The sequence below is a fragment of the Calidris pugnax genome, unplaced genomic scaffold, assembly GCF_001431845.1.
Source record: "Calidris pugnax isolate Ruff unplaced genomic scaffold, ASM143184v1 scaffold250, whole genome shotgun sequence".
Taxonomy (NCBI): Eukaryota; Metazoa; Chordata; class Aves; order Charadriiformes; family Scolopacidae; genus Calidris; species Calidris pugnax.
The window spans coordinates 1,956,775-2,100,953 of NW_015090984.1; the positions used below are offsets into that span (position 1 = coordinate 1,956,775).

Genomic DNA, 144,179 nt, shown 5'->3' on the forward strand with positions numbered 1-144,179 from the left:
CCGATTCAGCAACATGTGGGGACATTCTGCCACTTTCAAGGACATTGTGAAAACCCACTGAAAACAGCCTGTGGAGATAGAGACCTTGCTAACCCAGGGCTGAGTCCTACCCTCCACTCCAGCAGGCGCTGCAGCTGCTCACCCTTGTATAGTTACGGTGCCTCGGTGATCTCAGCCATCCACGTCTGCAGGGGCTGGCCTTCTCCCAGCAGTCTCAGAAGCTCCCATGACCTCCCATGGCCTGCCATGTCCAAGCTGAATTGTGCAGTGCTGTGTTAGATCCCAGGACTGGACACAACACACAGTGACCTCCTGGCAGTTCTCGTGCCCGGCATCACAGATACGGAGTTTCTGTCTTCCCTCACAACCCACCTGTGACAAAACTTCCCCCAAACCAGAATATACACACCTGGGAAAACAGTGGTGGCTTTATGCACAGCAGAAGCCAGTTGCAGAAATTTAGAGCTTCCCAACTGCCACTGCATTTGGGAAATCTTGTCCTGTGGCACATCCCAGGGAGCTGCACACTCGCCTGTCAGCACCTCATCAACCAACTTGTTACTGTTTTTTTGGCTGTACTCCAGAGAGCAGCCTGCCCAGCAGCACCCTCCCTGCTAGATTGGACACTGGAGCACACACCTTCAGATAACTCTCTTCTTCACAGAACACAAGAGCATTGTAACTCTGTGTTGCTTTTCTTCCAAGCTTTCCCTCTGGACCAGGCATAACTGCTCACTCCACACAGTCAGATATATTTTTGCCTTTTCTTCACAAATTCTGATTGAGGTCATGAGAACACTCAGACTTATGGTCAAGAAACTCTTCAGCAGTTGGAAGTAACTACTGAAATGTGACCTCACATACCAGAGGAGCAGACACACCAGAGAAAACACTCCTGTCTAGATACTTAGATAACCATGGACATTCACAATGCTGGATGGGACTGCTGAGCCTTCTCTCAAAAGACCCCAGTCTCAAAGGACACCAGCCAAGGGCTCACCACAGAGCTGCAGGGATCACAGAGCCCTTCCCTCCTGCACATCAAATGGGAGGGAGATGTTTCCAGGGCTTTGTCAAGCCCATCTGCAGTGAAGCAATGGGTTCTACCACAAGCCTTTGCATAAGGGCATCAGGAGACATAATTAGACAGGGTTTCTGGAAGGTTGCCCATGTTATCCTTTGGCTTCCCCCATTATCTTTTACCACTGATATTTCCCTCCACTGCATGTCCTTTTTGTACACATGCATACAAGAACTTCCCTGATTTTTACCTTAGCTAATAAAATTTGTCCTCTTCCCCCGCAAGCCTTGCCTCATTTCTCTCAGTCATATTACAAGTCATGCCCTTTCCAGATCCAACCTGTTAAGATGTCCCAGTGCACCTGAACATCTCACCTGGATCCCTGCAGGTCGTGCCGCAAGCTGTGAGCTGTGCTGAGGGCAACTCTCCTTGATTTCCCACAAAGCTCTTCTGCTTGCATAAGACATGTAAATATTCATAACATGCAGAAGAAGACAGCTCACTGGTGAGGAGGGACCTCAGCTCCAACAGTCAGTCAGCTACCTCATACAAAGGAGAACAGAGTCAACAGAGGTGGGTAAAAATACATACCAGTGATATGGGGGTAAGTGCTCCTGACTGCCTGGGAGTTGGAGGGTCTCAGACAGCTGTCCCTTTGTGTTCCCCATGTTGAATGCTCTCATCAGAGGGCTCCTGAGCAAGAGCTGCCACTACCACTTTTCAGCCCCGTTTTGTGACCGATCTCCAAGCTCACCACCCCCTCTACAACCATAAAATCAATGTGAGGAATTCAGCCTGAATTGGGGAAGATGAGCATGGCTAGAAGATCATTTTCCTGTGAATACATTACTCAGACATAAAGGATAGGCTAACTCTTCCCATTTCGCTTTCCTCATGCTTCTTCCTGCAGGACCAGAGCCTGGACAAGCTGCAGTTGCCAGGCAGTAGAATGCCACTGGCCTCCTCAGTTACTAGACTCAGATTTTTCCTGAGTATTGCCTCACTTGGCAGACAGCAGTTATGAAGAAGAGTGCAGAAGAGGATGAGTTTGATCTCTGTCATTTAATTTACTGGAACAGGATCCCAGACACATCCCATGTGTGTACACACCAACAAGGCAGTACTTTCCCTGTGGAAGTAAATGTCCTACTAGATAACAACCTAAACCAGCTTTTCTCCATCTTGAAACCAAGCTGGGTTCCTTTCAATTTCATATGTGAGATGCAGGAGATGGATGAACACAAACACAAAAGGGCATGGACAAAGTTGTGAGGTGCATCCTGAAATAAGCATGTGATAGCGTTGCACCCACAAGCTGGCTTGAGTGCAGCTGAGTAGTGCAGGGGCTCAGCAGCTGCAGTAAGTATAGCAATAGAGAGTAGAAGTAGCCCAGGAGGCAGAAGGGATGTCAAAGAAATAGGCAAAATAAGCAAATACACATGCTGTCTTTCACTTGCAGTGATCTTGCACGTTCCTGTAAGAGGGCATGTCCAGAAAACAAGGGATTTCTCAGATATAATATCTCTTCACAGGTTGCTGTGGTTTTTCTTTCGCCAGCAAAAGCCTCTCTCTTTGTAGTAAGGAAACAAGAGCCACTTTAAAGACTTTTGGCTTGGTCCTTAAAATAAGCTTCCCTCCTTCATTCACAAACTGTGGGAAGGCCTTTCCTCAGACAATACCTTCAGGGAGCAAGCAACTCAGTGAAGTTAGAGCCATCAAATGAGTGTTTTGTAAAACATTAATGCATGGAAAAGGAAATTATTCTGTACTATCGAGCTCTAGCAATTATCAGGTGTAATGTCTTTGGATATTTGTACATATACAGCTTTCCCAACCCTTCCCTGTTTTCAGTAGAACAGTTTGGATTGGAAGGGAACCTTTAAAGATCATCTAGTCCAACCCCTCTGCAATTAGCAGGGACATCTTTGCTCAAATCTCTGTCCAACCGGCCCTTGAATGTTTCCAGGGATGGGGCATCTACCACCTCTCTGGGAAACCTCTTCTAGTGTTTCACCAGCCTCAGGGTAAAAATTTCTTTCTCATATCCAGACTGAATCTACCCTTTTTTAGTTTAAAATCATTACCCCTTGAGTGGTGCAACCAGAATAGTTTATTATAACAAACACGCAGCTTATATAGTACGAATGTATCTTCTTTCCCAACCGACACACCCCTGCAACCCCCAACTGCCAAGTGGGCGGAATTCCCCTCAATTGATAGGGTCCTTAGCCTTCCCCTGACAGTGTTCCCGCTTCTGTTTCTTCTTCTGGTCTCTGCTTCTTCCACAATCCTATTCACCCACATCTCCCCCTTTTTTGTTTATTACATCCTAATGATTACATCGAACCTATATTATTAAAACTACTATAAACTATAAAACTAGTATTAACTATACTGTTGAACTATAAAACTACTATTAACTATACTGTTAAACTTACTGATTTCTATAATTCTCTTATGCTATGGCTGGTTTCTACATTCACTTCTTTTTCTAACATCATACTTTGCAAGGCAAGTACATTGTGCATTTGAGCATACATGATTTGATTTATACTTCTGTAACACAGGGAAACGAACTTGACAAACATAACATAATCATTAACAGAACTATCAGGCCTGATAACATTAAAACCAAGGATACTTTTGTGAACAGAAAAGATTCATTGATCTGTTGTTGCTGATGGTTGTTTATGATGCTCAGCTTCTAGATACGGTCCAGATGAATCAATCTGGTATCCACTTGGGACTATTTCCTGTGGAAACACAAGCATATCCTTGCCCCCAAGTGATCAACAGCATGGGGCCTTCCCATTGTCCAGTGGCCATACCACTAATATGGACCCTTTGCCGTGTTTTGAACATTGGGGAATCTCTGAAGTGTCATTCACTCATGTCATTTCAGTGTTGTCTGTTTAGAAAATTCAAAACAAAAGTGGCTTTCCACAGTCGTTCCTGTGGTGGATCTTCCAGACTCCCTCTTCTTTGTTTAATTAGCAATTGCTTTAGCGTTTGATGGGCACGCTCAATGATTAACGATCGCCTGCCCTGTAGGGGAGTGTGGAATTCCAGTGATGTGGCGAATGCCTCATTCCTGTAAAAATAGTTATGTGGTTTTAGATACCTACGCAGGGCCATTATCTGTCTTGATAGTTTCTGGTATACCCATGGCAGCGATAGCTGCTAGCCAGTGTCATTGGACATCTCGACACTTTTCTCCTGTATGTGCAGTGGCAAAGATATAATTAGAAGAAGTATCAACAGTGACATGTACATACTTCAGGCGACCAAATTCTCCAAAACGTGTAACATCTGTTTGCCAAATTTGCAGTGGTGAGGTGCCACGTGGGTTAACTCCCAATTGTGGCAACGGGGCTATAGATTGGCATTCACAGAATCACAGAATCTCGGTGGTTGGAAGGGACCTCTGAGATCATTGAGTCCAACCACACAGCAAAAAAAAACCCACACCCACAACAAACACCACACCACACAACACCCACCAACCAAGCCCCATACCAACAGCACCACATAGAACACCCCACCACACCCCAATAATCTCGGGCACTAGAGCATGCCCTGAAGAGCCACATATACATGTTTCTTAAATACCTCCAGGGATGGTGACTCCACCACCTCCCTGGGCAGGCCCTTCCAGTGCCTGACCACTCTCTCAGTAAAGTAATTCTTCCTAATAGCTAATCTAAACCTCCCCTGCCACAACTTCAGACCATTTCCTCTGGTCCTGTCATTACTCCCCTGGGAGAAGAGGCCAACACCCACCTCTCTGCAACCTCCTTTCAAGTAGTTGTAGAGGGGCATGTCAGGATAATATTACGTGCTTGGTCAGTGGTTAGCTGAGATTGCTTTTGTAGTGCCTTCCTGTTTTGGTGAAAGAAGTTGTGAGAGCTGTGCTTGTTGAAATAATTGCGGTGTGGCGAGGACGACTGTGGCTTTGTCTGCAGCACGGTTGCCCTCGGCTAGGGGTCCTGGCAGAGAGGTGTGTGACCATATGTGCGTGATATAATAGGGTAATTTACAATAAAAAACATAATGCCATAATTTTTTAAGTTGTCCGAATAACTCTGGGTTGTTGACTTCCTTTAGGAAAGCACCTTCTATACGCTGAACAATTCCTGTAACATACAAAGAATCAGTTATGATATTGAGATTTACATCAGAAAAAAGCTGAAAAGCACGCGCAACAGCTGCAAGCTCAACAACTTGGGGCGATCCATCGACACATTTTATATCTTGTTTCCAGAGATTGTCAGTGGATCGCCAAAGGACCACTGCTCTGTGCGTTTTCCCGGAACTGTCTGTGAATGCTGTAACTGCATTGGAAAGTCGGGTATGAAAAAGTAAGGTTAGACATTGCAGTCCAGTAGGTGTCAGCTGTCTTTTATAATTAAAGTCAGGGTCACCGTTTAACAATTGAAACAGAGGGTGCAGTTCTTGTATGGTGATGTCCAGAAAAGGTCTGAGCCAGTTGATAGTTCCCAACAATTTTTGCAGATCATTCAGAGTCTTTATTTATAATGCCATAATATATTTAGTGCTTGTGGCTGGATGGTGTGAGTTGCAATCTTCCATCCTAGATATTTCCAGGGTGGTGCACGTTAGACCTTTTCCTCGGCTATCTGCAAGCCTGCTCCTTAGACAGCAAGGCAAACATGGCAGATGATTGTCTGCAGGTCTTTGTACAATGCGGCCAGTGGCCAGTCATTCTTGTACTAAGTCATGCAAATGCAGCAGTTTGTCCTTTGAGCAGCCCCTACAGCTGACAATGCATCGGCCAAGATATTCACTCCATGGCGGCTGCTGGAGCTGTTCCTGTGGCCACGTTCCAAAGTCCAGTCAGTTCCTGTCCTGTCACACACACCCCCATCAAAGGTGCCGGTCTTAGGAAAGTCCGGGACTTTTTTTCGTACCCAGTCTAAGAAAACTAGTAAAGACAAGGTAGGTACAGGTCAATTCTGAATTTTTAAAATATACTGTAGTACTTCTAGATTCATTCACTGCTTTCTCGGCAGAGTGTTTCCCATGGTTCCCGATCGCTCAGCTGTGTCCTGCAGAAGGTGATGAGCCGGCGGTGGTCAGTCCTGGAGGCAATCCCTGGTTGCATCGGGCTACGCTATCAGTCTGGATGTCTTTCAGTCTCCTGATTAATGCCCCACGTTGGGCGCCATTTGTAGTGTATGAAGGCACGGACCCCGGTCGGTGATACAACCAGAATAGTTTATTTTAACAAACACACAGCTTATATAGTACTAATGTATCCTCTTTCCCAACCAACACACCCCTGCAACCCCCAACTGCCAAGTGGGCGGAATTCCCCTCAATCAATAGGGTTGTTAGGTACTGATCATGGGCCTTCCCCTGACAGTGTTCCTGCTTCTTCTATTTCTTCTGGTCTCTGCTTCGTTCACAATCCTGTTCACCCACACCCTTGTCTTGTCGCAACAGGCCCTACTAAAAAGCCCATTCCTGTATTTCTTATAGGCCCCCTTTAAGTATTGAAAGGCCACAATAAGGTCTCCCTGAAGCTTTTTCTTCTCCAGGCTAAACAACCCCAATTCTCTCAGCCTGTATTCATGGGAGAGGTGGTCCATCCCGCTGATCGTTTTTGTGGGCCTCCTCTGGACCTGCTCCAACAGGTCTATGTCTTTCTTGTACTGTTTTTCTACCTCCACTACATCAAGACACAGTGCTCCAAACACATCTGTAGCTGCCAGGGTGCCAGCTACCAGGATCCCATGAAGTGATGGCTAGTCAGCAAACCAGGTTAAAGATTAATAGGCAACACTATGGATTATAAGACACTGGCACACTAAGCTTGTAATGTGGGGGGCTGCTCATGATAAATTATGCAATGTAGAACAGAATGAAAGTTCCTCAAAATGCAGAGGGAGGGTGCTGAGTAAAAGCAGGCAGTTTGAATTGGCAGCTCTTATAATTGCTACGAGTCTTCAAACTGGTTGAATTTTCCAGCACTGCTCATTCTGTCCTGCCTATCTTTCCAACAGCCCCTTTATTTTCTTGGCATTTCAAATCATGGATAGAGCAGAGTGAAGCTAGTCACAACAAGACCACTACAAACACCTTGGAAAAAGATTTCAACCTAACATTTTCATGTTTCCACTGCCACTAAGCTGAAGAATCAATGACTGACCCTGGATTCACACATTTCCCAGTTTTCTTTTCTTTTTTTCTCAGTGCATTTTTCTTCCTGATATTTTCTGTGCCCTGTCTGGCTACTTTCATCTGATTCCAAACACTCTATCCACACTGTTCTCCTACCTGCACCTGTCCTCAGCTTCTCCTTCTCTCCTGCCAAGTCTTTCCCTCCAACTACCAGTACTGCTCAGGGAAGAGATGCTGTGTGCTTCTGCTGGTTTTAGTCTGCTAAACATGGACCCCAGTCTGGAACACAAGAGTAGCTGGATGTCTGTATCATCCCCTGAGAGGGCTTTCTCCACATGCTTAAACATTTGCAAGATTTGGATCTTTGATTCTCAGATTCTTGAGTCAGAGAATGCATCATTCTCTTTGCACGATCAACAGCACTTAAGGCAATTACACTCAGAAAATAATACTCAATATGCATATGCCTACATAAAAGCAGCATGACACTGACATTTCAGATGCAGAATTAAGCTGATTTGGCCTTTACTTTCTAAGAGTACTTAAGACATTTTAAACAATTCAGCATCAGGCAAGAAAAAGATTTCAATGATGGGAACTGGAAATGATTTGCAAGTTAGTGCTCTCTTGGCAGGATGAGCAAAACTCCACTGATTTCAGTGGGAATGGAGCAAGGCCATTAAACAATAACATTAAAAAACCCATTCCAGGCAAACAGTATCTTTAGAGGGTTTTCGGGGGGTGTCACATTTAAGAATGTAAGAAAATCTAATTGCTCTAGGTAAAATAAACTAGCAATTTCAGTTAAGCATCCAGCAACAGGTGAAATGCTTCTGGAGAAGTTACACTTGCTCTGTATTTAGCCAAGACATTTTCAAACCATCACATACAGAAATACGAACTAATTATAATCTTTGCATCAAAGAGGAAAACTGCCCTATCTCTGTGCTTTTGTTTTAGCTAATCTACGTTCACTGCACTCTTCATGCAAATGAGCACATTTGTTGCAAATAGAGCAAAATTACTTTGCTAATCATCTAGTATTTTTTCATCAGAATTTCAGGCTTTAAATAGCTTGTTTGTGCTATACCTGAGAGCCATGGTATAGCACATGGTATGCTTCGGTATCATCATGTTGGCTCTGTAAAATTCACTCTAGGACAAGTGAGCAGGCTCTGCACAAGACTTTTCAAGGGAACGCAGAAGAAAAGACTGACTTTTCTGTCTCTGCTGATTTGCAAGCTAGGAGAGTACTGTGTGTCCCTTCTGGCAGCAGACAGCCCCTAGGCATGTCCCCACAACATTTTGTGAAGGAGAAAAGGCTTTCACCCCCAGCTCACAGCCCTGAGCTTCTGACGCCCTTTCCTTTGAGGTAAGACTCCAGTGCAGATGGTGCCACATACGTTGACAGATGCAGCAGAGCAGAGAAGGATGGAAGGGGTGTCTCATTTCCACCCTGCACTTGTACTCATTAGCCAAAACAGGCAACAGCTGTCTGCACTCCACCACCAGGATCCTAAGGCAGAGCTGCAGGTGTTTACCATAGTCTGAAGCCTATGTCACAAGCCCAGTAAAATTCTGCTACTGAGGCACATTTGCCAGGTGACTCCAGCTACTACTCTCTCTCTGGAGTGAGTAAGAAGGAACTTGAAGGAACGTCTTCAATATGCGTTTCAAAGCTGTTCCAGGACCAGGGGAACTAGCAAAGTCTGGTTCCAACATCCATCCTTTGCCCAAAGCATACCTGCATGGACTGGCCAGCCAGCTGCTTTTACATGGACTGGACACTAGCTAGGTCCTGACTGCCCAGTCTTCAGTGGGGCTGTGTCCTGAGATCCTTGTCCATGACACACTGCTGGTACTTAGCAGAGAGACACAGGAACTCAGGTTATCCTAAGACCTCTGCTTTGCTCCAGGTTTAGTTGAGACAGGTATGAGCAGTATGAATAAGGTCACATACATTTTGTTTCTGTGTATCCCCTCTCCCCCCCTGCCAGTAAAACTCTTTCTCTGAGTAGGATGTTGAGTTGAAAGCATACTGGAAATCACCTGTTGTGAGTTTATGTGTAGGTGAACTATCAGTGCCAATCAGACAACTCGCTTGATTTTGTAGTGTTATTTTTTTCCCTGGGGTTTTCATAAAATGGCTTCATTTTGTCTTGCTCAGAGATACTCCAGGTGTTAAAAGGACAGAGGGGATTTACAGCACTCAGCCCTGGCCCTGCCCACCCTGCAGAAGCTACCCCACAGCAGGAAATTCCTCCCCAATGCCTCCAGTAATTCTTATCTTGTTTTGCCTTTGTAAGTCTCTCATGACAGGCCTACCTTCCCTGAAGTGCTCTTCCCATCCCACCTGGGGATCATCTCAGCCCTCTACTGAAAGCCTCAGGAAGGAGCCACAGTGCCCTCACAAAACTTCCCTCTGTACATCCAGACCTGAAGAGTGTCCCCCACAGGGACCTGCTTCTAGGAGGCTAAATACACAAGTGAGAGGAGAATGTTTCTTCACATATTAATCTTTAACATGCTTCATACATCAGGCTGTGCTTTGTAAACCAAAGCTGTGCCCCATGCTGCAGCTTACCAGAGGATTTATTGCATGCAGGCATCTTGGTGCAAGTGCCTACACAAAGGTCTCCTTGGTGGTACACACGTTTACCTCCCATGGAGCATTTCCACAGGCTAGCTCACTAAGTTTATGGGAAGGCAGGAGGATTTGTGTGCAGCAGCATACTGCCTAGCAAGATTCAACAGTCAACGCTGGACACTTTCTGTCAACACCCTCAGCAGAATGGAGGTGTTCACACCTCCACAAACATGCCACTGGCAGAGCTGCAGACAACAAGAGTGAAGACAACAAAAGCCAAGGCATAACTGCATCTCCGGCTGTGGCAGTCCTCTCTATTGAGGCTCTGTCTCTTCTTGGCAGCTGTCTCCTGTGTCCCAGTTGTGAAAGGGGAAGACCAAGGACCTTCCTCCACTGACAAGGAACCTCCAATGCAGCTTTTGTGGAGGAACTAGGACTGTTGCCACTGCCGACAGTCCTGAGCACTGACGTGCAGGGAGAGTTCATGTGCAGCCAAAAATGCAAGAGGCTGCTCAGTCACTCCAAAGCTGCTTCTTTGGGCTGTTGACTCCAGCCAAGCAAGTGGCACCAGTTGTGTACTAACATTCTTAAGCATTTCTTCAAAATAAAAAGCCACCCACAATACATGCAAATGCTGCTCCAAAACTTCCCTTCTGTCCCCATGCCTGGCTTTTATCATTAGCCAAGCATCTCTGAGAGTCTACAGCTGTTGGAAGCACTACAAGCAGGGACTGAGGCAGAATTGGAGCCAGTGGGTGTGTTTGTCACTTTCCCTTTTAAAGGCCATGTTTAGAGAATGAGATGTTGATTTCCACGGCCCTAGGCATGATTCAGCAGCACAATTTCTTTAATTTGGTCTTGTGCCCAGCCACCCAGAGGATCTACTCAGCAACTGCTTTGCACAAATGGTGGCAAACTAATGTGTGCCAAACCAGCAAGCCTAAGCAACTGCAGACTGTTCTCCAGCACCATCTCTGGGACCATAGGCGGCTTTTTCAGATGACCATCCCATACAAACAACTTTTGCTGCTCAACAAAAGCTTGGGACAGGTGGGACTATTTTGACTCACTAGGAAGTCCTACAGCCAAAGAAAGCACTCTTTGAGCAGCTTTCATTTCCTTTACCATGAAAGGTTTTGCTCAAGTCTTCCTATCTCACCAGATATAACCAATGCTCAGGGTAACAGCTGCAGGGGCTTTTGAGTGTTTTGGACCTCATGCCTTCCTGCTGGTGACCAATTTACTACCTCTGCAGTATGGGGTGCACATTTGCTGTGCAAGCCATGCTGTGTCATGTTCTGCATCACTAGTGGTCTCTGCTGCAGACATCACTAAATATAACACACTGCAGTGGTAAAATCAGAGGCGTTAAAAAAGGCATAGGTGATAAAGTTTTACCGTGTATAGTCTGTCTTGAAACTAAGTGTTTTGTTGAAACCTTTCTCTGGTGGCTAGCACCCTCAGTCTTAAGATGACAACAACATCATGAAAAAAGGGTGCACTTTGAGCTGTTGATTGAACTTGAGTTACATCTTAAGCTAGCACCAAGCTGAAAATGTGTTCTCAATAGCCTGCTAGTGGGAAGGACAATGGTGTTACATGGAGTGGGTGAGACAGCTGCTGAAGGAACAGGGCTGCTCCTCAGGGCAACCCAAGATTTTTATTAAATGTTGGGAGACAACAGGTACTTTAGGATGAACCAATGTTCGTCATCAGGCAAAATGCAGGAATTAATCTTCACCAGCCTAGTTCTCAGTCTGAAGCCAGAAAAACAATTTCAGAAAGTGACATGTATGTATGTCATGTATGACTCTGCTGTGATTTTGCAGGCCCATGCCAGGTACATTTGGTAGGACATACATACACAAAGCCACGACTTTCACTTCAGGCCTGATAGGCAAACTGAACATTTTGGGAAGTCATCTGAATCATAACAGAAGTAACAGCAAAATAGGACCTGTTGTCACTGAATGTGGGAAGCCTCAACCTACAGAGGCACTGAAGTTGGCATGGTTAAGGGCAGATGGCATTAACCTCCCCCTCCAGTGATGCTTACTTCTTGTACCTAAAGTATAAATACACAGCTACTTAAAATAAAACAAAAATTAACAACAGTTTTCAGCTGCAATGTTTATCTCTTAAAAAAAACAAACAGTGACACATGTTTTATTTCCTGCTAGTAAAACTTTTTTATTTTCATTACAAAATCAATGGCAAAGCTCTTTGACTTCAGGAAATAGTCTGTGAAGTGGCCAGTAAAAAATTGCAGTCAACTTTAAACATAACAAAACCAGAGAGTCTTTAAAAAATGTTTGCTGGGAGAGACCTCTAGATCTTACTCAATACAACCTCCAGCCCAGAGTAGGGCTGCTCTGAGGGGGAAGATCTCCAAGGGTGGAGATCTGGGCTCCACCCCAGACCATTAACACCCAGAGGACAAAAGGCTTCTCTGACCTCCTGGGAACATCCTGGTACTGCAACTTCTGCCTGTTGCCTTTGGGTCTGTCCCTGTGAGAAGAATCTACACCCATGGTCTCCATGCCCTCCCTCGTGGGAGCTGACTGCAGCCAAAGGGGCTCCCTGATGTTTTCTCATCCCCAGGCTGAAGCAAGGCACTAACCACTATGAACTTAGGTGACCAAAGACACAAAGGTAACACAAAGGTCTGGAGACAGATGAACAAGAACAGGCTGAGGACCTCTACTAATCTAATCGCTTAATCAGTAATTTATACTAATTTATTTAGATGATAATCAAATCACTCACTAAGCATTTAGACAATTGTCTCTGGTGTGAAGCCTACCAGGATTAGCCAACCAAAGAAACTCCTCTCCTGGAAGACCTTGCAGACTGAAGAAGCTTACTGCCTAAAGGAGCACAGGACTCATTATGGGATGCAAAGGGAAAAGCACTTTAGGATTCTGAAAAACCTATGGGACTTTTTTAAGGGAATGAATGGAATGTGTATGACATTATGTAGTGCCTAGGGAAAGGCCCAGAAAAGTGGAAAAAAGGGATCCAGATGGCTTGGGACAAACAGACATGGGAAAGTAGAGGAAAAGTGGATTAAAAGGGCTGGTTGAGTATAATCAGGTTGTTAGTCAGTGCATTTCTCTAGTGGAGCTCTTCACCACCACTGTGTGCCCCATCCTCTCATTAAATCCTACGCCTTTGTGAGTGCAGTCCTTGCACTCACTCATGCGTGAACAACCGTGAGCTTCAGTCTCCACCCAACCTGCATTTGTGTTTGGAATTGCTGTGACCCAGGTGCAGGACCTTGCACTTGACCTAGTTGAACTTCATGATGTTCGCACAGGTCCACCTCTCAAGCCTGTCCAGGTCCCTCTGGATAGTATCCTTTCTCTTCAGTGTGTCGACAGCACCACACAGCTTGGTGTCATTGGCAAACTTGCTGATGGTGCAATCAATCCCACTGCCCATGTCGCCAACAAAGACATTAAACAGCACTAGTACTGACCCCTGAGAGCAGCCTTGAGGAGGACTTTGGGGTGCTCGTGGATGAGAAGCTTAACTAACATAAGCCAGCAATGCGTGCAGGCAGCCCAGAAAGCCAACTGCATCCTGGGCTGCATTAAAAGAAGCATGGCCAGCAGGTTGAAGGATAGGATTCTGCTCCTCTGCTCTTGTGAGATCCCACCTAGAGTACTGTATCCAGCTTTGGAGACCTCAGCATAAGAAGGACACCAACCTGTTGGAACGGGGCCAGCCAAGGGCCACAAAGATGATCAGAGGGCTGGAGCACCTCTCCTATGAAGACAGGCTGAGAGAGTTGGGGTTGTTCAGCCTGGAGAAGAGAAGGCTCCAGGGAAACCTTACAGCAACCTTCCAGTATCTGAAGAGGGCCATCTCTCATCAGGAGAGATGGGCAGGAATTGTTTATAAGGGATTATAGTGATAGGATGAGGGGTGATGGTTTTAAACTGAAAGAGGGGAGATTTACATTAGATCTTAGGAAGAAATTCTTTACTGTGAGGGTGGTGAGACACTGGATCACGTTGCCTAGAGAAGCTGTGGATGCCCCATCCCTGGAAATGTTCAAGGCCAGGCTGGACGGGTCTTTGAGCAACCTGGTCTAGTGGGAGGTGTCCCTGACCATGGCAGGGGGGTTGGAACTCGATGATCTTTAACGTCCCTTCCAACCCTAACCATTCTATGATTCCATGATACAAGCTGGACTCACCAGTAAGACAAGAGGTCTGGATAACAGCAACCGAAGCACGGCTGCAAACCTCTAGGGTTCCTCTGTCTGGGTGCCACCAGCAGGGGAGGCCACTGGGATTTGGGCCAGGTGTTGGATCTATGCAAACACAACACTCCTCCCAGCAAGGGGCAGGACTTGGTGTTTAATCATGCTGTATTCCAGGCTCCCAGCTGACCATTTCTCCAACCTGCCAAAGGGTAGTGGTCCCCTCCAGCATATACCCTGCTCCACCATTTTGGTACCATCTCCAGACTTGCCCATCCCCTTATCCAGCCTAAGAACGATCTTAAATTGCCTTGCCCTAGCACTGACCCTAGGGACACCACTGTTCACCCGCCAATCGTGGGACCTCAGACCACTGAAGTCAACCCTCAAAGACCTGTGATCCAGACTACCTTCAAGCCCACTGACCCATAGCCACTTGGACACCAAGTACACCATACCGAAGGCCTTGCTAAAGTCAAGTTTTCCAACATCCAGTGCTCTTCCCTTCTCCACAGACTCATCTGTCATCTCTTCAGAAAAGGCAATTAGCCACCAATTGGCTAGGTACAAGTTGTCCTGGTAAGTCCCTCTTGGTCATTTCCCTTCTGCCCAGTTCTTGGGACACAGTCTCCCTCTCCATCCTTTGCCTGGGGACTAAGGAGCAGCTGATGGCCAGTCATTCCCCAGACCCTCCTTACTTTCTGTAAGATGGTGCCACGCTAGCCTCAGGAATATCCCCCCAGTCACAGCCGTTCACAGTTAGAGTGGACAGCCTGCAATGAGATCAGACAGCTCCCTCTCCTGCCCCACTGATCAGTGGGACTGCAGTTTCCTCCCCCTCCCTGTGCTGCTGAAGGACTCGAGGAAGCCCTGGTTTTTCAGAGGAAGCCCTTTGTGGCAACTTGCATCTGTGGCCCCTCCTCTTGTGACAGAGCAGTTGTGGAGATAGATCTTGTTTAATTTACAAATACTTTACATGAGGAATTCCAAAAATTGTCCTGAGAGCACCACACAGGAGCAGTGGCTTAGCACACACTCATCCATCACCTGCTGCAAAAGCTGGGGCGCATGGTGTAGATGTTCTGCTGACAGATACATATAATCTAAAATACAAATAGATTTTTATTTTTTTCTTAAACCTGAATTCACTTACAAGACTCTCTTCTTAGCTCAAGCTTCATCACACTCTGGATCTCTAGGACCATACTGGATATATGTTAGAAGCTTTGAGTGGCAGCAAGCTGCACTGACTGATGGTGATCTAGTGAAATCTAGCAGAGGAAACTATAGACTTCTGTAATGGGCTGAACCTGCTTTTGACCAGCAGCAAAGATGTTGAGTAGAAAAATTTACCATGTATCAAAACTTTATCCAAACAGAGAAGTACACAACATCCCTGCTCAGAACGTACTTAAGGAGGAGCCTGTGCAAAGGCTAGCACAGAGCAGGGAACACAGAAGACCTGGACAGAAGAAAGGGGTATGCTACAAACAGCAGAAACCATCCCATGTGCCATTTCTGCTTCCCACATTGCTTGTCTCCTTGTCTGAGGGTTTGGGACATGCTGAATGTGACAAGAAGAGTTGTGATTAGGAGGAAAGAGGAGCAGCTAACTAGGGAGGTAAGAATTTGTACTCAGAAGTCTGCTTTCTCTGTAGATTCAGACAAATTGCCAAAACTTTGAGTTGATTTAAAATAAAATGATTTTTACATAATTCCCCAGTTCAAGTTTTGCCTGCAGCAAAAACCAACTCATTTCTTCATTGCCTCAGCTTAGCGTTGCCATAGCCCAAAAGCTGATGAAGTTAAAATAGTATTTCATTTGCCTAGACCCAAAGAGAAAGGGTGGAAAAGAATAAAAATGGCACTTCTGAAGTTTTTTGTGTTTTCTCGAGGTATCACCCAAACTCATGTGTTAACTCAAGACAGAGATGCAGTCCTTCTTCCTTCCATTTCTGGCCTTGAAGACCTAAATAACAGTTTTTCCAATCCACTTATTTTCTCCTGGGTTCAATCTGAACATCTTTCAACTTCAGAGGAGAAAGGGACACTATGATTATTTGACTTCATAATCTGAAGAAATGCAATCTTAATACACTCACAATAGTTTAGATTCCTCTATTTAATAAAATGTCCCAGAGAGACACTAAAAGCAAAAAATACCAGAAGGAAGGAATAAAAAAATCTTGTGGCTTTCACCCCACGTTGTTTCAGGATTCTGCACCCCAGAAGAAACTTTCCCTCCGGACCCTCCATCTCTTCATTGGCAGCCTTTATCTCTGAGTCAAATTTCTTACAAAGGTATTATGTATGAACGTTAGGGAGGATTGCTTAGGAATTAACCAAGTAAGCAAACAGATGATGTTGATAATCCCCATATGGTTGCTAGGCAACAGGTAACCAGAAAAATACTGAGAATGATGAAAATGTTAAATGCATACAACATTCACAAATACAAACTGTATTAAATATTCCACAATTTGCAGTAAAAAACAATTTATTAAAAGTATTTAATTTTCAAACTTCCAACAGGTCATATTAAGATCCAGTAGTCTCTTGTCCAGGTGAACAGCAATATGTGGCAAGGCCTACTTTTTGAGATTTGCTCTATCTGAAATAAAGACGAAAAGTCTATCAGTGATCCCAATAAATGTGCTGTCAGCTACATTGGGCTTAAAAGCTTTTCATTTTCAGATTTATAGCAGAAGTTAAAGTTCCCTGTATGCTCTTCTGCTACACATCTAATACATTTAAATTAAACCATATTGGCTGCTAGCATGGACAAAAATATGAGGCAAAAAAAACCCACATAAAGAATACTAATACTCAGGATACTCATCAATGTATATCTTCTAGACAGAAGCAAGGAAAACAACATTGTTAGAAATTAATTATAGCACGTTCAAATGAGTTGGCTAGACAGGTCACTAGGTGATGCAAACACAGGTTTTACTCTGCTGGTAAGTTAGCCCATTAAACTATTTTCCTGCTCATGGTTCATAACTCTCCTAGTGTGGAAAACATGATCAAATTTTCAGCACAGCTGCCCACCAACCTGATTTAACATTTCTATATTAATAAAAAGAAACACAACATCTTAGCCGTGAGTGGACTCCACAGATGATTCATTACTTTGTTAGCCCTTTAGCGTTTCTTATCCAGTGCCTGAAGGGCAGATGGCTTACAGATAATGATTGCACTCATCTTACAAAGAAAACACTGCTTTTAAATAGGAATGCTGCCTATGCAAAACAAACAAAAAGATTTCTTACCTGGGATATTTGTACAATAATTCAATAATAATGTCAACACACATGCTAGAAACAAAATAAACAAAAAACATCCCCAAGGCTAATGAATGCAAGATCTTGTGAACAGCACCAAGAGAACCTGCATACTTTTAGGATTCTGTAGTCTAGAAGGGTAAAAAAAGTGTGTGCGCAAAAGATTTTTTCAGTGCCCATGAGGCATTAGTCTATATGTTAAGATGTACATTTTTAAATTAAAATAATGTAATATTGCCATTCTGTTATTTGGAGAGTGCTATACTGACAGCTATAGAACAAAAGTTATCCATGAAAAAGGTTTATTTCAACATTTTTGAAGTAAACTCAGTTTTTAAAAGAGGACAGGCTCTTCAAATCCTGATCTTAACTAAGATAAACAAGGCTACTCTTCAAATTCTGCACAACAATTTAAAACCATTGTTTTCCTTCTTCCATTCCAGTGACACAATGGACATTGCAATGCAGAAATGCATACTCCACACTTATTTTCAATCTTGCACTCTGTGAGAGTGGTTCTGATCCATGGCTGTGAAGAATAAGCAGATAGTGGCTGTGATGAACACATGCACTCCCTCATACAGTAGTTTGGGCGAGAATACGCTCCATATGAACAGGTGGTAACGCAGACCTGTTACCAACACAATGTAGACGGCAACTGGAATTGAACGCATCAGAGCGTAGCAGAAACAGCCGTGACCCACCGATGCTGAATTCCTGGTTAAAAGAAAAAAAAAAATAGAAGAGTTAATTCTCAGCCAAACTTAGTAAAGACATCCATCTTCCTCCACTCTTTTATTTCACACCACAAAGAATACTCACAGATCTTCACTATGTGTTAGAAAAGTGATTATTGGTGCAACGATATAACTAATAAGGCTTGTCCTTTATTAGTCCTTATCATCTCTCTATATCCTACAATATGTATGTATGTTAAGTGTAAGCATAGCAACTGTCACTGCAATAAAGGCACCCAGTAGTTCACCTCACACTTAGAAGTTTCTGCACTTTAAAACAATTTGTTCTAATTGTTAAAGGCTCCATCAAGCAGTTTCAAGATCGCTTCATCTCTTGTTGGCCTTCCAGTGCCTTTCCACAGAATCTGGATGGTAAAAGGCAGAGAAGAAAGACTTCAGTATTCTTCACAAAGCTGCCTAATCTGTACAACGAATAATCAGATGGAGTCTGCTCCCCTTGTAAAGGGCATACAACCTGCCAGAGTACACTTCTGTCCATAGCCAGTAATGCTGTATAAAGCAACATAAATACTGCAATATTAGAAAACTTGGCAAAGCTAGCTAACATAACATTATCCAGAGAATACCACATTCCTAGCCTTATATCAGCAATGCATTGCATTCCTGTCATGGCAGTTTAGCTCAGCTGGGCCCACTCTATTGCAAGAAATGTGGTCCAAATCTGCCACACTGAGGCATTCTGGTGGGTGACAGGAGTAGGATGAAAATGGAAGTGAAAGGGTTTTCTGCACTTCAATTGTCCTCCCTCCCCTGAGGTGCCAACTCAAACCAATGATACCGGGTCCACTTTCCCCAAATCACATCTGCAAAGACTAATACACACCAAATTCAGATGCTTACCTTTTCATACAAAAGGAAGGAATAAAACTATTTCACTGGAATAATATGCAGTGAAATTTCTTCTCCCCATCAGAATATTTTATATCACAGTTCCCAAAAGAACACATCGGCAAAAAGTGGAAATAATTTACACTGAAATCCTGATCTGAGACTCTGTTCTGGTCCTTCTGGTTTTTAATTCTGTTCTTGTTCCAAGTAACAAAAATTTAAGAGGACTAGCACTTCTATGAGATGTAAATCAGTCACTTATGACTAAGTAAGCTAGAGGATACAGTACCTTACATAAACCATTAAACTTATTGTTCTTTAAATCAAAATAATTAGGATACAGTCCTGTTTTCCAGCGAAGTCAAGAGCAAAATTCCCAAGGCTTGAGTGGAAGGAAGAACAGGTATGAAAGCAGAATTGAAAAATCCACTAAGAACAGCAGGTGTGAATGAATGCAAAGCATACATTCAGGTCACAGAAAACGATTTCCCTTGCTGCTTAGCCAAGAAAACTGTGACTTGGGAATGAACTAGGCTGCTCCCTGCTTCTGCATGATTATTTTAGTCTTCAGTGAGCCTGTGCAAATAACCAGCTTTATGTTTAATAACTGATTTTGTTGACAAGGATTAAACAAACTGCAGTTCGCTCAGTCTTAGCTGTTTTCATCTGATATGAGTAAAATCAGTATTTGTAGTAGTTAGATGATACAACTGAATAAATAGTGGAAATAGTTTTTGAGTCAGATAGGCAAACAGGCAATTTTTAAACCATTTTCTACAGTAAAAAAACAGCATTTGATAGACCAGCTAGATGAAGACTATCAGTGGTTGTAGCTATCACACTTACTAAGCTCAATGATGAGATTTTCGAGGGAATTCTAAAAGACAAGAGTGAGAGTGTCCACGAACTTGTACATCCAGATCTTTCAAGAGCCCTGTATTTTAAATTTCAATTTCAGTTCACATCCTTTTCCCTAGTTTGTGCTCACCTAAGAACATATTTAGTAACTTCTTGTTAGAAAGCTCCTGAAACTTAAAAAATGGTTATTTTTTTAATAGTGAAGAAACTGGCTGCAAGATTATGTTGACTCAAATCTCTGTGTGTTCACTTCTTTGCCTCAAAAATTAGGTAGACATAATATTTTAGATACTCACATTTTATACTGGAATAATAGCACAGAGTAATCTTTACCAGTAACATTTAAATTCTTCATTTTCACATTATGATTACTAGCAAAGAATCAATGGTATAATTCCTTCTGTATTCTGATATAGTAAAAATAATTAACTGTTTTCTGCTTATATAATACCTTTATTTCCAAAAGGTCTCAGCACTTCTCTATAAAACATAGACACCTACCTGCAGAAGGAAATCTTTGACAGTTTCACATTATAATGCAGTGGTGCAATTTGGAGAAGGCAACAGAAGTACAATTAATTCATCCACAAAGTTAAAACTGTTAGTGGGGTTCAAGAGCAGGATAATTTGGTTTATTTTGGAGCTGGCATAAGAGTTCACATGCGTGGTGTTGTGGAAACAGCACTGGAATGAGTGAGCACAAGCAGTTAGACCTACTCAGCTATTCTGATGTTACGGCAATGACTTAGTCCTTCAAACACAGCACCATTCTTTCTTCTTGCTTCTGCCAGGAATCCAATTTGCTAAATAGCTAAGACTGGTGACTTTGCACACTCCTTCTACTTGTTCTACACACACATAGTGACCACAGGGTACAGAGCTCCACCAGGTCACAGGGAATGCAATGGGGAGGGATCAGGCTGCTGCTGATAACATGACCAAGACAATCCATGTAGTTCAGAGTTCCCAAGTTATTTGAAGTCACCAGAAGAGCACATAGAGCTGGCTGTGGCATGCCACTCAACTATCCTACTGTTCATGAGCTGAATCAGGCAGTAATGAATAACCTTGGAACCTCTCAGTGCTGTTTCAATGAAAACAACAGAAGATTACAGGAAACTTCTAAAGCGTCAACCTGTAACTACTCCATACTGAACTCCTTCTGCAGTAGTTAATGACTTTTCTTATTTAAAGGAGAAGAGCAGAAACTGTACACACTACTTTCTGGAAGAACCAGCTCAACAGTAAGGAGTCTTCAGGATTTAAAAAATAAGTACCCAGCCTCTAATAATGAGCTCATATAGCAAGTTAGCTTCTGAGGAGTTTAATGAGAAGTTCAAATGTGTTAAAGATGACAAAGCATATCTGAACTTCATGCGAGATTGATGCTAAAGATTGCCAGATCCAGAAAAACCAATGTTTTTAGAGACTTTTGAAGCAAGGAACAGTACAGATTTACATCACTGAACACACCATATTTAGACTGCAAACATTAAGTATAGTCTACAGCATATATCAGTTTTCAATAGAAATGCTCTCTTAATGGAATATTTAATATGTAGAAAAAGATGGCCAAGAAATTGTGCTATTAATAGGTTTTCTGCTTCTTTTGGTCTTCTAAATCCTAGTTGCCAATGTTTTGTCAACAAACTTTTCACCTCTCAATCCATATCTAAGGTCCAATTAAAATGTATACTACAAGGTTTGTAAAATTAAAAATAAAATTATTATGCCAAAAACATGAAAGTAAACCAACCATTTTCTTGTGAAAGAATGTCTCCCGGTTACATGGAATACTTAGCAGATGGTTGCACAAGTTTTTTAGTTTAGAAATCAAGCAGAAAACCTCCACAGACAGCCCAACAAATGCTTCCACAAAGAATTTTAAAATACACAAGTTTACATTGTTCCAATCCTTGTTCTAACCCACCAAATTAAATAAACATTTTAGAAATATGCAAGCATATGAGTGAGGAATACTCCAGGACTCTTAATTTTTCTGGGACTAGGGGACGGGGGTCATGTCTGGAGGGTTTCAGTATCCAGCATTTCTGCCCTTCCAGCTCCTCTTTTCTAGATGAGTATCACTGTCTAGATTACCTCTCATTTGGGATGCTGAATTTGCATATTTGAAGACAATTTTCACTGTATTAATGGCACTTTTCTTTCTAGGCTTTCTGCAGTTTCAGTTTGCAAGATCTCCCTGTTTAGTGAGTTCTGAAAAATAGTTGGCACTTTTCTAATCTGTCCTGTATATACTAATAAAGGGTTGTAGTCAGAAACAAACCCTGTAGCACTCCAAGTGTCTGTCTGCGACATCTTAGAGTATCTGCAATCTGTAAAAAATTCCACTGATATAAGCAAATATCAATTGGTTTAGCAGCAAGAACAAATTTGCTACATCTCTTCCTCATGCCCTACTCTCACCTAGTATAATTCTTACAGCGCTATTTTAGATCATAGCACACAATCCTGCATCGCCATGAAAAACCACTTAGGATTTTTAACAGATCCCAAGGAACCAAGAGTCCTTTGGAAATCTGCATTATCAACTCCAGTGTAGACTATCCATCAGAACAACATTAATTCTATACAGTCACAATTTATGACACCAAAGCCTATCAATGGACAGATGTCAAAAAGGGTGGTTGCCAGCAAGTTAAAAGGTTTGTCAAGCATATTCTACAACCATGGAAATTAAGGAAGTTGGGGATGACCATTGATTTTCCTGTGCAACCTCCTTCCCAGTAAGAAAGATGGAGAAGCTATAACTACCTGAGCAAGATAAGTGTCCATGGCAGTAAGCTATAGTGGACTGTAATATATAGTGTTCAGCAGGTTCTCATGAAGACTTAGCTATAAAATGCCATTAAGACATGAAACTTAGATTCTCTTTATTTCAGTATCAAAAACAAGAAAAGTAGAATCATATCACCAGTTTTGCCAGTTTTCACTGCTGGCATTATCAGTTGTGCTGGGAGCTTCCTGTCAGAAAGAGAAGTGTCCTCAGTCACCCAGCAGAGGAGCATCCACTATAAACTAACCTGCTAAGAACAGAGCTTTAAAACACAGGGCATATATCGATTACGTTTCAGGTTCCTTATCTTCAGTCAGGCTTGGCCCATGAAAATAGCTCCAAAAAAACCTACCTATTTTGAATACCTAATAGAGATTTATATTAGATTGCAAATAGGAATCCAGTTATGCTGTCACTGAGCTAGAAAGTCTGACGAGCTACTCTGAATGGCTACTATCATCTTGCTAGGGCAAGAAATCAACCACACCTTTAGTAAAGACTTAAAAATCTTGGCAACCTAACTGGAAAGGTGACCACTAGATCCAATTCATTCCCTGCATGTGCTCATTTCCTCAAATACTGATCCTGTGGCAATCAACTTAAAATGGATTGGAAACTCTCTGCTCTTCAACTACACTTGATGAATCCTCACCTTCCTGTATAGAAAAGAGAAAACATTTCACAAGCTCAAACATTCATGTCTATTTCAGGATTGCAGCTAAATTGCACTCTAGGCAATATAGCTATGTAATCTTCACATTTCTTCACCACAAAGAAGCTACTCATTTTCAGTAGGTACCTTTGATTTCGGAAACCAGCTTTGCCCCTGTAAACTACGATACCTATTGATGAGCTCCAGCCATTCCTCAAAGACAGGATTTGCATTAAATCCTAAGTGCTCTGCTTGAAATATTCTTCCTCGCTACCTCTGTGGCAGGCCATACTGGCATATGCATAGTGACTGTTCCTGCCTGTTATCACTCCCTCAAGCTTTCCCATAAGGCTCTGTTCATGTTAATCCTGAGTAGCATGTGCTACTCCTTTCAGCTCCAGTTACATCAGTCTGTTCCTGCTGACACTGGCCCCAAATTTAAAGCAACCAGATATAACCAAATCAGTAAAATTCCTAACAAGCAAAATACAAATCATAATTATTTCAAGGCCCAGCATTATTCAATTTTCTGCAAGTATTCTTTCACAATCCACTTAGCACTTCTGAAGACTTCTGGTAGAAAAAAGCCTGAAGCATTTTACATCAGCATCATACATCGGGGAATAACAAGGAAAATTACAGCTTGATTTTCTGTTAAGGTGCTTCTACAGGCTTTCATGCCCATCTTTGTAAACAAACAGCTCTTCGACATCTTAGCTAAAGGTGTAAAGAAAAATTGCTTCCAACAATTGTTCTGGAGGAGCAGGCCGCAAAGACACTTAAAATAGACTGTCAGGATGTTATTTAATTAATTAAATTCAAACTTACCAGTTCAGAATATACCAGTCTAACAGGATACATGAACAGCGTCACAAGGCATTTCTGGAGACATGAGGCAGTTATTTAAGCAATGAGTAGGAAACTATTTCAGTATGGGTAGAAAACTGGCCAACAAGGACACACTCAGCAATGAAAGGTTTCACTCAGGCCGGGAACCTGTCACAAGTAGGGTCCCCCAGGGCATTCAACATCTTCACAAATTATCTGGATGATAGGACTGAAAGCACCCTCACCAAGTTTGCTGATGACAATAAACTGGGTGGTGAGGTAAATACATCAGAAGGGAGAGCCTTCTTACAGAGAGACCTGAACAGGCTAGCAAGAACTGAATGAAGTTTAACAAAGACACGTGCAAAGTCCTGCACCTGGGACAGAATAACCATGGGACCCAGTACAAGCTAGAATCTATGTGGCTCAGGAACAGCCTTGCTGAGAGGGACCTGGGTGGGGTGGTGGGTGGTGGACAATAAGCTGAACATGAGTCCTGTGCTCCATCCGCAGGGGCATTACTACCAGAGGCAGAGATGTGATTATCCCACTCCACTTAGTGCTTGTCACACACCTGTTTAGTTTTGGTCCTGGCAACTCAAAAAAGACATGGACAGACTGGAAAGGGTCCAAAGGAGGGCTGGAGATGATCAAAGGGCTGGAAAGCCCACCCTATAAGGTAAGGCTGTAGGAATTAGGGCTCTTCTCCCTGGGAAAGAGAAGGCTCGAACAGACCTCATCACAGTATTCCAGTACTTAAAGGGTGGCTACAAAGAGGACAGAGGTGATCTCTTCACCAGGAGAAGACAAGAGGCAATGGGTACAAGTTGCACTAGGGGAGGTGTCATCTCAGTATATGAAAGACATTTTTTACAGTGACAGCAATCAATCACTGGAAAAATCTCCCCAGGGATGTAGTAGATTCCCCATCACTGAAGGTTTTCAAGATGCAACTTGACAGGATGCTAGATGATCTCATCGAGGCTCCCTTTCCCATGAAAGGTTGGACCAGATGATCTTTCGAGATCCCTTCCAACCTGAGCTGTTCTATAGTTCTGTGAAGCAATGCTTGCTCTTCTGCACCAAGGGCTGACTCAGTTCTTTCCTGTATTTTTCCATTACAGTAACTATTTTTAAACTTGTGACTTAACAGCTCTCTCCTCAAATTACCTCTGCCACGCCAATAACATACACATTTGAGAAGAACTTGTGCACTTCAAGAAAAGGCATGAGAAAAGAAGATACAAAAATCCTAGATAACTGCATAAGAACAGTATTCCGCATACAGTCCTATCCACACACACCAGAACCACAAAGTCAGTTATGTTGTCTATAGAACAGAGAAGGACAGAAAGCAATGGTGAAAAGGAAAACCACCTGCGAGTAAGAAGGGTAAGACAAGGCTATTAACAGAAAAAAGTACAAGTTACATCTAGAAACATTTCTACAATAAAGAAGCAAAAGAAAGCAAAAGTCTATCAATATGGTCCTCTCTTGCCAGAAGTGCCCCTCTGAATAGCTCTGCTCCTGCTTAAGCAGAGAACCCAGCATCATCATGCAGCCTAACTACAGACAAGAAATAAAGTTGGTACTACCCTTCAATCTGGTGATTTCTGTTTCAGAATTAGGAGGAAGGAATATCCAAAGTACTGAAGAGAAAAGAGAGAAAATTCCTTCCCTGTACTGTGTATACTTCATGCAGTGTATCAAAATATTGCCCCTAACCATCTTCACAGCTTTTTCTGGTGCAATGTGCCATGGATTAATCCTCAGAGACTCATTATTCCTTGTGGTGCCATGAGATGACTTCTGGTATTATGCAAAGATACTCTTACTAAGACCAATTATCATACACACTTTTACTTTGGCAAGTTTAGAGTAGCGTTTGACTTATAAATAATTTGCATGAAGTTGAATAATTAAAAACAATAGTCAATTCTAGCATAAAGATTGTAGAGCCCCACATGCTTTCTCTTGCAAGCAAAATAGATTGCAGCAGGATATGTAAACTCGTACCCTAGGATCTCTGCAGAGGATCCATGAAGCACAAAGGAACAGTAAACAAAAATGGTTTCACTTTGGCAAGAAATTAAGTGCAAGACCAATTTGATTTCTGAGGAAGATATCCTGCTATCTGCATACCCTCCTCCTCACTTGACTCTAGCTGAAGAGAATGCAGAAAAATCAGCTTTGGTGATATTGTAATGCTAATATTGGCTCTCACATAGAAAATGTAATTAAACAGACAGGACATAACTTTCAGAAGATTGTAAATGTTACTTCGCAGTTTGAGTATTTTCAGTGGCCAAGGAACCTAAAAAGATACCTCTGAGGAAAACACATACATCACCTGTTGGAAAGAAAGAGAAGGAGGAAAAAGGAGACAGAAAGAATAAGTGTGATAGCAAGGAAGAGAGAGAGACTGAGAGCAAAACAGGGAAAAAGAGAGAAGAGCAGAGACAGCTAAGAGTATGGGAGGGGCAGGGCAAGAGAGAGGGAGGAAGCCGGAAAAGTGAGAGGGAGAAAATAAGCAAAAGTGAGATAAGGGAGTGTAAGCAAGGAGACAGGGTGTGAGATATAGGGAACAAGCAGGATGAAAGAGGTGGAGAGAGGGGCAGAGGCAGAAAGACAGGGAACACAAGAGAAAGGGAGAGATGGAGCAAGACGGAGACAGAAAGAAACAGAGAATGCATGGGGAGAGGAAAAGAGAGAAAGGGAGAGCAAGACAGGGAGAGACAAAAGGAGAGAATCAGAGAGCAAGAGAGAAGGGGAGGTAGCAAGAGCGAAAAAAAAAGGAGAGACAGGAAAGAAACCCAGAGACAGACACGGAGTGACAGACACATAAAGGGAAGAGGAGAAAGGGGGGGCAGAAAACAAAACAGCAGAGAGACAAAAGGTGGTGGGCTTTACAAAGAGAAAGAGAGTGTGAAGGCAAAGGAGGGAAAAGAGGAGAAAGAGATACGTGTGTGAAGTGAAAAACAGAGAAAGGGGGCAAGAAAGTGACAGGGAAGGGAAAACACAGAAAGGAATGGGGGGAGAGAGAGCAACAGGGAGAGAAACTCAAAGAGACTGAGACATTGAGAGAGATAGATTGACCAAAAGGGTGAGTAAAAGAGAAAAAGAAAAGGGAAGCATGAGAAAGAGAAAAGGAGAAAGCGGGGCAAAGAAAGGGGGAAGGCAGAAAAAGGAAGACAGAAAGGCAATGGTATGCAAAGAAAGCACAATAAAGGGACAGAGATCAAGAAAGCAGGTAGAGTAGGGAAACGGAGGAGGAGTGCACAGAGAAGAAGAGAAGGGGGGAGAATGAGGAAGAGAAAATTGGCGAGTAAGAGAATGAGAGAGGGAAGGAGACAGAAAGAGGGCCAGTAATAGGGAATGAGATATGGAAAGACGGGGAATGGGGACAGGGTGAGAAGGACAAGGGGAGCAAGAAAGAAAGAGAGACAAGGAAAAAGAAAAACAAGGAAAGAGGAAAAGACAAAGGTGGAAAGAGAACATGCATGAAGGAAACTGCATGTGCAAGGGAAATAGAAGGAAAGGGGAGAAGCTGGGCAAGTGACAAAGGGAGAGCGAAGAGGGTTGGAAAGAGGGAAAGACAGCAAAACGGCATATGCTGGCATGACAGAGAAATGAGGCAGAGACAGAGACCAAGAAAGGAGCACAGAGTAAGAGGAGAGGGGAAAGAAATAGGAAGGCAGAGAGGATAAAGGGAAAAGAACAAAAAAGAGCACAGTGGGCAGAGTGACTGGGTTAGACAAGCAGTGAGCAGAAATGAGGGGACTAAGTGGAAAGGTGGAGAGAAAACAGCATTGAGACAAGAATAGAGAGGAAGATACAAAGGAGGCAAGAAAGGCAGAAAGAAAGAGCAAACAAGACAAAAAGATAGGCAAAGGGAAAGAGAGCAAGTGAGAGGGAAACAGTTGGAAAGGAGCATGTGGGATAGACAGACGGAGTGAGAGGCAAAGAGACAGAAATAGAAGCAGGGGCATAGAAAGCCAGAGTATGATTGAGAAAGAAAAAAGAGCAGATAGAAAAGAGTGAGAGGGAAATAGAGTCAGGCAGAAGGAAAGAAAAGCAGAAGTAAGACAGCAAGCAAGAAGGATCTCTGTCCCTTGGGAGAGGGAAAGAGCACGCATAGGCAGAGACTGACAGGGAGCAAACAAGAGAGCAGGACACAGAAGAAAAGAGGCAGGGGGAAAGGCAGTGAGCATGAAATAAAGAGATCAAGAGGGAAAGAGACACAGTTGGACAGATTCAGAGTAACAAGGGAAGAGAGGGACGCGAATAGGGATAGAGAGAGCAAGAACAAAGGGGAGAACAGGTGAATCAAGAGGAGAGAGCAAGGAGGCAAAAGCCAGCAGTAAGGATAGTGAAGGAGAAGGGAAAAGAGTAAAGGGGAAAGAGAACAGGAGCAAAGACAAAGGGCAAGAGTAACTTGGAAAGACTGATTAGGAGAGAAAGGGAAGGAAAGTAACAGAGAGGGAAAGACAGCAACAGACAAAGAGAGGCAGAGGAAAAGAGAGGGAAATACAGTGAACGGGGAAGAGTAAATGAGAGGGAAAGAGCATAAGCGAGCAGGAGAGAATGGCAGGAGAGAAGCATGAGGAAAGGGATGAGCAAGAGGAACAAAGAGCACCAGAGAGAGGAGAGGGAAAGACAACTAGCAGGAGAGAAAGAGAGCAAGCAGTTTGCATGACCATTTCAGGGTTCTCCTTTAGGAACTTCTGGTGATAGGGTCCAGGAACACTGGGGGACCCCTGGGTACCTTCTGAGAAATATGAGGGTGCGTACTCCTGCAAGGTAAGGACAAAGTAAGGGGAGCCCACATAGTTGTGGGCCTAAGGAAGCTCCATCAGTTTCTAAGTGTTCAGTCAGTTGCCCTTGACCCAGGGTACCTGAAGCTTTTGTTACAGCTGCTGCCTAGTTAAGAAAGGGTCAAGCACCTTTACAGCTGGTAGCCCTAGAGTGTAGCTAAGAGACATAGAATTTTGTGCATAAGGATGCAATAAATGGATCCTTATCTCAATTCAGATGAGCCTAAACATTCTCAGGCATGGTAGTGATGCACCCGACCACATTCTCCAGCAGCTCTTGGAGCAGCTCTCCCAGATTGAGTTTTGGATAGCACATGCAGGCCTGCAAGCCTGCAGGGCTTGCCCAGGGCCTCTCCTTAAGGCTTGCAAAGGTGTCTTTCCTGCAGCAGGTATGTTGCTGTTGAAAAGCTGTGCCACCAAGTGGAGGAGTTATGGGAGGAAGTGAGCAGGCTTTGCAGCATCTAAGAGGAAGAAAGAGAGACATGATCTTCTTAGAGACCCTATAGCTTCAAGGGCCCTGGACCCCAACTGTAGTGCAGACTCAGGAGAAGTCTGTCCCTAGCAGAATGGTAAGTGAAGACCCATGGAAGGCCAAGGCTGGAAGACTGTAACTTCTGGCCCAAGAGCAAGGCTCCTGCTCCACCTGAAGGCTCTCTACTATTGAACAGGTTCACTGTCTTCAAAGCTGAAGACAATCTGGGTGTGCTTTTGAGAGAACTTATAGGTAAGGATTAAAGAGCAGACCAGTACAGGTGACATTGTAATGGGTGTCTGCTATAGGCTGCCTGACCAGGAAGAACAAGTAGATGACACCTTCTACAGATAGCTATAAGTAGCCTCATGTTTGCAGGCCATGGTCCTTAGGATGCACTTCAACCACCCCAACATTTGCTGCAGGGACAACACAGCAGGGCATAACCAATCTGGGAGGTTCCTGGAGAGCATCAATGACAACTCCCTGACCCAAATGAGAGAAAAGCCTACAAGAAGCTTCTGCTGGACCTCATATTCACAAACAGGGAAGAACTTGGGGTTGTTTAATTCAAAGGCAGCCTTATCTGCAGTGACCATGAGATGGGGACTCCTGAGAGCAGTGAAGAGGGCAAAAAGCAGTATCACAACCCCTAACTTCAGGAAATCAGGTTTTGGCCTCTCTAGGATCTGCTTGAAAACCCTATGGGAAAAGATCCTGGAGAGAAGAGGGGTCCAAGAAAACTGACTGATATCTCTCAAGAGCAGTTCATTCCAGTGAGTGGAATGAAGGTGGAAGCAGGGACAGCTAACCTGGAAAAAATACGGAGACACTGTCCAAGCATTCAGAGAGGTAGTTAGGAAATACAAAGCCCACTTGGAATTGAATCTGGCAAAGATTGTCAAATGCAACAAGAAGGGCTTCCATATAAGTACACGAATGGGAAAAGAATGATTGGGGAAAATGTGTTCCTGCTGCTAAAGGCAGCAGAGGACCTGGTGATACAAAACATGGAAAATGCTGAGGTACTGAATACCTTCTTCACCCCAGTCTTTGCTAAAGGCAGCTCTTCAGAAGTCTAAGAAGTCACAGACTCAGAAAAAGTAGACAGCAAGGAAGACTCACCCCTGGTGGAAAAGGATCAGGTTAGAGAATACTTAAGCAAACTGGACATACATAAATTCATGGGCCCTGAAGGGATGCACTCATGAGTACTGAGGGAGCTGCCTGATGTCATTGCAAGGGCACACTCAATCTTTGAAAAATCATATGAATAGAGAAAGATGCCTGAGGACTGGAAGAAAGCAACTGTCAATCCTCTCACTTCAAAAAGGAAGACAGAAGGAACAACAGGCCAGTTAGCCTTACCTCGATCCCTGGGCAGGTGATGGAACAACTACACTTGGAAACCGTGAAGGACAAGAAGGTGATCAGGAGTAGTCAACATGGATTCAACAATGAGAAGTCATGTTTGACCAACCTGAAAACCTTCTACAAGGAAATGGCTTGCTTAGTAGATAACGGGAGAACAGTGGATGTAGCTTACCCAGATGTCAGTAAGGCTTTTGATGCTGTCTCACATAAGATCCTCATAGAGAAGTTAGTAAGCATGGGCAGGAAAAACAGATAATGAAGAGGATTGAAAACTGGCTTAACGGTCAAGCCCAGAGGGTGGTGAACAGTGGTACAGAGTCTAGTTGGAGACCATGTGACTAGTGCTATAAGGATCAGAAGAGGGTCCAGCATTGTTCAACGTTTTTGTTAATGACCTGGATGATAGAGCAGAGTGTGCCATCAGCAAGTTTGCTGATTGTACAAAACCAGGAAGAGAGGCTGATACACCAGAAGTCTGTTCCATTCAGAGGGATCGCAAAAGGCTGGAGAAATGGGCCAACAGGAACTTTAAAAAGTTCAACAAAGGGGAATGCAAAGTGCCAGGAAGGCACCAGTAAATATGCACTGTCAACCCAGGAATAAAATAAATGCTGGGGAACACCCAACTGGAAAGCAGCTTTGCAGAAAGGGACATGGGGATCCTGGATTGACACCAAGTTGTGATTTGCCAGTAATGTGCCCTTGTGGCAGAGGCCAATGGTGTCCTGGGAGGAGTGTTGCCAGCAGGTTGAGAGAATCATAGAACCATCTAGGTTGGAAGGAATGCTTAAGACAATTGAGTTCAACCATAACCCTAACTCTGTGGAGTCCACTACTAAACAATGTCTCTAAGCACCACAACTAAACATCTTTTAAATACCTCCAGGGGTGGTGATTCAACCACTTCCCTGGGCAGCCTGTTCTGGTGCTTGACAACCCTTTGGGTGAAGTTTTTCCTAATATCCAATCTAAACATCCCCTGGTGCAACTTCAGGCCATTTCCTCTTGTCCTATCGCTTGTTAATTTGGAACAGTGACCAACATCCACCTTACTACAATCTCCTTTCAGGTAGTTGTAGAGAGCGATAAGGTCTCCCCTCAGCCTCCTTTTCTCCAGACTAAACAACACTCATTCCCTCAGCTGATGCTCATAAGCCTTGTGCTCTAGACGGTTGCTCTTCTTTGGACACACAACAGCATACCAATGTCTTTCCTGTAGTGAGGGACCCAAAACCACAGTATTCAACGTGTGGAATCACAGTGCCAAGTACACAGGGATGATCACTTCCCTATGTCCTGCTGACCACACTATTTCTGATGCAACACAGGATGCAATTGGCCTTCTTGGCCACCTGGGCTCACTGCTGGCTCATATTGAGCCTGCTGTCAACCAATACCCCCAGGTTCTTTTCCACCAGGCAGCTTTCTAGCCACTCTTCTCCAGGTCTGTTGCACTGCATGGGATTGTTGTGACCCAAGTGCAGGACCTGGCACTTGGCTTTCTTGACCCTCATACAATTGACCTCGGCCCATCGAGCCAGCCCCTCTGGATCCCTCTGTAGAGCCTTTCTACCCTCAAGCAGATCAACACTGCAGCCCAACTTGGTGTCATCTGAAAAATTCACAGAATCACAGAATCTTCATGGTTGGAAGGGACGTTTGAGATCATTGAATCCAACCATACACACACACAAAGAAGCCCAACTCAACAATTTCACGCACTAGAGCATGCCCTGAAGTGCCACATCTACATGTTTCTTAAATACCTCCAGGGATGGTGACTCCACCACTTCCCTTGCCAGACTGTTCCAGTGCTTGACCACCCTCTCAGTAAAGTAATTCTTCCTAATATCTAATCTAAACCTCCCCTGCCGCAACTTCATATGATTTCCTCTGGTCCCGTCATTATTCACTTGGGAGAAGACGCCAACCCCCACCTCTCTACAACCTCTTTTCAGGTAGTTGTAGAGGGCAATGAGGTCTCCCCTCAGCCTCCTCCAAACTGAACATGCCCAGTTCCCTCAGCCTCTCCTCATATGACTTGTTCTCTAGACCCCTCACCAGCTTGGTGGCTCTCCTCTGGACACATTCCAGCACTTCGATGTCCTTCTTGTAGTGAGGGGCCCAGAACGGAACACAGTACTCGAGGTGAGGCCTCACCAGTGCCAAGCACAGAGGCACAATAACTTCACTACTTCTGCTGGCCACGATATTCCTGATACAGGCCAGGATGCTATTGGCCTTCTTGGCCACCTGGGCACACTAGTGGCTCATGTTAAGCTGGCTGTCCACCAACACCCCCAGGCGTTTTCTGCTGGGCAGCTCTCCAGCCACTCTTCCCCGAGCCTGTAGCATTGCCTGAGGCTGTTGTGACCGAAATGCAGGACCAGGCACTTGGCCCCATTAAACCTCATCCCACTGGCCTTGGCACATTGATCCAACCTGCCCAGGTCCCTCTGTAGAGCCTTGGACTTTCCTGAGGTTGCACTTGATCCCCTCACCCACATCATTGATAAAGACATTCATCAGAACTGCCCCAGTACTGAGCCCTGGGGAACACCACTTGCAACCAGTTGGCAACAGGATTTAACTCCATTTTCCACAACCCTTTGGGCCTGGCCACCCAGCCATTTTTTTACTCAGCAAAGAGTACTCCCGTCCAAGGCATGAGCAGCCAGTTTCTCAGGAATATGCCGGGGGAAAGGGTGTTTAAGGCTTTACTAAAGTCTAGGTAGACAACATCCACAGCCTTTCTCTCATGCACTAAGTGGGCCCCCTTGTTATAGGAGATCAGGTTAGTCAAGCAGGGCCTGCCTTTCATAAACCCATACTTACTGAACCTGATCACTTGGTTATCCTGTAAATGCTGTGTGATGGCACTCAAGATGATCTGCTCCATAACCTTCCCCAGCACCAAGGTCAGACTGACAAGCCTGTAGTTCCCTGATCCTCCTTCTGGCCCTTCTTGTAGATAGGCATCATATTTGCTAACTTCCAGTTAACTGGGACCTCCTTGGTTTGCCAGGACTGCTGATAAATGATGGAAATTGACCATTAAGAAGATGAAGGGACTGGAATATCTCTCCTATGAGAAAAGGCTGACAGAGCTGAGATTGTTTAGTCTAGAGAAAAGATGGCTCAGGGACAATCTTATCAAATTATATAAATAAATGAAAGGAGGCTGCAAAGAGGATGGAGCCAGGCTTGTGGTGTCCTGTTACAGGACAAGAGGCACTGGGCACAAAGAAACACAGGGGGTTTCCTCTGAACATCAGGAAACACTTTTCTACTGAAGAATGACCGAGCACTGGCACAGATTGCCCGGAGAGTCTGTGGAGTCTCCATCCTTGGAGATACTCAAAGCCATCTGAACATGGCTCGGCAAGAGGCCCTAGGTGGCTCTGCTAGAGCAGGAAGGTTGGACAAGATCCCTTCCAATCAACCATTCTGTGGAGTATGAAAATGAAAGGAAAGGAGTAAGACAGAAAGAGAGGGACAGGGCACAGAGGCAGAAGGAAAGAATTCAATTGAGAGAGAAAAAGGCAGAAGGAAAGAGAAGAGTGAAAGGGAGTGAGTGTCAAAAGGAGCAATCAAATACAGGAATAGGAAAAGGTACCTAGAGGGAGAAAGAGTGAGCAAGAATGGAAGCAGGGAAAAATGATCAGGATAGGGAGGAAAAGAGAGACAGAAAGGGAAAGAGAGACAAAAGGAAAGAGTGTAAGAGTGGAGGGAAGACAGTAATTGAGAGGGAAAGAGATAATAAGAGAAAGAGGCCAAGCACGTGGGAGGCGAAAATGGATGTGAAAGAAAATCAGTGGGAAAGATGCTGAGTGAGAAAGTGAGACAGCAAGGACAGAGACAGAAGAAAGTGAGCACAAGGGAAAGAGAGTGAGAGGAAAACAAAGGTATCAAGAGAGAATTAGAAGCAGATGGGAGAGATTGCACAAGTCAGAGCAATCACGAGGGACAGTGAAACAGTGAGAGTGAGGGAAGGACACTGGGAAAGAAGTGAGCTGAGACGGCAAAAAAATGAAAAAAAAGCCCACCATGTAAAAGCATGTTGAGGGAAGTAGGAGGAAAAGCAAGAGGAAAGGAGAGGCAGAGAGGGAGAGTGAAAGGGGACAAGACAACATAAAAGAGTGATAGCGAAGAAAAAGGGGAAGAGTCAAAGAGAGCAAGTAGGAACAGAAGAGAGCAAGAGGCAGACAAGCAAAAGGAAAGACAGCAGCTGAGAAGGAAAGAGAAAGTCATCAAGGAGAGAGGCAGAGGGGTGCTAAGTGAGTGGGAAAGAGAGGGACACAGGCAGAAGAGACAAAGTGAACAAGAGGGAAAGGGATTGAGATGGAAAGATTGTGAGAGGCAAAGACAGGAGGACAGACAGCAAGAGAGAGCAAAGAAAAGCAAGAGGCAAAGACAGCAAACAATAAAGAGGGAAAATAAAGGAAAGAGAGGGGAAAACAAGCAAAAGAGAAAAAGAAGGATGGAGGCAAGAGCAAGAACAAAACAGAATGAGTGAGAGACAAGGACAGAGGGCCAGGAAGAGGGGTGGAGTGTGAAAGAAGATGAGGGAAAGTGAGAGGGAAAAGAGAGAGTGAAACGAAGGCGAGAGACAGAGAAAGCACATTGGTGGGGGGTTATTAGGCAAAAGTAAGTAAGAATGAAAGAGTGAGGATGAGAGAAAGAGGGAAAGCAATGAAAAAAGGGAAAGCACACAAGAGAGGGTAAGCATCTGCAAGACTAGATATTAGAGTCTCCCTAGTATGTAGGCTGGGAGTGTGCAAGAAGTAGGGAATGGACACAGCCAGGACAGCTGACCCCAACTGACCATTGGGATATCCCATAAATTGTGCTCAGCAATAACAGCTGGGGGAAAAAGGAGTAAGGGGGGATATTTGTGGTTGAGGTGTCTTCCCGAGTAACCATTATGCTTGCTGAGGCCCTGCTTTCCACAAAGTGGCTAAACATTTGCCTGTCAATGGGAAGAAGTGAATGAATTACTTATTTTGCTTTCCTTGCACACACAGCTTTGCTTCACTTATTAGCCTGTTTCTTTCTCAACCCATAAATTTTCTCATGTTTGCCCTTCTCTGATTTGCTCCCCTATCACCCTGGGAGGGGAGCAATCAAATGGCTGTGTGGTGCTTAACTGTGTACTGGGGTTAACCCATAACAGAGGGAAAGTGCATGAGAGAGAGAAAGACCACATACAACAGAGAGAAAAAGGATGAGAGAGGCCAAAACGTGCAAGAGAGAGGAAGTACAAGCAAGTAAGAAGGAAAGCATACAACAGAAACACAAATGGCATGCATAAGAGAGGAAAAACATGCACTGGGGGGGATAGCATGTGAGAAAGAGAAAGAATGCAAGAAAAAGCATGAGAAAGTGATGGGGGGGAGGGAAGAGTGCACAGGAGGGGAAATTGCACAAGAGAGACACAAAGGACAGCAAGAAACAACACGCAAGAGAGAGAAAGTACACAGGGAGAGGAAAGTACCTCACATCCAAGAAAGATGGAAAGAGCATGACAGAAAGAGGAAAAGGGCATAACAGCAGGGGAGAACAAGAAGCAGAAACAGGAAAAGTGCATGCAAGAGAACGGGACAGTGTGCATGTGCATGAGAAAGCAAATGCCCAAGATTAAGGGAAAGAGTACACAAGACAGAGAAACTATACAGAACCTATAAGGTAAGCAGAAATATGAGACAGTTAAAGACAAAACATACATGAGCGAGGGAGAAAGGATGCAAGAGGTATGGTGAAAGTGACAGACGGACTGTATGAGGGAGGAAGGGGTTCACAATAAAGGAACAGTGCACAACAGAGAAGTAATGCAGAAGAAGTGTGAAGAACGTCCAAGAGAGAGAACAGATGCATGTAACAGAGGTAAAGCATGTAAGAGAGGGAAGGAAATCTTACATAACAGGGAGGAAGAGAAAGCACGTGAGAGAGAGCGAAAGAGTATGCTTACCAAGAAGGTAAGCATTTGAGAGGGCAGAATAGGCAGAAGAGGGGGACATATGTTGAATGAGAGAGCTCAACAGAGCACGAAAGTGAGAAACATTCTCTTACAAAGTTACATTTGTGCTGACCTATACAATGGCTACATGCATATGTGCCTAAAAAACAAAACACTCACAGTATTTGCTAACTCATGCTTATGCTAAGAGGGGCTTAGTTATGTCAAGCAAACCTCAGCCCTATTCCTTAATTCACCACATTACACATAACAGCATGTGCAAGAGAAGAAAAGCATGAGATGGAGAAACTGAGATAGAAAGGATGTAACAGGGTGAGTCAAAAAGCTTGTAAGGCAGAGAGGGAAAGCTTATTCAAAGGAGGCAAAAAGTGTGCAAGAGAAAAGACCATGCACTAGAGGCAATGAGTACGCAAGAACACAAAGTATGTGCAAGACAGGGAGAGTGCTTGTGAGAGAGACCGAGAGTCCAAGAAAAGAAAATAAGAAGTGGAAATGTGTGGAAATTATAAGAAATGGGGAGGGACAGTAAGCATGAAAGAAATGTAGGGGTGGTGAGAGAGATAAAGAAATGTATGGACAACTAGACAGAGAGATGGGTAGAGAGCAAGACAGGGACAATGAAAGGATCAGTAAGGCAGAGGGAGAGTAGTATGGTCAGTGAGGGGAAAGAGAGGAAGGAGGTGGTGGGGAGAGAGTGAGGGAGAATGGATGAGGGGGAAGAGATCAGGAGGGACAGTGGGAGAGAAGGAGTGAGGGCTATAGACAGCAAGAGCAGGGAGTGATGTAAAGAGACAGAGAGGGACGGAAGGGCACTGAGAGGGAGAGAAGAAAGGACAGAGCATGAGAGGAGGGAACAGCAAGGGCAGGGAGAGACACAGACAAAGGGACAGGGAGGGAGCAACACTGAGAAAGACGGGGACCATGAGACAGACAGATGGAGAGCAAGAGGGACAGAAGAACAGCTGGAGTGATGGAAGGACAGAGTAGGGGGGAAGGGCAGTGAGTGAGATAGATGGGGACAGCCAGTGAGAAGGGGGACAGGGAGGCATGGGGGGAAGAGGAGATGGGGACAGCAAAGAGGGGCAGTTGATAGTGGGTCAGCCAAAATGAGAGGAAAGGCCAGAACAGAGGCTGGGGGCAGGGAGGTGTTGGACGAAGAAAGGGGACGATGGGGATGACACGATGAGGTGACCTAGAGGACCAGCCAGGGCGGGAGGGTAGGACAGCCAGGGAGAGTGACAGGAAGTGGGTGGTGGTGGGGAGCACAGTGAGAGGGAAGAGTGAGGGGTAGAGGGACTGCAAAAGAGAGAAAGGGACCACCACACAGACCGACAGACTGGGCTGGGAGGGGATAGCATGTGAGAATGATAGAAACTGTGTATGACAGCAAGTGCAAAAGTGTGTGTGAGAGAGGGAAAGACAGTCTGTGAGAGAGGAAAATGGTGGGGAAGCAAGGAGAGGGTGAAGGGGGGAGATAGAGGGGAAGCAAGAGGGAGGGAGTGTTGGGGAGAGAGGAAATGGGGAGGTGCTTGAGAGTGAAAGTGAGTTAGGCAGCAAGACAAATAAATGAGGGACTGAATGAAGAGAGGTATGCAGAGGGTGGGGGGGGTCTAGCAAGTAAGATAGTGAGATGATGACTCTTAGCAAGAGACATAGAGAAAGCACACACAAGAGACTGGAAGAATGCACAAGAGGTGATGTGCAAGCAAGAGATAGAAAAGCATGCAAGAGGGAGACAAAACTGCAAGGGAATAAAGCAAGAGAGAAAGAGAGCAAAGAGCATGCGGAAGATGGTAGAAGGGAGAGTTGGAGGAAGCACATCAAAGAGGTCAGGAAAGCATGTGAGAGTGGAGAAAGTGCATTCCATGGTGGAGGAAAACACATTCTGAGACAGGGGAAGTGAGGAGAGAGGTGAAAGCAAGAGAGGGAGACTGAGAAGCCGGGTAAGGGGAAGAGAGGGTATAAAGAGTCAGAGAGAGGACAAAAGAGAAAGAGACAAAGGGAAAGAGGGAGGAACAGCAAGAGAGGAATTGTTGGGGGTAGAAAATACTAAGGGGGGGAGGGTGAGGGAATGTGAGAAGAGGGACAGCGGCAGAGAGGGAACAGGGGAGAGGGGTTGTGAGCAGGAGACTGAAAGCATGTGCAGGAGGGAAAGCGCAAGCAAGAGAGGAAAACGGTGTGAGGGATGGAAAAGCATGCAAGAAGGGGAAGAAAATCAAAAGAGAGGAAAGCAAGAGCTAATGAGAGAGGGAAAACCATGAGAAAGATGTAAGTGAGGGAAAGTACGTGTGAGAACTGACAAGCATGCAAAAGAACTGGAAAGCAGAAAGGGGTGGAAGGCTCGGGTAAAGGCTGGAAGAGAGAGAGGGAGGAGAACCGAGGGGGTGGAGTGAGAAAGCTCATTAGAGAGACGAAAAAAAGCACAGTCGAGGGAATTTGAGGGGACGGGGAGAAAGGCTTGAGTGGTGAGAGAGAGGGGGAGCTTGGGGGAGTAAGAGAAAGACTGAGAGAGCCAGCAAAGGAAGTCCTGGAGAACGCATATGCAAGAGAGGTAAGGCTGCGACAGAAATATGGAGTATGTGAGGCAGAAAGGAAAAGGGGCCAGCAGAGAGGAAAAGCATGTGGTTGAGGGGGAAAGTGTGTAAGAAAGGGAACCCAACAGAGAAAATGTTTCAGCAAGAGAAAGCAAAAGAAAAGGAGAGGGAAGGCAAGAGAGAGGGACAGATGAGGGAAGGACGAGGTACAGAGGGGAAAATGAGGTAGAGACAGGGAAAGACAAGAAGGGGTGGGCGGGGAGGAGAAAGAAGAAGAGGAACAGGAAAAGAGATGAAAAACAAGAGGAAGGGAAAGCAAGAGGCAGGATAATGAGAAATCGGAAGGGACTGCATAAAAGACAGAGGTAAAGAATACAGAAAACTGACAGTGGGAGTGAGAGAGTAAGTGCAAGCATGAGAGAAAATTCATGTGCCTGGGAGAGCATGCAAGAGAGGGGAACAGCAGAAGAGCAAAGCGACACAGAGCAGGGGGTGTACAAGAGAAAAGCAACACACACGGAAGAGTGAAGGCATACAAGAAATCTAGGGAAAGCAAGAGAGAGGCAAAGTGTGTTCAGGAGTGAGGGAATGCAATTCAAGAGGGAGGCATGAACATCCAAGACAGGCAGACAGGAAACATAAAAAGAGAGAGGTAAAGCTAGAGAAAATGTGAGGGAAAGCAAATGAGAGAGGGACAGAGAGCAAGAGAGAGGGAGGCAGCAAGCTAAAGGGGGAAAGCACTAGCAAGATACTGAAAGCATGTGTAAGACAGAAAGAGCATGTAAAAAAGAGGAAACATGAAAAAGGTGGGAAATCATGTGAGAGGAGGTGAACAAGAGAAGAATAGACAACATGAGGGAAACAGGGAAACTGTAAAGCACAAAGGAAAGAAAAAGCATGCAAGGGAAGCAAAGCATGTGTGAGAGAGCAAACCTTGTCTGAGACGAAAAGCACATGACAGAGGCAAACCACATGACAGCGAGAGAGGGAAAGTGCATGAGGTGGAGACAGGGAAAGTATGTGAGAGAGTAAGGGGGCAAGCATCAGACAACCATGTGACACACAGGACAGAGAGGCGCAGTAGGTGAGTGAGAGGTAAATTGTGTGAGAGTGAGAAAGTCTGTCATGGAGAGAGGTAAAGTGACAGAGATGGGGGTGTGGGAAATGAGCTAAGTTTTGCTTCAGCTAATTGATACATTCTTGTTAGTGTGTCAGTACTAACAAAGAAGTCTTAGTAATAGTAGAGTCTAATAAATTGTATCCAATTAATCCCCAGAAATGCCCTTGCTCTGTCAAGGGACCCTTGCTCGCAGAGCGTTACCTAGGTGAAGAGAAACAGACTGGAACACGGCCTTCAACACAGGCACCCAGAGGGTTGGGGAGTATCAAGAAGGCCAAAGAAACCAGTCTCGGACAATAAATCTGCCAAGTAGATGGTAGCAAAGACTGTGAAATAACGTGTAACGAGGAAAGACAGAATGGGGAGGCAAGACAGAGAACAGGAAAGTGAGGGGCGAAACAGCAGAAAAAAGAAACACAAGAGAGTCAAAGCACACAAGAGACAAAAGGAAAGCATGAGAGAGAGTCAAAGTGTGCATAAGAGTGAAAATGCAACAGAGACAGGGATAGTGGGGAGCATGCTGTGCAACAGAGAGGAATAATGAGCAACAGAGAGGAGAAAGCACAATAGAGAGACTGAAAGCATAAATGATGTAAAGTGCATGCAAGAAAGGAAATGTTTCAGAGGTGGGAAGTATGCAAGGGATGGGGGAAACAAAAAATAGTGGCAAAGTGACAGGGGGATAGGGGAAGTCAGGCAGAGCAAGAGAGGGAAGTGCAAAAGACGGGAAAAATGAGCAGGGAAGAGCATATCCAAGGGGCAGGGGGCGACAGAAGGAAAGTGCATTGGAGAGAGAGGAGAAAAACACTGTTAGACAGGCTAAGCACATGAGAGAGAGACAAACTAGGTGTGATGTGAAAATACAAAGGCAAAATGTGGCAAAGAGAGGTGCGGCACAAGATAGAGAGGGACAGCACAAGAAAGAGGGAAGAAAAGCACAAGGAAAAGTGAGCAAGCTGGAAAGTATGCGTGAAAGTGAGGACAGAAAGCATGCAGGACAGAGAGAAAACGAGAGACCTTGAGAGAGAAGAAACATGCTAGAGGGTGTGCTGCTGTGAGCATGCAAGGGAAACAAGGAAAGCAAGAGGGAGAAGAAAAGCACATGCAACAGGGAAAGCTTACCACAGGAAAATCAAGAGCAATCAAGAGTGAAATAGTGAGCAACAGAGTGACAGCACAAGCAAGAAATGGCAAGCATGAGAAGGAAAGTGCATGCAAGAAAGAGGAAAACTGTCAGAGATGGAACAGCATGTGAGAGACAGGTGAAAGAGTCCACGAGAGAGGGGAAAGGCGGGTGAATTCAGAAAAGCAGGCAAAACAAGGTGGGTGGGAAGGGCACAGGACAGAGGCAGAGGGAAAGCAAGAGAAATGGGAAATGTGAGAAAGGGACAGAATTAGATAGCAAGAAATAGCATGAGAGAGGGAAGAAAAGCACAAGTGGAAAACTGCAAGAGCAGGAACATGTTGAAGTGAGAAAACATATCTGAGAAAGAAGGAAAATTTGGAGGAGAGGAGGAGAGAGACAAGTACACAGGGAAAGTGAGAACAAGAGAAAGCAATGAGATGGGGGGAGGTGGCAAACAGAAAAGAAATAGAAAATACAAAAGAAATATGCAAAAGCATGAATGTTCACAAGAACATGGGAGATAAGGAAACCAAGAGAGAGGCAAAGCTTGTGTAAGAGGCAATGTTAAGTCAGAGAAAGTAAATGTGTTGTCCAAGAGGCGAAGGGAGTGTGAAAGAAAAAGCTGATCAGAATGGGAGAGAAAGCACATCTGGAAAAGAGAGAAAGAATTTATGTGAGAGAGGGAGAACATGGCCAAGAAAGAGGGATGGGGCGGGGGGGACATAACTGAAAGAGGTATATAGGGACATAACTGGGGGACAGAGGGAACTGAGACAGCAAAAAATCACACTGCAAAGAGGGAAAGCATGTCTGAGGAAGACAAATGGAAAGACAGAGAGAGGGAGTACAGAGAAAGCCCAAGACAGGCAGACTAAGATGCAGAAGCAAAATAGACAGAAGGAACATCAGAGTGAGACTGTGGAGGAATTTGTGACAGAGAAAGAGGGCACATTTGAGAAAAAGGGAAAGCCCAACAGACAGATGGAGATATAGAGAGGGATACCAAAAGCAATAAAAGAGGGATAGGGGGTTAACAGAGAAAAGCAAACAATGGAGGAAAAGCACAAGTGAGGGACTGAAAGCATGAGCGAGAGGGAAAGTGTGTGCAAGAATGTGTCAGAGGTGGATGGAAAAGCATGTGAGAGATGGAGAAAATGAGAGAGGCAAAGCAAGGGAGAATGAAAAAGGTAAGCAAGAGAAAAACATCATGTGAGAAGCTCAAAAGTGTGTGAGGGAGAGAGGCAAAACATATCTGGAAGACAAGGACTGCTAGGGGCAGGAACATAAGAGAGGAAAAGCACATCTGAGGGAGAGGCCAAGATGAGAGACATAGCAAAAAAGACCAAGGAAAGAAAAGGAGAGAGGACAGAGTGAACTGGAGACAGATAGATGGGGAAAGTGGGAAGAAAGAGATGGAGAGTGAGATGGAAAGTTCAAGAGAGAGAGAAATGGTTGGGGGGATGGTTGAGAGGGAAGGATAGCGAGCAAGAGAGAGGGATGTATAGCAAGATGGCGAGATAGCAAGCAAGACAGAGGGGAATAGTGAGAGACTGAAAGCTTGAGTGAGACCAAGTGTAAGTATGTACTTTTTCTCTTAGAGAAAAACTGAGAGATGGAAATGTGTGAGAGGGCAGGAAAGGACATTAGACTGGAAAGAAAGAGAGAATGACAGCAAAGTGCCTAAATTGACACATCAACAGCAAAACACATAAGACAAAGCAGCAAGGTGCATACAGGAAAGGGGAAGTGGCAAAACATGCTCACAAGAGGCAAAGTTTGCATGCATGAGAGGTAAAGCATGAGTACAAGAGACTGAGAAGTGACAGAGAGAGAAAGCATACATGCATGCAAACAAGAAAGGCAAAGTGCACGTACAAGAGAAAGGCAAAGCACAAATGAGGCAGAAGCAATGAACATGGAAGGTAAAGCACACGAGGCAGAGCGTGCATGAGAGAGGCAACATGCACGAGGGAGAGAAATGCATATGAGGGAGGAAGTATGCAAGAGGGAGAAAGTGCACGCAAGAAGGGGAAGCACACGAGCAGAGGGAAAAGCACACAACAGTGTTCAAGGAATGCAAGGAGCAAAGTCACAGAATGATATAGGGAAGAGGGAGGTAGAACTAAAAAGCACGAAAGAGGCAGAGCACGTAAGACAGTGAAATACAGGAGACATGTAGGAGAAAGAAACATGAAGGAGAAAAAGTATCAGAGAGCAGGGAAAGCATAAGAGGGGGAAAATACATGCAAGAAGCAGAACACATAGAATAACTTAGGCTGGAAAAGACACTTAAAACCATCGAGTCCAACCATAAACCTAACTCTGTGGAGTCCACTACTAAACAATGTCTCTAAGCACCACAACCTAAACATCTTTTAAATACCTCCAGGGGTGGTGATTCAACCACTTCCCTGGGCAGCCTGTTCTGGTGCTTGACAACCCTTTGGGTGAAGTTTTTCCTAATATCCAATCTAAACATCCCCTGGTGCAACTTCAGGCCATTTCCTCTTGTCCTATCGCTTGTTAATTTGGAACAGTGACCAACATCCACCTTACTACAATCTCCTTTCAGGTAGTTGTAGAGAGCGATAAGGTCTCCCCTCAGCCTCCTTTTCTCCAGACTAAACAACACTCATTCCCTCAGCTGATGCTCATAAGCCTTGTGCTCTAGACGGTTGCTCTTCTTTGGACACACAACAGCATACCAATGTCTTTCCTGTAGTGAGGAACCCAAAAACAAACACAGTATTCAACGTGTGGAATCACAGTGCCAAGTACACAGGGATGATCACTTCCCTATGTCCTGCTGGCCACACTATTTCTGATGCAACTGTCCTTCTTGCCCACCTGGGCTCACTGCTGGCTCATATTGAACCTGCTGTCAACCAATACCCCCAGGTTCTTTTCCACCAGGCAGCTTTCTAGCCACTCATCCCCAGGCCTGTAGCACTGCATGGGATTGTTGTGACCCAAGTGCAGGACCTGGCACTTGGCTTTCTTGACCCTCATACAATTGGCCCATCAAGCCAGCCCCTCTGGATCCCTCTGTAGAGCCTTTCTACCCTCAAGCAGATCAACACTGCAGCCCAACTTGGTGTCATCTGAAAACTTCCTGAAGGTGCACTTGATCTCCTCCCCCATGTTGTTGATAAAGATATTCATCAAAACTGGCCCCAGTACTGAGCCCTAGGGAACACCACTTGCGACCAGGTGCCAACAGGATTTAACTCCATTTTCCACAACTCTTTGGGCCTGGCCACCCAGTCATTTTTTTTACCCAGCAAAGAGTTCTCCCATCCAAGGCATGAGCAGCCAGTTTCTCCAGGAATATAGAATCATAGAATGGTTAGAGTTGGAAGGGACCTTAAAGATCATCGAGTTCCAACCCCCCTGCCATGGGCAGGGACACCTCCCACTAGAGCAGGTCGCTCAAAGCCCCATCCAGCCTGGCCTTGAACACTTCTGGGGATGGGTCATCCACAACTTCCCTGGGCAACCTGTTCCAATGGCTCACCACACTCAAAGTAGAAAATTTCTTCCTGATATCTAACCTAAATCTCTTCTCTTTCTTACAATTTAAAACCATTCCCCCTTGTCCTGTCACTACACTTCCTGACAAAGAGTCCCTCTCCAGCTCTTCTGTAGGCTCCCTTCAGGTATTGATAGGCTGTTATAAGGTCTCCCTGGAGCCTTCTCTTCTCCAGGCTGAACAACCCCAGCTGTCTCTGCCTGTCTTCATAGGAGAGGTGCTCCATCCCTCTGATCATCCTCGTGGCCCTCCACTGGACCCGTTCCAACAGGTTCATGTCCTTTCTGTGTAGAGGACTCCAAAGCTGGACACAGTACTCCAGATGGAGTCTCACGAGTGCAGAGTAGAGGGGCAGAATCACCTCCCGAGACCTGCTGGCCACACTTCTTCTGATGCAGCCCAGGACACGGTTGGCTCTCTGGGCTGCCAGCAAGAACTGAGGGCTCATGTTGAGCCTCTCATCCATAAGCACTCCCAAGTCCTTCTCCTCAGGGCCGGTCTCCAGCCACCCTCCACCCAACCTGTATTTGTGCCTGAGGTTGCCATGTCCATGGTGTGGGAAAAATATGCTGTGGGAAAAGGTGTTATGAGCTTTACTAAAGTCTAGGTAGACAACATCCACAGCCCTTTCCTCATCCACTAAAGCAGGAACCTTGTCATAGGAGGAGATCAGGTTAGTCAAGTAAGCTGAGATCCCCTCACCTAGAACATTGACATGAGGGACACACAAAGTCCCTCAGAGAAAGGCAAAAGGCACACAGGAAAAAGGTGTCAGAGATGGGAATATATGCGTGCAGGGAGAAAGAAAGAGAGGAAGCCTCAGTGTGAGAGGGAATATGAGAGAGTGAAAAAGGGGGAAACAGACAACAAAGAGAAGGAAGAGTAATAAAGGGAGAGAAGCAGGAGTGGAGAGAGGAGGGAAAGCTAGTCCTTCCCAACACAGGGAAGGACTCAAGAAAGGTTGAAAGTCACAGGCAAAGTGCATCCAAGGAAGGGTAAATGCAAATCTAAGAGGGAGGGAAAGCAATTCTGAGACAAGCAGAAAGCAGGATATAGTTGGGGGAATCTGAACAGATTGAGAGGAAATACTATACAGACAGAAGGGACAGAGACCGAGTGAGAAGGAGAAAGCATGAGTGACTGCAAGCTTAAGAGGGGGGAAGTGCATGCAAGAAAGGAAAAGTCTTTCTGAGGCAGGAAAGCATACAAAGGAGAGGGAAAGCAAGAGACAAAGAGACAATAAAGGAAATAAGTGCAAGAGAAAGAAAAGGCATGTAAGAGGGAAGGTGGGAGAGAGAACAAGCACCCAAGTAAGAGATTGAACATGCAACAGAGAGGGAAAGTGCATGCAATTTGAATTTGTGTGAGACACGAGAAAGCGCACAAGGAGAAAATCTACAGAAATGAGACAGAGGCGCAAGACAAAGAGAGCAAAAGCGCGCAATAGAGAAAGTAAGTACGGGAAAGACAAAGCACATTCAAGTGAGAGAGGGAGAGCAGTGTGAGGAGAAAGGTGCATGCAAGAGGAAGAAAGTGCATGCACAAGGAGGAGAATGCATGCATGAGAGGGGGAAGCATGCAGGTGGGAGGGCATGCAAGAGCAAGGGTGAAGTGTGCAAGAGGGGAACACACAAAGGAGGGGAGGAATACACAAAGGAGATGGAAGCATGCCAACCAGGGGAAGAGCACAAAAGAGGGGGAAGCAGGCAAGAGAGAGGCACATGTGAGAGAAGGTGGAAGCACATGCAAGAAGGTAGAAGTGTGTGAGGCGGGGAGAATGCATCTGTGAAAGCGAGAGTGTGTGCGCGTGAGCTACAGAAAAAGCATGAAGGGGTATCATGAGGGGGGAAGTGTGAGGGAGAAAGCGCATGAGGAGGAAAGCACACAGAGAAGCACAAGACAGGGGAAGCACGCTTGGAAAGTGGCAGAAGCACAAGAAGGACAGAATTGCATTGGGGAGGAAAGTATGAGAGTGGGGAAATCCATGAGAAACACACCCATGTGTGCAAGGAGGGGAAGTACATGCATAAGAGCTGAAAAAAGCCTGAACCACAGGAGATGGGAAACATCCACCCATGAGAGATGATGAAAAGCCCAGGCATGAGAGATGTGGAAAGTGCAAAAGGGCGGGAAGCGTCTGTGAGAGGGTGGGAAAGCAAGAGAGAGAGGAATAGCTTTGTGAGGAGAGGGGAGCAGGGGAGACAGGTGTATAGCAAGAGAGGGGGGGGGAGCGGGATAGCAAGACAGAAGGCTGAGCAAAGGTACAAGAACCCTGTATAAAACCACATTAAGGGTGCCCCAGTTTGGCTGGGACACCTCATGTACATGAATAAATATTTACTCTTGCAAGTCTACAGTTTGAGTCCTTGCATCTCTTCTCAGTCGCCTTGGACCAGCTGCGAGGTTTTGTGATGACAGAAAATGCGCAAGAGAGAAGGCAAGTGTAAGAGGGAGACAGGCAAAACACATGCAAGCAAGAGACAAAGCACATTGAAGAGATGTAAAGTGTGTCCAAGAGCAAAGGGAAGCTTGGGGGTCAGGAATTGCTGAGGGGATAGCAAGAGAGGGATGGGGAGGATAACAAGAAAGGTAAAGAGAGAGATACCACGTGAGTGAGAGAGGGGGACAGTAAGCAGGAGAGAATGAGGAACAGAAAGTCAGAGACAGAAGGGAAGCACACAGGAAAGTGTAAATTCATTTTATAGCACCACCAAGGTTCAGCGTCCTTCCTCTACTAACAGCTGTGTGGGCTAATCAAAGAAAACTTCTTAGATGTCAGTATAGACAAATCTAATCCCTTTCATCGCAATTTGCTAAAATTCTTTTAGTTGCACCCCACTACCTATGATTTTTGAAAATAACATGCCACATGACCACTTGCTATCCTGCAACACTGATGCAGGTTACCTTTCCTCTGTTAAGCTCCAACAGCCATGGTTCACTAACAATAGGAGGGACTAACAAGTTTATTTACAAACACAAAATCTAAACAATCTTTTTTTTTCAGTTTGGTTTGTTGTTGGGGGTTTTTTTTCAGATTTTTAGAGGCTTTTCAAGTTTTTCTAGAGTCCTGCTAACAGATCCTGTCTAGATTGTCATTATTCTTTGAAGAAATTCTGTTTGCTTACCATTAATGGATCCCAAAATTTCTGACTGAAATTCATGTCCCCTAGGCTACTCATGCCCAATGTCATTAATGTTGATTCTCCTAAGATTCAATAAACTTAAGTATGTATTAAATTTAATGAACTCTTCTGTGTAAGCAGCATTTGTAAATCTAGCCATACAGGATTGCAGAAAAACATTGTCTCACACTGCAAAGGTTCCAACCAAGCATGAAGGTCAAATATCGCACCTTTTTGTACAGCAAAGTGATACTGCATACCTACACTCTAGATAGAGTAAGAAACAGCTTGTAATTCTACAGATACATGAAGAACTGAGAGGCTGTACAGTCAAGTCAGCTGCATGCTTCTGACTGTACTTCTGTAAGTCAGAGGAACACGAGAAGAGCAAGAGAAGGAGACAACGTAACCATAAACCTCAAATTAGAGTTTGGACAGGAATGAAAAGCAATTTCAGAACCCTTTCCTTTCAAGTCAAGATTACCCACAAAGTGACAGATCACTAAAAATTATAAAATGTATATGATGTGCTTACTGAAAGTGGTCTCTTCCTAAGCCAGCAGTTCTGTCGATGAGAAGAATCTCAGAGTAATGGCAGTACACCGCATCAGTAAGACCATTTAAAAGCTGTGTGGCCAAATCTACAATGCATTTGGGCAGGAGCTAGCACACTGGAGCTCAAGTTCTCCACTAGGGTCATCACTAGAAAACAAACCTCATGTTGGATATGCCAACGCTATCAAAAATCAAATCACAATTTTTTAAGTTCCAAATCTGTTCAGATGCTTAGTTCTATCTACACAAAGCAAAAATAACCTAACTGATCCCAGATCTGTGTATTTATAAATTCTGTGCACACAACTTTCCTTAACATTTACAAAGAAAGTGTTTCAGCTCCTAAAACACAGCTGCATAGCTGGTCCACAGAGCATTTATTTTGCAAATGACATTGAAGCAACTTGTCATTTGTTTATAACAGAGGCAATTGCAGGGAACCCTACTTTGCTGGATTGCTTTCCACTACTAATAAAATGCTCTTCAATTCTAAGAAGGAAGGCTGCCTGAAGGAAACTTCATAGGAAAAGTCAGTGTCTCACCAGCATCACAAAGAAATGAATGAAGAAGTATCCATCATGTCTAAGAGACATCTCCAACCATCACTGCAATGACATCATGTCAGGAGATACCTAAGGGAGTAAAATACTCTTCTGGATTGTAGCAATGAAACCCCATTCCAGTTTTATCAAATCACTCACATGTTTCCATGCACATCAGTGAAGAAGTAGATAACTTCTTCTATAAATTTTATTTATTTTTTTATTTAGAGAATGGGGCTGCTGGCAGACACAATAGGTAACATGTACTGCCATTCTAGAAAATGTAGCAGCAGTATATTCTTAGTTGCAAGCATTTTTTCAGCTTTGATTAAAATAAGGATGAAAGAATGGAGAATAAACAGAAGAGTTAAAAATGACACATAGAATACTGAAGGCTCCAGGGAAAAATGTTTGAATTGTTCCTTTTTCTTTAAGGAGGGCTGCACTTTCTACCTGGGACTCAAAAGAGGAAAAAAAAAAGGTATATTGAAACACTCGGTGCATGTCCAGCTTATGTCAGAAAGAAAAATTATTAATGTAGTAACATGGATTGTGAATGGGGGACTCAATGAATCAAATGCATTAGGTTGAAGATGGCAAAATATGATGTTAACTGCTGAAATTCGTTTAGCAAGCACGCCTTCCTAATCCTGTTTAGATCAGGACTATAAAAGAATTCAAAGCAAAACTTAAGTTTGCTGTGCCGGCATTCTATACTAACAAAGTCAAGGCATAACATCAAAAGTTTTGCAACTATTAACACCCTCCTGTAGGGCATAGCTTCCATTTTCAATACCTGAAAGCCATTTGCTAACATGAAAGCACTGTTAGAACTTTTGATCACTAAGGAAGAAAAGCCAATAATCAGCTTCTAAGCTAATTATTCTAAACTAGGAACCATCCACCAGTTCACCCTGATACCTGACTCATTAAACCAGTTAAAACACAGATTCCAACGTGCAAGTAATCTGAAAACTATCATGATGCCTAGCTAAAGAGTGGTAATTATACAACACTGTGAACGTCACCCACATTTTGTTTGGGTAGGAACTTGAAAACTGAATCCATCTGGAGTGTACTGCACAGTGAGATTGTACAGTTTAGGTGAGATTATCCAACAATATGGCCCTTTTCCCAGTCATAATGATCCCAAAAGGGAAAGTTCTCCTTCATATGAGAACAATATAGTGGTCACTGTGAAAAATACCCTTTACATGAATCAGGTACTCTCTGCAATTTATGCAAGTCACACACAGAATACTTGGTTAAGCTTAGGCATCAGTTTAATCAGTACTCCCTGTCTCAAAAATAGTTTCAAGAGTTATTAGCTTCAGTCTCCATGGAAACTGTGCAAAGAGTTCTTCTTACTATTTCTGTCTATGAAAATCCCATCACATTTAAGCTGCCAAGTTTCTTAGGAGAGCCTGAAGAACTAAAAGTGGCAGTAATATCCATGTCACTGTCTATCACATGCCACTTAATTATTTTAGAAACATATTTACCTTTCCATATGAGGAAAATATTTTATATTTCCATGTGTTTGATCAGATGGAAGCAAATTGTTTAAGGAGTTCCAACTACATTTCCATAGCAAATATATTATTTCAAAACCTCCTTATCTTCTATTCCATCATACCATACCGGACAGATACAGGCTACATCTATCTAAGGCACTTTCATCTCTCAAGGAGGCTTTTAACACCATCTCCCATAACATCCTCACAAACAGATGTATTCCAGGCTAGAAAAGCAGACAGTGAGGTGCACTCAAAACTGCTCAAATGCTGGGCTCACAAGGTTGCAATCAGCAGTACAAAGTCCACACAGATGCCAGTAACTAGCAGTCAACCCCAGGGCTTGACACTGGGGCTAATACTGTTTGACGTCTTCATTAATACCCTGGACAATGGGACAGAGACTCTTGACAAGTCTGCTCACAATACAGAACTGGGAGGAGTGGCTGATACAGCAGATGGGTCTACTGCCATTCAGAGGCACCTTGACAGGTTAGAGAAGTGGGCTGACAAGGACCTCAAGAAGTTCAAAGGGAGATGCCAAATCCTGCACCTTGGGAAGAATAACCAGGACAGGCTTGGGGCTGACCATCTGGAAAGCTTGGCAGAGAAGGACATAGGTTGTTCCTGGTGGACAACAAGTTGAACATTAGCAAGCAATGATCCCTTGAGCCAACCCAGGGCTGTAGTAGGAAAAGTAGAAGCAGCAGGCTGAGGAAAGCGATCTTTTCTCTCCGCTCAGCAGTGGTGAGATCACATCTGGGGTTCTGGATCCCATTCTGGGCTCCCCAGTATAGGACAGACATGGGTGTAATGGAGCAAGTCTACTGAAAGGTCACAAAGATGATGCAGGGCTTCAAGCATCTGACATAAAATGTGAGGCTGAGAAAGCTGAGGTTGTTCAGCCTTGAGTAGAGAAGGCTCAGCAGGGATCTCACCAATGTTCATAAACATCTTATGGGCAAAAATAAAGAAGATGTACCCAGACTCTCCTTAGTGGTGCCCAGTGAAAGAGTGAGAGTCAAGGGACACAAACCAAAATATAACAAATTCCCCTTAAACATCAGAAAACAACTGTTTTACTGCAAGGGTTGTCATACACTGGAATGGGTTGCCCAAGGAGACCCTGGAGCGTCCATCCTTGGAGACACGCAGAAACCAACTAGACATGGCCCTCATGAGACAGCTCTGGTTGACCCTTCTTTGGATGGGAGCGCCAAGTATTCTGTGATTTTATAAATTGAAAGTGCAGAGAAAGAAAAGTATATGAACATCTATTTAACCCTAGGAAGTGATGTGCCAGTGGAGCTCAGCTTTTAAGAACTCCAGCAAGAAGCTCTGTTAATTCAACCCAACTGATGCAGCTATAAATTACACGCGCTCTGCTAAGTAGCTGCAATAAACAAAGATAGTTAGCACTGAAGTCAGGCTTCCCTGCCCAGCTCAACTTCATCAGGTGCAACAGCTCTAAAATAGGCTGCAGGATGCTAGAGACTTTGCTAAGAATGGCACTGTTGAGCAGTTCTGGGCACATTCATTCCACTAAGACTGTACTAGGATGAGTCAGGAATCCCAACAACATCCTGTGGCAATCTAATGGGACTCACTCAGCATACTCAAAAAAAACCCCAGGGCAGCTGGATTCTTTTAGACCTTCCTATCTGGAGAAGTGGGGAAAGGGTTTGAATTTCACTGACCAAGGCATATTGCTTATAAAACAATTAATAGGAAGCCTTTATAAAGAACATTCTAAAGCATCAAGCAGTTTTTTTAAAAAAGCTCAGTCTCTCATACGTTTAAGAAAACATATGAAGCAGCAGAACCTCTGCCTTCTGCAGTTTCAGCTTTGGCTCCAATGAATAATGACACAGTAATGAGACAACCATTTGGCCAGCTACATGAAAACACATAAGTAAAATAAAAAGTGACCAAGTTCAGAGCAACATACCATACCAATTTAAACAAGTCCCAGCAGTACCAAAATTTCAGTCCAGAGTTACGCACTGTTTCATACAGGAAACAACCTTACCAGTTGACCCAAATGAACCTTAAAACGGCTACAGATACAAACTGCTTGATGAAATCTACTTACATAAGCGATGTGGGTATTAGAGGTCACAGCTACCCACTTGAGAGCAGTTTAAACCAGCACTGTACCTGGCAACACTACTTAGCTGAGCTTTTAATCTGCAAAAATTCAACCAAGAAAACATCAGAACAACAACAAACGCTACTACAGAGGCACATTATTTGAAACAAGTACAGATCCTCAAAGATTTTGTTAGGTAGTTTTTTATTATTTTGTTAGACAAGCTTTCAAAAAACATGCTATATGACATCATTTTCTCTTCATTGTATGTTAGTGTTCATCACAGTCTGCAGTCTAGGGTTTAAACAACATTAAAACTTCAACTCTTTAAAAACATCATGGGAGCTCTAATTCTTTCTCTACCGCTCCCCAGATAATGGCACTAAGGTGGTTTACTCCACTGTGCTTGGAGTCTTCAAAGAACAGGCAGAAAGCTCCAGTTCCAAAGCACCTACAGTGTAATAATGAAGAATGGAAGGTGGGACTGCTAAAAAATCCCACCAACAGACGAATATGGATATGGCCAGTGAAACTGTCAAGCATTTTTAAACAAAGCATGGCAGAGGTATAAAGAAATTGGGAAAACCAGTAGTTTAATAGAATGTAAGTAATACTTAGGGTCATGAGTCACATATTTACTAGAAGACATGAGGCAGGGCTTTTTATAGCTCTTTTTAAAGTTCGAAAGAATCGAGAAAACTTGAAGAGCTTGGATACTTGGTAGATGTATTGATGAAGCAAAGCAGTAATTAAAGCTAAACTGATGAGCATTAGAAACAGAGAGTTACAATTGCCTTTGGTGTCAAGACACCAGGTAGTAAAGAAAATTCAAGAAAGGATTTTCTGTGGTTATACAAATCCAGACATCAGTTATTAGTCTATGCCACATCTACTTCTCCTGAAGCAAAAAAATATCAGAATGAACAGAGAAATGGCTGGTTTTCAGAGACATTATACATCAAGACCAGTACTTAGACAGTATCAATCTATATAAGACCAAAGATGATTTCAAGATAGCTGGCCTCAGACTAAGAGGTAATGTTCTACAGTGAGTCTTAATCTACACTAAGGAGAGTGCATTACTAGGGCAATACAATAGGCCAGCACTGGGCTGCATAATTCCACTGCAACAAAGTTGGGAAAGCTAGACATCTTTAGAGAGCAACATGGCAGACAGGCAAATCAATGAATAAGGTGAATAATAACTCTACCCATTAAAGATGCCTGTTAAAACACAGCAGTGGACCGTGCAGGCATTTAGCCTGTTAGAACGGGTCCTTCTTGGTTCAAAAACCTCCACTAGTCTATGCAGCTTGGATAGCTAGGGATCCCATCTCCTCGTGCCTTTGATGAACACACATGTGGCAACACAAGCTCACAATATAGGTATAGCCCAAAACAAACAAGCAAAAGGAGAAGAAAGAAGCCAGGAAACAAAAAGCACTGACAGGATGAGACAGGATGACACTACGTAGATAAAGAGAAGTCAGAGATTTACAGAGCATGACAATGCGTAAGGCAAAGAGCTGCAATAAACTAAATGTTGTCTAAAATCCCACCTGCCAAGCCCACTGCATGATTTTATTCCCCATTAAAAAAAAAAAAAAGATAAAATGTACATTTAAATTCCACAGAGAGTAGAGAAAAGACCCTGGGATGGTAAAAATTGAGTCACTGTCAAATGTTATTTCTGTGAAAATATATCAAGTTCTTGCAATTGTGCATTGACATTATACGATAAGAACTTACAACTCCTCTCTGTATTTTAACATACTGCATCTCTCAGTTTGAATGCCATGGATGATGAGTGAAATGTAGTATTAGAGAGTCCAGTTGGATTTTACATGCGTATTCTAAGTTATGTAAGTATTTTTCAACTATGTCTTCTCAAAATTCCAAAAGCACCAATTCATTTTACATTAGCCCATCTGCTACACAAGATACTCAAAGTAAAAATATTTTAGCTACAAATGACTGCAATAACCAGTAACACACAATAAGATAAATCTGTTTTATTTATAAAACGTACGTCACTATGCCAAACAAGGACAGACATTCAAAGAACAGCGTGTTACTTAAGTTTGAATTCTATTAAAAGTTCTTCTCAGGCTTACTACTTAATAGGTTCCAAGAAGAATGCTTTTAGGCCACACGTGCTGTTACAACATAATGAAATTTTAAGTAATTTAGCACAGCAAACTGAGAACTCATTAAGAAATAGAATTAGTAAAACATAAATGTATATTCCCAGTGCAAAACTTCTGCAGAGGAAATGCAACTGGAAGAGTGAGGTGATACAAACTCATACCAAAAAGAAGAACATGCATTTTCTTAATAGAAAACTAACTTCCAAGGAAAATAATTATTTGAAAAAATTGTTTGAAAAGCTATATACTAGCTATATATATGAATGGTATTTGTATCTGCAGTATATAGAGAAGCATTACTTTAGTTCAAAACATGGTTACCTGCTAACTTCAGAACTCAAGTAGCACAGCAGATGAATGGCCCAAAGCAGAGGTCCTGCGTATGTTGCGAACGCTGTAAGGAAGATAGCTGGTATCTCTACATAGCTTTCTAGTCCCACAAAACCTGCTGAAATATCCACACTAGCAATGCCATTTGAATTTCCCTGAAAATAGAAATAAAAAAGTAAAGATTTAAATATCTCCAAAGAACCGTTAAGAATACATTAGAATAATATTAATTATTGCACCATTTAAAGACTTACTCTTTAAGCCACTTTACAGTACAGCCATATTCTTTACACCCAAATTTCAATAAAGCAGCTTACAAAACAAGAGCTTCTCTTTAGGATTTACAGACCAATGAAGGCATAAACACCATGCTCTTTTGCTTGTCTTATTTTGTCTGCAAATCAGTATGTTGTTTAATAAATTACATCAAAAAAAGATTTTAAAGCAAGCAGCTGCACTTGCTGATTTCAGTAACAGCAATGAAAAAACCCTGCATTTTTCATCACACATGGTTCAAACCCAAGACATTAGGCCTGTTGCCTAAAATTACACCAGAAAATAAATATTTCTTGCCATTAGAGACAAAAGGACTCTGATTTAGAGCTGTGGTGGAACACTACCCTGCCCACCTGCGTGCCCCACAAAGTTGCTGCATGTAACCAGATTAAAACAAGCATTTAAAACCTAGAAAGAGAAAAATGAAAAGAACGCACAGCAATGAACATTTCAAGAGCTGTCCAAGACTTGTATGTTTTACCTAGTTTTCTTTTTCAGTGGCTGTGACCACTAAATAACAAGGTATAGTATAAAATTGAAGGAAGCATTTTCCACTGAAAATGCCTAAGTATTTAAATTTACTCGAATACCTAAAGCAGCAAGCACACCCTTTGATTAAGGCAGAAAATTTCTTAGCTTTGCAGGTCACAGACAGGTTTCTTTAGACTAGTGTGAAAGCTCTTAGACATTCTTACTCTACCCGGAGAAGCTGATTGGTTTCTACAGCACTGGTATTCTAACAGCCATCAAGCTTTCCTTTTCCCCCTACAGAACACCAGAACAACCCAAATGTGAGGACTATTACCACTGATAGCCTCAGATCCAGTCCCAGCAGCCCATGTGGAGTGGTGGCTCCCCCCTTCCCTCCAATCTGATCGCCTCTCACCTTACTAACTGCAGTCTTCTTGAACTGGAAGTTACCCCAGCAAGGAAGTACTCAACAAATACACGTCTGGGTTGCCCACGAAATCCAGAGCACACAGGAAAGCACGAAAAATAGGTAGCTTTTTCAGGTACATAAGTAACAAGGCACCAGGGACAGCAAAAACCCTGTTCCTGAAACAGATCTAAAATCTAAGGAGAAAAATGGCATCCATGTTGACAGAATGATTCAGAGTTCAATATCAGTAGTCATCATCAGTAGGTGAATCCTACCATGAAGATATTAGCAGAATGTACAGGGAGCTTGAAGCTGTAAGAGGGCAGTAGGGTATGAATTTTACCAAGACATCATACAGCAGAAAAAGCTTGACTTACGACTGTCTTTCTTGTTTTGACCTTCACCATGCACTACTGTAGTAAAGTATTGTTACACTGCACCAGTGTAATAAGGTATTGTTATGCATTTAGTGTCATCTTCAGGAATGACAGGAGCAGAGCAAAGAAAAACTAATGACAACCAGTTAAAGAAAAAGCATATCTGTGCCTTAGAACCTGTAAGATGAGACTGGAAAAGCAAGCTGTAAAACAAGACTCCTCCTCAGGTTTAAGGCATATAGACTGAGGACATGGAAGGAGCAGAAAGGTCAGGCACAGAGTTTTCAGAGCAGTGCAGGGTGCTGCTCCTCAAAAAGCAAAAGTTTGACAGAGACAGGTAGGGAGAGAACCTGCTCTCTTTTCCCCCAGTCCCTGACCGCAGCAACATGTCTTCTCCCCGCCACATCTGCTTATTTTCTCTCCCCTCCTTCTCCTCTGTATGATGCATGCAGAGTAGAAAAGCTGAGGCATCAGGCTCATGAAGAGCTGAAAGGTATCTTCACACATTTGCTCCACTTGCACGTACGCATGGTTGAACCTTGGTACCTTGGGACAACTTCCCATCCTACTGTATGTGAAAAGGAGCAAGAGTAAATGCAGCACCTGGGAGCGCGTGACACTGGTCTGGCACAATCGGGCAAACAGAGGTACTCTCCTCTGGAAGGCAGAAAGGAGAGAGGAAGGAACCAGGAGGTAGGAGTACCACCTTCTTCCCAACTCCCTGTGGTTCTCTTCACACACATCTGACTCCACCTATCTTTGACTTTGTTTAAAGTCAAAGTGGGAGGTGTCCCTGCCCATGGCAGGGGGTTGGAACTAGATGGTCCTTAAGATCCCTTCCAACCCAAACCATTCCATGATTCTAAAGTGATACAGCTGTAGAACAAGGAGAGCAAGGACTCACACACTTGGATCCACACACTTAAAACTCTGGCCACAGCAGATGTTCAGTGTTCAAACACCCAACTCTCACCAGGAATCTACTGAGCCTCATAGATGGCTCCACAACTACTATTGGAAGAGTCCTGCTAAGCAGTAAGAAGCATTTTTTAATTCACATTAAGTATCTTCCTCCAAGACTAATTCATATATTTGAACTGAATTCTTGTAGCTTGTAACTTCTAATACTCCACACAATACATAAATAACTCACAATTCAGAGTGTCTGCTTTTATCTTAAAGTATTACTCAAGCATTTCAAACAGTGCAATAGCTTATTGTGCTAAGGGCAGAAAGCGACAGGAGACAACGCACCATTGCACAAAAGCACTCCATGATAACCTGTTATGATCTAGATCAACAAAGCACAAATATAAGAACACCGGCTAGAGAAACTACCCAGTACATTTGCTATAGTAACAGGGGAGAATCCCTCCACAGACAGCAATGAAAACCATCCAAAACCCTCTTCAAAGTTGCAATTTTTCTGAAAACTTTTCAGATACCACATCAATCACTGAATATGAGCAATTACCTGCAGTAGCTCAATGACTCTCACTGAACTGAGAAGTACAGAGGTCCAAGACAAAATTGACATGCTTTTGGCATGTTTAATGACTGATTTAACATAGCAGACTGTTACCACACTTTCACTGAGCTCTTCACATAATTTTCCACCTTTCTAGTAACTGAAATTCTATAAACAAGCGTAGGAATTTACTTCAATTGTTTGAAGCAAAGAATTTAAGGTGAAAAAATGAAGTCATTGGAAAAGGTTGGCTGGAAAGGTTCTGCTGCCTCCATCCTTGGAGGTTTCAAGACCCTGAGCAACCGGTCTGACATCTCTCGTGGTCTGGCCTCATACGGCGACAAAGGACTACATGCAGCCGCTCGCGCAGACCAGAGCCCCCACCGCCAGCACGGCTGGGAGGGGAAAATCGGAAGAAAAAGGCAAAACTGGTGGGTTGAGACAAAGGCAATTTAATAGAACACCAAAGGGAGCAAGAAACAACAAGAACAATAACACTGACAGAGGAACATACAACCAACCTCACAGCTGACGTTGCTCTAGGTTGAACTGTGGACCTTCTGAGGTCCTCTCCAATGTAGATTATCCTACAATGCTTTGAAATCGTAACAAGAGAAAGCTATAAGCCATTTTAATATCTGACACAGTCCGTCTCTCGACTTAAAGGCAAGAAGAATTAGATACAAACGATTCTGAAAACTTAAAAAACTATCATGTTCTCCTCTGGTGATAAAAAATACCAGAAAGTATAAAAAAGTCTTAAGGGTTTTGAGACGGTATTTTCTTTCTCCTCTTCTGTAGATATACTGCTCTCAGGGTAGGAACAAAAAAACCCCCACAAGACTAATAAATACATATGTGGAATTTTTGTTCATTTATGAGCTTTCATCCAAGGTAACTAAAATCATTTAAGAAATATTTACAGCAACATAATTTTTTTAGGAGCTGCTATAGTTAAAAGAAACAAACAAGGTATTCTCTGCATTTGAAGGGCAAGTTGGAATGATAAAGATATGGTAGACTTCTGGGAATTGACTGATGACTTATGATATGTGGACAAAGCATAGCTTAGGCAAAAACAATCAATCATTCAAGCTTGTTGAAAAATTCATCAAGAGGTTCTCAAGCTTGCAATAATATCTAGTCAGAAGTAGCATTCTGACTAGATGTATTAATTTCATAGTTGTTTGACAAAACTGGAGTAGTTTTAACTTTGCTTCTCTTCATCGATTTACACAAAGCAATAAATAAAGCAAAGACCCTAGCTACTAAAAGAAGGCTAAAAAATAACTAAAAAGTGGTTTTACCCAGCTTCACTTAAATAACACAAGACTTTATCCAGTCAAGCTCTGAAAACAAGCATGAAGCCTGTGTGAGCAACCTTTTCCACTGCTTTCTATTCACAATAATCTTGCTAGAAGTCTGGAAATATGAGTTAATATGAGGTCTTCCCATGTAAGTTACAACTCTTCAAAAGAGTTTTTGGGTTCACATTGTCAGAGAGCATAAAGGGCCAGCTGGTTCTGCAAGGGAAGGTAAGCTGGGAAATGAGCATGAAAGGAGGAGAGGGAATGCTCAGTGGCACATCCAGCTCAGGACTGGATCCAGAGACAATGATTGGGACCAGACAGAGTCCAGGGATCACACAGCAAGTCTGGAGTGACAAGACAGATCCAAAATTAGGCCAGGAAGTCCAACCACCACGTCCAGGTCAGGATCAAGAAGGTACAAGAAAGGCACAGACATACCTGCTTACACAGCTGTGACACAGTACAGGCAATAAAGCATCAGACTAAATGCAGCTCCCAAAGGAGAGGGCCAGGCTTTTCAGTCTAACTTTTCTCCCAACGGCTCCTCTTAGTGAAGAAGATGACCTTGAACTCTGCTTAAACTAAACTCCTAACCGGAAATGGACTCATAGCCCTGGCACAAATGAAGTGTAGAATGCAAAACCACGTGTAAGCTCAAGGAATTTGTTTTCAACCCATACTTGGGTTTTTTTCTACTTAAGATCAAAATACTAGCTTCCACACTCAGACACTTCATTTTTCCCCTACACTTTCATCAACTGATTAATGAAAAATGCTATCTCTTCCTATGATCATTGCTTACTCTGTACACTTAGGATTTTCACAGCTATACTTCCAGAAAGTCTTTAAGAACCCTGAAATATTTTTTTCGAAAGAACACTGCCTCATACATTAAATATGCTATCTTGAACATGGCTATTTTTATTCACTATCATATTCAAAAAGGCCATCACTTACATTCCACACTTAGCAAGACAGAGTTACTGTTTTCATCATTACCTACCCTCTTGCCTACTGAGATTTAATAGATGCTCAGCAACATGAGCAAGAAGTCTCTTTCTCCTCATAATCACACCAAGACACATGCAAAAAGTAGTTCTCCAAATCTCTCTCCCATTTCCAGATGGAAGGGGTTTATATTTAGTTTGTATTTCTCTTGTCCTGCTTCATTTATCTAACACAGTTTAAATTTAGTTCCAATCTGATCTACATCAACAACAAATTTCAGTGTTTTTCAATTTCTGTATTTCAATCATAAACCTGCTATCATTTTTGCATGCTACATTATATCATTATGCCTGTCTAGAAATTAAAAACCTAGCACCATTCTGAACCCAGCCAGTTTAATAGTGGTACCTCCAGTAACCACAAAAAACTTGAGGAAAAAGCCAGGTAAGATAATTTAAATATATGCCAGCAGTGCACATCATGCCTAATAATACAGTTGTGTTTCCTTCACATCTTTCCCCTAGCATTCAAGTATAGGTATTGCTTGCTCCAGATGTAGTAAACGAATGACTAGCTGGCACCAAGGCAGACTGAACAGCGGTCAGTACTGAAGTTGAAAACTTTCTCTGGCAGAAACAGCCCAGTTGTACTTAAAGTTTATTCAATATTTGAGAACAAATGATACATACTCTGCCTGAAATAAAACCCTTTCCTAAGTCAGTCAAAATGTAAGACCTCATCGTTGATGGTCATGACCAAGACAGCACTAAATGGGAGACACCTGCAGTTTACTCAGTATGAATGGTGTATCTTCACTGGAAGGCATAGAACTAAAGAGGGCATCTCAAAGCTGTCACTAAGCAAACACCTTCCTGTTTTTTTTCCCCACAAAATAAAGGAAAAAGATTAAATGTTTCATTCAAACAATTAAAATCTAAAACACTAAGCCAGAATGCTACATCATGAAAAGTATGTGTACTTTCAGAGTTTCACCTTCCATCACTCAGGTAAGGAAGAGCTAGAAAGTGCACACAAAACCATCTATGGCTTCTCTTGAAGTCACTCAACTATGGTACTCTTGACATGTACATAAACACTTAAAGCTTGAGTGCCCGCCTCTGTCACAAGAGGCGTGGGTAAACAGGGGAACCTGCATTGCCAAGAGAAGAGAGTGTCTGTAACACGCCTGAAGGTTACCTCTTATGTGTTTGGGGGGTGGGGGAAGGATGACAGGAGGCAGTGCAAGGGTGAGGGCTAGATCTTTTTCAAATCAGGCATACAAAATGGCAAAGAAATTGATGAGCATTCATGTGTTGTACATCTGATATGGATCCTGCATCTATAGTTCAGTGACTGCCAGTTAATTAAGTGCCATTAATATATGGCTGCCAGTTAATTATGTGTCACTAATAAATCAATAAACCACTTCAATTCTGATTGTAAGCTGCAAAAACTGAGCAGGTTTTCTCCTGCAACAAGTCATTCGTGCTCTAGACTCTAACATTAAGGAAAGGGAAGGAGAAACTTAAATATATGCAAGAAAAATAATTAATAAAGTGGGTTTCGAATGTTGCCAGGGTTTAATTTTCCCTGAAAATGCAGAGCAGAATGCTACGTACTGAGCAAACTGACATAAAAAGAGTATGAAATTAAACATAATTTCTGGAAGAAGTTTCTTCCATTGTGGGATCTACAGTCACAGACAGGAAAACCTATTCTCAGAAAAAACTGAGAAAAATTTACCTATTGAAGAGAGAGCATTAATTAGATTTTAAGGAATTTTTTAGCCACTGTAATTTTATGAGCTACCAGCTTGACCATTCTACTTTTCTACACTAATATTTTGCATATCAGATAATTCAGATAACTGCTTTCAATTGTGAAGAGAAAAAAACCCCAAAACCTGTTAGCCTTGTATGATTCAATTTGGTCCCTTCCATACCTGCAGAACCGCTTTTTCATCAGAGTATAAAAGAACAAAGCTAACATCTGAAGAGTGATATTTTGGTCAAACTCCTAATTTCCATCCTGGAAAGGGCATCTAATGTAAATGTACTTACAGAATTTTTAAAAGAGAACTGACAACTTGTTCTCTAAGGAGTGGGGAGTGGAAGAAAATCCTATCTGTCTTGAACCTTAAAAGCACTTTTTTCTTTAGCAAAATTGATTTCTCTATTTTTGAAACATCTCTAGGATGTTGTGAAAATAGAAAAAATACAGAATGGTTAGAGTTGGAAGGGATCTTAAAACTCATCTAATTCGAACTGGTCTGCCATGGGCAGGGACACCTTCCACTAGACCAGGTTGCTCAAAGCCACATCCAGCCGGGCCTTGAACACTGTGGACGGGACAATACCCAATCTTATTTCCAATAGGAAAAATAGAGATAGAGAGACTCCCTTATCACAGCAAATTTTTAAAATATCCTCAAATCTGTATCACACTGGACGTTATTATTTCCAAAGGAAACACATCTAGAAGAAATGTCAAAATAGCCAGCAGGCTGATGAGGTGTGGATGCCCTGAAAATGCAGGATATCCAACAGCAAAATGTGCAGCAAATTTAAACGGAAATAACTTCTTCCATTCTTCTAAAACCCAAACATCTCCTCAATTGCAAGAGTAGATGAAAGTGCGAAAAATTAGTAATTAAAAAGAAAAATCTTAAAACATATTCCTATCTTCTCACTAATACCAGTATAAAACCACTAAAAAAAAACAAACACTCTATCAGATCTAACTGTTACCTTTTACTGGTCCTGAATAAATTTATTTTTATTGGTATAGAAAAACCCCTTTAGCAATGGCATAGTCAAATGGAAAGAAGTATGATGCTCTTGGTGGCCTCTGACAGCTTATTTCTGAAGCAGCTGAACAAATTTTCCAAAGTTCATGGAAATTCTTCCAGAAAACCTATTTCCCATTTTTTTGCAGCACTCAGATTAGAGACTACATAAAATTTAACCCTGCAAATTACACTTCCACAGCAAATGTATTATTTCAGAAAGCCCTATTTTCTATTCCGTCATACCATGCTGGTCAAAGATACACTGGCTACATGTATTTAATGTACTTTAACCTCACAAGGAGGCTTTTAACACCATCTCCCATAACATCCTTACAGGCAAACTGAAGCAGTACAGGCTGGGAAAGTGGGCAGTGAGGTTCACCAGCTGGCTTAGCTGCTGGGCTCACATGGTTGTGATCAGCAGTACAAAGTCCACCCAGAGGCCAGTAACCAGTAGTCAACACTAGGGCTTGACACTGAGTCTGATACCTTTGAACATCTTAATTAATGACCTGGACAATGGAACAGAGTTCCCCCCTCAGCAAGTCTGCACACAATACAAAACTGGGAGGACTGGTTCCTACAGCAGATGGGTCTGCTGCCATTCAGAAGCCCTTCGCCAGGCTAAAAAAATGGGCTGACAAGAAACTCACAAAGTTCAGCAATGGGAAATGTGGAATCCCACACTCGGGGATGTATAAATCCATGCCCTGGATCAGGCTAGGGGCTAACCATATTGAAAGCAGCTTGGCACAGATGGACACGGGGGTCTTGGTGGACACTATGTTGTCTATCAGCCAGCCATTTGATCTTTGCGCAAAGATCAACAGAACCTACAACTGCATTAGGGAGAGCATCACTAGCCAGTTGAGACGGATGCTCCATTCCCTCTATTAAGAAGTGGTGAGATCACGTTTGAGCTCCTGGGTCCAGTTCTGGGGTCCCCAGCACAAAACAGACATGGATGTACTGGATAAAGTCCACTGAAGCACGACAAGGATGATGATAGGAATGAAACATCTGTCATACAAACATCAATCTGAATGCACTGGTTACTCTCAAAAGGAGAAAGCTCAGCAGGAATCATAAAAATGTGTATCCCCTGATGAGGGGAAGTGAAGAATATGTAGCCAGACTGACCTTCTCAGTCAGTCACTCAGTAGTGACTAGCAAAAGGATGAAAAGCAACACACACAAACTGAAATACAAGTTCTGTTTAAACGTCAGAAAAAGGATTTTTACTGACTAGAGTGGTCAAGCACTTGGACCAACTGCCTGGAGAGGCTGCAGACTCTTCATCCTTGCAGGTACTTAAAATTGGAATGGACACAGTCCAGACCAGCCTGATCTGATTGACCTGCCATTGGACAGGCATAGGTTGGACTGAATGATCTCCAAATGTGCCTTTGAGCCTCAACTCTTCTGTGATTTGGTGGTTCTGTAAAATTCTCAGCCAACTGTACCAAGAACTCATCATCACCGAAAATGGGTACTTTATGAAAACATTCAATCCATTATTGAGCCTTTTCCATAAGTATTTTCCTGCCAGCCTACCCACCATTAAATTTTGAGGACCTGCTTTTGCTTGGTACCTCAGTACTGACAGGGCCCTGCCTTCAGCCTTTCAGCCCACTAAGGGCTGTTCTCAGAGCGCCATGATCAGATCTGACTGCCTGAACAGTAATATTCAAGATATGCAAAACCCATTCAACAAAGAAATGTTACGTTCGCAGAGCAGACCTGGGTAGGAAGGATGAATCATGATGATCTCATCCCCATCAGCAATGCCCTATTCTGACATATACTTTCAGAGCAAAGTCAAGCCAATCCTCAGTCAGTACTAACAGGATCAGAAACAGAGTAGGAAGTACCCTAAGCTTGATCACAGTTTCAACATTCTTAGCCATACCTCAAAAGTAAAGCCCATGCAGGTCTTACCTTGAAATTCTGCAACAAATCAGAAAGCTTCTCCCTCCTGATTCCCAACTTAACAAATGCTCTCTTAAGACAGCCTGCTACACTGAGTTTCCAATTATTAGAAGTGGAAAGAACCTCTCCAGCTACAATGCTATGTAAAGTTTTTGTGGAATTACAACTTCATTTGCAATGGGGAGAACTATGTTATTGAAATTAGTAAGGCTCCTCAGGAAAGTTGATACTATTTGATATAAGAATGACAATTAGTCCGTATTCTTATAAGAGACATTATCTTGTCACAGAACTTCCCTTCAGTCTTAAACTGTATGTAGACCTATTGTGATGCTATCAAAGGTCTTGTAAGCCTCAAGAAAGGAGGAAAAAAATCCATCTGCCTTACATTGATAGTAATCAACTCAGGTGAAATTTTTAGATTTATTATCACTAGAACCATACTTAGGCCCACTTACAGATCAAACTTGTCCCTGGTATAGGTATATATATTGAGGATAAGTTATCAAGGTATGCATCTTTTCCTGATTCTTAAAACAAAATATTAATAATACAGTTAGAAACTAAACTGTTCTGAGAACTCTGTACACTCTTCCACTCTGAGATTCAGTTGGCATTTTACTCACAATGGACAATATTTCTTTCAAAAACTATTCGCCCTCCCAGCCCTGTAGCAGGAAGAATATTCAGCTTACCTGAAAATAGAAGAAAGCTTGACCGAACCAGTAGTGCATGATAGTAATCTGGGCTGCATCAAATTTCAAAGGTCTCCAGATATATTTTGTCATCATTGTCTGAATCAGCAGACAGAACACCAAGACCGGTAAATTGTGAGGTCTAAATAGAAGGGCTGCTAGTAGAACCAATCCACTATACACCTCCCATAATCCTGTACTCTTCACGCTGGAGTTTGCAGAAATAATCTGTGACTTTAGTAAATCTTTAGCGCCAGTGAAGATTATGCCAAGAACAAAGACATAAACAAAACGAGCTTCAGTAATCCCCCTAAAGAGAAAAAAAAAAAAAAAAAAAAATAATAATTAATAAATAAATAAAACAGAACGATAAGCTACTTACTAATACTTATTTCACGGGTCAAAAAGTCTCTGAAGAGACATGTGAGACCAATGCAGTTCTGCCAAACAGGTTAAATTGAAATGCCAGTACCGGCCAATTTAATGAGGGTGTTCTCAAATACAGACTCTAAAATCGTTCATACTTGCATTACTACACCTCCAAATAAAATTTAGCAAACAAAAAGCTTGTGCTAAGAACTAAACTCATCTAAAATATGAAAATAAAATTATATGTCAATTAACATAGCCATAATAAATTAAAAAAAAAAAAAAAAGTAATAATAATTAATAAATAAATAAAACAGAACGATAAGCTACTTACTAATACTTATTTCACGGGTCAAAAAGTCTCTGAAGAGACATGTGAGACCAATGCAGTTCTGCCAAACAGGTTAAATTGAAATGCCAGTACCGGCCAATTTAATGAGGGTGTTCTCAAATACAGACTCTAAAATCGTTCATACTTGCATTACTACACCTCCAAATAAAATTTAGCAAACAAAAAGCTTGTGCTAAGAACTAAACTCATCTAAAATATGAAAATAAAATTATATGTCAATTAACATAGCCATAATAAATTTATGTTACTACTACTCAAGGTCTAGGTCCATAAATATATTCATATAAATATGCCTTTTATGTAGCATAATGAATTTCCATGAAAATACTCCTTACAGTAATAGGAAACTTTATTTCAGTAACTAAATTGACTTAAAGATGACTATTCCCTTTAAGCTGTTCAGTGATTTTTCACAACTTATTCACACAAACATGTTTCTTTTCAGCCAACAAAAAAAACAGTGATAGAATTTGAAGATCCTTATTTCAGTCTGAAATTTCTGCACACCTCAGACATTTTCTTACCTTACATGACTACACAGATATACAGGCATGCTGGTTTACACCAGCACATTTTTTTCCATTTTTCAAATCCTTACGCAATCCCATTACAAAAGAAATAATGTTTTAAGTAGTAAGTATAATTAGTATCTACTGCAATGTTCATTGCACCTATAATTGCATTGGTCTCTTCATTTCTAGTTAAAGTCAGTTTCAAAGAAAACACAGGCATCTCGTCCAAAAGTTGATGAGGACCAGTAGGCTTAAAAACTGTGACCCATTATTCTCAAACTGCAGGGCCCAAGGAACAAAGAAATTGAAATTTTACGTTTACTGGGCAAAAAATGTCACAGATCACATTAGTGTGAGCTAAGCTATAATAATAATCCAATGAACTCACCAAATGAGCATACTAAAAAACCTGCAATTATAAATCTAATTTTTTATCTAGCAAAAGAGTAAAATACACATTATCTACACACTTTATCCTTAATTTAATATACTGTATCCCTAGGGAATACCAGTCACTTTATACATGAGTGATGAACAAACATGGTCTCCTACAAAGTTAATATAACTCACTCAGAAGTGAGAATTCTTGAGTCATCTGGACTTAATAACATATGGAGGATTAAACCATGACGCTAAAAATAGTAAAAGCACAGTTACACTTGCTGTAGTTAGTGTAACTATCTGACTACAGAGAACATCACTAGTCAAAATTTCTAAAAATAAATTCCTCCTTTTGAATTTCTCCTTTTTTTCAGACTTTGGAAGGTCACCTTCCTTGTCAAACAACTACTAACAAACGAGCTTGAATTCAATCTTTCTTTTCCACATACAGGAATGAGAACTAAAAAGCAGAGGTGAAAAAATAAGCAACAGTATTTACACGTTCGGTTTTCTTTTTGCACCCACAGAACGAAGGAAAAAGGCAAAACCATCTCAAGATGGTAATGTGGCCTTCCCAAAGCTGGACACAATGCTCTGTTCTGTGGTTTTGCTTTCAAAGGTTCAAACTCATACCTAATGGTCTACACAAAGGGGCTTTACTATTTTATTATTCCCTTAAATAGCAAGCCTTTGTGAACCCCCATATCCAGACCCACTGGCTTTTTCCTTTGGGAGGCGGGGAGAGGAGTAGGAGTTGTGTGTGAGAAACAGTAAAATTCAGAGAGTTCCTGCATTTCTGGTTAATGCAGAAATTCAGTGCCATTTTTCAGTATCTGTGGTAATTATTACCATAAAATAGTCAAACATATCCACGTGATTTAGTGTTTATGACGCTTAGAAGTAAAAGTTCAGGAAATCTGGGTATCTGTCACTATGGAATGAGTTAAGTACAAACTGAAATTAACTGGTCAATGGAAATTTAAACTAACTAAAAACCAATTTCTCAGCAAATGCACTACTATTATTTTGTTTGTGTTAGTATGGTATGCTCATCTTTTTCATTGCATGATCATTTTTAAAAAGAACTCTGATGAAAATGGAAGGTCAAATTACTTCCTTGCATTTTTTAATTTAGAGGTTATCTTAGTGTAAGCCATCAAAGACAGAACACACTTCTTCCTCATCCACATTTCAGCAGTTTTCTTGTCCAGAGAAAACACTTACGTTCAGTAAAAGGTACAGAGATGAGGCACTTCAGAGCAAAGATTTTCTGTCTCACAGAAGAAAGCATTGTGTATGAAAAAATGCAGTGGCTGTCTACAGCTTTTTTCTCATATGGTTCAAAACTGCCTCTACCTTGCACCTGGACCTGGATCTATTCCATATCATGAATACACTAGATATACCTCTAGACACATTTCAAAGAAACTCCTGGGTTTGTTCCTGGTGGCATTTTACAGAGGCTTCTACCATTTGTCACATCAACTAACTAACAAAGATGACCTAGGATCACTATGTCAACAAAAGCTTCCTTACCGTTACAGGCTAGTTCTATAAAAAACCCATCCACATAAAAATCCTTAGTATGTCCAGCACACTAGTGCGGTATAGCCTAGACCTCAAGATGGGTTTGATTACATCTTGAAAGGCCATAAATTACAGAACACTCACCTGCAAAAGAATGATACAGAAAAGCAACTTTCCCAATTACTGTCTAAGTATTTTTCAAAACTAAGAAGTAGCTAAATGAGCTTGGCATGTGCTCTGCTAAATGTGGTGAGTCCATCTAAAACAAGAGGAGATGATGCATTTGGAGTTTCTCTGTAGCAAAACTACAGGGTATGATGATTAGATTTTTCTCACATTAATTCTTATCTGGCTGGCTTCTGATCTGTGACAGTGGAAAGACACTTCGTGGGTATCAAAATTATGCACACACTACAAAAACTAAGTGCTGACCACTTACAAAATCAAGTTTTATTCATAAGAATGCGATCCCAGCCTAAACATAACATCCTCTCCCACCCTGATATCCACAGTGTTAACACCGCTCTAGAAATAGGTTTACATATCTGTTGATTAACTTACTTTGAAATATCTTTGCTGTCATGTTGCCATGGAAATATGACGTTTCCAATAGCTGCCCGGTAACTGTAGACTCCCAGGAGCCCAAGTGCCATAGCAATTTTCGAAACCAGGGAGCATCTTCTTTGAACCAGAAAGAAGATCATAAGTAGGGAAACTGCAGCCAAGAAGGAGAGTTCAGGTTTATGTTCAGAGCTGGTGGAAAAAAACAACAACAACAAAACATAAAACCCTTCAAACCACTGTAATTACTGCTAAACACATTGCACAGAGCCTGAGCTACAGTACTGTATTTCCAAATTAATCACTGCACTGACATCTGTTATGAACTTTCCAAGAGGTATGGTAAAATATTCTAGTATTTTTAGAAAAGCAGTTTTATTAATGAGGTTTTCTATTCAAGCATGTTTGAAAGTGTAATTATTGTGTTCTACCATATGCTAGTTATTCTGCGAATTATATAAAAAACAAGCTGCATGTTGCATATTGGAAAAGGGTTTAATGCTTTTAAACTAGGGGTTTGGTATACATTTTGAAAAAGTGCATTTTGCTTATACTACAGCATTTCATTTTCCAGCATAAGGCAGAAAAGATTTTTGCACTATAGGACTACAACTATTCTGTCTTTTTAAATAACTGCACATGTATTTGATTTGTTTAATTTTAGTCATACAGAACATTACCTAACCAAAATGACCAGAAATATACTTACATAGTTTAAAACACACAAACACATTAGCACAATATGATTCCCTTATGCAACTAGCAACCAGCACCTTGTACTGGATCAATACATAAAAGAGACAGACACAAAATTGGCATCATGACCAAGAAGATTACATATACAGTTTGCTTGTTCCCCCGCATCCTAAATAGGTGACACTCATTCCAGAATTGAGGGTATTTCATTGAGCATGCTGTCGATGTTATGTATTTAAACCTACAGTAATGTCAATTAGCACTGCAAAGTGCGATGGGGTAAAGATCTGCACTCAACCCCCTACCATCACATGCAGAAAGGCCACTGTAATCCAAGATTTGCTAACTCTTGCCTACTGCAAATATTCTCAGTATCCCAAATGACCTAGGACCATTAGCTTTGTTAGATTTACTTTCTGTTAAGAATATCACATAGAGTGTGAGAGGCAAAGGCTCCGTCTTCTGTCTTCCACACTTCAAAATGCCATGATAAAAGACCAGTAACTTCAGTAAACTGTCAGTGGCCCTGGGATGTTATCTAAATTAACTCTGATTGCACTTATGAAGCTCCAGTTTTATCTTTGATTTAATCAAAATTATAGTACTTCAAACAGGCTTACTTTCCTATTCCCTAGTACATGTTTTATCAGAAGTTTGACCAATAGATGTTTCAGCTGTTGTGCTTAGAAAGTCACAGAGGTAAGGACATGGGGGAGAAAAAATGTCACGCTGGGTCCCTTCAGGACCCAGTCAATCACTTCAGACAACTTCTCAAGACTCCCAGGAGATGCACTGCTCTCTGCAGGACAGTGGAGGAGAGTGAGACAAAAAAACCTAGGGCACTGCGGGAGAGAAAACAGTCTTGACATTTCTTCTCACTATTGTTCTTCCTCTACAGAAAGAGATAGTAGAAGCAGATGGCCCAATGGACAGCAAGAGTATGTTAAAAATCATGTGCACTTCAGTCACTAATGGTACATCCTTGACTGCTAGCACAGGGGTTTATACCCAACTCATGTCCAGGCTTTCTGGTAACAGTCCTCTGTGATTTCCATTTTGGATTTTTTTGAACCATGTAAATTTGTTGCCAAAAAACGTATTCCAGTGTTTCGTAGAGTTTGCTGAAGAAACCATAAAAGGATTTCTAGCAAGTGAAGTCAGGTCAGCATAAATCACCTACAGTTTCAAGGTTTTCCAGCCATGGTTACAGTTAGACAGCTAAGTGTATATTAAAATTAGCAAGTATTTTGAAAGAAGGTTGTAGTTGCTCAACACTGAGTCCAGCCATTTAGCAAAGTTCTACACGATGTTGATATTCTACTCAGAAATAGAAGCATGGATGTGCTACTCTTATCTCATCTGAAACGTAGTGTGTTTTGCCCAAACCATAAAAGTGAAAGCGAAGAACCAGTCATTTCCTGAGAGAGAACCTGGGGAGAAGGGAAGGAAAAGAGAGCTTTGTCTGCATGTTTTTACTGTAACAGCTCGTGGACTTTCTTACTTGTGCCTTCAGAATGAAGATTGAAGACAACTGGTTCAACTGCTTTGACCTCACCTCCCTACTGTGAATATAAATACAGTGAAAGGAATTATAAATGTGCACATGATCCATATTTTATGTGGATAAACCCCTTTTTAATTGTTTAATTTCTGTCATGTACAACAGAATATACAGCAGTCATATGGTATGCTAGCTTTGGGGGAAGGGGCATTTTTGGATGGTTAAGTACATTATTAAAAGAAAATATTACCATCTTCCCATGATGCTACTTATCACTTCTCTTCAAGCTGATACTTCATTGACAGCTTCACCTCTTCCAGTGAGCCATGTGGCAGCTCTGGCATCTTCCAAGTGCTAGCTCTAACCAAGATTATCAGCCAAATGAAGCTGAATACTAACTAATTAAAAAAGAAAGCTAAGTTCCAGACAAATTTAGTGATTGCATGTTCTCTTCCACTTCATTTACTGTCTGATTTTCTTTTGCTCTTTTTCACACCAAAGTATTTTTTTTTCTCTTTGTAGCAGGTTTTGTAGAGTCTTTCTGCAAATAACAAAGAACATTTTCCGTACTTCAGCACTGTTGAATGCATCCTTAGTAGCCAAATTCAAGACACTACAGGTAGACTGATTTTCTGTGGTTTGCTGCTTATGGTTTTCCATGCACAAAACTGAAAAACAGTCTTTTTGTCTCAAATGCTGAGCCCCTTAAGCACTGTCCAGATAAGCGAAATATAAGTCTGAGCATGAGCAGAGTTGTCTAAATGGTCAATATGGGGCGGGGGGAAAGAGGGCAGTTTGTTCATTAATTTATCTTAGAGACAAAATAGAAGGCTGGCTAGAAAATGCCTGAGTAGCTTTGACTCATCTAACAAGTTACACATCATCTAAGTAAGGTTCTAGTTTCTTATTACTAAACAATGTGCTATTAAGACATAACTATGCAAATTAAACATATACTAAAAATAGAATAACAATGAACCTTACAGACTAGCAATGCATTTTGGGAATAGGAATAACTGCTTTATGCAACTCAGCTTATCACCTGCCTTTAATTTATGCTATAAGGAAAACACATCCCCTCAATCCTGATCAAAACACTAGGGAAACAGACATCTCTACCACCCTGTTCTCTTGTAAAGGAGAAGCAACAAAGACATTAAAACCTCCAACCAAAGAAAATTAAAGCATGATTGCAAAACAGGCATTCACAGACGCCCTACAAACTACAGGACATGCAAAGATTTAGCTGCATCATTGAGTGATCTTTCCGAAGCTTGTCCAGTGAACCATTTCAGACTCAAGAACTCTCCTACACCCCATCACTCAAGTCCAAAAACTGTGCACTTCAAATGCTGCTATTTCGGCAATCTTTTAACCCTACAAAGCAACTGAAGTATATATCAGAATGGTTGACATCATATTATATATTCCTGTTAGGCTAAAAACTGCTCCACTGATTTAAGTCAGGATGTAGCTCCACAGCAGCCCAAGCCAACCTGTGCCTGGGCTGCCAGGGTCCTGTTCTTTCACCTGGTCCCTAAACCCAGTAGAAGTAGTTACACCAAGTATTGTAGTTCCACATTTCCAAGCATTAGTTCCACACTTTATTTCTATAGCAATTTCAGCAGCAGCACCAGCTTGCACACTCTTCCCTTCCTGCTTAACTGTTACTAAGCCAGCCCATTTGCTTGTGAAGCTGGATGGTAAATCACAGTGGGAAGTGATCCATCTGATAGCCAGGAGTTTCCTACACTGTCTTGGCTTATTTTTCTAGCCTCATCTATTCAATTATTTAGTTCACCATAATGACCAAGCAACAGCTGTGCTGGTAAAATACAGGGCCAGTGAGGACAGGAGCAAGACAGCAGGTATATGGTCTTGTAAGGCAAGAGCTTGTTTAATATACTATTATAGCCAAAAAAGCAGTTGTAGCCTAAGTTTATAGCTGTAGGACTTATTCTCTTCTACTTGCTTCAAGACTCAAGCAAATATACCCAATGTGAGGCTACAATTTGGTGAGGAAGCATAGGGAGAAATTTGCCTGTAAAATTCTGAAGTTTTGGTTTTGGTATCTAGCTGCTGTACTTCAGCCGTACCAAAGGGAGAGGCAGACAGCTTTTAATAAGAGGGTTGTGATGACTTTATGAAGGGAAGTAATACTTAATCAACATGACAGACTTCTGTGATGAGATGACTATCTCAGTGGAAGAGTGGAGAGCAGGCAGTGTTGTTTATCTCATCTTTAACAAGGCTTTTAAAACCATCTCCCATAACATCCTCACAGGCAAACTGAAGCAGTACAGACTGGGAAAGTGGACAGTGAGGTGCACTGAAAACTGGCTCGGCTGCTGGGTTCACATGGTTTGATCAGCAGTACAAAGCCCATCCAGAGGCCAATAACTAGTAGTCAACACCAGGGCTTGATACTGGGGCCAATGCTGTTTGACATCTTCATTAATGACCTGGACCACGGGACAGAGTGCCCCCTTGACAAGTCTGCACCCAATACAGAACTGGGAGGAGTGGCTGATACAGTGTATGGGTCTGCTGCCACTCAGAGGCAGTTCAACAGACTGCAGAAATGGCCGAACAGGAACCTTACCGAGTTCAACAAGAAAAGGCAAGTCCTGCACCTTGGAACAAATAGCTATACACATCAGGACAAACTGGGGGTTGACCATCTTTTCAGAGATGGTTCTGAACGTCCTGGTGGACACTTGAGTTGATCATCAGCCAGCAATGTGCCCTTGCCAGCAAAGATAACCAACAACATTTGGGGCTACGTTTCCTGAGCAACGCAGGACTAAGATTTCTTCAAATGCTGGGGAAACTGCACTTTTAAAAGACTCTAGTGTCTGACTTCATGAAAATATTTACTTTATAGCCAGCTGTGCTATATGGGATTCAAGGTCTCAGTGTTTTTGAGCCTTGCCAGGTGCAGGGACAAGGAAGAGCAAGGCCTGGACATTTGACCCAGGCTGTCCAACAGGATTATTTCATACCATGAGTGTCACATTCAATATAAATCAGAAACATTTGCTGTGTAGTTCTCTCTCCCTTGATGGCAGTGGTCCAGAGATCTTCAGACCCCTGAGGCCTCCCCTTCTTCCTGAAGCTGCTGCACTCACAGTGTCCAACAATTGTTTTCCACTGCTGGGAGTGCACAGCTTCCTATTGATATAACGAGCTGAGTACAATTCTTGTATATCTTATATCTGTCTCAGGATTAATATTGGTTCTTATCCTATTAAATGTATTTCTATTTCAACTCTCGTGTTTCTTTGTGTTCCCCAATTCCTCTTTCCAGGTGGGAAGGGGTCAGCGGGGTGACAGAAAAATTGTCTAAACAACAATAAATTGTTATGGATTTTCTCAAACTGTAACAATTATGAAAAACCTTATCAGCAGGTTAAGGAAGATGTTTCTTCCCCTGTCCAGCCCTGGGCACAGTTATGAGTTATCCAGTACAGAGACAGATATGGACATATTGAAGAAAGTTCAATGAAAGACTATGAAAATGATGAGCACCTGTCATAAAAGAAGCTCAAAGCACTGGGACTGTTTAGCCTTATGAAGACAAGGCTCGGCATGATTTGAGGTGGAGGATGAAGCCATATTCTTAGCAAAAAGACAAGAGACAACAGACACAAATTGAAATAAAAGAAATTATGTTTAAACAGAAGGAATTTTGGGGGCGGGGAGGGAAGAAAACAGGTTTCCCAGAATACAGCATGGAGTCTCCATGCTTGGAGATATCAAAACCCCAGCTGGACAAGTATTTGAGCAATCTGATCCATATCACTCTTGCTCTGAATAGGGGCACTGAACCAAATAGTTTCCAGAGGTCCCCTACAACATGAAATATCCTGTGATTCTGTTGTTTTCATAGATGGATAGGAATTCTGCAAAACACGCCAATTCCAATTCACAGGAAAAAAAGAAAAGAATCACAAAAATAGCCTCCTCCATCCCTTCTCCCCCTCCATCCCCAACAAAAAAAACAACAACAAAACAACAGACTAAGGCTTTCTGGGCTGCCAGTGCACATTGTCTGCTCATGTTAAGCTTCTCATCAACCAACACCCCCAAGTCCTTCTCCTCAGGGCTGCTCTCTAGCCATTCTCCGCCCAACCTGTACTTGCGCCTGGGACTGCCACGTCCCAGGTGCAGGACCCTGCACTTGACCTGGTTGAACTTCATGCGATTTGCATGAGCCCACTTCTCAAGACTGTCCAGGTCCCTCTGGATGGCATCCCTTCCCTCCAGCGTGTTGACCATGCCACTGAGCTTGGTGTCATTGGCAACAAAGATGTTGAACAGCACTGGTCCCAGTACAGACCCCTGAGGAACACCACGCATCACTTGCTGCCAATTGGACACTGAATCATTGGCCACAAACCTTTGAGTGCAGCCATCCAGACAGTTCCTTATCCACCGAGTAGTCCACCCATTGAACCCATGACTTATTCTTAAATTGAAATTTACATCTTTATTTTCCTGAGAGTCTTGGGTTTTGGCGCTTGGTATCTCAGAAGACTTCTTATGAGACATGCTCTTGGCGCATTGAAAGCCATTGGCATGTTAAGAACCTTGGTTTACCTGAATGAATTGCTTGGAAGCTCCTGACAGGCACTAGTGTTAAAGCTGGGCATACAGGATTTCCCAGCTTGTGTTATAAATCAGGAAACCCTAGAAACACCTACTGTAGCTGCAGACTAAGTTCTACCTGTGCTATCTTCCTGAGTCCCTACAGCCCAAGCCAGTAACAGGTTTTGCTCCTCTATAAGCACCTAGCACCAGGAAGTTAGAGGTGGGAGCACCCTTACCAAGACAGGATCTTTGGAAGTTACATCTAGGCATGCACACACAATTTTTGGAAGGCTGGTAACATTCCTGGGGGACCATATGAGCAAAAGCATATCTCTGACACAAATGCAATTTTTCAGCTGCAAGTATATCAAGTTCTTATTTGTGTACTAGTGTGCTGTGGCACTAGTAAACTCCAAAGTAACTAGTATACGCCATAGAAAAGGGCTGACAGTCTAAAGGAGACATCTGGCTTGGGAAGTTATTGGGAAAATAAATCTTTGGAAGATGCTCAGGATTAATTACAAAAATCCTCTCAGTCACACAAAATCATACCTAATCCTGCTCACACACTGGCTTAGCTCATGATGAAGGAGTTCTCTATCATGTGGACTTAACTCTGGGAATATGACATTCCTTCCTCAATCCCTCACCTCATCACAAGAGGAGGAATGCATGGTGAAAGCTTTCGTATAGAACAACTGTTATAATGTGATAAATTCCCTCATAACACATGTCTTTCAGCACTCATGCCTGTCACAGCAATTAGCATTTTATCTATGAGGCTGCCAATAAATAACAAGTCTCATATTAGTTCATTTGCTCATGTCGCTTTTAATGAATGATGAATGACATTTCATCCATATATTGTAAGCAAAAAGATTTCTTTTCTGGCAAGAAATCTCTTTATCTTATACAGAGCAGCTTTCCCATCTGCTGTCTGCAAAACTTTGACTAGTCAAGTCACAAGGTATTGCTTCTTCATCCACCAGCTGAAGTAGAGAAGACAATTCAAATATCAAGTGCTTTTAACCACTGAATAATGACTGTAGTTCTTCATAATACTAGCAGGTTGTAAAAAAAGCAGAAGCCCTTCTCAAATGTATTTCAAGTTGTAAAAAACTGTAAACAAGAAAGAGAATTTTTTACATACTACACTTGAAAAATTCCTTCAGTTTTCCACCCACACATTAAATGTCTGTGATAAACAAGGAAGACTTCTATATGAAAGAACTTATCCTGCAACTGCATAAAATTTGGAACTGAGCAGAACCTTCTGCCTTAATTTCAAGGGTTTAATTCTATTAAGTGATTTTTCATTTCCCAAACCAGACACTGTTGACTTACACATGGAAAATAGTTACTTTTTGCCTCTGATAAACCTATCATGTATAATTGGCATTAATTAGATGATAAGTCATAGTGCAGGCAAAAGACTATAAACTATTGATAGTACATAGGGAATTACTCCTGCATGAAATAGCAGTGAAAAAATCCTTATGCTACTTCAGTGTTTACCCGCTTTGCATGTTTATAGCACTTTCTGAACAGAGACTTTATACAGAAATGTATACACATTGCACCAAGTGAAACACACGTTATGTTTTAAATAAGACAGAAAGTATGACAATAAATCAGATACTCACTTTGTCAACCAATGTCCAAAGTCCGGCCGATGAGCCCACTGGACGCCCGTCTGATTCAATGATCGAAGTAGGCGACAGCAAATAAGAATGATCCATGGACTTGCTAAGCTTATCCACTTATCTGATCCTTTTATGAATTCAGCTGAAGAGGTGGCATTGCCCGATTTTGAATTACCTGCTGCTGGAATGTCTATATTCTTGCACTCAGAGGCTTCCCCAATACTATCAAAATTTTGTCTCCCAGTCGTACTATGCTGAGGGTCACATTCTTTCAGAAGAAAATGATTTCTACAAAGTTCCTGACACAGCACCAAGCAAAGCGTATTGATAAGAAAATACCAGGTTTGATGTTCCTCTTCTATAAAACTGCTTGCCCCCAAACTCAAAACATGGCCAATTGTTCCAGCCAGAATCAGCACATCTATTTCTGACCACCTGGAACTGGACACAACTGGATTCTGCAAACAGAACAAAAAAACCAGTGATGAAAGTATATCAAATTTTCTCTTGTGAAAATTCATAGTGTGCTTACAGCAATTTCCTCTAAGAAAACAAAAAAATAGTGAGACAAATTGTTTCTGCCTTGACAAAATAAAAAAAAAATATAAAAGAATCATTTGAGTGTAACCTATTTACCTAGCATTGCAACACAATCATAAATTACATTCTGTTTAAGGGAAAAAACTTCTCTATGAATAATAATCATATTGTACAGATTAAGATTCCTTACCACCCTGTAACAGAAGGCTTGAAAAAAGCTCTCTCCCTGTTGTGCAATCGTACCAGTAAAAATAGAAATCCTGCAGAAGTCAAACTTGAGACACAGATAATAGGTAACTTTCTAGTAGTTTAAATCTGCACTACCCTCAACTCAGTACAGTAGCAGCCTTCACTACTCAAATTAACAAGTGTTACTTGCAGACAGTCTGATTAACCTTGCTTAGCTTGAAATGTGCCTTTCATCATAAAATCTGCTTTAAACCTTACCCATCTATTTTTTACTTCATGTGATGTGCCTATCTAAGACCATAATACTCTTTGACTAATGCCTCCATTACTCTGATTTCCTGTTCACAGTATCTTCTTGGAATTGCCTTATCATCACTGCTCTCCATGATATGGCTAAAAAGACAGTGTAAGGGCATGTGGAAGGTGAGAGCATCTGGTTCATTAACATTATCAGGTAAAGGGCCTTTTCAGCTCAGAGGGAATGGGAAGTAACTGAGAAAGCCATAAAGAGACCACACAGAGACACAAACCTGATAAGTAAGCACTAAGGGAGATCATAAAGACAACCAAAACTCTTGAGCCATTAACTGAGAGGCCATTATGAAACCACAGGCAGAGCTCTGAAGAGTATCAGCTTAGACTTTAACAGATAAGGTGGAAGTGACAGAACATTGACAGACACAAACTCATTAAGCAATGCTTCAGGGAAGTGTCAAAAGTCGGGGAGAGGATGGTGAGGAACAGCCTGGAGGTAGGGGGCAAAGCGAGAGGAGGAAGGATAAAGGGGACAGAGTCATGTATAAGCAGGTGCCAGTCAGTGCACTTCTCTGACTGAGCTGTGTGCCCGATTACTGCTGCCTATCCTGTCTTATTAAATCTTCTCCTAAACATCTTTCTGTACAACTCCACCCTCTGTCCTACCAGTGGGTGCTGTAAGGTCTCACTGCAAGTAACTGGGGACAAGCCTGTGTGCCAGCAACTTGAGACCAAAGATTAAAAGCATATGCCAGCAACTGGAGCAGGATCATGGGTCATTGGACCCATGCACCTGTAGTGCCAGTGACTGCAGCACGTGAGGGTCCACATGCCAGAGACTGGAGTGGTGACCACAGGCCATAGGGACTGCGTGCACAAGGTGCAAGGAGCTGGAGGGATCAGAGTGCAACAGAGGTCAAGGTGTCAGCAACAGGAAAAGTGACCATGGATCACCATTCTTGCAGGTTTGCATCAGGAACTGGAGAGCCCAGGGTGAGCACTTGTGTGTGAGAGGTTACAGGGCCACTGACTGAAGGGACCTCTGTCTGCTTAACTTCTCCTCAAAGTCTGAGCGGTGGGGACAGGGGCCCAGGTTGGGTATGCACTGCTGGGCCCCAGCAGCAAAGCAGGACAAATGCCCCAGCCCTGGAGGCCACCAGAGCCAGCAGAGACTTCCTAACGTACCTTAACAAGTAGGGTTACATACTTGTGAAGCATTTTGGAAAAGATACTGTCAAAAATTATCCTTTACCATTTTATTGTCTCAATTTTTCCTCTATTACAGAGTATCACAGTGTATCTTTTTAACTGGTATTTTAAAAACCTGATAAACAACTTAAAAGCCAAATAAAAACTACTGCATACTCTTTTTACTTCAAAACAAAGATCTCTGAAACAACTTCCACATTAATTTCTTTAGCTTCATACTTCAATCACGTCACTCTTCTACATTTGACCGTATGAACTTTAAAAAACAGCCTTGAATATTCATACAGATGAAGCTCACAGAGAACGTATATTCGAAGATATACAGTGTTCATCCTGAACTGTTTAAATAATTTGATGGCAAAATATAGAAACTCACTTATTTTAGAGCAGGTAACAAGTCGTATAAACAATACAAATGTCCCAGAGTATCTTAGATGCAAGTTTCACTTATGCTTAAGATTTACTGACCGCAGCATATGTATATTTGTTCAATAAGCAAGACCATGCAACACAGGAAGCATGCAAGAAGCTAGTTAACACTATCTGGAATTTTGCTTTGAGGAAAACAATTTTTGCAAAATCATGATTTTATAAGATGTATGTAAAAGTATGCAGAAGGCATAGTTAAAGTTATCACTTCTTGTGTTGTTAAAGAAATGTATTACACCAGTCACTTCACTTAAAAATAAAATAAAAAAAACCCCACAAACAAAAAAAACCCAACAAAAAAGTCCCTATGAGGTTATATAAAGCAATAAGAGTGGGAAAAAGCCACTGAAAATTTAGCACAAGACCAGTCATAATCTGAAAAACTGCCCAGACCCAATCTAAATTTCCTAGCATTTGAAACTTCTTTGGTGCTCTAAGAACCATTCATTTTGTTTAGCACTCCATTCTGAAAATCAAATACCATAATCTGGTATTTGGAACAACAGGACAAGGTAGAGAGGGAGTCTGTGCAGAGACCAAAGATCACGAAATTGACAAAACTGAGATAAGAACAATACATGACTAAACTACAGAAAGTTTAAACTCCAGAAATTCCATCAAGCTGACCTTAAAGATCTTTATTTATAAAGACCATTATTTATGAGTGAGCATGTAAGCACCGTCTGCTTGCAGAGAAAAGGGATCTAAGATCTTCAACAAATGAGAATGAACCAGTCTTCAATACAATTCATTTGTCTTCTTTCTAAGCCATAACATAAAACCTATATAAGGATTGCTCTCTTGTATCTGGTTGCTGTCAGTACTGATATGAAAACTGAAGAAATATGTATTGTCAGTGGAGAACATGCGAAAGCCTCATGAAAACAATGGCATTAGTGTGAAATGTCCCAGTGTCAGAAATCTGTACTTCTTGACTGCTTGTCTGACTCTCACAACTCCAGTTGGGAAAAAAATTACTCCTATATTCACATCAAAGGATTAAAGTCCAATGGCAGTTGTTGATAAACCACATTTCAGACCACAGTTAGTCACTACACAGAATGAAAAATTATCCTGCAAATTATAATCTCCTGAGCCTTGATGTTCTAAGAAAGACTGAAAATAGCTTCATCAAATTTTTCTAAATTTACTGGTAAACCTTCATATATGAACTGTGCCTTATTAGGAATACTATCATTACAGTTTTTTATACAACCTGACCTTAGATTACTTAGATTGTATTCAGTTTTCAGAACTGGTTTACATGCACAGAAACATAGATACTACTCTGATATTCACAGCTCTGTCTTTCTAGCTGCTGAATACCTCCAACCCTCCAGATACTAACAGACTTGTATGACTTGCACCAGTACCTTGGCAAACAAACAACACAAAATCTTTGGTTCAGAAATTTATAAAAAGCCAGGCTTTCAATTCAAGCCTATGATCTCCCAAGTCAAGCATTTTTAGCATTTGATGTATCAGCATTAGTAACTAATACAGAAACTGACCTCTTTGTCCTGTCTTTGAACATTATGTTCCTAGCTTACAGAACTGTGAGTACATAAGCAAATGAATATATGTAACTCTGCCCATGAAACTTACTTTTCTTCACTTTGAAATAAAACATCCTGTCATCTATCTTCTGGGTCCAATTCCCGTTATATGGCTTCTGTATGGTTGAATGTAAAGCTCTTATTCACAAAAATTAACCATCCATAGTTAGTGCCAGGGGAATTTAACTATCACTTTTCAGATGAAAAATGTTTTATTTTTCATGCTCACCATCACCCAAAATTTAAATACTTATCATTCTCTTCCCTTCTGATATTTGAGCTCCTTGCACACAGTCTTGATTCCCAGTGATGATAACTTTTCTATGACAGAATACTACAGAACACACTTACTTCTACAATTTCAAAACGTTTGGAGTATTTTGAAAGCTAGCCAGTAAAAGCAACATCTCATCACCTTCCCCTCACCCCCAAATCAAAAAACCAAAAATAAATAATTGAGGTACAATTGCATAAAAATGTTTTATCATTCCATTCAGTAAAGAATATCATACACAGGAGGAAAACAAAAAATACTTCAAAACGAACACAGAATTTTAAGATAAACAGAATGAGGGACATTCTGTTCATGTGACTAAAAAGACACTACAATTTCGCATAATGAAAATTCTCAAAAGCTGTGTTTGACAAGCTTTAACTTTTGTGTTATAGTTAAAAAAAAACTACTAGTTTTTATTTCTATCAGAAATAGGAAAAAATACAACTAGAGTAGTAAACACTGTACTTAAATCAACTACCAAGAAATTAGAATGAAGCAATGAAAAATAAGTTAAAATCTTGATGATTTTCTGGAATTCGTAAAGGGTGCAGAACTATTTAAAGCCTGAAGTGTCATTAAAAGAAGGGACTGGTGCTGCTAGAAAGACAGTAATCAGAACCTATAAATAACAGTCAGGAAGCAGATGCTAACACTGCCTGCACTGGTCTTCAGAAAATTCATGAACTTAGTAATCAGTTTCTATATTCAGCCACAGTGGAGAAAAAGCATTAGAAATGAGAAGCACTTCAGAGAAATCTTTAGATGTTGAACGGAAATAATTTGAAAGCAAAAAGCTCCAAAGCCATTAAGGGGAGAGCTTATCTTAATTACTTTTAAAATTTAAAATACCTGCATTTTATCATATAGCGTGAGCTTAGAAATAGCTTTTAGCTTTTTTAACTGGCAAGACACTGATTCAGGATTCTACTCTTGCCATCAGAAGAGCTCTTTCAAAAGTGGAGCCCATATGAAGATTCACACTGTGGAGATGCACAGGTCACAGACACTTGGATTCAGAGATATTTTAGTGTAAGTAATACTCCTAATTCACACAGAAGGCCCTTCAAGATCAACACACAGCACATACAGACAATAAGCTTCTTCTCTAAAGTCTTGGTATCCTATTGGAAAAGAGGATAGAAGGTGGGACATGAACGTTTGTGAATTACAGTGTTTATGTCCCAGTTCCCAGTAAAAACCCTCTCATGTCCACACTGCAAGCAACAACAGATTTATCCACTGATCCTTTCACAGTCTCCAGGCTCTATCTTTGTACAAGCAGCTACCTCCACATCATTCTGCAACAGCCCCAAACCTGGTAAAAATGTAAATCAAATCCAGGTCACTGCTTTCATACATGTCCAAAATGGAGCGACTTACTGATCAAACCTACAAAATATTTCAAGCTTGCTTTGGAACTTGAACAGAGACAGCAAAGTCTATGTTACTGATGAAATACACATCTAGCAATCCAGTCACCAATGGGATAGACTGAAGATGGGATGACAAAAATGGATTTCTACAGGACTGGATACAAAGTCATGTCTGCCTCAACTGCCTCAACTAGAATTACTACTGCCTGCACCTTGTAAGATATACTTCAGCTTCCCACATTTTCAGGTATGTCTCAGGTAGCAATATGATCAAAAAGAAACCTGAGATGGAGAATCTAGTATTTTTTAATATCTATCTGTCCCAGCCTTGGAAAAACAAACACACAAACCTTCTGGAAAACCTCCTAATTCATGTATTAACAACTTGAAGCAGATGATCTGATCATCTGCTGGTATGCCCTGAAGTCCCTGCTAGTTAAACTACAGAAAACACATACACACCAATTTCAGATATTCTCTCATCTTTCTAGTTCAAACAGGAAATGCTTCAATTGATAACTGTTCTGTTACACCCAAATGGAGACATTTTCAGGAATAAGGAATTGGCTGGATGGTTGCACTCAAAGAGTTGAGGTCAATGTCTCAATGTCCAAGTGGTGACTAGTGACAAGTGCCGTTCCTCAGGGATCAGCATTGGGACTGGTGCTGTTTAAAATCTTTGTTCACAATATGGACAGTGAGATTGAATGCACCCTCAACGAATTTGCTGACAACACCAAGCTGTGTGGTGCAGTCGACATGCTGGAGGGAAGAGATGCCATCCAGAAGGACCTGGACAGACTCAAGAGGTAGGCCCATGTGAACTTCATGAAATTCAACAAGGCCAAGTGCAAGGTCCTGCATGTGGGTCAGGGTAATCCCAAGCACAAATGCAGGTTGAGTGGAGAATGGATTGAGAACAGCCCTGAGAAGAAGGACTTGGATTGAAAAGAAGCTCAACGTGAGCTGGTAACGTGTGTTTGCAGCCCAGAAAACCAACTGTATCCTGGGCTGCATCAAAAGAAGTGTGGCCAGCAGGTTGAGGGAGGTGATTCTGCCACTCTACTTCACTCTGGTGAGACCCCACCTGGAGTACTGCATGCTGCTCTGGGGCTCCCAACACAAGAAGGATGTGGACCTACTGGAGTACTTCAGAGACGGGCCACAAAAGTATCATAGGGCTGGAGCACTTCTCCTATGAAGACAGACTGAAAGAGCTGGGGTTGTTCAGCCTGGAGAAGAGAAGACTCCAGGGAGAGCTTCTAGCAGCCTTTCAGTACTTAAATAGGGCCCACAGGAAAGATAGGAAGGGACTCTTTATCAGGGAGTGTAGCGATAGGACAAGGGATAATGGTTTTAATCTGAAAGAGGGGAGATTTAGATCAGATACCAGAAAGAAATTCCTTACTGTCAGGGTGGTGTGACACCAGAACAGGTTGCCCAGAGAAGTTGTGGATGCCCCATCTCTGGAAGTGTTCAAGGCCAGGCTGGATGGGGCTTAGAGCAACCTGGTCTAGTGGGAGGTGTCCCTGTCCCTGCCAGGGTGGTTGAAACTGGATGATCTTCAAGGTCCCTTCCAACCCAAACCATTCTATCATTCCCTGCACTACAATGACAGAAGTGTAATTGCCAGTGACATCAAGGTTCACTTGTCAATAAAAGGGGTTTTAATAATAAATAATAAAAAGGTTCTTGAATTCCAGGTGGTCTTCTAATTGGTACCAAAGACAAAAAGGAGACAAGCTACTGCTGAAACATCCTTCTTCAAGCAATACGGGATTGGTTCTAAAGCTCCAGTGTCAACCAGAGGGAAAGCTCCAGCTGCAGCAGTTTCTTATATTCAGAATGTAAGGTGCTGGAGGCAAAGATGTGGAACTTGGATACAGTATACTGGATATAATTTCTAATGAGTTTTTCTGGTTTTGCTCAGTTTGTCTTTAAAGGCAGACGTACAGACAAAGCTGGGCTGGGAAAGGAAGAAAACTGAAATATAAAGGACAGATAAAGACTTCTCACCTGTACTCCTGTCAGGGCTCCCTAGGCATAGCTGACTAGGAGGAATCATCAGAAATGGCCAACAGATTATGGGTATGGAAATAGCACTTCCCCCTCTAAAGTTACTCAGAAAGATTCAATCTAAAAGTAGAAGAGCATGGACTATACTGAGTGCTTCTTTCCATATGTTCCTTGAGCAATTATTTGCCTCCATCAAGGAGATTGCAAATAAATCCTTTCATAAGAAACGCCTTTCCACCCAACTCAAGTTTTGAATATCAGGAGACATTTCGCAATTGTTGTTGTGACCATTGACAGAACAGCCGTATTAGCAATGTATAAGCCACCTGCAGGAAGCTGTTCACACCAGCAGCTGTCTCTCACTAACAAGGATGAAAACGTGCCAAGAACAGATGAGAATGAAACTCTAAGACTCAGGCCAAACTAAAAAGGCAGAGCTTGTACCTGTCAACCACTACTTGTTAACAGCCTATTCTAAATTTAGTAATAGCCAATGAATAACAGCATCTTGATAGATTCCATTCTTTGATCTAGTAGGAACGCATTTTTCCTGGGTCATATAGAGTTACTCCTACAGTAGTGGGTGTCACAAGGAATTAACTTATTTCTAGCCACATAGGAAAGATTTCCGATCACAGACAGACTGAATTGCTTCGAGACTATCAACCTGGAAGAGAAAGTTGTAATCGTTGTCATTGCTCTCAACTATATTGCAGCGGAATGTCTCTAAATTTTACATAGACCTAGGCAGTTTTTACTTCTAGGTTCTTAGTGTTTGCTAAAATTAGAAAAGCTGCTAACATTCAAGATGAAAAATGAGCTTGTCTTCCATAGCTCTGTGTGCTTATCACTGCACAGCAAGTAAACATTAAGTTTCTGTAGAATACACTGAATCATTAATTATTATTTCAAGACCATACTCTTACACTTTTTCTAAGAAAAGTTTCTACCTCTTTTATGGTAAATACAGAAAGCTAATAAAGGCCTTAAGTAGACCAACTCAGAAATGGCAGAAGTGAACTGAGTCCATTTAAAGACCAACACATCCCTAAATACCAACAGTGTTAACAAACTGTACAACTAGTCATCTCATTCAGCAGATTTCTCCATTCACATTGACTACTTTCTTCATTTGCCTTTAAAAGAAACCCCCACGAGCATCACTAGCTTTGGCAGCAAAACATTAACACTACTTGGACACGAAAATTTTCAGTCCCAAAAGGAAATTGTGATTTATGCTTACAAAAACTGTTCTGTTAGCAGCTATACCTGAGATGAAACTTCTTTCCCTGATTTCATTATGCAGACGCTGTAACCTCATTTGTTACTCTAGTCTATCTAAAGGATTCTAAAGGATATCTAAAGACAAACCTAATCTTATGTGGCCATAAATATACACATAAGAATAAAACACCATGTTCTACCAACAACTCACTTTTCAATCACTTTCAACACATTGAAACGGATTTCAGCGAAGCAAATTAAGAATGGGAAGAAAAGAAAAAAGCTGTCTTCAGGACAGAAGAGCACTACTTTTAGTCCAAAGCTTCTCTCAGAAAAGCAGCATTTCCAAGAAGGAATAACACAAATTCAGAAGTTACAAAAACAAAATTATAAACTTGTATAGTTTGAATAACAAAAATCAGCAGTCTTACTTATAAGAATTTAAATTTATAATTAAGCTCAGGAATTACAACATATAGCTGCACAGAGTGCAATACTAATCTCCACTCATGAGTAGGGAATTTTATGAATTATATGAAATATAGCAGTTACTAAATGTTTCTCTAAGTCAGGAAGTTTTCTTTTCAGCTTGAAGGAATATATCATCACATCGTGAAAGTAATGTACTTGCCACATGTTGTCACACACTAAAAAAAGAGGTACTAAAATCCCAAACATGACTTATAGAATCCCAGATTGACAAAGGACTGTATTGCACAGAGGTTGCACCATCAAATAGAGTGCTATGAGTATTAAAGTTACTGAATTTCAGAGACCTTTGAAATATATGACTAACAAGCATCAGAGGAAACAGCTAGAAGTTGGTTTTATGGTGTGACTGACAGTTCTTGGCATGCTAAATTCCACAGTAAAAGCAGAGAAAAATGTTGAAAATTCTATTTCCCTGGAATTGCCTGAACACAATGACACAACAATAAAACTCACCAAGTACTTTACAGAAGGTAACTATCCACACAACTGAGCATTCCAAAGATTGTAACAAATTCAATTTCTTAAACTTAAAAAACATAAAAAGTTTAATTTAAAAACTAGAAGAGACAGATTAATTTTGCTCCCTCCATTACAGTTTCAAAACTATTTTTTTAAAAGCAGTAAGAATACCAATATATGAAAGGCTACTGGCAAAGTATTTTCTTATTAGTCTTAAAGCATTAATGTCTGTAGTAATTGGGAAAGGACAGATAATCACCAATGCATGTTGTTGCAACATATCATACACCTCACTTGAATTGCAATCGTGAAACATCACTGTGTAACAGCATAGAATTTGTAGACAATGTCACTGTTTCTGATCTCATAAAATCAACTGCTAAATAATTTACACTAATTAGAGCATTTCTTAAAGTAATATGAAAATAAGCACTTCTCTGATGTTCATTATAGCAATCGGTATCATGCCACAGTGAACACACCACATTTCAATTACAATTTTAAATTATTTAAATTACATAACAAATAACAATTTAAGTACACACAGAAAAAGCCTTTATAAAACTTTATCTGAAAGTATGCCATAAAGAGCAAAACATTTTTTACCATAATTAACGCGTGCTCTCACCTTCACTGGAAGTCTGGAATTCTCAAAAATCTTTGCAATGGCAGATAAAATACCACACATGAGTGCAGAAATCAGCATCATCACTCCAACTGCTGTTAACCAGGACATACTGCAGAAATAGCATGAACTTTGTGCTGATGTGCATACAATGACGTGAACTGCACACAGCATCAGACACATCAAGTAAAACAGCAGAGAGAATAGTGGAGGGGAGAGGGGCACTTCAAATTCTGCCCGGCTGCTCATGGCTTTTGGAACACTGAGCAAAAGCAGCAGCAGAACCTAGAAAAAAATAGGAAATTAGTCCTTAAAAGAAATGGAGATAGCTAAGACATACAGTGAGAATTCACACACACACAAAAAAATCATACTGTTTGTCATCCATGTCACTCTGCTAGTATACATACTTTTTCCAAAAAACCTGTGATGAACTACACTAGATTTTTTGTCCCCAGTAAGGCATTACCACATAAATGGGAGAATTGAAGATTGTGGCTTGGACTCACAAGTTACTGAGTTCATAAATTACCATGCACCTTCTGACCTGTGGTAACTGATCACATGCATGATCTTCATTCCCTGCAAAAATAAGAGCTTTAACTCCCAATATCAAAATAGTTCTAAGTGAACAAATTTGACACTTTGTCACCTGTAAATGCCTGAAGTTACATACACACTCTCCCAAAGGCCATTATATATCTCACACATTATGAGATATATACACACAGAGATCCTGCTCAGGTCAATAGCTTCCCAGACCAGGCAAACTTAAAATATCACACAAGCATATGCTGCATTCCAAGCTTCTGAATTCTCCCAGTATTTATTTTTTTGTACCTCTTCTCAGCTTAATTTGATCTCTTGGTTTTAATTTCAGTTACTTTTAACCTGCACATAGATCACGCAGAATTCCAAATTTTCTCTCAGGAAATTGTAGCAGTGGACATGAATATTATCATGAGTAATTTCTGCAACCCATGTACAAAACTTTACAAGTAAAGGGAAAATTCAGCCAACATGCTAAAATGCTTTAAAAGGGGCACAAATGGAGCTAGGACTCAATCAGCTTGTGCAAAGGCAAGATAAAAACAAACCAAGATAAAAACCTATCTCAGGCCATTGCCAACCTGTAATCTTTCCCTATCACTTCTGGCTAAGATTATTCCCACAATACAGTAAGGTATAGTAAAGCAGACCAAAAAAAAAAAAAATAAAGTGCATGCCTCCCTTCTTTTTCATATTCTACTTCACACAGTTCATTTGGTTAAGAAAATACAAGGTTTCAGAGTATCAAACTGGCTTAGGGCTTACCTTTTAACACAGCACTTAAAACAAAACCAGCATTCATGATAGGAAAATGCTTGAATTGTAGTTACCTACAAATCTAAATTTAGCTCTTTGGAGCAAATGCACTCTTATCAATTCATGTCTCAGAGAGATTCTCCTCATCTGAAATACAGGATAAATGGCATTTACAGCATGGTGTAGTTTGAAGTCACCTGTGACACTCCCTACCTTCATTTATTCAGTAAGGGTGGAAAATACACATCAAGAAGGATTTTTGAAAGCAAGGCAGTTTCTTGAGTACTGCACTGAAGAAAAGAAAAAAATCCACCAGCTTAGCACCAAGTTTTACAGTGATGCTGAGCAAGCTCTTATCAACAAAACTCTTCATCGTTAGTAGTGGTGTATTTCTTTTGATTCAGTCCCATTGAGAAAAATACCTGAGATCTGTTCTGCACAACCAGTAAGCACATACAATTGCATTCCAGGGAAAAAAAAAAAAAAAGGAAAAAAAGAAATCCAATGCTTCAGGTCCAAAGTAATGGTCAAGAACTTGAATACATAGGTTCCCAAAACAAAGGGAAAAAAAAGAAATACAAGCACTTCAGCTTTGTGCTACATCTCTTCAGCACAGTTCTCAAAGCATTACCACAGAGGGTATTTCCAGCATTTGAGATTTGCCCAAAATACCAATTGCAGAGAACCACTTAAAATCCCAGACATGGAATATCTTATCTTTACTCCTACATGAGACATGAAGTGACAATCCAGCACCTTACAGCAAGTATTTATTTCAGGACTCATCTATTAGTACAAAGAACAATTCTTGAAATTGTGAAAATTGCCCACACAAGGTATTGCCTATTTTGAGCAGCTACTCTCACTGTTAGATAAAGAGCAACTGGTGGGAACTTGCCAGACTTTTTTGTTGTTTTTTTTAATGCAGTAAGGCTCCTCGAAAACTAGAAGTCTAACTAATATGGGAGTAATTTAAGTTTTAGCACAACTGCACATTTATTGTAACTAGTGAAACCAAAACATAAGTAGCTGATATCAGAAGCTCTCCTGAATCATTTTAAAGGCTGAGGTATACTTTAAAATGAATACTAACCTCATCCAAGCAGAAGGTCAGTCAACTCTGAGAGTTCAAAATTTGGTAATTACTGGTCGGTAAGACCAGTAAGAGTATACACTAAATAGTCAAACCCCAGAAACTTCTATGTTTGTGCACGTAGCTTTTTCACAGAAAGATGTTTTTTCATACCTCTATGATGATCACAGTCCCCATCATCATCGAATACATGTCATATTGTGCCACTTGTTTGCTTAGTGAAGAACTCAGAGTCTTCAGGGCCTCCAAATATTGCTTCAGGACCTTTTTGCCAAGATTTAAGAGTATTTCTGAATTATTCCCCTCTAAATACAATTTTATCCAATTCCCATGGGACTTTTCTGCTATCTTAAAGTGTTCGTATCCAGGATCTAAGGAGGGGAGAAAAAAAATAAAAAAATAAAAGAAGAGGATCCATGAGCAAAGGAGAATTAGAGAGGTGGCTGCATTTTTGTATTTCCTTGCATAGTAGAAAAAAATTTTGCTATGGGGGTTGAAACTATTTTCCACACCTCAAAAGTTACATTGTCTTCCTGCAACAAGACCATAATGACCCAGTTACTCAGAATAAAAGCAATTAATCCCTACCCTCTAAAAGTACCACACACATTAAAACATCCATTTACTCTTACAAAAGGTTTCCAGGACAAAGTTATTCAAATACTCTAAATCCTGAAAAAAAAGTCATGTTTCCCATTGGAGCCTCTCATTATCCAGGCCATATTGTACAAGCCAAGTGGGAAATGATCAAATAGCTGTTCCTTAGGGGAAACATCAAAGGACACACAGCATATTAGGGACCTCAATTTTGCTGCAAAGCTAATGAGAGTCAGTTGGTAACACAAAGTTAAACACACAGGATGCGGGATTTTGAAGCAGTAAAAGAAAAGCTAACAGCTGAAGTGCACAATTTGGCTTTGCGTATTTGGACTATGAAATTGGGCAAAGCAATCCTCAGCAGTGAAACTTTGTAATTTTGCTTTAGTGTTAGGATGGCCTGCAGTCTAACTTGCTTAAAAAAGAGAAAACTTGATACCACGATCAACCTGTGGAAGCTAGACTCTTCTGGCAGAAGGTGATTTCACAATGGCCTATACACATCTAAAAAAATTCTGACCTGAAGAAAAACAAACAAACAAACCAAACCAAAACAACAACAAAAAAAAAAAAGAAGAAAAATTCAGAAAAACAAATCGACCTCCAGGACACACATGCATTCTCTATACCTAGGTAATATTTTCTTGTAGAAATGTAGTTTTGATTAAGTCTTCTGACAAATATACACGTAAACAGGACTGCAGGTGAATGTTGACAACATATATGAAGACTGTGGTCTGCTTTCAGAACTGGGGATAAGAACAAGACTAGTACTAGACTATGTCTCAAAGGAAGTATTAAATCCACTGTTGAACTCCGGGCTTGGATTTTAACACAAGTGTGCTTTTTTAATATAGGTACAGAGACATTGCAGTTTCTTTTCTTTCTCTCTTATATTGTAGAAACATATCTGAATTACTCGATTGTCTCTAAATTTATTTTAAAAGCTTGAATGAGGACAGCAGAAGACATAGGAGAGAAGCAAACAGCCAAATCCTACCCTTCAGTAGTCCTATGCAAGTGCAGCAGCAGTAGCTTTTCTCCTAGATCCATTTCTCCTTACTGGTTATTTAACAGAATCTTTATTTTACACCAGCTGTTCTAGTTCATACACGCCAAAGGGTAGGTATAGACAAAGCACGATTCAAGTTGATTTAATGGACACATGAAACTACTCTACTAGTTTCTTTTGTCATCAACTGCCGCTCATTTTCATCATCAACTTTCCCATTAGTAAGCATTTACACAAAAAGCTGCTGCTGCAAAAAAGCTGAGTCTTGGTAGCCTTTTTACCTCCCAAAAAGATATATTCAACAGTGACAATAACCAGATTCTACAGGCAAAAACAGAAGAGCGTCATTTTGTTCACTCATGGAAAAAAAATGTAAACACTCACTACAAGAATAAAGATAAAAAAATTAAAACCACTTCTGCCAAAATCATTATAGTGTGTTCTATGTGCACCTGAAGAGCATTCTATTCGCTTCATGTTAGTTTAATTTCAAGAGCATTTACCTAAAATAGAATAATTAAGCCAGTTTCTGTGAAAACGGTGTTGTTCCTGAAAGCACTTAAGACGTGTTTTACATTTGCATCACTTTGTTTTACAGTTGCATCACTCCTTACTCCAACATGCCGTACAATATTTAAAATATTGGTCATTGAGCATAGTATGCACTCAAAACATAAGATCAGACAAGAACACAAGGAAAGCAAGAAACGTGTATCTCACCAGAAATTATGCTGTATGTGAACACTCACATATATCTGTTTCTTGCAAGAAATAAATGTTTAGTTCCACTTCACATCAATAAACCTTGCTATTTTCCTGCAATTTCACTTGAAAGTTAATAACATAAGGGCAAAAAGGCCAATTTGGAAATGTTTATATAATGAGCTTATCATTACCATCTTGCAATCCTTATCTTGCTTAGGGGAAAGCATTTGCTGTACAGTTTCAGTCAAGGGTTAAAGCAATGACTGAAGTAAGTTTGGTATCACAAAGACTTGTTACAGCTCGGTTTTACTCCTGGTATTTCAATAGTATATCAGACTTTGTTAAGCCTTTTCAGCAAAAGTACTTTATTAAATCCAGAAACATTTTTAATTTTTTTTTTAAGTGAATGAAGATGAATTAAGTACTTCTATTCACAATTCTCGTACAGTTACAAAAGAACGTTGCTTACCATTTTTAAGTCCCTTATCACTACAAAACACTTTGTGATCTACTATGGGCTGAATTCAAAGTGAGAATTTTAGAAAGCAATGTTTAACCCAGAATGTCCAGTCTGGTCTGCCAAGACTTCTAACAGACTCCAAAGCATGCTGATCCTGCTATGCAGGAGGCTTGCAGGTATCTGTTACCAAATACAGCTCACCCAGCAGCAGACACTTCTATATCGAGACAGCTGCCAGCGCGCATGCACTTTCGTTTCCCTACCGTAGTTCTTTGAACAGTGACTTCCCTAGAAAGATCCTCTTTCAGTATATTTGAAATAAGAGTTAAATAGTCATACTTTTGAGGAAATCCAGAAAGGATCATCTAAAATAAGCTTTAATCAAACTGAGATTTGACATGACTCTATTTCATTAAACAGAACACTGAAATGAGTTCAAATTCTATTTTGGAAATGAAATACATTCTCTTGTCTTCTGCTCCTATTCTGTTCCCTTTTCGTGCTTTTTGCCTAGTGTCCCTCCTCATTCTTTTTAGCATTTTTATTTCACTATCATCTACCTCTCTATGTGCTATTGCCCACTAAACCTATTCTGTTCATGTTATGAAAGAGGACTGTCAAACCTACATTTACATCTTTGATATATATTAAGTGAATATCTGAGGGAGCTAGCAGAAGTCATTGCTGAGCCATTCTCCATCATCTTTGAAAGGTCCTGGAGAACAGGAGAAGTGCCCAAGGACTAGAGGAAAACCAATGCCACACCAGGCTTCAAAAAGGGCAAGAAGGAAGACCCAGGAAACTACGGGCCGGTCAGCCTCATCTCCATCCCTGGAAAGGTGGCGGAGTGCCTTGTTCTGGGCATCATCTCAAAGCATATAGAGGCAAAGAAAGCTATCAGAAACAGTCAACACAGATGCACCAAGAGGAAATAATGTCTGGGTAATATGATAGCCTTCTATCATGGAATGACTGGTTGGATAAATGAGGGGAGGGCGGTGGATATTTTCTACCTTGACTTCCGCAAGGCTTTCAACACTGTCTCCCACAGTATCCTCATAGGTAAACTTAGAAGTGTGGGTTAGATGAATAGACAGTGAGGTGGATTGAAAACTGGCTGAAAGACAGAGCTCAGAGGGTAGTGATCACCAGCACAGAGTCTAGTTGGAGGTGGTGTTCCCCAGGGGTCAGTACTGGGTCCAGTCCTCATCAGTATATTCATCAATGACCTGGATGAAGGGATGGAATGTACCCTCAGCAAGTTTGTTGATGACACAAAACTGGGAGGAGTGGCTGACACACCAGAAGGCTGTGCTGCCATACAGCAACACCTGGACAGGCTAGAGAGTTTGGCAGAGAGGAACGTGGTGAAATTCAACAAGGGAAAGTGCAGGGTGCTGCACCTGGGGAGGAATAACCCCACCCACCAGTACAGTTTGGGGGCTGACCTGCCAGAGAGTAGCTCTAAGGAAAAAGACCTGGGAGTTCTGGTGAGCAATAGGATGACCATGAGCCAGCAATGTGCCCTTGTGGCCAAGAAGGCCAGTGGCATCCTGGGGTGCATCAGGAAGACTGTGACCAGCAGGCCGAGGGAGGTTACCCTGCCCCTCTACTCTGCCCTCGTGAGGCCCCATCTGGAGCACTGTGTCCAGTTCTGGGCTCCCTGGTTCAAGAACAAGAGGGAACTACTGAAGAGGGTACAGCAGAGGGCTACAAAGATGATTAGGGGCCTGGAGCATCTCTCTTATGGGGAAAGGCTGAGGGACTTGGGTCTTTTTAGTCTGGAGAAGACTGAGGGGGGGATCTGATCAACACCTATAAATACTTAAAGCATGGGTGTCAAGAAGACGGGGCCAGTCTTTTTTCAGTGGTGCCCAGTCACAGGACAAGAGTTGATGGGCACAAACTTAAACATAAGAAGTTCCATCTAAGTACGAGGAGGAACTTCTTCACTTTGAGGGTGGCAGAGCACTGAAACAGGCTGCCTAGAGAGGTGGTGCAGCCTCCGTCTCTGGAGACATTCAAAACACCCCTGGACAGGGGGGTTAGACTAGATGATCTCCAGAGGTCCCTTCCAACTCCCTATCATTCTGCGATTCTGTTACTCTGTGAATGATTCAAAGATCCTGCAGAAAGTAATAAAGGACCACGGTGTCACCAAACTTTGAGAACTCCACTGAGATCAGTTCAATGTCACATATCTATGCAGTAAAATGAGAACAGTCTTAGATTCTGAGTTGTTGGAGAAGCATTTTCATAACTGATGGTTGACATTTGCAAGTCACCCCTGTGTGGGATACTCACAAGATAAGTTAAACCTGGGGCAAAATCCAAAGCAAGCTTGCCCAGTTACAGATTTGCCAAAGCAATGGCAATGGTTTACTTGCATAATATTACATCAGCATTTTCTACTTTAGCCTTCCTCCAATGTTATCGCAAGTAAATGGCTGTGTCTCCTAAGCATGTCTGATAACAATTTCACTTAGTTCCAGTCACAGGCAGCAATCATTTAAATAAATATACATAAATAAAAATATAAGAAAAGAATTCATAATGTAAAAGTGACTTCTCCAGTTTCAATACATAAACCTCCCAGTAACAATCAAATTATTTTAATCAGCACATGCATCTAATACAAGTTCAGGACTAGTTCCAAATTGAGAAGTAGACATTCCTTTTAATAACATCATCCAGCTTACTTTTAAGCATGACTCTTTGCTCCATTGTGAAGTGGAACAATCAAAGAAACAATCCTAGTTCATCACTCAATGCACGTTCAGAAGTTCAGAACATGGAGGAAGCATTACCAGACACCTACCGCTACCTACCTTACACTGAGGTATGAACTCACTCAGGAACTCAAAGTGTGTTTCTAGATACTTCTCTTTTCAGCTTCTTAATTTTTCCCAACTGTTTTTATTCTCCTTTTCCAGACTTTTTTTTCAGCTGCATGTGTCAATCTCTATCACAAGAAAATCTAATACCTCAATTTAGCATGTATTAGTATGTTTCAAAAAGTAATTTTCAAAATAATCAAGCCCTTAGACAAGTTTCTCATTTAAAATTTAATCTACCTGAAGATAGGTTTAACTGTGAAGATTCCTTTGCACCTCAAGAAATCAAAACCCAAGTCTCATGAAATGCTGTACCGCCTCTTGGCTTGAAAATGTATGTTTGTACGAACAAATATTGGGGGAAAAAAGAACAGAAGTAAAAAAATTACTGAGCTACCTCCATTCTGCTCTTTATTAACAGATACATTTAAAATGCACTTGAAGATGAAGACACTTTTGTGTACTGTTCCGGTTTGTTGATAACATTGGAGTTGCTGAATCCAGGGACCTCCATGGTTTCTTCATGAAACAGCATGTAATTTCATTCTGCCTTCCCACCTCACTGTGATTAATCTCAAATGACATCTGACTTCATCTGCGGCATGAAAGCTATGATGTAGTTGCCATCACGGAAACGTGGTGGAATGAATCAAATGACTGGAGTGCTGCAATGGATGGCTACAAGCTCTTCAGAAGGGACAGGCAAGGAAAGAGAGGAGGAGGAGTGGCCCTGTACGTTAGGGAGGAATACGAATGTGTGGAGGTAAATGAGGGTAATAGTAGAGTTGAGCGCCTATGGGTACGAATCAAGGGGAGGACCAGCAAGGCTGATATTATGGTGGGAGTCTATTACAGACCACCCAACCAGGATGCAGAGGTAGATGAAATGTTCTATAAACAACTAGCAGAGGTCTCGAGATCACTTGGACTTGTCCTGGTGGGTGACTTCAACCTACCAGATATCAGCTGGACACTCCATACAGCTGAGAGGGAACAGTCTAGGAGGTTTCTGGAGTGTGTCGGGGATAACTTCTTGACACAGCTGGTGAGTGAGCCAACTAGGGGAGGAGCACTGCTAGACCTGCTGTTTGTAAACAGAGAGGAACTTGTGGAGGATGTAATGGTTAGAGGCCGTCTCGGGTGCAGTGACCATGAAATGATAGAGTTTCGGATCCTCAGGGAAGCAAGAAAGGGAGGCAGCAGGACTGCCGTCATGGACTTCCGGAGGGCAGACTTTGGTCTCTTCAAGAGTCTGCTTGACAGAGTCCCTTGGGAGGCAGCCCTGAAGGGCAAAGGAGTCCAGGAAGGCTGGACACTTTTTAAGGAGGAAGTCTTAAAAGCACAGGCGCAGGCCATCCCTGAACGTAGGAAAGCGAGCTGTCGAGGGAAGAGACCAGCCTGGCTGAACAAAGAAATAAGATCACAGCTCAGGGAAAAAAGGAAAGTTTATGTCCTTTGGAAAAAGGGACAGGCTACTCAGGAAGATTACAAAGAAGTAGCAAAGTTATGCAGGGAAAAGATTAGAAAAGCCAGAGCTCAGCTAGAACTAAACCTGGCCCTGGATGTTAAAAATAATAAAAAGAATTTCTATAAATATATTAATAGCAAGAGGAGGACTCGGGAGAACCTCCACTCTCTCCTCGATATGGAAGGTAACATAGTGACAAAGGATGAGGAGAAGGCTGAGGTACTAAATGCCTTCTTTGCCTCAGTCTTTAGCAGTGGACTAGGGTGTCCCCCAAGTGCCCAGACCCCTGAAATAGCAGTTAGGGGTGGGGAGCAGGATGAAGCCCCCAAAATTCTAAGGGAGATGGTGAGGGACTTGCTCCAAAACCTTGACATAAACAAGTCTATGGGCCCAGATGGGATTCACCCAAGGGTTCTGAGGGAACTGTCAGAAGTGCTTGCAGAGCCACTTTCCATCCTCTACCAACAGTCGTGGCAAACTGGGGAGGTCCCAGCCGATTGGCGCCTTGCAAATGTGACGCCCATCCACAAGAAGGGTCGGAAGGATGATCCAGGGAACTACAGGCCTGTCAGTCTGACCTCGGTGCCTGGGAAGGTCATGGAACAGATCATCCTGAGTGTCATCATGCAACGCATGAAGGACACCCAGGTGATGAGGCCCAGCCAGCACGGGTTCACGAGGGGCAGGTCCTGCTTGACAAACCTGATCTCCTTCTATGACAAAGTGACTCACTTGGTGGATGAAGGAAAGACTGTGGATGTTATTTACCTAGACTTTAGCAAGGCCTTTGATACAGTGTCCCACAGGATTCTTCTGGAGAAACTGGCTGCTCATGGCTTAGATGGGTATACTCTCCGCTGGGTTAAAAACTGGCTGGAGGGCCGGGCCCAGAGAGTGGTGGTAAATGGAGCGAAGTCCAGTTGGCGACCGGTCACGAGTGGTGTCCCACAGGGCTCAGTACTGGGGCCGGTTCTCTTCAACATCTTTATCAATGATCTGGACGAGGGGATCGAGTGCACCCTCAGCAAATTTGCAGACGACACCAAATTGGGTGGCAGTGTTGATCTGCTGGAGGGTAGAGAGGCTCTGCAGAGGGATCTCGACAGGCTGGATGGATGGGCTGAGACCAACGGGATGAGGTTCAACAAGGCCAAGTGCCGGGTCCTGCCCTTGGGTCACACCAACCCCCTGCAGCGCTCCAGGCTGGGGGCAGAGTGGCTGGAGCTGCCTGGCAGAAAAGGACCTGGGGGTGTTGGTCGACTGTCGGCTGAACATGAGCCAGCAGTGTGCCCAGGTGGCCAAGAAGGCCACCAGCATCCTGGCCTGTGTCAGGAACAGCGTGGTGAGTAGGGCCCGAGAGGTGATTGTCCCCCTGTACTCGGCACTGGTGAGACCCCACCTCGAGTACTGTGTCCAGTTTTGGGCCCCCTACCACAAGAGGGACATTGAGGTGCTGGAGCAGGTCCAGAGAAGGGCAACGAAGCTGGTGAGGGGTCTGGAGCACAAGTCTTACGAGGAGAGGCTGAGGGAGCTGGGGTTGTTCAGTCTGGGGAAGAGGAGACTGAGGGGAGACCTTATCGCTCTGTACAAGTACCTGAAAGGAGGCTGTAGAGAGACGGGGGTCGGTCTCTTCTCCCAAGTTACAGATGTCAGGACAAGGGGCAATGGCTTCAAGTTACGCCAGGGGAAGTTCAGGTTAGATATTAGGAAACATTTCTTTACTGAAAGGGTTATCAGGCATTGGAATGGGCTGCCCAGGGAGGTGGTGGAGTCACCATCCCTGGAGGTATTTAAGAAACGTGTAGACATGTTTCTTCAGGGCATGCTCTAGTGCCCAAGATTATTGGTTTGTCGTGGGCTGCTGAGTGGGTGGGTGATGGTTTTTTTGGTTTGGTTGTTGTTGTGTGTTTAGGTGGTGGGTGGTGTGGTGGTTTTTTTTTTTTTTGTGGTTGGACTTGATGATCTCTTCCAACCACCACAATTCTGTGATTCTGTGACTTATCTTTCTGCATTAAAAAGGAAACTAACATTGCACCAAAAATTAACATACGTATTATGCTGTAACTTACAACGGGTGAGTCTTTTCTTACCATGATTCTTATCATATTCAAGATACTAACAGCTGGTGCTCTATATCTGTGCTGTAAATTAAAATAGTCTCTGCAGGAATACCATGTTCTCCCCTTCAGACAAACCTACTCTTTTTGAGCTAAGAGTTGAAAATAATAATTATTTTTTAAAAGCAGCAAGGCTTAGACTCTTACTGCAAGTATCTTTCCAGTCATAGGTATTTCTCTTAGGATTCAACTGAAATGTCATGATCTACTAGTTTTTACTAGCCGAGAATCTGCATTGGAAAGCTTAAACCTGCAGCAGCAAATGTGAGTGAGATGTCTAATTGGGTTATTTTCTGAGTTTTTTTCCCTCAAAAAGCTGGCAACACACCTTGTCTATGGAATTCAGAAATTGTTCAGCCCAAGACTTATGAACACAACTCTGATGAGTGTCCACAAATAAAAACCGAATGTTCAGAGCAGGTTGAGCTAGAGCAGATTGTTCAGAACTGTGTCAGGTCATGAATGTCTCCAGGTATGGAGACGCCATAGCCTCTCTGGGCAACTCATTCCACTGTTAGAACCCCTTATAAAAAAAAAAAAAAAAAAAAAAAAAAAAGAGGTGTTCTTTCATTTTAACAAAATTTCATGTATATCACTTTATGCCCACTGTCTCTTGTCTACTCACTGGACACCACCCAGTAGATCCCAGTTCAATCTTCTTTATTCCTTCCCATGACGTACTACCTACACTGGTAAGATCCCCACTGAGTCTTCTCATATCCAAGCTGAACAGTCCTAGCACCCTCAGTCTCTCCTTGTATGATAGATATTCCAATCCCTTCATCAACTTCATAGTCATTCCCTGCACTCACTACATTATATCCATGCCCTTCTTGTACTAGGGAGACCAGAATTGGACCCAGGACCCCATATGTGGTCTCCCACAGCTGAGGAAAGAGGAAGGACTGACCTGCTGATACAGTCTTGTATGCTGTTGGCCTTCCTTCCACAAGGATGTACCACTGTCTGGTGTTCAACTTGGTGTCCCCAAGGACCCTTGTTCTTCTCCACCAAGCTGTTTTCCAGCCAGTCAGTACCCGATCTGCATCAGTGCATGGGATTGTTTCCTCCCAGGTGTAGGATTTGCCATTGCCCTTTGCTGACTCTTAAAAGGTTCTTGTCTGCCCATTTCTCTAGCCTGTCAAGGTGCCTCTGAGTGGAGGCACACCTACATACTGTATCAACCACTCCTCCCCGTTCTGTATTGTATGCAGACTTGCTGAGGGGGCACTGTCCCGTCACCCAGGTCATTAATGAGGATGCTAAATAGCATCAGCTTGTGTCAAGCCCTGGTGTTCATCACTAGTGACTGATCTAGGTGAACTTTGTGCTGCCAATCATAACCATGTGAGCCCAGCAGCTGTGCCACTTTTCAGTCCATCTCATTGTCCAGTTATCTAGCCTGAACTGCAACAGGATGGTTGATGCACCATGTGAGCACCACAGATGGTGAACCTGGGGCTTCTTCACATTGTCTACAGATCTACTAATTTTTCCCAATCAGACTGTCTGTAGCAGACACCCATAACAATATTGGCCATGTTGGTCTGTTCACTAATCCTGACCCAGAAGTTCTCAACTATTACATCATCCACCCCCCAGGCAGAGGTCCATGCACCGTCACTGGTCTCTCACATAAAGAGCTACTCCCCCTCCTCACCTTTCCAACTTATAATCATAGAACCACAGAATGGTTCAGGCTGGAAGGGAAAGTACCTTTAAAGATCATCTAGTCCGTCCTGTCACAATGGGCAGGGACAGCTTTCACTTGATCACCACTTGCTACTGGTTTCCACTTGGACATAGAGCCATTGATTATAACTCTTTGGACATGGACATCCAGCCAATTTCTTATTCTAAGCATAGAATCATAGGATGCTTAGAGTTGGAAGGGACCTTAAAGATCATCAAGTTCCAACTCCCCTGCCATGGGCAAGGGACACCTCCCACTAGACCAGGTTGCTCAAACAAAGCATGCATTCATCAAACCCGTATCTCTCTACTACAGCAGCAAGAATGTTGTGGGAGGACATATCAAAGGCCTTAAAAAAGTCTAGGTAGATGACATCCATAGTTTTTATGTTATCCACAGAGGCAGTTACTCCATCATAGAAGGCCACTAGATTAGTCAGGCACAATTTGCTCTTGGTAAAGCAATGTTGGCCATCTGTAGTCACGTCCCTGTTTTCCATGTTTTTTGACATGTCTTCCAGGAGGATCTGTTCCATGACACTACTGGGTAAGGCTGAGTGGTCAGTAGCTCCCAGGGTCCTCCTTTTTTACAAATTGGCATCATTCTTGAAGCTGTATCTTATTACTGAATATAATGACTTCTTTGCAAGATAATCCCTTTCCTATAGGAATCATGACAGATATACATATATGTGTATGTGCATGTAGTGCGATAGGTGGGACGGTATTTATCTTCACTTAGAAGCTACCCAGAATAAAGGGCCATCCGTGCACACTTTTAACATACATGCACCATTAGTCACTGAGTTAGTGACATTCTCGTTAGTATTTCTAGGGCCTGAAGCATCCATATCATTCAAACAACACTAAACAAACAGCACATTTCTTTTTCCTGCCAGTCCAGACCATCCAGACCAAAGCACTAAGCTACAGCCTTACACATCTAGGATACTGTAAGAAAAACAAGACCCTCTAAGAAGTTTAGAGCAACAGGGGGAATTCACCTTTATACTCTGCAAAAAAAGCTACTGTGACTTGGATCTAGTTCCATGTTATTGAAATTCTCTATTATAGAAAGGAGAGAAGCTCATCACGGATGCTTTGCCTCCAATCCCTCTTCAGTAGGGTAGCATGTCTAATAGTTTGTATTCACAAGCAAGTAGCATCAAAATTTCTCACATTTCCATCCTCAGCAATTTTGATTTCATTTCTCAGATGAAAGCTACAAGTTGAAATTAAGCTGTTCTGAACAAAAATAAAGTAAAAGTGAAGATATAAACCAGAAGCTGATAGAAACTTCAGTCTGTTTCACCAGTACTTGCGGAAATACTGTTATATGGAGCTTTGTGTTGGAATTTTCAGTAACACAGCCGTATCCCAAACTCCACCAACAGTGCAAGTTTCCCCACTTGACACAAATGGGTTAAGTGAGGAAATCTGTGCAGAAAAAAATATCAGACTAGATGGAGCATGGGTTCTACTATTGGCATGTTGCTACCATAAATGGCATTTGTATTGTTAGACTCTGGACAGGGTTTAATTATGATTAGAAGCCGTGATGTTGAAAGATAATTAATTCTTGACCTACAATGATCATCTTGCAAAACTTTACATTGTTACCCACTTTAATTATTCATAGCTGTAACACAGCTCTGCATTCTCATCCAGCTATTTTAATGATTCAACAGATTATAAATCAAGTGACAAAGACTTCAAGCTTCACAGTCACTTTAAGACAACAACATCTTCTAATGTCCAGATAAAATATTCTCCTTTGTCTTCTGACTCATTTTTTTTTTCACAATTATAATATTATCTTGCTTACTTATATTGCAGTTTGTATCACACTTCCTAGTGAAATATTACATTTTGCTATGTTTGGTTTATTTTTTTCACTTGTTCTTTCTTTTCTCCAAATACACACACATATATATATGCATACATATGTGTATTGTTAATAAGCAACTTTACAGTTCTCTAGGTTCTCATTCCAAGCAAATTCATACATAAGAATGAAATAAAAAGATAACTTACCCTAAATTATATCCCAGCTTTACTTGAAGCATCTTTTCATTTAACTAGAAAATTCACTCCATTGTGCTATCCCTCCAAAGGGCTCAGAATCAGTGCCCTATGTAGGATACCTCACAAATAGCGGATACAAGATACATAGTAAATACCACTGAGATTTAACTACACAATTAGTTTTACTTTAAACATTATTTCTGCTCTTCTGCCTACTAGAAGTAGTACTGGTCATTAAAAAAAAAAAACTTATTCACAGATACTGTGCCAGAGTAGGTTACAGTAAAGACTGAACTCAGTCTCATTTCTCTGACCATTGCTCTCAACTAATTGGCTAATTCGCAGTTCCATGCTATGCCCTTCAACCTAAAAGCCCAAACCATACTATAAACAAACTTTTTTTTTTTTTTACCTTTTTCATATGCAGGTGTATTCTCTTGCAGCAGTTTGCTAAGCTGGAACCCATTCAAGTGCACAAAACGTAGTTGTTCTCTCATTGGCTTGCCTCCCACAACTGGCAATATAAGGTTCCCAACACTGTTTCTTGAAATCGGTAAACCAAGACCTACTGCCAGTGTGCTAGCTAAATCCGTTTGTTGCACAAGTTCAGGTTGGGTTACAGGACCTAGAATCAACAAAAATAGGAAAAAGAAAAAAAAGAGAGAGAAGGGAAAAAAAGAGAGAGAAGGGAAAAAAAGAGAGAGAAGGGAAAAAAAGAGAGAGAAGGGAAAAAAAGAGAGAGAAGGGAAAAAAAGAGAGAGAAGGGAAAAAAAGAGAGAGAAGGGAAAAAAAGAGAGAGAAGGGAAAAAAAGAGAGAGAAGGGAAAAAAAGAGAGAGAAGGGAAAAAAAGAGAGAGAAGGGAAAAAAAGAGAGAGAAGGGAAAAAAAGAGAGAGAAGGGAAAAAAAGAGAGAGAAGGGAAAAAAAGAGAATTTAAATGACAGGAACAGGCCTGTTGTATTTATCCAGAGACAGTGGCATCTTGTTAGTTTCAAATTTTTTTCATCAGTGTTGGATCAGCTATTTCAAATGATCTACAGACAGCTGAGTGACCTTTTTCAGCTGCTATCCTCTACTGTTGTAAGACCAACATTTATTCAATTCTCAGCAAGTATCATTCTCCAACACTAGCAACTACTGTAAACACCACACGAATGTTACACAAGTAAAGGTAGAAAAAAGATGGTCCAGGATATCACCTTAATATCAAGTTGCAGCCTACATAGTAAGAGGATTTGATAACTTTTACATTAGAAAGAATAAAAAGACTACGGTAGACTAATGCATGAATGTAGAATGAGAACTTAAAATAATGCTGACAGCATTCAAGAAGCTTCTTAATATAATGACAACAGCTCAAGATTTAATTAATATCAGGTTGCTAGGCAAACAGAATTAGAGGTCAGGTGAAGAGCGTTGAGGCCCACGGTACTCCATGCAGGCAAATCCAGTGATTTTTAAACAGTTCTGTGCAGGATGCCATTACCTTACTGCAGTTATCAGGATTAGCTTCCAGTCCCACAGACATCTACAGGAGTGGATGATTTCACTAACGCAAGTAACCTTTTGTTTAAGATTGTCTTGCCAACTGCGTTTTTGTGTGCTTTACTAGTTACATAACAGTGTTTTTTAATTATGCTTTCACTTCATTCTCTTTATATCTCCAGGCATTGAGTGTTTTGACCTAAGTACAGTACTGAAAGAATTCTATATACAGTCTTTTATTCTTGAGGCTCCCTGTAAGAGCTTCTCTCGTTTCTCATCTAGCTGTGATTAATCCCATACTTGTACAGAATGCCACCTATAATCCCTAAAGCCTCTTTTGCATGACTGCCTGTATGGCAGCAGTTTTCAGATTTCATCTTTAAAGGCAGGTTCTTAACTGGTTAAAAAAATCCAACAAACTACCAAATACATTTAGCCAATCACGGTGACACATCTCTGTAAAAGGCTATACAAGTAATATTCTGACAGCATATTAAATGTAAAAACCCACAGGATTACTATTTTGAGGTCTACCAAATGAACACAGTACATTTTGTTTACAGTAGGATCATAAGGAGCAGTCACTAGAATTCTTATAACGGTAGCAATGAGAGGCAAGCTGCTGGATATTTACATGGGCATCATTAGAAATCACAAACTCAATCCCAAAAGACGTGTGAATAAATATATTTCACTGTACTGTAAAAACTGCATGCTCAGTTTAAATCTAACAGAAATTAACCCCAATGAACAAGAGATTGCATTTACAGAATCTACATTCACATGGCCTGGTTGTCAACACATACTGGTGACAGTTATAAAGCAAAAACTTACCTGAGAGCTTCGGTCAGCTCTTGACTTTGTTTTGGTTTTATATCTGAAAAGAGGTCAATGACTCCTCAAGCAACGCTTTCTATTGCAGCTGGATAACAGCTTTATAAATGACAACCAGATAAATGTACTTCCAACTGTGCTGCAGAAGCCTCCAAGATAAACAAGGCAAGGTTCTGCAAATAGGCTTTAAAAGCAAGGAAATCAGATGGAAATGAGCAAGAGGCAGAATGAAAGGCAGAGGGAAGTATTATTTTGAAGAAAATATTCGCTCCTGGTATATCTATATTCACGAACTCAGTCAAGGAGTCTATTTAAGCAAGACTCTACAATTTAGACTAAAGATTCTCTACCACACCATTCTCTTCTTGCCCCATACCTTAAGCTAAGTTATACAAGTAGAAAATGAGTTTCAGAAACAGATAAACTCCGATGAATGATTTAAAATTAACTACATGGCCAATACAGTAAATACAGTCATGCTCCATATTATTTCCTTAACACTTAGCAATCAATAGTCATGATTTCAGTGCTGTCACCTCCCAGCCTTTCACAAGAGCAATTCTTCCTCTTTCTTTGTACTCTCAGCATGAGAAATTGTTATTTATCCCTCTGTCCTGGCTGCTTGAGAAAGAATAGAGGCCAGGAAAATATTCTGGCCAAGAAAGACAAAACTTGAAACTCACTTCAAACAGGATTTTACTTCTAATCCTACACATTTACCAGTATCCCAAGATCCTGACAACAGATCTCATTAGCTCTCAACACTCAAGTAGGACAGGGCTGCAAAAGGTTATCATCTGAAAAATACTCAATTTTCTCGGTGGTTACAAAGCTAAATTCATGGTTTCACCATGGCACAGATGCAAACTGGCTAAAACCAGAGTTTTAAGTCTACAGAATGGGCTTCTGCAGATATCTGTAGAACAAATCAAAGCACTTTTCAGGAAGAATTCTAGAGCTAAGATAAACTAGAGATGGCAATGTGTTCTAAAAAAGGTCTAACTTTTTACATCCTTACCATTTCTCTTTTCAAAAGCAGAGCTGATAAACAGCAGCGGTGTGTGCACTTCTCCTTCTGAAGAACCACCATGACTACCTGTTTCAGACATCCCATGATCGCCACAAACAACTAGCAAATTGGGCAAAGAAGCTTCTTCCTGCAAGTCACAGAAATTTAAGTTACTGCACAAACAAGATGCACATATATAATGCTTCACTACCTTTATCGTTTCCATACATTAATCTTTCTCAAAATAAATTCCATTTTTTTAATTAGCTTACAAAAACTGGGGCAGATTATAAAAAATGTCTGTAACTAGGTGTTATGCAGTAATATTCATTTTTAACAGTTAAAGCATACATACTTATCTAACATATTTATCAGTATCTTTTAAAAAAACAAAACACAAAAAAGCTGTAAAAGAGCCCCCCATTTACAGAGTCACAAGAAACTTACTGATGGATTAACTAAAGGGCATCATAACGTGGGAGGAAAATCAGGAGTCTGTTAACAGAGAAGTATTCCCCCCCATCCATTTCTCCAGCTTTGTTGAGTTAATAGAATATAAATGTTAAATTATTAATATTTTATTATATTGTATTTAATATAAAAAGATAATCCTATTTCTAGCAGTCTCTAGTCTCTCAAGTTCTTTTGAGGTAAAAAACTGACATGACTGATGTCGAATTATGTTTATTTTTTTGAAGAAATAGAAACAGAAGCATAAGCAAGGCCTTTTTAACAATTTTGAGCTAATAAATCACAAACAGCAGAAAATAAATATTATAATTCCCTAACAAAGCAGATTTGTGCCATGTCTAGTTATTACCAGTACACATTGTATCCAATAGTAAAGTACTTTTATTATTTCTGTATTCTAAAACTCAGATAAAGACTTGCATATAGTTGGCAAAAGCAAAACAAACTAACAAACTGCAGCAAAACCACTGCAACGTTCATGAGATTATAACTTCCACAAGCAGGATTTAACCATTTAACCTCTCTTTTCATATCATAGTATCCATGTCTAAAAATACTACTGAAATTTTGTGAGCAGCTATTCTGAATTGCAGTTGCTAAAAACAAACAAGAGAAAAGCTCCAGGCCACTTGGAATTAGGACCTGGTAGTTCAACATCCATACTATTTAGATAAGCGACATCCTATATTTCCAAACCTAAAAACAGATTCAGATTTGGTAATTCATATGCTACATTTTGCATTACAACCACCACTTCCATCTTAATATTTTCAATATCTAAAAATTTGGTATGCCTTCACAACTGCAGAAATCACAGCCATTAGCTATTACAAGCCCATTATTCCTTCTGCTGAATCTCATTACTTTGAAGTACACCAACCACCATTTTAATTTATGAGTGATAAGAGCATTTTGGCATGCATTCCTCTCCTCTTCCCACACACGAAGGGGTAATTATTTCCCACAGCTGTTCAGAAGAGATTGTTAACAGATGTTACTAAGATCAGCCAGTAAATCCTTTAAAAAGCTACACTATACTGTTAACTGGGGAATGGCCAGGGAAAGAAAAGAACGAAAAGAGTATCTACTTTGGTTTAGGAATAAACAAGCTACCACCAGCAAACAAGCAAGCATTTCAAAGTTATTTTACACCTAGCAGATACTGACCCAAGAAGGAGCTATATTACCTTTGAAAGAAGAGAATTATGAATCTTCTTCAGAATGTTATCCATTTCACGAAGTTTTGGTCCCACTAATGGGCTGTTTGGTCCAGTCACGTGTCCAATATGGTCCAACCCTAGGTAATGTAGTATTAGGAGATCCCAATCTTCTCTCTTCAACACTCTATCCAAATGCCTGGTAACATTATCATCAACCTCAGAAATAAAAGGAAAACAATTAAAAGGTAAAAATTATTTCCCTCTTGTAAAAAGCATAGAAAAAATGTATCATACTACCCATTAAAATTCTGTAGAAGCTGATGAGAACTACAGTCACTCACAATGTTAACAAGGGAAAAAAAAATAATCAGATTGATTAGTTCAATACCAGGCAATCAAAAAATCTTTTCTTACAAAACAGATTCTTCACGCCATTTCAGTCTTTCCTGTACACACAAAAAGGGAAAATGGGTTGCTATGCTTCCACAGACCTTTTAAAAACTGTTTCAATAATTTTTCTGTCATTTTCATCCTTCGCACTCCTGATTTATCACTTCACAAGAAGTGGGTACAGTGAAAAGCTTCTGTTTGGTGCTTGGAAACACAGCAGAAAAAACCCACTCCTGCTCCTTCAACACAATTTTTGCTACTGTGCAAACACAAAAAGATTGTTCTTGCTGTGAGAAAAAGAACCGATGACATAGTAAGAAAGAAAAATTATTTGAAAAGTGCTATTTTGGGCCTAACTCACATGTTTTCCTGCTTAGGTTGACAACCTATTTTTAGTTGCATCTATTTCTCCCTGGACATATACTTACATATACAATACTTATGTCAGTAGCAGCAGGTCAATGGCCTGAGGTTTTACAAATCATAAAGGTTCAAAATATGAACTAAAATTACTGAACCATTTACTCTTTAAGTGTGCCCAGAATAGGAATTTTCACAATTTATTAACTTTCTATGCTCCCTACTTGATAACATACTGAAACACTATTCATATTGCAACAAAAGTGACCCCTAACAGACCAAGATTATATATTAATAGGCCTTTTAAAGATGGCACATACTAATATAATTGTGATAGCAAACTGGAAACATGGATAGTGAAATTTTTAAACTAAACAAGTGGTCTAACTTCCTACCACAAGTTTTTTGAGAACAACATACCTTTAGGAAAGTTACACAGTAACACATTATTTGTTACTGTATCATCCAAACAATTCCCACAGCATATGATGTGGGATTGAAATGCTTAGCTCCATACTGCCAATACTGGAAACACGTATAAATCCAATTTCTGTTTAATTGGCAGCTTTATATTTCAGAACAAGGACAGTTTTACTGCTTCATTCTTAAAAGATGCCATTACATGTTTGTACTCACATTATTTAACTTGGGATTATACAAAGCTTCTCACCTCTGTAAAGTCCGACACAAAAAAGGATGTTGTTCCATCATATTCCACAAAATGCTTTGGAAACAATTTAAGCCAAGTATCATCACCATAAAAGATTATTCTCTTTCCAGCTGTTTTTGCCTGCCATATCAGATTGTCATCCAACAGAGCTGGAGAATTGAGGTTCACAATAACATCAATGAAACCAGGTATGCTACCTGTCATCAAAGCCTATATAAAACAAGAAAATAAAAGTGACATATTAACAGAAATCAAAAAGTTTCCAGTACTCAGAAGACAGTATCAGTGTAAGAGAAAGCAATGAAGCAGAGAGCAGAGAATTTATACTCTCAATAAAGAAACATAGTAAATTAAGACAACACATAAGCTGCCATGCCACATGGCATGCTGATGTTAGAGATAATAACCGGTTTACAAAAAGGTAAAAATAGTATTTTATTAATTAGTGGACAGCAAAACAACTTTGTATGCCAGCTGAAATTTGCTTCATCTACTGGTCATTAAATCAAGTAAAAGATAGTTTAGAAGACCCAAGTAAACTGGCTGAACAGTAACAATGGTACCACATTCAAAACAGTAATTAATAATCTTCTGGAAAATGCAATTAAGTCCACCTATGAAGAGTTACGAGACTGTAACCCCCTCACCCTCTGGCCTTCTAGCTGACCTAACATAGCTTACTACCTCAGCTTCTTCAATGCAAGAAATGTCACTCAGATCCATCACAGAGAAGCCTGGATGATCAAGTATTTTGATGATACAGACACAATTAATCTTTTAGTTACCTAGAACTTGGCACAATTTTCTTTTTAAGCTCTGCAAAAACAGCCCCATGACAAAATAAGTTTACACTAGAACACAGAGAAATATTAAAAAAAATTTTCTTGGATAGAAGACAACTGGAAAATTTGAGGTGTTCCCATGATTACAAATTAAAAGATCATGTCAATAATTTAAGCCTGCACTAGGCCCTTTACTGCCCTCAACAGATTCAGCCACCAAATAAAGGAACAAATGCAAGGAGACTTAAGCAGAAGCTGCCACCTCTTCCTCTTACTCATCCTCTCTATTTTGTTTTGATACCTGACCTGACTTTCCTTCAGGAAGCACCTCTGGGCCACAGCAAATGAGGACTCTATCACATGCACTGCTACAGCAAAGCGAGTTTCAGCCACAGATTGCAATAACACAACAAACCTGTCCATTATGTCAACTTTGAGCACATGAACAAGTGCTTGCGGAGCCACTCTCCATCATTTACCAGCAGTCCTGGGAAACTGGGGAGGTCCCAGCCAACTGGTGTCTAGCAAATGTGACGCCCAACCAGAAGAAGGGTCAGAAGGATGATCTGGAGAACTACAGGCCTGTCAGTCTGACCTCGGTGCCTGGGAAGGCCATGGAACAGATCATCCTGAGTGCCATTATGCAGCACATGAAGGACACCCATGCGATCTGGCCCAGCCAGCACGGGTTCACGAGGGGCAGGTCCTGCTTGACAAACCTGATCTCCTTCTATGACAAAGTGACCCGCTTGCTGGATGAAGGAAAGGCTGGACTTTAGCAAGGTCTTTGATACAGTCTCCCACAGTATCCTCCTGGAGAAACTGGCTGCTCATGGCTTAGATGGGTATACTCTCCGCTGGGTTAAAAACTGGCTGGAGGGCCAGGCCCAGAGAGTGGTGGTGAATGGAGTTAGATCCAGTTGGTGGCCGCTCATGAGGGGTGTCCCACAGGGCTCGGTACTGGGACCCATTCTCTTTAACATCTTTATCAATGATCTGGACACGGGGATCGAGTGCACCCTCAGTAAATTTGCAGACGACACCAAGCTGGGTGGCAGTGTTGATCTGCTGGAGGGTAGAGAGGCTCTGCAGAGGGATCTCGACAGGCTGGATCGATGGGCTGAGACCAACGGGATGAGGTTCAATAAGGCCAAGTACCGGGTCCTGCACTTGGGTCATAATAACCCCAGGCAGCACTACAGGCTGGGGGCAGAGTGGCTGGAGAGCTGCCGGGCAGAAAAGGACCTGGGGGTGTTGGTCGACTGTCAGCTGAACATGAGCCAGCAGTGTGCCCAGGTGGCCAAGAAAGCCAACAGCATCCTGGTCTGTATCAGGAACAGTGTGGTGAGTAGGGCCCGAGAGGTGATTGTCCCCTGTACTCAGCACTGGTGAAGCCCCACCTTGAGTACTGTGTCCAGTTTTGGGCCCCTTACCACAAAAAAAAGACATTGAGGTGCTGGAGCGGGTCCAGAGAAGGGCAACGAAGCTGGTGAGGGGTCTGGAGAGTAAGTCTTATGAAGAGAGGCTGAGGGAGCTGGGGTTGTTCAGTCTGGGGAAGAGGAGGCTGAGGGGAGACCTTATCGCGCTCTATAACTACCTGAAGGGGAGGTGTAGAGAAACAGGGGTCAGTCTCATCTCCCAAGTCACAGGAGATACGACAAGGGGAAATGGCCTCAAGCTGTGCCAGGAGAGGTTTAGATTGGATATTAGCAAAAATTTCTTCACGGAAAGGGTTATCCAGCATTGGAAGAGGCTGCCCAAGGAAGTGGTTGAGGCACCATCCCTGGAGGTGTTCAAAAGACAGGTTGACATGGTCCTCAAGAATATGGTTTAGTGGGTTTTTTATTGCTTATTTCTTATTTATTTTTTTGTCAGAGTTAGGTTGATGGTTGGACTAGATGATCTTTAAGGTCCCCTCCAACCTAGACCATATGATTCTATGATTTTCTCAAATGAAACAACCCTAAGTAGAAAAAAACCACTTACTTTAATTCGAGGCATAGTCACAGTGGGTGGCTTTGCTTCAGCAATGCAACTGTAGGATGTCCCTTTTTCAATGACTTGCGTAGTATATGGCATGAACTGTTTACCTTTGGATCCAAACACAAAGTCATCTCTCAAAGCATCTATCAGCACAATGACAACTTTTTTGAAAAGCGGTGGTGGAATTTTGGTCCAGTTAGAAACCATTCCTAAACAATAAAAAAGTGTATACAAAAGTCATCAACAAATTTTAACAAAGGCTAGACAGAAGATAAAAAACAACTTCACCACAGAAATGAGTGTTTCCAACTTCTTTATTAACTTTACATTCAGAAGCAAAAAATTCCAAACAACAGCAAATATAAGAAGTACTCAGAGGTAGCTGAGTTTTCAAGGCCATCCAGCACAGGAATGACACAAGAGCAATAAAATATCCAATACAGTATCTAGGAAGGAAAACAAAACATGAATGGAATGCAAGGTTGCAGTTGAAATTGAGAGAACTAAGGAAAAGCTATGAAATGCAGAATGTTCAAATGAATAAGAAGGGATAGCTGCTACATTCTCTCTGGTTAATTTACTAAAGCTGAACAACATATTTGACACAACTTTTGTTAGAAAAAAAGATGCAGCATTCACTTGTGCTAATACCCAATCTCAAGCAACGCCTCTCAAACAAATCCCACCATAAGGGAACAGGAAAACCAAAAGGAAATAGGTAATTTCACTGAAATTTGAAGGGAAAATATTTGTGCACACTTGTGCCCTTCAAGGTAGAAGTTAGCTGATGACAGCTGCAGGGCCAAAATCCAATTCCAGAATCCCCTGAACATTCTGTGTGGGCAAGCACAGCAAAACGCCTTCAAGTCCACCTCTTTCTCTTGTACTAACTTAATGTTAGCTGCAGCACCTCTTCATTTGCATTAAGCATGGTCCACATGGTGACATTGAGCTTTTACAGCAGCTGATTTTGGCCCAACCTCTACAGGTCCTATATCTCTAGTAAAAACACAAGGCTAAAACGGAACCAGAAAGTATCCTACCCACAGATCTCTACTCAGACAACATTGTGGTAAATCAATCTGTCATTACATGCATTATATGAAGTTAGGGTTTTTACACTCCTTTAAAGTAAAACATGTTTCTGAATAAGCGGTTGATGATTTGGAAAGGTCACAGACTTCCACAACTTCTCTCAGCAACCTGGGACAGTGTCTCACAACCCTCATAGTGAAAAATTTCTTCCTGATATCTAATCTAAATCTACCCTCTTTCAGTTTGAAGCCATTACACCTCATCCTATCACTACATGCCTTGTATGTCTCTGTCCAGTTTTCTTGTAGGCCCCCTTCAGATACTGGAAGGCTGCTACAGGGTTTCCCTTCCCTGGAGCCTTCTCCAGGCTGAACAACCCCAACTCTCTCACCCCATCTTCATAGGAGAGGTGCTCCATCTCATCTTTGTGGCCCTCCTCTGGACTCACTCCAACAGGTCCATGTTCTTCTTATGTTGGGGGTTCCAGAGCTGGACGCAGAACTCCAGGTGGGATCTTACAAGAGCGGAGTAGAGGGGCAGAATCACCTCCCTCAACCTGCCGGTCATGCTTCTTTTAACGTGGGCCAGAATACTGTTGGCTTTCTGGGCTGTAAGCACATGTTGCCAACTCATATTGAGCTTCTCATCCATCAACACCCCCCAAGTCCCTCTTGTCAAGGCTGCTCTCACATGATACCTCAAATGATAACATTGTTTCTCCAGGACTTGAATTAACAGCTTAGCAGGCATACTTGGGCTCTCAACGAAAAAACAAGAAAGCACAACCTGGTGCACTATACTGTTAGTTAATTCTTTCTCATAATTTATTCCTATCCACTTGCTCAGGGAAACAAAACTTGCTGGACACGAAAAATGTTCAGATCGCAAATACATACACCCTACTCACAACTCCCTCCTGCAGTGTTGTTTATCAGCAAGTCAAACTATCGAGAAGGAATTAGGAGTCAATTGCAAGCCATCTGAAAATAGTTACTATAAGATAGCTAAAGCAAAATATTGTGCAACTCTTGGCATGCGGCATGCTTATTTATTCCTGCTATGGTTAGTTAGAAAACAGCTACTTTAAATTAAGCTGTACTTCTATAAGCAGTGAACAAAATCATAGGTTCTACCAAGAACTTACCACAATGCTGTATTGCAAGTATTCACTATTACACAAGCAATTACACAATTTTTTCAGTAATTCCACAGGCAAGACAGCATGGATTGAATGGCAGTCAGGGCTCACAAAATGAAACACTCAGGAAATACAGAAGAACTGAAGAAATACTCTTTTTTGAACACATCTGAAGTAGGATGAAAGCCTTCTGTATAATGGTCTAGTAAGCAATCCACTGCCTTTAGAGCATATCATCCAGAGCAAGAGGTCACTCTGCAAGCAATCTGTAACCCAAGAACTACAGAAAGGAATTATATCTCCACTGTCACTCCACTTTTGCCTACCTATACCTAGGCTCATTAGTGACGTGCCTAAATTTAAACTATTTGTAGAGCTCTGTGGCAACACAATTACACTCTTGAACTCAAACCTGCCTTTTCAAAGCCCAATTGTATGACACTTCCCTCACACTCAAACAGACTCTCTCCATGTTAGTCTCCTGTTAACAATCACATGTGAACGAAACACTTTGCTCACAGCAACCTACCAAACACCTCTGACAGTCATGGTAATCTCCAGCTAAAAATCAGCTTATCATTTGAGAATTTGTCCACTCAGGTCTGCTGCCAGATTAAATGATTTCGGTGCTACTGCTTAAACCAATATCAGCATACCACACTCTACATTATGCAACCTTCTCTTCCCTCCACTGTTCCTTGCAATTTAAGTAAGCCTGTCCCAAAATGCATAATGTCATATACTTATAAAAGCTGCTAAAGGCCCAGTTTGGCAGTTAAGAGTCCTGTTCCACCAAGTTATCCATGAGTAGATTTCCCAAGCAAGAGCTTTGTATGAGCAAAACTCTACTCAATTCAGCTGTCCACTGAATCTGAAGTTTCACCCCACAAGCTCCAAACACTGGTAAAGAACAGCCCTTCAAGAACTCATTCCTCTTCTTCACATTATTTCTATATAACTTGTGACTGGACATATAAAACACCTACATATCAGGACATCCTCTACCAACTCCTCAAGAAGAAGATACTTGAAAACTTTGGTTTTACAATTTCAGCTAAGTAATAAAGCAGGACCTGTAGAGACCGTGATTTCAGAGAAACAATAATGGACAGTAATATCATGCATTTGGCAACCTGAACTGAATGTGAAGGAAACCTGTATTACTACAGTTGCTTTCCTCACTGCTAAAGTGTTTTAAGTCTCACACACCACACTGAGCATCACAGAAACACTGATTCTCAAGCACAACACAACCACTAAGTTAGCAGAGCAAGCACATGAAGCATTATAACTCAAATGGCATTATTTAACACAACCAACTTACTATTAAAGAGCATGGGTACAACAGCTGCATCAGAGATAGGGAAAGGGGAATAAAATGACAGAAAAGCACACCCTCAAAAAATGTGACCGCTTATTCTTAAGGTTTTTTGCAACCGTGAGCAGATACTGCTGGCAGTGATTGGTAACTAGCTGCAAAATTATTTAAGTTCTAAACTACTTCAGAAACAGGTCTGGAAACACGATGGCGCTGCAGCCAGCTGTCCTGCAGCACCGAGGGGCCTCACGGCGCCGGGGCTCGTACCAGCTGCTCCTGCCTCTGCGACCTCGCAACCCAGAACCCAACACGAATCGCCGCCGGCAGACGCAATGCTGAGCGGCAGCAGCCCCGGCCCCGCCGAGGCTCCGCCACCCTCTCCCTCACCCCAAAGGGCTCTGGCCGAAGAGAGGGGCCGGGCCGGGTGGGATCGAGGGGTGCCGCGGACACCGGTGCGGGTGGAAAAGCGGGTGGCGGCTGCCCGGGGGACCAGAAGCCGCCCGTCCTGGGCCGCGGGGACGGGAAGCGACGAGGAGAGGGGCGGGCTCTTCGCCTTACCTGGGCCGGGCGGGACCGGTTCGGCGGGAGGGTCCCCGCGGGCCTCTCTGCGGGGCAAAGACCTGACGGCCAGAGGGAAGAAACCGCGGAGGAACAGCGCGACCCCCAAAGACTCCACCAGCAGGCAGCAGGAAGCGAAGGCGCCCGAGCGCAGCCGCATCCTCCCCCGGCAACACCGACCGCGCCTGGGCCCTGCTCCTCCGGCCCTCTGAGGCGGCAACCCGAAGGCTCCGCCCCTTCCCCCGGCCCCGCCGCTGGCCAATCAGCGGCCACCGCACCTGCCCGCCGAGCTCTGCTATTGGCTAGCAGCCAGCCAACCCCCTCCGCGAGAGGTGTAACACCCCCTCCCCTCGAACCGGAAGTAAGCCCGTGTCCCGGCACTGCTGGGCCGGGACAGGCCACGGCGTTAGGGGTGGGATGGCGTCGGCGGGCTGCTGTGGGACAGGGGCTGGCGGCCTGCTGGAGACACAGGTACGGGCAGGCCTGGCGAGCTGCCCGGCCACAGCGGGGTGAGGCCGTCCCTCCTCGGAGCCGCCACGCTGAAGGAGGAGCAGAGCGCCGAGGTGTCAGGGCCGCAGCTTCCCCCAGGATGAGCAGTGCTGTGGCCGTTGGCTCGTTCGGCCTGTGCTGAGAGCTGGTGTTTGGTGTAGAAGCCAGCAGGGCCGTGAGCTGCTTCCACTGAAACGGAGGTTTGAAGCCTGAGCTGTAATGACAGGGAAACTTTATGTAAAGTTGCAACAAAGATTGCATGGGCAGGTGGGGAAGGAAACTGAAGTCAATGACTCTTGCCACGTGTATGGCAAGTAGAACCTTCCCCACCTGCCTTTTCAATAATACTGAGTAGCAGTAATCTTTTAACCTTTCTTTTCCACTGGAAGGGGAACAGACTGTAGCAGATGGGTCATGGCAGATGAAGAAGAGGAGAAATAAGTTTTTAAAAGGCTTTCATTTTTTAAAAAGAAGTAAGACATTCTGCATAGGGAAGCAGCATTGGATATAGGAAGATAGCCTCAAAGCTCAAAATTTCATTCATGCAAACAGAACTGCTTCTCATCTCTACCCAAACAGTTTATGTCCCACCTCTTTGCTAGAAAGGGAAGAAATCAAAGAGCATGTGTCCTGTGGGGTTATGCTGCTTATGTGGCCGATGAGGTGTTTCATGTAGGCCACATACTAAGTGATTTTTCTGGTCCCTCTTACCACCTTATGCTTCTACTCTGACTGCTTCTAACATTTCCTAAGAAGATGCAAAGCCATTATGTTAAAAAGAAATTGCACTTTTGTAGATAAGGTTTGCCTGTTTCTTTCCAGAAGCATGGCTTTCAAGGCCCATCAAAGTAAGTACTGAATAACTGACTGCAGCTGACTACGGACAGTGCAATGAAATTCAGAGAGAACATGCAAAGTTTCAAATCAGTAGGAAAGAGGAAAAGGGAACTTTGGGCTTTTACTGCAGGCCATTGTGTGTGTGCTTCAAGCTTTAAAATGTCTTTAAGTAATGTGCCTTAAAGTTACGTTATTTGTGTGTCCAGAAAAGCTGTATTTCAAAAGCTAGTGATTGAGACTCTCCAAGCAGAAAATAAGAAATTCCACCAACAAATGCAAAGCACCCTAATGTAGGCAATTGTTTATAAATCACAAAACAGTAACTAAGAACGGTCTGTCAGTTTTTATTTTGGGGGAAAATATTACAGCACTTTGCCTTTCAGGAATAAGGTGGAAATTCCCCAAGCACTACCTCTTTCTCTACGGTTTATACCTTCAAATTCCCACATAAGCTCATTATTTCTGTGTTCAGGCAAAAGGATTTCTCCACAGACATAAATGTAAGCCAGCTGGCATGTGGTTCACACTCCCCAGGACCTATCTCTGGGCATTTATTGAGTAGCATCACCCCCATCACCTTGCAGCAACATGCTTTCAAGTTCATTATTACTTGAAAATAACTGCAGACATCAAATATCTAGGAAAAAATCTGAGTGCTACACAAGGCTTTAGATCTGACTGAGTAATTGTCTATGAGCCTATGAGTATATTGTAGCATAACATAGTGACAATCACTTCTGTGGCCATTTTACAAGTTTTAGGTGTAACCTCTTCTGTTGTGCATAACGGATTTATGCCCTGTGAGAGCTGGTCATTTCATATGAATTCAGAGGAAATGGTTTTGTGCTCCCCAGTTTGTAAGCACACAATCAGTGTTGTGTGCACCATTTATGCCAAGGGGTGCTGAGTAACTTAAATAGCCTTTAGAAGGTTAAACATTCATGTCAGAGCGTCAGAAAAGGTTGTGCAGTAAAGTGTAATTCATGCTTCTCAGATGGTTATAATTTCGTCAGAGCCAGCAAGCATTTTAGACCACAGTGCAGCTCATCCACCTGGGAGATTAATCTGCATCTTTCTCTTCAGGAGCAGCATGTTGCTACTGCCGCTGTTGTGAGGAAGCACTCACACAAACTCACCTCTCTGTGTCATGAGGAAAAAGAAGGAATTTAACATTCTGTGCCCAGCCGTCACTAGAGGCATTGCCCCAAACCTGCTGAGAAATCAGCAGACAGAAAGCACACCACCTTCCAACAGTCTGTCTTCTGCCAGCACTTAATGAAATGCTGCACATTAGTCAGTACCCAGCACATCTGATTCCCCAGCTCCTTTTCTCCTGATTCTTTCACTTCTTACGTTTCACATTTTGACTGGAAAAAAAGGCCCAAGCTTCCCCTCTCCTCTAGTTCAAATACAGCCAGTATGCAGCTAGTTTCCTTAGTTTCTTCTTCTTTTTTCCCCTTATCTTACTTAACCTTATTTTGACTTATTCCCTTGTAGTCTTGCGCTCAGATCTCCACCTGCTGTTAATAACTTATGGGGATCTGCAGCTTATCACCTTTGCTCTTGAACTGCCTCAGGTATTCTCCCTCTCTGGTCCTAGTCTAACAGGATTTCACATGTGAGTGGATGTTTGTGTTTATGTGAAACCTGCACATTTCTTCTGAACTTGACCAGGTCAGGTATGTGAACATCTTAATGCTGGTCATTTAAATAAGCACCTCTTTTCTGTAATCAGAGTGATACTCCTTAAACATGTCCCCTAATACATTCAATACCATATTGGGGAACATGCAAGAGGAGCAGGAATGGGACCAATGGCAAAATTGACCAGTATAAGTAAAAGCCCCCATTTTTACATACAAGGGGTGTGTAGCATATCAGTTAGATGAAGCCATAATTAAAAAAAATAATAATTTCCAAGGTGATGTGATGCTCTGAAAGCACTATTATGTAGTTAGAAATCCAGAAGGACACATAGTAATTTTTTCTCTCCTATAATTTCTCCATTCTTCAGTACTTGGCAATTTGAATGTATGTCAGATCTCTGCTGATTTTAAGCCATGTAAAACATCAGAAAAGGTTACCAAAGGCTGTCTACTGAAGTGTGAATCTCCTTCCTGCATTCTGGTGCACTGCAGTCTCCAGAGGTTTGTAGTTGCTGAGGCAAAAGACAATGCAAAAAGCACTGTCATTGTAAACCCTGCTTCTCAAATCTGAGAGTGAATGGCGATTGCTGCACATACAGGAGAACTAAACAGCAAAAATATATTAAAAAATAATTCAATAGCTTTCTCCACATCAAATAATTGATTGTCTTTCTTTACACACACACACTTTGGAAACCACTCTTGCAGAGCTTATGGGATTTGAGACTGAGGCAGCCAGGGATCACTGAAGAAGATAACCCCTGAGGTGGTGAGCTGTAGGAAGCCAAAGTCTGTTTTGTTTCTGTAGACTGCAGACTTGCTCTGTGCTGCAGTATGAAATTACTTGCTTTCAAAGTGGAAGCAAAGCTGCAGAGCAAGAATTAATTGAAGAGAGAGGCTGTTCATTAGTTTCACCCAGAGCCCTGCACTCAAGCTTATATTGCTCAGTAGCAATATCTCTATCCCTCTTTCTCTACACAAGATTGTGCAGAGATGTAAATAGTCATTCCTGCTTAAGAAGGCCCTGGCTTTGTGCTCCCATCCAGGCAGGTTCATGTGAGCTGCAAACACAGGCTGACATCACTGAGCCTGATCCCCATGTGTCCTGCTGGTTGGAACAGGTCTTGGGATGCTCTGACCTAATGTTATTTTTTCATCCAGCCTAAATGGGCTGGATAAAACATGAATGAAAAAGAAGGTGGCCTCAAGGAAAACTTCCAAAACCATTTACGTAGATGGACTCATTCTGGTGGTATAAATGTTTGAAACCCCTCAAATGTCAGCAACTCCACCCTGGAGAGTAATGCCAGCCATCTAGCCTTCAGGGCAGGCACTGAGAGAAGGAGCCAAATCAGGGCACAGCTGGAGCAACAGCTTTGCTTTACACCTGAAAACTGACCAGAATCCCTCCTCCCTCTAATTTTGCCCTTACCGCCTCCTCCTTTAATTCCGTTTCCTTTCCCACTCTGTTTCCTATGCCTAAGGAAAAAGCTTGTGCAGCCATGCCCTGTGTTGGACAGTCTCTCTCCTGCTCTTCCTGACAGGTTTAATGAGAACAGCAAACATTCTATTCAATGCCCCACCAAGAAAACCCTCTGTGGTATAAGCAGACCTCTCAGCAGATGCCAAAGAACCCACAGGGCAGTGAGAGAAAAGGGGCATAACATGAATGTCCCAACTAGAACATGTGCAATAACCACATCTGCATCTTGGTCACCAGGGAATCCAGCAACTGTACTCTGCAACTGCAAGAAACAGGACTGCCCCTTTAGCTTAGCTGCTAGCTCTCTGTGACAGTAGTATATTTGTCCCCAGCATGCAAGTGACAACTTCAGCCCTCTCCAGTCCTCCTTGTTTGCCTGATCTGCCGAGTGCTATAGGGCTTTCTTTAGCCACATGGTCTTTGTCCTACCCAGAATTTCTCATGGTGAAAAAATCCTCTTTTCCTGAGTCTCTATGAACAATGGTGATAAACAATTACAATGCTGAAATAGGAAACGTAGTTACATTCTTCCATGACATGAATTTACTGAAATAACCTTCCTAAGAAATCCTAGTCAAGCCTTTTTTTTTTTCCTCAGTCTTTATAGCCTTCTTGCCTCATATGTCTGAGCCCAAGTCTTCATTTTCAAATGAACTCAATTCAAAATTAACCTGCAGGTCCCAGACACTCAGTAACACTGTCTTTTATTTGCTTAAGCCTTGATATTTATTATTAGTTAAACACCACATTCTTTATGGTAAAAAAAATACCAACACATAATGTTAGCACTTCTTGTTTTAGAAACCAGCTGCTTCTCTGACATTTCTTAACACCAATACTTGTTTCCAGAAGAGAGATCTTTATATCTTCCTTTTCAGTGTTGGGAAAGCCATCCTGTACCAAGCTAGCATCAAAAAACTGTGTATCTTAGTGCTCAGGTCTTATTCAATTGTTTAACTTAAGAAAGAAGAAAATAAGAAAGGCTACCAGGCATTAAGGGTTTTGCTGTTTGCCCATTTGTTAACTGAAGTGTGCAATTTGTCAAATTTGATGCCGAATAGCCATGCCATCACCAAAGGAGAAGCTGAACCTATACATGGGTCCTTAATAAGAAATGTCATTGACTGCAGGGAGATCAGGAAGCACTGCTTGTTACTGTGCATGCACAGGAGACAAGAATGTGTTGGCGGGCAAATTATTACAAGCAAAACTGTTTGTGAGAGGGGAAGAAACAGTAACTTCTCTGTCTGTAGTCACCTAAGGTCATGAATCAGCATCATCAAACTGTGGCATCAGTAAATTCTCAAAGAGGTTTTCAAGTGTTTATATATTCAGGATAGATCTCTTCCCCTACCCTGTAGCTAGAACTTCTTTCTTTGATAGCCTTTTCACCAATTAACAGCCTGCCAGGCAGACATACCCCCTTCCTCCCCTCTGGAGAAGGGCTAGCTGCTTCTGCCTGGGCCAGTCGTTCTGCATCATGTCCAGGCCCACTCTCCTCCGTGCCCCACATCAGCTAGGACTCCAAGACTATAGCTTTGAGGTTTCCCCAGCTTGCTTCTGTGAGGACAGAGTGTGGCATTTTCTGTGGGGTGAAGCTGAGAGTCAGTTGTTGCATGCCCGGGGAAAAAGCATAGGGTAGTGGAGGGAACTCAGCCTGCCTGGATGGTCCCAGGGACCCAAGCCTGGTGTAGTGTCTCCCCGTGGAAGCTGGTCCCTCAAACAGACTATCTGCACAACCACATTTGAGTTACCTGTCCCTGTGTTCACACCTACCCCCTGCAGCCAGGCCAAGAAAATGATGATTTGACAAGCAGGGAAAAAAAAAAAAATCTAGGTTTTCTACATTTTAATTTTTTAAGATGGCTGGACCTCTTGCTTCCCCTGCCTTTGAGGCACTTATGAAGTCTCATGGATTCCTAAAGTCTAATATTACAGAAGTTTTCTTTACCGCTTCCAGCCTTTCCTAGGTCCTTCCCACTTTACTCAGCCACCTGTTTCCTCAAGTCATGCAGCATTGCTTCTTCTCTGCCATGTTTTTTTGTACTTGACAAGAGAACTAAATCTTTAAGATGGACTGACACTGACATACAGAGACGCTATGAGCCTGTAAGTCCTATTTCTAGAGTAAATCAGGCAAGGAATCCTCACATCCAATTGCAGCTTATTTGCACTAGTAAACTGACAAAGTTTCCCTGTCAAAGCTTTCTTTTCATTTCCAAACCAGCTTCCGGAACATCCATTAAGTGAACTGAAGCTTAAGCAAGATCTCTCCCTTACTTTTGCTATTCTCAATGCCTATTTTCTCAAAGTGTAGATGGAAAATGAGGCTTGGGTCACAGCAACACTGAAATTGGCTGAGCTTTATGAAAATATATGAATATTTTCAAAGGTGACCAGAGTTCCTGATAGCAGAAAAAAACCAAAACCAAACCAAACAACAACAAAAACAAAAAACCCTTAGGACTATGTTGTGTCCATTTTAATGACTTTTAAAAGCTTTCAATGAGCCCAAGAATTGCCGTAACTAAGTTAAGAACTGTCAAGAGGATGAGATTTCTATATAGCCCTTAATAAGACTGGGTTTCCATTCCTTTAATGTCTCTACTATTAGGACAGGCATCTAAGTATCCTCTTTTGTTGAAGCAGAAGTCTTCCATTACCCACTCAATTTTAAACTGCAGCAGACTGAACTGCCAAGTTTAATTATCAGCATATCCATAACACCAAAACCACACAGTGTAATAGCTACAACAGGAGGTCAAGATTTTTTTCTGTGCTTTTCCTTCTGTTTTGCACAGGTTTTTACTTGTAACAGTGATAAAGCTCAGTTTCAAAAAGTTGTCTCATACAACTCTGCAAGGAAGAAATAATTGTGACAAATCACATCTCTTTTTTCAAGCAAAATGGCACAGGAAAGTGGATGAAGAGGGCACCCCTCAGCCACTGAAACCATCCCTTCCCTATCATGTTATATGCTGTCTTTCATAAACCTGTCATACTCTATCTTGTTTTTATTCAGGCTTCTTAGGCTGTTCCAAAAAGATGACTTGCAGTTGCTAGAAAGCTGATAATTTCCACCCTCAACATATTGGTGATCCCTTGTTCATATGCCAGCACTGCCTGTCACTCAGCTTAGCTCCTCTCACACCCAGTTGTTTTTCCATCAGCTGTTTTTCCATTGTCCTGCACTGATGACTTTGTAGAGAACACTCTCATTGCACCTCAGCCCCTTTTGGCTGTGCTGCACCCACTAACATTATCATTTGTCCTTCTTTCCACTGTCCTTCTTTCTCTAAATCAATTATTCCTCAGCATCCCACACCAAGTAACAGTAAGCCTGTTCTCCTCATTTTGTTGTTTTAACATGACTCTACTGAGAAGACATTTCCTTTCTTTCTGAACCTCACCATCTCCTTTACTGGGTGAGGACCATAATCCTCTCCACCTGAAAATCCACTATGCTTGTCCCTCTGAACATTGTGTTACTCCATTTTATCTGGTCCTCTGTCCCTTTCCTGATTATTGAATGCAACAATTAGCTCGTGATTCTACCTGGAGAAAAATATATCATAGTTGTCTTGTTTTTTTTAAATAGTTGAAGTATGAGTTGACAATTGAAGCAGTCAGAAAAGACATTAAAAAGGGAAAGAAACACAAACACCCTTGACGGTAGAAGTATGGAAATTTAAAGCTGCAAAGAAAATGTGAGTATGATGGAAAAACTGCTGGAAAAACTGGCTTCAAAACTGGCTTCACACGGCCTGGACGAGCATACGATCTGTTGGATCAAGCACTGGCTGACTGGAAGGTCCCAAAGAGTGGTGCTCAATGGAATCAAATCCAGCTGGCGGCCGGTCACTAGTGGTGTGCCTCAGGGCTCAGTGCTAGGACCATTTCTATTTAACGTCTTTATTGATGATCTCGATAAGGACATAGGGTGTATCATCAGCAAGTTTGCAGATGATACCAAGTTAAGCAGGAGTGTTGACTCCCAGGAGGATAGGGAAGCCCTACAGAGGGACCTAGATAGATTGGATCACTGGGCCAAGATCAATGGCATGAGTTTCAACAAGGGCAAGTGCCAGGTTCTGCACTTGGGCCACAACAACCCCATGCAGCGCTACAGGCTGGGGGAAGTGTGGCTGGAAAGCTGCCTGGAGGAAAGAGACCTGGGGGTTCTAATTGACAAACGGCTGAATATGAGCCGGCAGTGTGCCCAGGTGGCCAAGAAAGCCAATGGCATTCTGGCTCGTATCAAGAATAGTGTGACCAGCAGAAGTAGGGAGGTGATTATGCCCCTGTACTCGGCACTGGTGAGGCCACACCTCGAGTATTGTGTCCAGTTTTGGGCACCTCAATACAAGAGAGATATCGAGGTGCTGGAGCGAGTGCAGAGGAGGGCAACGAAACTAGTGAAGGGCCTAGAAGACAAATCATACGAAGAGCGGCTGAAGGAGCTGGGGCTGTTCAGTATGAGGAAGAGGAGGCTGAGGGGAGACCTCATCACTCTCTACAACTACTTGAAAGGACACTGTAGAGAGGTTGGTGCTGGTCTCTTCTCACAGGTAATTAACAATAGAACGAGAGGGAACGGCTTCAAGCTCCAACAGGGTAGGTTTAGATTGAACATTAGGAAGGAATTCTTCACAGAGAGAGTGGTTGGGCATTGGAATAGGCTGCCCAGGGAGGTGGTTGAGTCACCGTCCCTGGCTGTGTTTAAGGGACGTTTAGATGCGGTACTGAGGGATATGGTGTAGGGGAGGACTTTGTAGAGTAGGGTAGATGGTTGGACTCGATGATCCCAAGGGTCTCTTCCAACCTCAATGATTCTATGATTCTATGATTCTATGATTCTATGATGCTTTACGATATACCAGCTATCCAGGTACAGCAGTGCCTTCCTCTCAGCTTCTTGGTGCCTGCAATACTTGAAGAATATTCAAAGGTAAGAGAGGAGAAGTTGTGTCATGGGAGGAAGGGGTTTGGGGGAAGCAGAGCATTGTGGAATACTGACAGTCAAAAAGAACAAAGCCATTTCTATGGGGGAGGCTCCAAAAACATGAAGAAATACTCAATCCTGTCACCAAATCATGTTTCCTAGGAAGCAGCTCTTCCTTCTATGTGGAAGAATATAGCATTTTTGCAAAGACTGTACAAGAAGGCAAACAAGAAAAAACCCACATAAAATGGCCAAACAGTGCCATCTGGGGACTACTGCTGTAAGAACAGGATGAGATACAGTTAACAAGGACCTGCTTTTTGCACTCAGAATGAGGAGAACTTCATTGTGTGCAAAGTTTTGATTATTTGCATGGGGCCAGTCTCAGAGTTAGGCACTGACCGTCACACACTGCTGTGTTAACAGCAAGGAAAGGAATACCAACACACCTCTAAATGCAAGAGCCAAAGTCAAGCAGCAGCTTTGTTATATTTTCTCAATACAAGCAATTTTTTTCATTTGAAGTTTGTAGGGAGCAGGAGACTTCATGGAGATCAAGGGAAGGGTGATATGATATAGCACCAAGGGAGAAATGCTTTCAGACCTTCCTGGTTTATTATGCTGCAAAATAGGAGTTTACTTTACAAAGCCTTCAGAGCAGTGTTCCCCCATTTAAACCAAATATTTTCAAATGGGTCCCTGAGATTTTGCAGTGACATGGCAGCAGCCGACAGGGACCTTTATTGATAAAAGCAAGATTCTGCTAGAAATTCTGCACTGCTGGGAATCGCTGCAATGAAGGTGGTCCACTTCTTGGTCAAGGCACAGGTCTTTACATAGGTGTCTCACCCTATATAGAGAGATGGCACACAGCAAGCACTATCATGTAGCTGTTTATACAAGCAGTGGGAATATGCTTGTTTTCCAGGCTGGCACAGCTGATATGAATGGGAGCAGAGATCTCTTGGAAGGATAGCTGTGTTGTTTCAGAACTGGCATGGGGCAAAGGAGAGTGCAGGACTAAAGCAGCTGGTAGTGCCTTCAGTCAGCCAGAGATCCAGACTGGGCTCTTGCAGGAACACAAGCTTGGTGGCTGCCCGAAGAACATAGGGAAGGTTTGCAGGCTTTTCAGCAGAATGTAGAAACCCCCAAGATGGACCAGATCTGCTGAGCTGGGTGTTGTGCAAACACAACACAGAGTGGGTGCTTTTATTCCAAAGCTGTATATACAAAAACAAGTAGGAAAGTGACAAAGGCAATAATATTTTGCATTTCTTTCAGAGGCTTTAGATCTCTTTGAAGGATTATGAGTATTGTGTTTGTTAAGATTTTCATCTTAAACTGGGTTAAAGAAAAAAAGAGGAACCAGAGTGCATGGTCTTCAGCAAGAAGCTATAGAACTAATGGAGACTTTGTTTTTACTGTCTTGTAGCTCAAACTGACAAGTTAGAGCATCAGGCAAGTTCCTGTAAACCAAGCAACAAAACTAAGAAGTCTATGCAATGTTTGGCTACCCATCTGTGGTATTTTAATATTTTCAAGCTTTTGAAGTGTTCAGTATAAGTATCCCCTTCTGTCATATTTATAGGATTTATATCACATGATATTTATTCTGTTTAATATTTACAGTGCATTCATTTCAATTCACCTGCTGCAATACACCTGCTGCAGCTCATTTTCAATACATTATTTCAGTTCCTTTGCAAAGTCTGCATTCTCTGGAGCTAACCACTGGAACTCAGTTCTTATCCAGAGACCAGGGGCTGGGTTAGCTGCTCAAACAACAGCAGATGCTCTGTGTCCTCATGAACCTGCCTGACATTTAGGGTCACCACAGAGCTGATGTCTGAGTCTGGAGGGAAAACAGTAGGCATCAACCTCCTTCCCTCTTACCCATGCAAGGAAAGCAGAACAAGTTACCCAACAATTATGGCTGGAGTGGACTGCACTTCTCCACCTTCCCACTCAGTCTGAAGAAAAAAACATAAGCAGTGCTTTGGCTATCTCTCTGTTGTGGCCATGCTGGCCATGGAGCAGCCCTGAAGGTATCATGAGCCTTACTGGGGGCAGCTTTTTGTCCAAACAGGCACTAGACAACCTAGTCTTGAGGAAACTCATCATCAAGGAAACTGAAATAAAAGCATAATAAATTAACTCCCTCCAGCTCTCAGCACTTTTCAGGTAGGGCAGGCAGCTCCTGGCAGGCACATGTATCTTCTCAGCACCCAGTAATTCTCCTCAGCTGCAACCAGAGCCTCTCTAGGTCCTTGGGGAAGTTTCTCTCAGCATCCTCTCTAAAGCACCGCTGTGGGTCTGTTCTTGAGCTCTCTTGCACACTGTTGTTCTCCCTTGCACACAGATCCCTGGACAGTTTGCCCCCCCCACCCCAGCACATTTGGCTGTTGTCACATACAGGTGCTGCATCCTCTGTTTTCACAAAACACTGTTCTTTGAAAGGTGTGTTACCACAGACAAGACAGATGCTGTACACCAACTGGCAAAGGATCCTTTTGCTGATAGAGCTGCTTTCCTTGCTAGAGTTGCAAAGCCCATGCAATGCAGGTATACCAGGGGAACTAGATTAATAAGAATGTTTTAGGTGAGGCCCAGTATAGAGTGTCAAAAAAGTCACCATCTCTTATGCAGTTCTTCAGCTACAAAAGAAATATGTACTCACTTCCTTTAGGAATTAAACCATTGACCTTTCTGAATGCCAGAGAGCCTAGAAGTAGTGCAGAGGAAGAATAATTATCATCTCATGAAAAACTAATATTATTTTGGAAATTAAGAACTGCTAAAGAATTTTTGTTTCTCCTTCCAAAAAAATAAAACCTGTGCTTATACCCAGTGATGCAACCAGATTCCTTCACCAACAGTAGTCAAATGTATTTCCTTTGGAAGAAACTAGCTGTACAGATACTGGCAGATCCATCCCTGCCTATTTGTAGGCTGCCAAGAAGCAGAGCACAGCGTTTCCAGTACAGGAAAAACTGCTTCCCAGACTTTTTGCGAACAACTCCCAGTCCAAGCTGCAGCCCTGCTGAATTGACAGGCAGGGGGGTGTTTGCGATGGGGAGTTGCTGCATCACACTCAAAGGGGTAGAGCTAAGGCTGAAAAAACATTCAGACTCACCTGTGCCTGGTTTAGCAACTGACTCCTGATTTGAAGGGAGTTTTCTGGAATACTTACAGGATCCCTCAGAGGAGTTCCTCCAAGTGAGAGCTGCTGAATGGCAAGGTTCAAAATTTTCCCCGAACCCCTTAGTCAGACAGAAATTCTGTGTCTAAATTAATTGTCAAGCAGTTCCTCTGTTTTTGAAAGTTACTTTGTTTTATCAGAATTCAGTGACTCTTGCAGTATCTCTTATGCTAAGTGCTCAAACACCAACATGAACCAGACGTACAAGAATAGCTTTTGTAATCCTAGGACAGTCTCTGTGAGTCTGCTGAGGAACCGCTGCGCCTCACAGCACAACAGTTTGTCTTTATCTCATCTGCTGGATGCCCTGTATCTCCAAGGGAAACAAAAAAAAAACCCACCATCAATAACAAAACCCACCAAAAAGAACCCAAAACAAAACCAAACCAAAAAAAAACCAAACAAAAAAACCCCAAAACCAAACAAAGAAAGCCTGTGATGCGGTCATTGTCAAATTGTCCAGATCTTGAGTACTGTTGCATTTGTACTGCAAATGCTGAGGGAACAACATTTCCAAATCCCAGGGAGCACTCTCCATTTGGTAGTTGTGGTTCCTACACTTCTGTGCATTGTAACAGAGGTGCTTAACAAATCACTGGTGATTACCCTGGAGCTTCTTAAATGAATACCCAGCGCTCCTGAGATCCTGTGCTAGTGATGGCTGTAGGTAACCAGCTGCCATAGCATATTTCAAGGCAGGTTTGTGTTCTTCTGCAGCTATACTGCCTGAGGATGCACAGGGACCCTTTGCGTTTCTCTCCCTCCCTCCCAACTGCTGTTTGCTGAGCAGCTCTCTACTGCAGGGGTACCCTGGATGGGAGAGTGTCATGCAGGGTACTGCCTTCCTACATCAAGATCAGGCCAGGAACTCCTGTAATTTTTGGTTTTGTGCAACTAACTCCTACCCAGGAACCTAATGAAATGAGGGAGGAAAAAGGCACTTCATTCCCATAACAGATTTTGTAAGCTACTAGGTAACAGGTGTGAGGGGGTGGTTGGTGAGGAGTTACTAGCTTCATAAGACTTTTTTTTTTTTTTTAACAGCTGTTTGGTTTGTAGTGGTGCTTGGAACAACTGAACATGAGTATTAGCTCTGCTCCATGGGGCTCTCAGTGATTAATCCACATTCAGGGATCCAGAGCAGAGCTAGTCTAACAGCTTTAACCTTTTCCTATATGATGAACAAGAACTACATTTCAGGAACTACTATGCTATCTGTACAGCTGTAGACCATTTGAGCCCTGCAAACAGGCCCTCCCAGAAAGGATCAGAACATCAACTGACAGCAGTGCTTAACGGGAGCTAGGAAGAAAGCTGCCATGTTTAAGAGGAGCAAGCCTCTGCAGGGATGTTTGTTGGCCTGTGCTGTCCAGCTCTCCTCTGCTCTCATTTGAAGTGCCCTTTCCCAAGAAAAACTTGGTTGTCTTTGATGGATGCAGGAGTTTCCCACACCTCAAGAACCACCTCAGATGGTGCATTTTTGCCTGCTCCCCTCCCATTCTGCAAAGCACTTTAGGCATGTGGTGAGAAACACGTTGCCCTGGGTTAGCCAAAGGAAACAGTCTCTTGTTTGGCTGGAAAGCAAATTTGAATCCCTTGGTCAAATGTTCTCATCAAGCAGGGAGGAGAAGGAAGCAGTGGGTTTCCCTGGAGGTTTTTGCTACACCAGCCAGGGGAAAAGTCCTCTAGCAGGAATCAGTTCCCAGCAGTAGAGGAGCAGGGTCACATGCATGTGAGAGAGAAAGGCCACTCTGTCATGGTATTTAGTGTAATACTAACAAACAACCCCGTGCCTTCTTCCCCCAGCTAAGCTGGTTTGAGGTGCAGCTCATGGAGGAAGGATATACAGCTCCCAGTGAAGCTCTCAGAAGAGGCAGAGGCCCCACCACATCCAGTTCCTTCTTGGGCTGTGATGGGGCTTGAAGAGCCACAGCTTCAATCCAGAGGCTGTCAGTGAAGCACTTTGGAGGCTGCACCAGGTGGGAGAGGCGCCTTTTCCTAACTCTGAGAGCATTTGAAAGACGAGAACTGACCCCAGATCAGGGAGGTTTTCCTCAGACGACTTTCTTAGTGCTGAAGTCATTTACTTCACTTTCCCAGCAACATCCCTGCAGGCTGCCCCAGCGAATCACCCCTGGGGAGTTTTCAAGGTGGGAGGAAGCCGTCGCCCACCCACAGTGTGAGGCCAGTACCCGAGGCTCACACAAGTAGGGCAATACCTCAGCTCCATCTGAGCTCTGGGGTAGCACATTTTTCCAAGCAGGGGAAGATCCAGCTGAAGCCTACTTGGGATGGTCCCACCTCCATTCAACCGGGAAGACATGTGAGGGGGGAGATGCCGTGCCCAGTCTCCACAGAAGTGTCACAAGATGAACTGGGGACATCAGGATACTAGAGCAGCTTCAATTAGAAGTCAGTCACAAGGCAGCTGAGTTGTGTTTGTTTCTCACAAGGCACACCCTCCCGTCCTTTCTGCCCTCCCTGCAAGGCAATGACATGGAGGACTTGGGTGTCTACTCTCTGCATCTCCTCTCTCCCTGCTGTGATGAAGAGGAGTGGAGATGGAGTACTGATAACCCATGGATGGTGCTGGGACATGGCCTGTCAGGGGACTCCACCAGGTCTCCAGGACAGAGTGTGGTGGAGGAAGAAGATGGAAATTTGCAGGCCACCATGAGGGCTCTCTGGGTTTCTGAGGTCTATCAGAGATGTGAAAAGTGGCTGAACTTCACAGGGAGGGGAACTCCAGGGACCTTCAGGGGAATGACTCTTGCAAGGCCAGCAGTGACCCAGGAACTGCATCAATAATAGCATAGAGGACAGAGATTGTGGATAACCGTATCAGAAATACCAAACTTCAGTATGGATGTAGCAAAACTGGAGGCAATGAATAAGCAGTAATTTGGAACAAATTGTTTCTCTGGGAGGGGATTGAGCTGAGAAAAGGAAAGACAAGGGCAGCAAAGAGGATCAAGTAACAGGATATCAAGGTATACAGTCAGGGCTGTCCAAGGACAACTCCCACACAGCCCTGCACCTGGCCACTGCACCCAGGGTGAAAAAAAACCACAAACCTTCTTTCTGATCATACCACATGTGACTGACTGCAGCTGGGAGGGTGAGGAGCAGAGCAGAGAGCACTGGCTGGCTAGCAAGGCAGCACCCAGGGCAGACAGACCAAGCATCCGCCATGCCCAGAAGGATTCCAGACCTGATGGCCTCGATATCTTCCTAACACCTATCAGACTACTAATATAGTCTTAAATCTCCACTTTTCCTTATGGACACATTTGCATATGAGTGCGTGCATGCTTCCCACTGCCCTGTGCACACACAACCCCTTGGCAGCTTTAAATGCCTGTGCAGGGAAGCAGGGAGACCTTTTCAGTGTGAGATGCCCCTTCAAAGATCTGTGGTTACGTTGATCATGTCAAATGTCGCAATGATATAAAAACATTCCTCCCAGGTGCAACTTCAAACTAAAACTCTAAAAATGGATTAGAGTAAAAATGGTTCTGTTACCAAACTTATCAGGAAAGGTGAAACAGAGAGAAAAGGTTGGCTTGCATTATCCAGGAACAGAAATATCAAGTGACCCAAAGAAAACCTGGAGTCAAAGCCAGTTGATGACAGAGGGGACTGCTTATGAAGTCTTTCTTGGATCAAAATGCAAACTGAAGTGTGAGCAGCAGTAAGCACCTCTTTAAGTCAGCCTTCAAATGTTCCTATTTTCATACACAGTTAGCTTCACTAGAGCAGTACGAGCTGCCTGAAGTCCCCTTAGTGTAATCACTGCTTGTGGAAATTGCTTGCATCTTTGTTACAATTTCTCCCACATTTTGTTCTGAATAGGTGATCATTTCAGTCAGAGAGTGGGAGGAAACATCTGGGCCCATCTGGCTCAATTAAAGTGCCTTGTTCCAAAGGCATAACCCATCATTTTCTGTTCATCTTGTTATATTTTCACTTTTGTCTGAGATTAGGACACACTTGGAAACACAAATTATTTCATGAACCATCTAACATCAGACTTAATACATCCTTTGTTGTTGTTATGCAGAGCCTTTACTTTCAATTCTTTTGTCCACCAATAACAACATAACGCTGTTTGCCTTATCTCATTTCATAGCCACGAAAGCCCTCCCAGCAGCCAAACCAGCGATGCCTGTGGCAATGTGCTCTGCATACCCAACGTGCCTGTTCCCTAGCTCTGCGTGCCCCGGCACACAGAGAGCACGCCAGGAGGAGGCAAATGGCGCCGTGGGGATGACAGGAAGGAGATGCTGTCAGCAGGCTCCCACCACCCAGACCCCCTGACTGAGGGGATGCATCACCCCATGGCTCTGCGTCATTTGCAACCCAACAAGCCCTACGCTCAGGTGTGCAGCAGGACTACAAAGTACGTATGTAAAACATGTCCTGGGGCCAAAGCACAATCCATGCTCGGTGCAGACCTTACAAACTCTGGCCCAGCTGCCAGGCAGCTCCTCAGACAGGGGTTGGGAAGCTTTAAAATATGCTGTGCCCTGTGTCTTAGAGCAATTGTCAGACACATGGGAGTGGGAGGGGAGCCTGTGGGAAGCACCCGCCCCTCCACAGCACCGAGGAAGGACCAGGCTGAACAGCAGAGCCTCTTGAGCTGTTGTATTAGGTAGAGATGTGTCTGTTGCAGAAGGGCATGTTAGAAGACTTCAGAAGTGCATCTTTAGACCCTAAGGAGACCATTGTGTCCCACTCTTTGAAGCTGCTGTGACAGGAGGCAGGGATCACCTCCCTCTCCAAGACATTTGGAACAGGATTTACAGGACACCGCAAGCATCTGGTTCCTCTGGTCTCCTGCCCAAGCATGAGATGTGGTAAGAGGAAGCAGCAGGAGCAGGAAAGCATGTGTGTCCAGGGGCTGGCTGAGAGTACCCAATTCCTCTTACTCAGTCTGTTGCCCCATGGCACAAAAGAGTACAGTGCCATAACATGAGCCACTGGAGAAGGGCAGATCCCTTCTTTGATGCTGAAATATTAAACCCGTGTTTGCATCATTGTCTGTTCCAATGCTTCAGGTTCACACCATCACAGACAATGTACCAGGGAGCCTTCCAGAAACTCTGAGGTCTGACCTGCCCTGGAGCTACAAAAGCAAACACACCAAGACGCTGTTCCAGAAGCCCAGAGCACACAAGGCAGATAGATCTAGGACAGGATCTTGGAGGAAGCAGCGTGCAGATTCTAAGGTGTTATATGCCATGTTTCCAAAATGTGTCTGCCCTGAAATCAGAGGTCAAAGACCACGGCAAGTACTCAGCCTCCTACCCTGCAAGGCCTAGAGGAAGCTCCTGCAAACAGTCCTCCTTGCAGCGATGCTGAGCCAGTAGTTCCCTTGTCAGATTTCGATATCAAGTCAGCTGTGGCAGAAGTGGAATCAGTTCTACCTAGCAAGGTGTTTCTGCCAGCCAGCCAGCACACCACAACCACAAATCTGTGCAGCTGCAAGCAGCACATGCAAAGGCCCATCGTTCAGCAGCGACTCCCACCGCACGGGATGCACCTAATCCTGACAACTGTGCAAACCATGACACTGCAAGTAGAGAGGAAGGAAACAGCTCATGCCATCCCATCCTCCACATCCCTATAGCTGAAAGGTCCACATGTGCATAGCTGAAAGCAGAAAAGATGTTAAGTGGAAGCGTTATTTGCCAGAGATCAATTACAGACCAGTGTAAACAGCTGATCTCCTACTGAATTCACTTCTTTATTATGCAGTTTATTAGAGGATTATTCAGACAGCTCAGCTGGATCTTAGTAGCACTTCAATATTTATTCTGCCCTTTAGCAAAAAGCAGAACTGCCAGGCATAAGTTTCTTGCTAAACGCTCCTGCTGGAGACAGCACATTGCTAATGCCATGGAAACTCTCTCCTCCACAAAGGCTTATGGCCTCTCACACCTGGTCCTGGCTCAGAGGCACAGGCCAGGTAGCGCAGCACCCACACGTCATCAAGGAAGCACAGCTGCCCAAGACAGGTACCCAACTACACAGGCTGGTCTTTGCTATGGAAACCTGAGTTGTAGCTAAAAAGCTAAGGGGAGGTGTGACTCCAATTGTACTTAACGCCAACTGAACCACTTCAACTTTCCAAAAATGCCGTAGCAAGAGGAATAGAAAACTCACCACTATTTCAGATTGCTCCAACATTGGATCTCCAGAGAGGTTGATAAGTAGATATGTGAAAGCCACATATCTGAAAACAGGGCTCTGCTTCAGCACACACTTGCCAATCTCATCAGGCTGTTATCATTGCTCCAAAGCTGAATGGTTCCAGTATCAGTAGCTGGACATGTAAAACAAGGGCAAATGTGAGCTCAGACAGTCAAGCATCTGAATATTCGAAAAACACAGGCCTGTAGGGCCCATACTAAAGATATCAAACTTGAGACTTTTCAGAAGCTAGCTAAATAATTGGAAGTATTGACCTCCAATTGCAAAGTCCATGGTATTGTAGGTTGGTTGAAGGATTCTATTCCACCTAACTCTTGGAAATTCCTTACAGGGGAAGGTGGGTATTTGCTTGCCACAAACATATCAGTGGCACACAAAAATTTCTGAAATTTCAGGTCTTAAGAGGCCCAAGACTTGCCTTTCCACACCTAGAAATTGTAGCCTTGTACTTCAGCCATAGCTTTAGAACATTAATTCCTATATATAGGAATTATATATACCTCAAGTCAGGCCTTGAACCTGTCTTTGCTTGATTTCAGCCATCTCTGCAAAATTGGTCAAGATCCATCATCTGCACCTGCAACTTACCATATTGGACCCATATTGTCTAGCTTGTCACTATTGCCCAACTCCTTTAACATAAATTTCGTTTAGCTTGTGCAGTTGTGTGATTCTCCCTTCCTAAGAAATCATGTCATATATTAAGGAGCAGCCAACCTGAGTAATCATGGTATAATTAACCCTGTGGACCTACAGGATAGAAGAAAGTATAGCAAGCATGGGGCTGAAACATACAAAGATCATCCCAAGTGTACCTAAGAACAAGAAGGATGGAATTGCCCACTATCAACAGAGCATTTCTCCCAGCAAAGGACACAGGATGCCAATGAGCAATGCACAGGAAAGACTAAGGCAAGATGTTGATGAAGTAAGTAGTGCTATAAATAAAGCATTGTACTTTTCAGGGTAAACGTTTTATTCTTTTCCTCTTGTTGTGCTGGATGAGCCAGGTAAGAAGCAAAGCAGTGCCGACAGATGAAGCCAGGACACATCCAGGCTCTTGGATGAATCTGAGCAAACATGTTTCTTTGGGTTCACACAGGGACTGGTGGCAACACTGCTCCGTGTAGACACCCTTTATAGTGCTTTCCTCCCAGCCATGTGCACCTTCCCCAAGCTCTCTCATAGAGGTATCAGGAAATTTTCATTCATAAGACTCAAGCTGTTTCCAAGAGAAGGGTAGAAGAAAAATGCTTGATTTTGCTCCCTTTGAACTCTAGCAACAGGGAGAAAGAGCAGGGTTGGGTCTGGCAGGAGGACACAGGTGCAGGTGCATCGTGCCTTCTCCTGTGCATCGTCCAGTGGGGATGCAAAGGTCCACCAATGTTCTGCAGACCTGGAACTTAATTTCACATTTTTGATCTTTTTGGTCTAAGTGCATGGTCTTTTACCATCTCCTTCCTTGTATGCTTTTGCACAAACAACGAATATTTGTGCTAGGAAAAGTGCCTTTGGGAAATACATTTGCTTTTCAGATTGGCAACGGAAAAGAATAAGTATTAAATGCCATCATGGATCAAAGAAATAGATATTCCAGCCTATGCTGGAATCCAGCAGAGGCTGATATTCCAGCATCAGGAGTAATCTTCTAATACTATTTGCATAGCACTAAAATTAAAGAACTGCATTTATCATTTCTTAGTGGAAGCAGACCCATTATACTTGACAGCAACAGAATTAGAAGTTGTAGCTCATCTAATTTTATTTACCGTACACAAGATGCTTGATCATATTAAAGATGCAGTTTCCAACCATTCCTCCACATAAAACTCAAATTTCACTTTTCAGGCCTTGTTGGTATCAATGCCTTGTGGATTGCTATCATTTACACGGAGTTTTATACCTTCCTGCATGAAGGTATATTGCTGCGCGCCATCCTAGCGAGTGGGAAAGAACGACGCACCAATATGATGCAAGTTCAAATCCCACTTTATTCAACAGGCTGCGTTCTTATATATTCTTTTTGTTCTCCTGTACACACGATCATGCTCCGAGCACGCAAGATAGAGCAAGCTTGATTGGGTAGCACACGTTGTCCACGCGCCCTTAGTCCTTAAGTGATTGGTTAGCCTAAAAAGATACTATATGCGTATGATTCCTGTTATCAGCATTTTCCCATCCAAATTTTCTTACTTTTCTGCTAACTTAAATTGCAACTGTATTCTTTAGTTTAGCTCATGGCTTTGGTTCACAATTCCTGATATTCATTCAGTATCGCTAAGGCCCCAACACCTCCCCCTTTCTTTTTAAGCAATGCATCAAGGCTTTGCGACAAACAATTTTGAACGCACTGTAAAATACATGGGATAACCATTAGCAAAACACATACAAATATCAAAATAGTAACCCCTTGTTTACACAAGTCCCTTAACCATCCTGTGATTCCCAGAGATGTAAGCCACGCATCCAGTCCACTGAGTCCTTCCTTCACATTTTTCACTCTATAACGCAGTTCCTCAATTTGTTTATAAATACTTTTCGAATGATCTGAAAGGTTCATACAGCACATTCCTTCAAACTCCTTACAACCATGACCATGAGCTAACAAAAGGAAATCAATAGCGGCACGGTTTTGTAGTACTGCATGTCTTAAGCTATCTACATCATTAGTAAGTCCAGAAAGAATGTCTGAAGTAGTATTAAATTATTTTACTGCCTTCTTTTAATCCTGTTCCGATTACTTGCAGCCATTCCTCCGGGTAGAAACCAGGACAAAGCTACGGTCGTACTTAGCCTGCTGAGTTTTACTTTATCATTACAATTTGGATTTAATTGACGCAAGGATCTCTTTGACCTATTGTATGGCCGTGTCATCACGTCCCTTATGTGAGGTGCAAATAGTGTAAGCTTCACAATATAGCAAGGACCTCTAACTGGGCGATGTGGTATCCCAGGCCAAGCCCGATCCCCACAAATAAGAAAATAACCTTGGGGTAATTTCACTCCACCCATAACAATCACATCTACTTCACCCACATGCCTAGTTGTATTCCAATGGTCTGACTTCCCTGACACATTCTGGTATCCTATAAACAGATTTGTCTCACCATGCTGATATTGCCACCTATCCCAGGATGATTGAAAGTATATGGCACTTGACCCATTAATTGGGAGTATCTGTGGAGAATTGTTTGTGCAATTGGTCCGGTTGGTAATGTTGAGCCAATTACCATCAACTGAAGGGAAAGAGCCCCATAATTCTAATTCTTGAAATGGCAGAGGACTGGATGTGTTAAGCTGCTCGATCAAACTTTTTTGGAACATAGTTCCTTGGTGTAGGGGCCAATCATTACTTTGCAGACAGCCCCCCTCCAAATTATTGTTTCTCCATGCCCAATACGTACTATTGACAGTTGTTGCATTTACCCCATATTCCTTAAAGTTGTCCCAATCAATATGTGGATATCCGATCAAGCATGTCCTAAACGGGTCACCAGCCTGCGCTAAGGACAGACAAAAGTCCGTGGTTCCCGTACGATTTGCCCATGTGAGCCATACATTGGCCTGAGGATCTACGTGATGCAAATCAAAATACTCAGTTAGGTTAAGCAAGTCCATATATACAAAATCATCCGAACCTTATTCAGAGTCATATTGCTGATTACTTTTCACCATAAGTTACAAACGACAAAGTTCGCTTTGTGTCTTCAACCCGTGTTCATGGAATCCGTGGGATCAGCATCACTCGCCCACTTGTCATCCCTTGTTATCCAAGGCCGGATCCACTTGGCCAGAGTCCACTTCGTCGAACCGTCTGTTAAGACACATGCATAACCCCTTCCCCATGTTAGTAATTGGTGTGGACCTTCCCAGGCCTGTGTTACAGGATTAAACACTTCAACAAGAATTTTTTGATCAGAAAAATCATTGGCATTTTTTATGAAATGATTAAACATAGGCGGCGTATCTTGTTCAGATCATGGGTTCAACCAATTTAGCACATAACATGCTTTTGCTATAATAGCTTGTGGACTCCTGTCTCCCCCCTTTTTAAAACTTAAAAGTAGATGTTTAAGATCCTGATGAGCTCGTTCAATAATTGCTTGACCACCTGAGTTATAAGGAATGCCAGTGACATGTTTAATGTTCCACTGAGTCATAAATTGTTTTACCCTTTGACTATGATATGCAGGTGCATTATCTGTCTTGATTGAATCGGGACAACCTAAAACTGCAATGGCAGCTGACCAATGCTGAATACAAGCAATAGAATTAGTAGATCTCTGAGCCGTAGCCCATATGGCCTTTGAACATGTATCTATAGACACGTGAACAAATTTAAGAGTTCCGAAAGGAGCAAATTCTGTGACATCAGTTTGCCAAATTTGTCGGGGCTGTAAACCTCTAGGATTTGTCCCGGACTGCTGGAAAGGTGTAATGCGAGCACAGTCAGGGCAGGCTGCCACAATAGCTCATGCTTCATTTCTAGTAAGATTAAAAGTCCTAGCCAATGCTCGTGCGGATTGGTGGAAAAATGCATGTGACTCAGTGGCTTGTTTGACAGCACTCCCAAGTACCACAGGGGAAGTTACTTGTTGATCAATATAGGCATTTCCCTCATGTGAAAAGCCTGGAAACTGCAAGTGACTTCGAATATGTGTCGCCCACCAAGGTTGCTTTCTGTAGGCTAACTCATTCCATAATTGTGTAAATAAAGTACTTATAACAGGATTAGAAGTAGAACCTAATAACGAGCGAGATATGTGGCTAATAGCTCTAACTACGTACTGAGAATTAATGACTAAATTGATAGGCTCTTGCCTAAAATCATGAAAGGCTAACAAAACAGCTTTTAGTTCTAACACTTGTACTGATCCTGATGCCTTGCATATTTTGTGCTGCCATCCTCTCAAAGTATTAAAAGCATAGCCAAATTTTTCTGTTTTGCTACTAGCATCAGTAAATATTGTCAAAGTGTTCTGAATCAGAGATTGCCTTCGAATAGGAGCTTCCTCCAAAATCAAAGTCTTAAACAATGGGTGACTTGGATAATGATGATCCAAAGTAATGCCATGAGTAGCTAATGCAAACGATTCTGAGGTCTGAATCCACTAATCAGTTAAGTCTAGAGAAGACAGTGGTACTATTATTTTGTTCGGATCGCATGCTGTTAAAATCCTAAGGTGGGTTCTGGCTTTTAACAATAACTGACCAATAGCATCAGGCCGAGTTGTTATCGTTGTTTTTAGAGTACTACTGTGGAAAACCCATTCCAGTATTATCATGGGTTTATTGTTAGGTGTCTGCGCAATAATTGCAACTACTTCTGTTTCCTTATTATAAGCTATAATAACAAAAGGACAGTCGAGTAGGACCCGATCTGCTGCGATGCTGTTGATCTTTTCACCGAGGTACTCAAGAATTTTCATGGCATCTAGGGTTAATTCTCGTGGGTCAGACGGAGAGGAGCTTCCTTTTAATAGCTCCAATAGTGGTGCCAGATCACTGTTTGTAATTCCACAAAAAGGTCTGAGCCATTGAATATCTCCTACTAATTTTTGGACATCATTTACTGTTTTCACCTGAGGTGTTACTAATATTTTTTGCGGTTTGAGGTGAGTTTCAGTTATTTCCATTCCTAAATAATTCCAGGGAGTTTGCTTTTGAACCTTCTCTGCGGCAATTACAAGACCAAATTTTTCTAGACAAGAAACTAATTCTTGTTCCTTCTGAGAGGAAAGTGGATGAGGGCTAGCCACTAATAGATCATCCATGTAATGATAAGTAATCAGATTCATATTTTGTTGTTTCCATCACTGCAAAGCCAGATCAACAAACCATTGACAAATCGTTGGTGAATTTTTCATACTTTGTGGCAATACCACCCATTGATACCTCTTAGAAGGAGCAGCACGATTAATAGATGGCACTGTAAAGGCAAATCTCTCACCATCCTCCTCATGGAGTGGAATGGTATAAAAACAATCTTTCAAATCAATGATAAGTAAATGCTAATTCTGTGGTAACATAGCAGGAGAAGGTAAACCAGGTTGTAAAGTTCCCATGTCTACCATACACTTATTTACTGCTCTAAGATCATGAAGTAATCTCCATTTCCCTGATTTCTTCTGGATTGTGAATATAGGTGTATTCCAAGGGCTGACTGAAGGTTTAATGTGTCCTAATCTTAGCTGTTCCTGAACTAAGTCCTGAACGTGTTGCAGCTTCTCTAAAGGTAGCAGCCACTGATCAACCTAAATGGGCTCATCTGTTTTCCATTTTAATTTAAGAGTAGGACAAGAGCTGCCATCAGTGGTCGCTATCAAAAATCTGTCTGTAGTCATACTCCCCACGGGGACAAAACATCCCTTCCCAAGAGATATAAGGACGTATGTAGAACATAAGGTTTTACCCACGCTTGGTGTCCTTCTGAATCCTCAAAGAGAACAAAATTTTTACTGACCTGAGTTTTGCTTTGCCCCGCAATGCCTGAAATGGTTGACCCAGGATCTTCAAGTTCCCAAGCCGTTGGCCAGGAGGCAACTGGAATTACGGTAACATCAGCACCTGTATCCAACATCATTAACACATTATTTATACTGTTCCCATCAGGTCCTGTCATAGTGACCCTTCTTTTCGGTCTCTCAGCACCTAGCACTTGGCAAAAGGCAACATTGGGGGTTCCTGTTGATCCAAATCCTCCGGCACCCCGTTCCTTTGTACCCGGGTTTGGGACACATGCTCTAATGGGGATTAATTGAGCAATAACACTGCCCACAGGAATATGAACTGGGGGTGCAAAGCATTGCACCATGATTCCAATTGGCCCTGCACAATCAGCATCTATACGTCCTGGCAATACGAAGATGCCTTGCTTTGATGCAGACGGTGGATCTATTAAAAGAGCTGATAAATTGTGTCCCAAAGGCCCAGATCCATTGGCAGGGGGTGTATGTACCGCAGCATCGACAATGGTTACTGGCTCTGCCACGGCCAAACCGACTCCCGCGCTCCCCCTTGTGGCGGATGGCGGTTGGTCGGCACAGCCGTGACTGTTCCCTGGGGATATTTGTGCGCCGCGTCCCCCGGTGCGCGGCTTTGCCAGTTTCCCTGACAGACGCCTCCAGTCAGCGGAGTTCCGTCTTTCCGAAATTTCGAGCGACAATCAGCCGCTTTATGCCCAAATTTACCGCATCGAGCACAATTACCATTCAATGAGTTCTGGTTTCCTGGCTTACGGGTACAGGGGCACATTCGCTTAAAATGACCTTCTTGACCACATTGATAACATTTTGGCTTTGGACTTCTCTTCCCATTCCCAACCTTTCTTTCCGTTTTAAGAGCTGCTGCTAACGCAGAAGCATGTATTTTTGCTTTAGTTTCTTCTTCCACATAGGGGGCCCTAGAGCATGCTTCTATTATTTCAGTAATGGATGCCCCTGGGGGCAGACCTGAAAGTAATTGTTTACAGGTAGCATTGGCATTCTGAATGGCAATCTCCTTGGTTAATACTGCTTTTAATTCTGTTGTTACATTAGGGGCAGCTTCGATAGCTTCCCTCAATCTGTCTACAAAGGCAAGAAAAGACTCGTTCGGTCCCTGGGTAATTTTCGTGTACAGTGGGTTAGGTGCATTCAATTGGGGAAGTGCAAGGAATGCAGCCAAACCAGCATTTTTCGACAATTGCAAGATACGAGTATATAATGCTGCTTGTGCTGCCACATCCCGAAAACGCCCAGTCCCCATAAGAGCATCAAGGGTAACCACTCTCAGCAGGTCATCTCTGGGCAAGTTAACATTTTCCAATTGTTTAATCTCTAGTTGTTCCTGCCATTTAGCCATCCATAACATATACGTAGTGGGGGACAAGAGTAATTCCACAATTGCTTTCAAATCAGTGGGGACTAGTTCAGTGTATCTAATAAGTGCTGAAATTTGATTCCTTACTAACTGGTTTGTATGCCCATACTGCATTACAGTCTTTTGTATTGACTGGACTAATTTCCAATCTAATGGTTCCCAGGTAGGGTTCCCCTGTCTAACAACCCCCGGCACCGCCAAAGGCTCAAAAGTGAAATCCCCTTGAATGATACAATTTTCAACCATTCCGCGATAACGCTTTTGTGGGTTAAAGTTAGGATCTTTAGGTACCGGTATCCCATGATCATTGTCACCCCCCAATACTTCTTTTCTACCCCAGACTCTCCCCCGATCG

At 42.3% G+C, this 144,179-nt stretch overlaps 2 protein-coding genes across 8 annotated transcripts in view; both read right to left on the reverse strand.

The window, feature by feature from the left end:
- Positions 1-16,060: 16,060 nt before the first annotated feature.
- Positions 16,061-117,363, reverse strand: PIGG (phosphatidylinositol glycan anchor biosynthesis class G). Of its 6 annotated transcripts, XR_001413318.1 has the most exons (15): positions 117,156-117,363; positions 113,110-113,315; positions 110,342-110,551; positions 108,949-109,137; positions 107,300-107,438; positions 104,377-104,589; positions 91,208-91,425; positions 88,660-88,941; positions 78,013-78,470; positions 69,583-69,774; positions 65,881-66,190; positions 55,201-55,364; positions 52,736-52,830; positions 17,872-17,957; positions 16,061-16,567 (listed from the first exon to the last, which is right to left on the reverse strand). XR_001413318.1 is itself a non-coding variant. In XM_014953803.1 (14 exons), exons 1-14 carry the CDS (start codon positions 117,313-117,315, stop codon positions 16,545-16,547), a joined length of 2,850 nt encoding a protein of 949 aa, XP_014809289.1. In that variant the 5' UTR covers positions 117,316-117,363; the 3' UTR covers positions 16,061-16,544. The 6 variants fall into 6 exon arrangements, 4 of the variants coding, with proteins under 4 accessions (XP_014809289.1, XP_014809288.1, XP_014809291.1 ...); XM_014953803.1 differs by lacking the exon at positions 52,736-52,830; XM_014953804.1 differs by lacking the exon at positions 16,061-16,567 and having other exon boundaries at positions 17,828-17,957.
- Positions 117,364-137,935: 20,572 nt separating this feature from the next.
- The window catches only part of LOC106894835, an 18,193-nt gene continuing 11,949 nt past the window's right edge, over positions 137,936-144,179 (reverse strand). The window contains exons 1-3 of one of the 2 annotated variants that reach the window (XM_014953788.1): positions 143,416-144,126; positions 142,428-142,531; positions 137,936-139,778 (exon numbers count right to left, since the gene is read on the reverse strand). In XM_014953788.1, coding sequence (XP_014809274.1) covers positions 138,674-139,582 — 909 coding nt within the window. In that variant the 5' untranslated portion in view covers positions 139,583-139,778; positions 142,428-142,531; positions 143,416-144,126 and the 3' untranslated portion in view covers positions 137,936-138,673. Of the gene's footprint in view, positions 139,779-142,427; positions 142,532-143,415; positions 144,127-144,179 lie in introns of those variants that run through there. The other variant, XM_014953787.1, reaches the window with a different exon arrangement.

What these genes read in the sequence shown, in the direction of transcription:
- PIGG (XM_014953802.1), bottom strand. Translation starts at nt 117,315, where the DNA reads ATGCGGCTGCGCTCGGGCGCCTTCGCTTCCTGCTGCCTGCTGGTGGAG. An exon ending in ATAATTCTCTTCTTTCAAAG is followed by an intron (nt 107,439 to 108,948) that starts GTAATATAGCTC and finishes TGTGACTTGCAG; the next exon opens with GAAGAAGCTTCTTTGCCCAA. An exon ending in GACAGCAAAGATATTTCAAA is followed by an intron (nt 66,191 to 69,582) that starts GTAAGTTAATCA and finishes TTTTCTCTTTAG; the next exon opens with GGGGATTACTGAAGCTCGTT.